Source organism: Manis pentadactyla, chromosome 12 (assembly GCF_030020395.1).
Source record: "Manis pentadactyla isolate mManPen7 chromosome 12, mManPen7.hap1, whole genome shotgun sequence".
Lineage (NCBI taxonomy): Eukaryota > Metazoa > Chordata > Mammalia > Pholidota > Manidae > Manis > Manis pentadactyla.
The window spans coordinates 84,665,308-84,791,576 of record NC_080030.1 but is presented as its reverse complement, the minus strand read 5'-3'; the positions used below and the strand labels follow the sequence as shown (position 1 = coordinate 84,791,576).

General features: G+C 38.9%; 1 protein-coding gene, 1 long non-coding RNA gene and 1 other non-coding gene across 5 annotated transcripts; 2 read left to right on the top strand and 1 right to left on the bottom strand.

Moving 5' to 3' along the window:
- The first annotated feature begins 19,050 nt into the window (after positions 1–19,050).
- On the top strand, positions 19,051–19,191 carry LOC118929039 (U4 spliceosomal RNA). Its single transcript, XR_005031449.1, has one exon. It is a non-coding gene; the product is annotated as a U4 spliceosomal RNA (small nuclear RNA).
- Positions 19,192–34,604: 15,413 nt separating this feature from the next.
- On the bottom strand, positions 34,605–110,119 carry TTK (TTK protein kinase). 3 transcript variants are annotated; one of them, XM_057489372.1, is made up of 22 exons: positions 109,972–110,119; positions 108,618–108,758; positions 105,325–105,547; positions 104,918–105,024; positions 101,871–102,014; positions 101,281–101,395; positions 101,054–101,126; positions 100,867–100,961; positions 99,743–99,833; positions 98,541–98,661; positions 83,350–83,498; positions 63,152–63,288; positions 61,404–61,530; positions 58,695–58,787; positions 42,393–42,550; positions 42,112–42,263; positions 41,009–41,133; positions 39,631–39,711; positions 37,249–37,425; positions 36,791–36,875; positions 36,365–36,462; positions 34,605–34,904 (listed from the first exon to the last, which is right to left on the bottom strand). In XM_057489372.1, the coding sequence occupies exons 2-22, from the start codon at positions 108,754–108,756 to the stop codon at positions 34,824–34,826; spliced, it is 2,571 nt and encodes an 856-aa protein (XP_057345355.1). In that variant the 5' UTR covers positions 108,757–108,758; positions 109,972–110,119; the 3' UTR covers positions 34,605–34,823. The 3 variants fall into 3 exon arrangements, with proteins under 3 accessions (XP_057345355.1, XP_057345357.1, XP_057345356.1); XM_057489374.1 differs by having other exon boundaries at positions 63,152–63,285; XM_057489373.1 differs by lacking the exon at positions 109,972–110,119 and adding an exon at positions 109,397–109,687.
- Positions 110,120–110,193: 74 nt separating this feature from the next.
- Positions 110,194–111,576, top strand: LOC130679849 (uncharacterized). Its single transcript, XR_008992809.1, has 2 exons — positions 110,194–110,313; positions 110,548–111,576. It is a non-coding gene; the product is annotated as an uncharacterized LOC130679849 (long non-coding RNA).
- Positions 111,577–126,269: the final 14,693 nt, after the last annotated feature.

The following is a 126,269-nucleotide window of genomic DNA, read 5'->3' as shown; positions in this document are numbered from 1 at the left end:
GGCAAAAAAATATGATCCAGACAAGATTAACCCAGACAGCTTCGGCATCTGCTACATCTTCCCCTGAGAAGGAACCTGGGGAGATAGATTTAACCAGTCTTCCTGAAAAAGAATTCAAAACAAAAGTCATAACCACGCTGATGGACGTGCAAAGAAATATGCAAGAACTAAGGAAGGAGAATACAGAAATAAAACACGCTCTGGAAGGACTTCAAAACAGAATGGACGAGATGCAAGAGACCATTAATGGACTTGAAAACAGAGAACAGGAACGCAGAGAAGCTGATGCAGAGAGAGATAAAAGGATCTCCAGGAATGAAAGAATTTTAAGAGAGCTGAGTGACCAATCAAAAAGGAATAATATATGATTCATCGGAATACCAGAAGGAGAAGAGACAGAAAAAGGGATAGAAAGTGTCTTTGAAGAAATAATTGCCAAAAACTTCCCCAAACTAGGGGAAGAAATGGCCTCTCAGACCACAGAGGTACACAGAACTCCCATGACAAGGGATCCAAGGAGGGCAACAACAAGACACATAATAATTAAAATGGCAAAGATCAAAGACAAGGAAAAAATATTAAAGGCAGCAAGAGAGAAAAAAAGGTCACCTACAAAGGAAAACCCATCAGGCTATCATCAGACTTCTCAAAAGAAACCGTACAGGCCAGAAGAGAATGGCATGATATACTTAATGCAATGAAACAGAAGGGCCTCGAACCAAGACTACTGTATCCAGCACGAATATCATTTAAATATGAAGGAGGGATTAAAAAATTCCCAGACAAACAAAAATTGAGGGAATTTGCCTCCCACAAACCACCTCTTCAGGGCATCCTACAAGGACTGCTCTAGATGGGAGCACTCCTAAAAAGAGCACAGAAAAAAACACGAAACATATGAAGAAGGGAGGAGGAGGAATAAGAAGGGAGAGAAATAAAGAATCATCAGACTGTGTTTATAATAGCTCAACAAGTGAGTAAAGTTAGACAGTAAGATAGTAAAGAAGCTAACCCTGAACCTTTGGTAACCACAAACTTAAAGCTTGCAATGGCAATAAATTCATACCTTTCAATAATCACCCTAAATGTAAATGAACTGAATGCACCAATCAAAAGACACAGAGTAATAGAATGGATAAAAAAGCAAGATCCATCCATATGCTGCTCACAAGAGACTCACCTCAAACCCAAAGACATGCACAGACTTAAAGTCAAGGGATGGAAAAAGATATTTCGTGCAAACAACAAAGAGAAGAAAGCAGGTGTTGCAATTCTGGTATCAGACAAAACAGACTTTAAAATAAAGAAAGTAACAAAAGTCAAAGAAGGACATTACATAATGATAAAGGGCTCAGTCCATCAAGAGGATATAACCATTATAAATATATATGCACCCAATAGAAGAGCACCAACATATGTGAAACAAATATTAACAGAACGAAAGGAGGAAATAGAATGCAATGCATTCATTCTAGGAGACTTCAACACACCACCCACTCCAAAGGACAGATCCACCAGACAGAAAATGAGTAAGGACACAGAGGCACTGAACAACACATTAGAAGAGATGGAACTAATAGACATCTACAGAACTCTACATCCAAAAGCAACAGGATACACATTCTTTTCAACTGCACATGGAACATTCTCCAGAATAAACCACATACTAGGCCACAAAAAGAGCCTCAGTAAATTCCAAAAGATTGAAATCCTAACAACCAACTTTTCAGACCACAAAGGAATAAAATTAGAAATAAACTGTACAAAGAAAGCAAAAAGGCTCAAAAACACATGGAGGCTAAACAACGCGCTCCTAAATAATCAATGGATCAATGACCAAATCAAAATGGAGATCCAGCAATATATGGAAACAAATGACAACAACAACACTAAGCCCCAACTTCTGTGGGACACAGCAAAAGCAGTCTTAAGAGGAAAGTATATAGCAATCCAAGCATATTTAAAAAAGGAAGAACAAGCCCAAATGAATGGTCTAATGTCACAATTATCAAAATTGGAAAAAGAAGAACAGATGAGGCCTAAGGTCAGCAGAAGGAGGGACATAATAAAGATCAGAGAAGAAATAAATAAAATTGAGAAGAATAAAACAATAGAAAAAAATCAATGAAAACAAGAGCTGGTGCTTCGAGAAAATAAACAAAATAGATAAGCCTCTAGCCAGAATTATTAAGAGAAAAAGAGAATCAACACACATCAGCAGAATCAGAAATGAGAAAGGGAAAATCATGACAGACCCCACAGAAATAGAAAGAATTATTAGAGAGTACTATGAAAACCTATATGCTAACAAGCTGGGAAACCTACGAGAAATGGACAACTTCTTAGAAAAATACAAACTTCCAAGATTGACCGAGAAAGAAACAGAAAATCTAAACAGACCAATTACCGGCAACAAAATTGAAGTGGTAATCAAAAAACTATCAAAGAACAAAACCCCCGGGCCAGATGGATTTACCTCGGAATTTTATCAGACATACAGGGAAGACATAATACCCATTCTCCTTAAAGTTTTCCAAAAAATAGAACAGGAGGGGATACTCCCAAACTCATTCAATGAAGCTAACATCACCCTAATACCAAAACCAGGCAAAGACTCCACCAAAAAAGAAAACTACAGACCAATATCCCTGATGAACATAGATGCAAAAATACTCAACAAAATTTTAGCAAACTGAATTCAGAAATACATCAAAAGGATCATACACCATGACCCAGTGGGGTTCATCCCAGGGATGCAAGGATGGCACAACATTCGAAAGTCCATCAACATCATCCACCACATCAACAAAAAGAAAGACAAAAACCACATGATCATCTCCATAGATGCTGAAAAAGCATTTGACAAAGTTCAACATCCATTCATGATAAAAACTCTCAGCAAAATGGGAATAGAGGGCAAGTACCTCAACATAATAAAGGCCATCTATGAAAAACCCACAGCCAACATTATATTGAACAGCGAGAAGCTGAAAGCTTTTCCTCTGAGATCGGGAACTAGACACGGATGCCCACTCTCCCCACTGTTATTTAACATAGTACTGGAGGTCCTAGCCATGGGAATCAGACAAAACAAAAAAATACAAGGAATCCAGATCGGTAAAGAAGAAGTTAAACTGTCACTATTTGCAGATGACATGACACAGTACATAAAAAAACCCTAAAGACTCCACCCCAAGTCTACTAGAACTGATATCGGAATACAGCAAAGTTGCAGGATACAAAATCAACACACAGAAATCTGTGGCTTTCCTATACACTAACAATGAACCAACAGAAAGAGAAATCAGGAAAACAACTCCATTCATAATTGCATCAAAAAAAATAAAATACCTAGGAATAAACCTAACCAAAGAAGTGAAAGACTTATACTCTGAAAACTACAAGTCACTCTTAAGAGAAATTAAAGGGGACACTAACAGATGGAAATGCATCCCATGCTCATGGCTAGGAAGAATTAATATCATCAAAATGGCCATCCTGCCCAAAGCAATATACAGATTTGATGCAATCCCTATGAAATTACCAGCAACATTCTTCAATGAACTGGAACAAATAATTCAAAAATTCATATGGAAACACCAAAGACCCCGAATAGCCAAAGCAATCCTGAGAAAGAAGAATAAAGTAGGGGGGATCTCACTCCCCAACTTCAAGCTCTATTATAAAGCTTTAATAATCAAGACAATTTGGTACTGGCACAAGAACAGAGCCACAGACCAATGGAACAGACTAGACAATCCAGACATTAACCCAGACATATATGGTCAATTAATATTTGATAAAGGAGCCATGGACATACAATGGCGAAATGACAGTCTCTTCAACAGATAGTGCTGGCAAAACTGGACAGCTACATGTAGGAGAATGAAACTGGACCATTGTCTAACCCCATATACAAAAGGAAACTCAAAATGGATCAAAGATAGAATGTAAGTCATGAAACCATTAAACTCTTGGAAGAAAACATAGGCAAAAATCTCTTAGACATAAACATGAGTGACCTCTTCTTGAACATATCTCCCCGGGCAAGGAAAACAACAGCAAAAATGAACAAGTGGGACTATATTAAGCTGAAAAGCTTCTGTACAGCAAAAGACACCATCAAAGAACAAAAAGGAACCCTACAGTATGGCAGAATATATTTGAAAATGACACATCTGATAAAGGCTTGACGTCCAGAATATATAAAGAGCTCACATGCCTCAACAAACAAAAAACAAATAACCCAATTAAAAAATGGGCAGAGGAACTGAACAGATGGTTCTCCAAAAAAGAAATTCATATGGCCAACAGACACATGAAAAGATGTTCCACATCGCTAATTATCAGAGAAATGCAAATTAAAACCACAATGAGATATCACCTCACACCAGTAAGGATGGCTGCCATCCAAAAGACAAACAACAACAAATGTTGGCGAGGCTGTGCAGAAAGTTGAACCCTCCTACACTGCTCGTGGGAATGTAAATTAGTTCAACCATTGTGGAAAGCGGTATGGAGGTACATCAAAATGCTCAAAACAAACATACCATTTGACCCAGGAATTGCACTCCTAGGAATTTACCCTAAGAATGCAGCAATCAAGTTTGAGAAAGACAGATGCACCCCTATGTTTATCGCAGCACTATTTACAATAGCCAAGAATTGGAAGCAACCTAAATGTCCATCGATAGATGAATGGATAAAGAAGATGTGGTACATATACACAATAGAATACTACTCAGCCATAAGAAAAGGGCAAATCTTACCATTTGCAGCAACATGGATGGAGCTGGAGGGTATTATGCTCAGTGAAACAAGCCAAGCGGAGAAAGAGAAATACCAAATTATTTCACTCATCTGTGGAATATAAGAACAAAGGAGAAACTGAAGGAACAAAACAGCAGCAGAATCACAGAACTCAAGAATGGACTAACAGGTACCAAAGGGAAAGGAATTGGGGAGGATGGGTGGGTAGGGAGGGATAAGGGGGGGGGAGAAAAAGAGTGGTATTAAGATTAGCATCCATAGGGGTTTGGGAGAAAGGGGAGGGCTGTACAACACAGAGAAGACAAGTAGTGATTCTACAACATTTTGCTACGCTGATGGACAGTGACTGTAAAGGGGTATATATACGGGACCTGGTATAGGGGAGAGCCTAGTAAACAAAGTATTCGTCATGTAAGTGTAGATTAATGTTAAAAAAAAAAAGCAGTGCCTGTGTGGTGACCTCCAATGAGCTCTACACAATGATATAAAGGGCATATAAAAGTGTAGGCAAAGCGTCTGTTTGTGTTTATACAGAGGATCAAAGCCTAATTTGGCTACCCTGAAAATGAACTAAGATACGATATGAAAAAGAACTTTTCAACATCAGCACTCTCGGGAGGAGTCATGCCAGAAGTTGATCATCAAAAAAACCCCAACAAAGATCCACGCACTGCTACAGGTGTAGATGCACTCATCCCACCAATTCCTGGACTTGCCATTGGAATGAAGAAGGAGATATCTAAGCTGGCCTGTGCATACAGTAAAACAACAAATTTGACTGGATCTATACGGTTGGAACTCAACCAAGAATTAGGAGAAGTGCAAATTGTAGCACTCCAAAATCTTACAACTACAGACTATTTACTGTTAAAAGAACATATGGGATGTGAACAGTCCCCAGGAATGGGTTGTTTTAATTTATCTGAATTCTCTCAGACTGTTCAAGTTCAGTTGGACAATATCCATCATATCATAGATAAGTTTTCACAAATGCCTAAGGTGCCTAACTGGTTTTCTTGGTTTCACTGGAGATGGCTGGTAATTACAGGTATGCTTTGGTTACGTAACTGTACTCCTATTATGTTAATGTGTGTGCGCAATTTACTTAGTAGTTTAAAAGCTATACATGCTGAAGTTACTCTACAAGAAGATATGTCAAAGAAATAATCAATCTCCCCATGTTTTCTTCCGCCTGCTACTTCTATAGCTTTTCTTCTTCCTTCCTAATTACAACCCTTAAATAGAATTCATGCCATATATCGAATATCCTGAGTATCATAATTCTTCCAAGTGGTAAAGACACCTCAAGACAAATACTGGGCATAGAAGCAACAGGGCATAAATATGCAAAGAAGTAAAAAGCTAACCTTTTCAAACAATAAGGCTTCTCTCTCACTTACCAACTTTACATTTCCCTGTATGGCCCCGGAAGATGACTGGTTAGCCAGAGATGGGTAAGATTCCTCAAGGGAGGAACAACCTAAGACAGGCACAGTCGCAGGGGGGCCATCAGGTGAGAAATTGGGGATCAACAGAGGTGAGGCTTAGAACCTCACCCCCCCTGTTCTGAGAGAAATCTTCTGCATACGTGGATGTTTTATTGCCCTGGTCTAGCATGGATTAACACATATGCTACAGACACACACCTGATCATCTACATTTGCTCTCTTACAACACTAAACTATGTTTTCTACCTTTATCTTGTATCTACCTACCACTTCAGCATTTTATTAAAAATAATAATAATAAAGAGAGAAATGTGGTATCCACATATAAATCAAGTATAACAATCAAATGAATATTCATATTTGAACTGACTGTTTATAGTTCATAATGCATGAGCAAAACCGAAAGCTTCTGTGATGACTGCCCCTGTAATGTTCACCATGTAACTTATTCACTATGTAAGAATTGGTACTCCATGTAAGAACTTGTTCATTAAGCTTCAAAAGATTGGAGACTGACGAAACTTAGGCTTGGGGTGGATTAATGATTGTGCATTGAGCATTGACCCCCCTATACAGAATTTTATTGTTGTCAACAACCATTTGATCAATAAATGAGAGATGCCCTCACACACACACACACACACACTATATATATATATATACATGCAGTTCCAATTGTAAAATAAATAAGTAACCGGGATATAATGTATAGCATAAGGAATATAGTCAAAATATTGTAACAACTTGGTATGGTGATAGCTGGTACCTAGAATTATCATTTATATAAATGTTCAATCACTGTGTTGTACACCTGAAACTAATGTAATACTGTGTGTCAACTACCCTTCAATAAAAAAATAAACAAAAAATTAAAAATTAAAAAAAGAGATCCTTTAGGTGATGTGGGGACAGAATGGTAAGGGGCGCCCTGAATTTCAGCTTATGAGCTTCTTTCTGCAAGAGCTGTCCAGCGGCTAATGCCCGTAGGCAGGGGGCCCATCCCCGAACTGTGGGGTCTAATTGCTTGGAAAGATAAGCTACTGAGGCAAAGGATGGGCCATAATATTGGCCTAGGACTCCTAGAGCTTGACTGGATCTCTCATGAATGTATAATGAGAAGGGCTTCGACAAATTAGGAAGATGGAGAGCTGGGGCTTCCGCAAGGGCTCCACGGAGCTTAATGAAGGAGTGTCGGGGTGAGGAGGATAACGGTTCTTCAGGGGGGCCCTTGCTGAGGTCGTATAGGGGTCTTGCCAACAGGGAGAAGTTAGGGATCCACGCTCTAAAATACCCAGCCAGGCCTAGAAAGGAAAGGATTTCTGTCTTGGTTTTGGGAACAGGCAGGTCAGAGAGTAGCCATTTTCTGTCTAAGGTAATGGACTTTCTTTGTTGAGATAGAAGAAATCTGAGGTAAGTGACAGAAGGGGAAGAGATTTGAGCTTTGACAGGGGATACTCGGTAACCTCTGGAAGCTAGAAGGTTAAGTAGGGAGGCAGTGTCAAGTTGAGACTGTTCCCATGAGGGACTGCAGAGTAGAAGATCGTCCATGTATTGTAATAAGGTGGACTCGGAGTGATCATGATGAAACTGTTTGAGGTCTTGAGCTAGGACCTGTCCAAAAATATGGGGACTATCTCGGAAGCCTTGTGGCAAAACAGTCCAAGTGAGTTGTTCAGAATGTCTTGTGTATGGATCCGTCCAGGTAAAGGCAAAAAAATCTTGGGAGGAGGGGTCCAGAGGGATAGAAAAAAATGCGTCCTTGAGATCTATGACTGAGAAGTGGGAGGCCGAGGCAGGGATCTGCAATAAAAGGGTGTATGGATTTGGAACTAAGGGATGGATAGGGCCAATGGCCATGTTAATGAGGTGAAGGTCTTGGATGAGGCGGAAAGATCCATTGGTTTTTTTAACAGCTAATATGGGGGTATTAAACGGGGAGTGAGTGGGTCTGAGGTAATTTTTGTTTAAAAGATCTTGAATGATGGTTTGGAGGCCTATGAGGGCTGAAGTGGTTAGGGGGTATTGGGCCTGACAGATATACTGAGAGGGGTTATGTAATTTGATAGAGGCAGGAGGACATAGAGCCATGGAGTGGCTTGTAATGTCCCAAACATTGGGATTTACAGGGTGTATGAGGGCGGAACTGGAACTTTCATTGGGTAGAGGGGGTCGTTGGCTATGAGGGCCATTAGAAGGGGAGTACTGGGGGCTGTGGGAGTGGATATAGTTATGGAAACATGGAGGAGAGAAAGGATGTCCTGTCTTAGTAAGGGGATGGGACACTGGGGCATAACCAGGAAGGAGTGGGAGAAAGGTATGGGATTGTCTTGGATTGTGCATAAAAGGGGGAGGTTTAATGGGAAAATCTGTTTACCTCCTACCCCGACTATAGGAGTAATGGCAGGCGTGGTAGGGCCCCGGTATTCCCGCAAGACTGAGAAGGTTTCTCCTGTATCTATGAGGAAGGAGATGGGGCGACTGTCTACTATTAAAGTAACCCTGGGCTCCTCTTTGGTGATGGAAATGGTCAGGCGAGAAGCCCCCGGGCCCTGTCAATCTTCTGCCAGCCCCACTACAGCAGGCTTAAAATGTGGGTTGTTCGTCCAGCCTCCCCTTCGGGTGGCTGGGCAATCAGACCTCCAGTGGCCCTTTTTGTGGCATCTGGGGCATGGGGTGGTAGGAGATCTGAGGGAGGGGTATACCCTTGACCAATGTCCTTCTTGTCCACACTTGAAACAAGCTCCTGGGGGGGGCTTGTTTGTAGAAGGGCGCCCAGGTTGTGGTTTTATCAGCTGGGCCAACATTTGGAAATTGGCCTGATCAGCCTTTTGTTTACGGCGTTCTTTCTCCTCCTTCCGGTTATGGAAGACTTTAAAGGCCACTGTTAGGATCTCAGTCTGTGCGGTAGCGGGGCCCTGTTCTAACTTTTTGAGTTTAGCTTTAATGTTGGGGTAGCTTTGAGCCAGGAAGTATGTCATAAGGACATGTCTCCCGTCAGGCGTTTCTGGGTCTAGGCTGGTATACTGTAATGGGGCTTGAGTGAGTCTGTCTAAGAACTCAGAGGGTGTCTCCTCCCTCCTTTGAATTATGTCTTGGAGCTTTTGAAAATTGACTACTTTACGAGCTGCCTTTTTCAGACCTGCTATTAAGCAGGAGGCAAAAATAGACCCACAGCGGTGTTATAATCCCAGTGTGGGTCTTGTTCGGGGACAGTGATGGGGCCAGGGGGATATGTGGGGTCAGTCCTGTGGGTTTCGGTGGCGTGCGTTTGGGCAAAGTCCCAAACTCGTCTGCACTCTTCAGGAAGGAGGGTATTGGCCAGGAGCATGAAAATGTCATGATGTGTGAGGCTGTATGACTGGAGGGTCCACTGAAACTTCCTGATATATGTCGTGGGATCAGTGGAAAAGGAACCTAGGCGTTTCTCCAGTTGGGCTAAATCTCCTAAGGAGAAAGGGACGTGAACGTGCACAATGCCTTCGGATCCTGCTACCTCCTGGAGGGGGGCGATAATTTTGGGAGGCCCTCCGGTCCAAGTCTGAGGAGGACTGAAGGGTTCTGGCTCAGTCTGTGGGGGAGAAACAGGTTATGGGGGCAAAGACAGAGGAGGCTCCTGGAAATTAGTTGGAGGGGGGCTGAAAGGCTCAGGCTTGAACTGCAAGGGGGGTGAGGTGGGGGAGGAGATGGTGGTGGAGGAAGGGGGAGGGGCTGTTGTGGGAGAGAAGGGGGAGGCAGCGGCCGCAGTGGAAGAGGGCAGAGGGGTTGTAGGAGGGGGAAGGGAGTGAAAGGGAGGCTTTTGCGGGGGAGACGTCTTGCAGGCTAGGAGAACTTGGGGGGAGGTGGGGGGAGGAGGCGGAAAGCTTCGGTATAGGGAATCTCCTTCCATTTTTTCAGGCGCTGGCAGTAGTTAAAGAGATCGCGAGTGATGTTAGGATCAAGAGTTCCCCCTGCGGGCCATTGGTTGTGATTGTCTAGGGGGTATGTCGGCCAATCTTGGGAGAGTATTTACGGAGAAGTTTTGGTTTTACATCAGGCGTCAGGGAGAGGGTGGCTAGATGCTTGAGCAGGCATTCAAGAGGTGAGCTTTCAGGAAGGGATGAGGAGGCTCCCATGGCTAAAGGACAGAGAAGGAGACAAACGGGAAGACGAATGGAGATCCTGGGACTGGGAACAGACCGCAAGGAGACAAAGGGCGTCCCCGATGATCCTTGGGGGTCTGCGGAAACTCGTATACGAGTCGGTTTCTTAAGAAGTGTGGGTCGTCACCCCGACTTCTCTAAGGAGGCAGAGTGCCGGAGTCTGAGGAACCTAGCACTAGGAGTTTTCGGCAGACGGAACGGATTTCGGCAGGAAGAATGGAAGGAGGAAGTGGAAAAGGGAGCGTTCTCATCCGCAAAGGAGTCACCTCGTTTATGGCTGTTGGAGGGGGGCCTGAGGGTCCGCCGCAGCCGTGAAGGCCGGAGGCGGGGAGAGCTCCCTCCTCGTCCCCGAGCGTCAGAGCCTTGCCGGACGATCACGGTCAATGGCACTGCGATAGCTCGGGGAAGAGCGGCCCACTCCGGGGGAAAACTTACCTAAAGGCCAGAGAGGAGTGGTGAGTGTGAGGAGCCAGCGCCGGAAAAAGAGGACGAGGGCAATCTGCTGCTGGTGTCGGGGTAAGATGGGGCCCAGTTGGGGTGTCCCATCTCCCGGGTTTCGGCACCAATGAAAGGAAAGGAGCGACACACAGCAGCAATTCACCGGAGAATTCCGCTTTATTAGGGAAAGGTGCTGGGTTATATAGGAAGGGGCATGAGCTGATTGAGGTGTCACTTCTACTGGGCTGGTGGCTATTGGCTAGGTGCTGGGAGTGGGAGGGGGGCGAGGGGTGATTGGGCTTCAGGTGGCGCCGGAGGGAACCGAGGACCCAGAAGAGAAGCAGGAAGTTCGCCATCTTATGAGTGGGGGCCCTTCATAGGCTGTGTTCAGATACTTTTCTTTATCTGGGGAATATTCAAACATTTAAGGCCAAGTTGCCTCTCACCTTTTGAGCTTTAACTGATTAACTCATGAACTCTGAGTCTTTTCTGGCTTTCTAGTTTTACCTGGTTAACTCTAAGTCCTTCAAAATGGGCTTTGCTGACCTTATTCTCTTTCCACCCAGCTCATATCATATCATTTCATGCCTAATACTACTAATTACCAAGATGGCTGGGTTGCTGGGCAGCTGTGTCTGGGGAGGGCTCACCCTGAATACCAGGTGCAACCACTACCTGGATGAGGGAGGTTTCTTGACCCTGAATGAAGGTTAGAAGAGTGTAGGTAAGGAAAGAATTCATTAAAGAGAAAGTAGCAAGGAATTTCAGCTGTTTTGAAGGCAGCAGAGAGCAAGGAAGAGCAGAGGGAGACTTACGTTTAGAAAATAGAATGAAATAGCAAAGTAAAAAGACACTTACCACTGAAAGAGCACAGAGACAAGACACAATAAGCTGAGCAGAGATAATTTTTTACTTAAGGCACAAAGTACACACCTGAAAGAAGAGTGTGGGCAACCTCAGAGAGGAGCGCTTAGGGATTAGGATTGTCTCTTAAGGCTTTCAGGAAAGGAGCAAAGGGTGAGGGTGGGGATTGTTGGGCCAGGCCTGACTTGTGGTCTCATGATCTCTCTCTGTAGTGAGAGATCTTTTGTTACTATTTACAGTCAGTCCTCTAGATGATTCTGTAAGATGAGCTTAGCACAAGGGATTTATTGACCTAGTTCCTCTTCAAGATAATGGTTACCCTCAAGCGCTGGGAATGTATGAGTTAGAACTGCTTGCCTTGCCTCAATATAGGTTGTTGGCTGACTACCAAAGAATATGTTAGGAATCTTACCTCCTAACTTCTTAGTTTTTGAAATAGAATCTTATCCTTAAGATGGGGTGCCTCCCATTCTTACCACACTGTTTATATCTTGGCATTTTTCATTGTGGGCAGGAGAGGTGTTAGAAATGGCATAAAACTAAATGTGATTTTTTCCCAGAGGAAATAATGTTTAAATAAAAGGGTATTAACAAGAAGCCCACATGTCCGAACATGTACCAGGGAGTCTCTCCAGCTGGGAGGAGGAGGTAGATTAAGAAAGTGAGGGCTGTGCATCTCTTTGGAAAAAAAAATGCAGAAAAAGCTTTAAACCAGCCAACGAAATTAAGACAAATGTAAAAAAAGCCTAATATAGATATAATTTCTGTAGGCAACATCTGAGAAAGAAAGCTGTCTTGCCGATGGGTTTCAGCCCCATGCAAGTTCGCTATGGATTCAATGTAACCAAAGAAATTGACTGCAAAACGTTCTTTGGGGTTAAAGGGTTTATTATCTGGCTTGTTCTCCTGGCAGTAGGTTGAGCACTAGCATCTCTACCTCCACCCAGAGCACTGGGCCGAGCTCTCTCTATAGCGCAATAATAGCTTATTGCCTACAGGTGTGGAAGTGGTAGCCTAGCAACAGGTCAGTTACATCATCAGGTGTTTTAAGTTCAGTGAGGATCCTGGCCATAGGAACCCCACGTTCCCCACAAATGTGAACCCTGTGGTACTCAGCCAGTGAGGAACCAGGGGAGGGGCTCACGTGCCAAGGAATAAATTGCTTGTTGTGACCATGCTGAGTGTGCTACTCACCAGACCCCCGATGTTGCAAGGCTGTCACTAAAGCCTCACTCCACTGTTCTCTATGTTTGAACCAGTGAGTGCGTTTCTCACAATTTGTGGGCTCATCTGGGATCCTCTTGCCCGTGCAAGGTGGGGGGGCCCAAGGGGAGTGGGAAGATGCATCCCACCCAGCTTTGAGCAGGTGCTCTGTCTTGGCATTTCACCTTCACATAGAAGCTGAGAGAAGACCTGAGACTGATACAGGGACTGTGGGGTGTAGTCAGAGTAGGGTGAGGGCCTCCGGAAAAAGCAAGGTAGGATATTTGCAGTCAAAGCAATGTAACTACATGTAAGGAAACCCGCTACTAAAACTGTGTTAAACATTAAACTCTAGAGTCATTCTTCAGTGACATCAGTTAATATTCCCCAGAAAAAGGAGAGTAGCACATGTTTTTATTATGCTAATCATTTATGATCATGTGTAAGATTCACTTTATCATGCTAAAAGGCCCAGGCCTGTGTGCTGTCTTTCCTCCTTCAGACCTGATGAAGTGATTTGCAAACTGGGAAACTAATTTAGCATGCAGGCCCAGCCATAAACAACATAGTAAAAGGCAGGAAGGATTCCACCTTAAAGATAAGATTGCATTTTAATACCCAGGAATTTAAGAAGTAAGATTCTTAACTTATTCTTTAGCAAACAGACAATACCTCAGCCCACCTTGGGGGCTGGGCATATGGCCTTGTTTGATATGTTCCCAGACCAAGATGCTGGTATCCCAGGGAGAAATCATCAGAGCAGAAGTTCCATGTATTGTTAATTCTAAATATTCAGGGACTACTTAACAAGTCCACGCCCCTAAGCTTTTTTTCACATTCCCAAAAATCTTCAACTGCCTGTAAATCCCCTAGACAATGCACCACCATGGGCTCTCTTGTCCCCTCCTGGCTCATGCCAGGAGCTGTCCTCTCACTGTATTTCTCAATAAAAGCTTCTCCCTGGCTCTCCTACCTTGGGTGTTTGCTAAGTTCATTCTTCGACTCTGCAAACAAGAACGCCAGCATCAAGACTGTTGTGAGGAGACAGCATGATCGATGCAGAGGAGGAAATGCAGGCACCGGGACAGGCAACTGCGTGCTCGAGCCAAGGTAGGAGTATTGGGCTGTAAGTACTGCCTTGGTGGTTGGGCATCTTTTGGAGGTCGACTGTGTGTGACTGAGACATGTCCTAGATATGAAGCGAGTGTAGAGTCCTGATCCGCAGTTCTCCCGTGAGGGAAACGGCCAGAGACGAAGGAAGCAAATCTCAGGGTGTGTGCAAGAAACCTCCATTACGGGGGTGCTGAGTACACAGAGAACTCAGGCACAGGGACCTCTTGAAAGATGGGAAAGAGAAATTCTAGGCCTGGGGAAACAGGGAAAGGGAACCAGATGAGCTCCTTTGAAATTCCCCCAGACAGCCTGCTGGGGTGAAGGTTAAGTACTGGGGGGATGCCTCCTGTACCAGGGTTCAGGACAGAGAAGATAATCAAATTTTGCTCTTTTGTCCAGATTAAAGAACTGACCTGTAAACTGTCAGTTTTCTGGCTGAAGTTTGGGTCAGATGAAAACTGGCTTTGCCAGATTTAAGTTCTTTATGTGAGTGATAAAGCCTCCAGTTCACCAGAGGAAAGGGCCTACGCCCCCTGCTGGTTACCAAGGGCACTTTCCGGGGGCCTTTGGCTCCCTACGAAAACACCCCCCGGGGGCCAGGGTGTCCAGCCAACAGAAGTTCCCAAATGTAGACCTGGATCGGATAATAATGACCCAAGGGATAGAACTAGAATGCAGGGTCTTTGAGGGCTAATTGTAAAGGGAATCAGAGAATTGGCCCCTACATCTCAAAATGTTACTAAGGCATTTGAAGTCCAACAGGAGAAGGAAGAGACCCCAACCACATTTTTGTAGAGACGCAGGACCCAAAAATCTTTTAGTTTCTGGGTTCAAAGGGCTGTAATCAGATTAAAAAATGCGATTAGAGAGGGATCATTCTTGTAAATCCCAGAAGCAGGAACTAATCTTTTGGGAAGAGATCTAATTATTCAAATACGCCTGGGTCTAGGAATAAAAAAGGCCAAATAAAGGTTTTAATGGCCTGCCTCCCAGAGGAGGAAGAAAATAGACCCTAGAGTAAGGAAGAAAATAGGAAAGGTTTATAGTTTCCCTGATAAAATTAACTTTGAAACAACTACATGAAATAATTTGCAGGAGACAATATAGAATTCCCCTTGAAGAGAGTAAAGGTCTTGCCTTGGACTAAATGTCTTCTTATAGCACTCCTAAGAATTAGAACTGCTCCCCAAAAGGATTTCAGACTTTTCCCTTATGAATTACTATGTGGGTTGCCATACCTAGGAAGAGCATCAGACGTGCCCACCATAGAAACAAAAGATCAGTTTCTAAGGGAATATGCGCCGGCTATGTCTTCTACCTTTTCTTCTCTCAGGCTGAAAGGGTTCCTCGCCCAGGGTCCCCTGCTCAAGTTCTTCGCTCCTGGCTCTCAGCCTGGAGCCCCAGTCCAGCCCAGCGGGGAAGGCCCCTACCAAGTGCTCCTGACCACGGGAACCACAGTGAGGATGGCTGCAAAGGGATGGACTCGTTCCACCAAAATCAAGGAAATGATGGAGGGATCTGGGGGCAAAAATGGGGAATTGGAAGGTGTCCCAAGTGGCTGACCAACCCTTGAGGCTAAAACTAAAAAGGACCTAAAATGTTAATCTTTATCCTTCTAACTGCATTTTACAGGCAAATCACAGGGAACCCTAAAATGGGGAGGAACTTCTGGTTATACTGTCAAACTGGTGATCGGTATTAACTAGTTACTCTAACAGGAAAATGATCTAAGACTCTTGAAATCACGACAGGTCATGGAGACACCAATGCCGGGGGTGGGGGTGGGGGTGGGGGGGGGTGGAAATGGGTCAGATTTTCAGCACTAACTTTGAAAAGAGGCAATTGTGATTGTTATGCACGTGCTGCAGGATGGCCGCAGGTGCAGGTGGTCCCGTTCCCTCTCGGTTGGGATGCAGACCCATTGGGGTGAACTGCATGTTGGCCCTTTGTCAGGACAAGGATGCTTGAGGGAATGAGACTTGCAAGAGCTTGTCTCTACTCTTTCCTGCACTAAAGAAGTCAGGCCCGAGGGCAATCCCCTCTTCTTCCATAGAGACGAGGAATCACACCTCATGCCTCTCTAGGCAAGGGAAAGGTTTCACAACTCCTGTGGGGAACTGGCTGACTTGTACCCATGTCCTGAATGCCTCTAAAGAGGGCAACTTCTCGAGCTTACATATTCCCTGAGCGGATGTTTGGTGCTGCTGTGGAAAGAGAAACCTGAGCAACTTGTGGCCGTCCACCTGGACTGAGACTGGTGCTTTAGTCCAGTTGGCTATTCCATCCACCTTGGCATTTCTCTCCACACCCAGAGGGAAAGGATTTCTCATAGAAATCACAGAGCATTACAAGGATCCTTCGATTCAAATGTATATACCTTGACTCAACGGGAGTCCCTGGAGGGCGGGGCTAAAGAATTTAAAGCTAGAAACCAAATAGCTGCTGAGTTCAAATCGGCGCTCTTTTGATGGTCTACCAGCAACAAAAAGGTTGAAGAGTGGCTAGCCAATTAGATGCTACCAGCAGGATGGCGGGGGAGAGTAGGATAGCTTTGGACATGATGTTAACAGAAAAAGTAGGAGTCTCTTACGTTCTTATGTTGGGAGGAAAATGTACTTTTTATTCCAAATAATACTGCCCCTGATAGTGTTATTAGTAAAGCTCTACAGGGACTCACCACTTTAGCTAATGAATTCGCTGAATTCTGGCATCAGTGATACTTTTATGGACTGGTTAGAAGGATGGTTTGGAAATTGGAAAGGTGTGGTTGCCTCTGTTTTAAATCTCTTGTTACAGCCGCAGGAATTTTAACCACTGTTTGGATGCTTTATCTTCCCTTGTGTGAGAGGCCTGACTCAGAGGCTTATAAAGGCAACGATAAACAAATACCTGTGGCTTACACCCAAAACAATCTTATGTTATTGGAAGATAAATTAGAGTATGAAGTAGAGAGCAAAAACATGTTAGAAAAGTTTGAAAAAAAATGGGCATAAATTGAGGTATAGTATTGGGAATAAAAAAAATTTTAAATAAAAAGAGGGGGAACTGTTAGAAATGGTATAAAAGTAAATGAGATTTATTCCCAGAGGAAATAATGTTTAAACAAAAGGTTATTAACAAGAAGCCTACATGTCAGAACATGTATCAGGCAGTTTCTCCGGCTGGGAGGGGTAGGGAGATTAAGAAAGTGAGGGCTGTGCATCTCTTTGGAAAGAAAAGTGCAGAAAAAGTTTTAAATCAGCCAATGAAATTAAGAAAAACGTTTAAAAAGAGCCTAATATAGATATAAGTTGCTTAGGCAACATCCGGGAAAGAATATGAACCCTGTGGTACTCAGCCGGGCAGGAACCGGGCGGCGGGGGCGGGGGACTCGCATGCCAAGGAAATATACATAAACTGCTTGTGGCCGCGCTGAGTGTGCCGCTCCCCAGACCCCCGACCTGGCAAGGCCGTCCTGAAAGCCCCGCTCCGCTGTTCGCTGGAGTAAGTTTCGACCAGCGAGCGCGTTTCCCAGAGGCTGATCCGATGTTTGTCTGCCCGTCCCCGGCCTCGCCTGGACCAGGCTGTGCATCTTGGACTGTTATCGCTTCTCACTTTATTTTCTCCCTCTCTCTTTTGGAAAGACAACACTTCTACCCACAGTTCCCAATCTATTGCAAAAGGACTAAACATTCCTGACTGTTCCAGCTGTCACCAGAAACTCCAGTCTACTCATGATAATGGTATGACCTGTAACCAGTTTCTCTTATGATCTGTTCGCCTACACCCAGGAGACAGAAGTAGACTAACTGCTTATCACAAGGCTTTTAGACAAGACCCCTTTAGGACGGAATGGCAGCTCACCGAATGTCATCCCAAGTCCTCTGATCCCTGGTTTGGAAGGGTCATGTGCACTCCATCTAGTTTTTGTTTTGTTTTGTTTTGTTTTTTCTGCAGTGGATGCATTTCCTATGACACATGAATGTTTAGAAAGCTGGTGAGATGGAGGTCAGTGCTTATTGGGACATTTAACTGTCCCTGTCAGCATCCATGACAATCTCCATAGCTGCCTTAAATGGGAATTTCCAGGTGTACATGGCTTGCCTCCATAGGAAGAACCTTCCTCTCCTGTCAAAGTGCTAATAAACACATTTCTAGAAATCGCTAACATTATGAAAGCCAGCCAATTCCACAGCCAGATCAGTAGCTGCGCAACAATGATCATTTGACTCATAGTCCTTGACTGCCTACCTGCTGAACAAAGAGGTGTGTGTGCAACAACTAATACCACCTGTGCACATGGGTGATTGCCCTAGGGAGGTAGAAGATGAATTACACAAGATCAGGAAAAAGCCCTTTACAACAAACCTTACCCAGTGATCCCTGAGATTTGACCTACTTAGCTAGTGACCTTCAGGTTTGGGCTCCTGGCTTACAATCATCATACAAACTGGATTTGTCCTATTACCTCTGTTTCTGCTTTGCATAGTTATTTTTAAGTCTTGTACCTACTGCCTGTCAGACCTTTGTAGAAATGACATACCCCATAGGGTGACTCTCGTTCAGCACTTCAAGATGATCTCCACTACTTTATGACCTTGATAGGTAGCCTGCAGATAAGTAATGCCATTGAGTTCTCCTTCCTAGCCTTCCTCTACTCAAATGCGGTCTTAAATGGCTTCCCAGTGCTAATCACTTTCCCTCCAATGTGGGACATGACACGCAGGAAGGGTCTTTCCTGACACCTAGGGACAAAACAACTACATACAGAAAACATGACTTGATCAGTGATGGTTTTGGTGAAAGATCTCGATCAGGGGGAACTGCGAAACACTGCAGTCTTTCCCATCTGGTACTTATTTCCCACCCTGGCTTCAGTCTCTGCTGTGGCCCTACTGGCTTTTTCAGGATAGGCACTGTCTTAATTATTTTTGTATCCCTAGCAGTTATCCCACTCCTGGATTTGATAAAAGTTTGCATAACGGAGGAATTCCTGAATGCATAATATTATCAATAAAAAAAAGGTTTTTAGCGCTAGATTTTCTATGAATGGTTCAAATTTATTTCAGATTATGAGAGTGAAACTTCAAAGTCCTAGCTTTGCGCAGTGGAAGTATCATGGCCAATGAGGTTTATCTGAGGCTTGATTATTGCTAATTGAAAACAAAGTCCAGCCTAAGTTCAATTTGGAAACTTAGAAGCTGAACACAGAAGCCATATTTTATAATACATATGTACATATAAGTATGCATATGTATACACATATAAACATATTTCATGGAATATATTTTTAATTTTCTAAAAAATGATATAAGCGTTAGCACAGTAAAGATGTTGACATTCACATCTTTTTGCCAGAGAAAAAGGCAAGGACCAACTGTGATCAGGGCCCAAGGAGTAGCGATCAGGCCAAAGGAGAGCGCACGTGAGCAAGGCGTGGCTGTCATCTGGGAGAACATCCTGTCGGCCTCTGCATGTGGCCACTCGTCGGCCGTCATCTCGGCCAGCTGCACCCGTGACCTGGACTAAACGGACTGCTCCTGTGTGCCCAGCGCTGTGTGCCAGATCCCAGGAAGGCCTGGATGGCAACGAAGAGAGGTCTTGACTTAAGGAGTTCACAATCTAGCAGGAGGGGCAAATAAATAAGCCACTAATTGTTATGATTGTATAATATTATATAAGTAGTCTATACTTGATACCATGCAATCAAATTATTTTATGATATTATAATATGAAACAGAGAAGGATCCTCTGCTTGAGTGGTGGGGCCAATGAGGAACCCAAATCAAGGCACGTTTTTCAAGGGAGGTGACATGACCCAGACCTCCAGGGAGACACAGTGAAGGGGGACCCCTCGGAGGATCCAGTGAGGCCGCACAAGGAAGGTGGTGAGCAAAGTGAGGTGCCACATGGGAACTGGGGGGCAATGAAGGAAATGAAGTGGGATAAGTAGGATGAGGACAGATGATTGATCCAGTGTGCGGGTCAACCTGAATAATGAATAAGCCGCAAACCCAGTACCCTGAGCTGATGCTCAGAAACAAGACCACTCCAGAGTGGCTCACTTCATTGTATAGCTCTGTCCACGAAGCAAAAGGAAATACTTAGCTGGGGTCAGTTTGATTTTTTCAGTTTCAAAATCTAGAATTATGCTTTTTATTCAATGTTATAGGTATTGTCCTCTTATTGACCATAGTTTTCAGAATGCTCATCAACTTGTATATAATCCAAACATAGGATTTTCTAAATGTAGCCAGCCAGCCTCCTTAGAGCTAGCTATTTGATCTTTCCAGGAAAATGTGCTTTATTTTAGTGCTGTGTGGTTAACCCTGCTATTTACATGTATGCATTTATTTATACTCCTACCTCTTTTACAAATGATTTAATGTAGTCAATAAAATGAAGTAAATGTAAGATAAAAGTAGGAGTGAAGAAATATAACCAGGAAAAAATAGGGACAAAAGGTCAAGATCAAGGAGAAGGAACCACAAATATGCAGATAAGAGCAGATATAATTCTCCCAGAAGTTTCAAATCTGGCTCTAAGCTTCCTAGAAATCAAGGCAGAAAGGAGAATGGCCCCATCAGCCACACACCCTCACAGGAGGAAGAAAGAAGCACACCAGTTTCTTCGGAGACACAGCTTCCAGTCCAGGCCCTCTATTAATCTGGTGACCTTGGGAGAGTAACTGAGCCACTCCATTGTGTTTCAGAGTACAGAGCTGTGAAATGTATAATATCATCTTATCTTCTTCTAGGAGAATCATATGGAATTGTAAACAGAGGAGCTTTGAATAATCTAAAATGTTATACAAATTTACAGTATTATTATTTGTAACAGAATGCTGAAAAACTGCCCTCGAAGCATTTACCTACCTACAGTGATGTGCACCGCATGGATCTCAGCTGTCCCTGCGCGCGTGATGATCATGTTCGCGTTCACTGTCAGTTCACCAAATAAATCAAACGTCAGCATCCCAAAGCGCTGCCATGTGCCTGCCTTTATACAGAGCAATTCCTGGGACACATCAAGACTGCCTTTTTATGGAAACAGCATCTGATTCATACGAGCCCAGTCAAAAATATCTCTCAACTCTCCCACTATAGATAATCCCCCCTTTTTCTATTTAATTATATTTATTTGGAACCTCAAGTGCAGAGAGTTAATTTATACTCATAACATTCTTTTCCCATATAGCCCATTACCATCACTAATACATGCAAATATCTTCTCTTGATTTTTATACCAATTTATTCCTTTTCCCCCTTTCTCCACTACCAGTGCCTTTCCATCAAATGAGTCCATTTTAATATTTGACACATATCATTTTATTTATATATTTCTTTAGAAAGTATGTACCTTCCAGTGTGCCTTAATTAACTTGGATGCTATTGTGCTCTAGAATTCATTGTTTTTAATTTCTTAGCACTGTCTTTGATCTCTATGCATGGTGGCCCACAGACATCTAGTTGATGCTGGTAGCATTCCCCATATGTATTCTGTTTCCCCTGTGACAGACACTCAGATTGCTCCAATTGCTTGCCCATAAATGTGTTGTTATAAATGAGAAATTCTCATTGTAATTACATAGTTGAAGATCTTTACTACCTAAGACAGGAAGAAAGAAGAAAAAAGTGAAATAAATAAAATAATTTAATGATTGAGTTTATGAAAAAATTACATTTCGAAGAAGATAATAGAAGAATCATCAGTAAAGATGTTGGTCTGTTGGAGGAGGTCATTGAGAGGAGGAGACCCCCAGTTAGCTGCCCTGAGAACTGGCCCTAGGCAATCAGGGGCTCCCCGCCCCCTGCCCTGTGCCCTGTGCTGGAATGTCCCCTCCCACAGCCATTCCTCACACCGTGGAGCTGTTGTCAAGGACACAGCCTTGAGAGAGCAATGTGCTGCTGACACCATGTGGATGGTTGGTATGAATGACTGAACCCAGTAAAGGCCTCTGTATAAACTTTCACGGTGCTGGCTCATGGGTGAGGAAATCTACTCACCTGGCAGCCACCAGACAAGCCTTCCAAGTTCCCTTGCTGATTAAACCTGCCACCTACCAATCTGGTCTGCCTCTTCCTTCAGCCTCTCTTTGCCCTGTGTGTGTGTGTGGGGGGGCTCTTTTGTCAACTAACAGAGTATGGAGAATTAAGACAAGAAAGAATATGGGGAAAACTGGTTAAATTATATGAATACTCATTGCCTTTCTCATATTCCTGGGCTACGTGTGGTTGGAAGTAAGGAAGATGAAAACTGGCAAGATCAGTGGTAGACTTCCAGAACTGACTTCTCAAATTAAGTATAAATACAATCTCATTTCATCTTGTACTTAGCTCATCACATCATCATTTATCAGGACTCCCTCGTGAAGCAGCTATAGCTATTCCCTTTCCCTTGCAAGCAGGTGCATCAACTGCCAAGAAGCCTCTGCACGTGCTCTGGGGACCCAAGACCCACTTGGGTTTTCCTTCCCTTTCCCACTCTAGCAACAACTGGCTTTGGGACACAATGTTTGTGTCATGGCTTCCAAATTTGGAAACATATTCAGGATCCTCACCTAGGGACACCTGCTGTGCTAAATATACGGGCAAATTAATACAACCAAGCTAAATTTTTTTGGTATCATTAATATACAAATATATGAGCAGCATTATGAGTACTAGACTCCCCCCATCATCAAGTCCCCACCCCATACCCCATTACAGTCATTGTTCATCAGCGTAGTAAGATGCTATAGAGTCACTGCTTGTCGTCTCTGTTATACTGCCTTCCCTGTACCCCCCCCACACATTATGTGTGCTAATTGTAATGCCCCCTTTTTCCCCCTTATCCCTCCCTTCCCACCCATCCTCCCCAGTCCCTTTCCCTTTGGTAACTGTTAGTCCATTCTTGGGGTCTGTGAGCCAAAAGCTAATTATTGTGTCTTCTATAAATCCTCCTAAACTTGGATTGCAAAAAAAGACTGAGTGTTCTTACGAGCAAATTGCAATAGTGTAAGTTTCAGCAGGTCAAGAGTCCTGCGGATGCTGATATTTATCTAAAGTTAACTTACTGGTGACCAGTGTGTTCTGCATTCTTGTTTTCCTTGTTTCTACTCTTCCTCTCCTATTTATTGTGGTTTTACAAATACCATGGGAAAAAATGTGATTTAGAAAGCAACATCATTTATAGATGAAGAAAAAAGATTAATCAAATTGCTGAAGTTATAACATCTAGCCTAGTGTTAAAATTAGAGAGAGATGATCCCATCTCCCTTACTCTTTCCTTTGGTTAATAGTTCAGAGTCCTGATATTCACGTTGTGTGTGTCTCTTGGACAGGATGATGTGATTTTTTTAAGATAACTCTGGCAGTTGCCCTCTTACCCAATTTCATTTGAACTGGTCTTCAAAGTATTTCACATTAACATCTCTCTTTTTGCCACTTGATCCAAAACTCAATTCAAGCAGAAAAGACAAAGTGGGGAAATAGATGTACCTGACTTATCACGTACATCTGGGACCACGTGTTCTGGGACAAGAAGCTCATTTGTGTACATTCAGATGCACAAGGGCAGTAAGAGTTTACGTGGGTCTTGGAATGTTTCTGGACCCGTTTCCTCATTTGTACAATGAAAATACTAGTGAGATGATACCTAAATACTTCTGGTTCTCCTCCTCTTCCCCTGCCCACTGCTGACTGTCCTCTTTGCATGAGTTTTCTTCTGCAGCAATCAAAATTAAACTAAGGAAAATTTGTGTGTATAGATACACATAAATAGCTCTAATATATGATGTCACTGAAGGTCCACTACGTCCTACGCATTTTACATTCATTGCTCCATTTAATCCTCAAAATAACATTGCAAGGTATTTATAACCATACTTTACATAAGAGAAAACAGAAATTTAGAGAGGTTAGCAAGTTGCATATGAATCTATAGTAAGTGATGGGGCTTGGAGTTAAGTTTGTTAGCCCCCAAATCTATACTCTATATTAAAACATACTGCCAATCATGCAAGAGTATAAACCAAAGTGTAGACTGTGGAGGCCAAAATGTTTCTCTTTCCATCCTAAGTACCACTGATAATACACTAAAGTATTTGTGTTTCCCAGGTGGTGTCCTAGAAAGTGGAATACCAGAAAGTTATCACAGTCTTGCATTTACAGGAAGTTCAAAAGATAGAGAAAGAGATGCCAAACTGAGCAGATACAGGAGGTCAGAGGAGAGGGTTGTTTTTCTCGGCTGGAACTTTCTGGGGGGGCTTCACAGAGGTAGTAGAACTTGCAGTACTGAGGCCTAGAGAAATGTCTGTGTAAGCCAAACAAGGTTTTATATATTATTTAGGAAGGTTCCAACTACATATAATAGACAACTCAAATGGCTTAAATATTAAGGAAATTTATTTTCTAATATAACAAGAACTCCCAAGGACACATGTTTTTTACAACCTTTTGGTCTGGTCTCCTATTCCCAGTTTTCCCTCAGGGTTGTAGGGAAGCTACTGCAGTTCATGGTAAATGCAGACATAATCACATCCAGTATAGGTATTGCTTCTTCCCATGAATTTAAATTTTTAAGGACAAGGATGTATTTCCTAGAGTTCCCCAGCAAACTTCCCTTCATGTTTCATTTGCCAGAATTAAGACAAATGCCCGAGCCTAAATCAGTCACTGGCACAACGATGAGACCGCTAAGTTGGCGTAGGCTGACTGGGATTCGCTCTTAGCGCTGGGCACAGTGCCGCCCTTCTCCGAGTCCCTTGGAGGAGGGGTGGGCACCCCTGTAGAATCAGAGCTCCCCAGGCAGGCAGAAGCTGGGGAGGCCTGTCAGCAGGTGCTCAGTGCGACTGCGGTACACAAAAGACAGGGAGGGGGCAGTGCTCTGGACAGTTGACTGTAGCAAGGGCTTCACAGAATGTACTAATGGGGACAGGATCGGGTGAATAGGTAAATAGATCAGGAGAATTTTCAGGGCTACTTGTTGAAAATACAGAAAGAAAGGAATGAATGGATAAAATAACTTATCTTGGGACAAACAGAAAGACGCTATATTACTTCCTTCACATTTCAGGGATAAAAGGGCTAATTTCAAGGGCTTTTAGCATCGTTACTGTTTGTCTAGATCATTAACTCATTTTTTCATATCCCCTAAATTTTTTTTTTCCATTTTCAAAATTGCTCTAAATATCTAATACATTGCCAGCAGTCTTATTCCTTTTTGACCATTTCTTTCATGTGTAATTGGGTATTTTCTGAGTATCAGGCAAAGGGCTCCTCCAACCTTAAGAGGCAAAAATGTGGGACGAAAGTACAGATGGGGAGGAGCCGGACTCCAGGCGTGGGCTCTGATACAGAAACCGGCAGGAGGGAGAGCCTCCCAAGCTCGGCCTTTAGGAAGAGATCTTCTCTCCAAAATCATAAAGATTTCAAGGCCAGTAAGTATAGGAAGAAATATATTAATGGCAGCTACTGTCTATCGCATATGCTGTGCCCAGCACTGTACTAAGCACTTCTCATGTATTGACTCATCCATTCCCCTCAGTGACTCCATGAATTAGGTACAGGATATTCATCTGTAAAATGGGAGTAATAATGAGGCAATATTGGATATAACATTTCCAAGATCACACGACCAGCAGGAGGCAGGTCCAAGACTCATACTCAGGTAAGAGGCTCAGACACTGCTCTTCTTCTATTGCTGCCTTTCTGAGAAGGTACAGATTGGACTAAATTTTGTTGCAAATCAATAATAAAATTGACTCTTATTTATTGAGCACTTACTAAATGTTCAGCATTGTACTAAGCACTTTCAAGCATCATTACACTTGTTCTTCAGAGCAATCATGAAAGGTGTTGTTATTCCCATTTTGTAGGAAGACCAAGCTTTGGGGAGACTAAACAATTGTGAGCAAAATCATACAATGTATGACAGAGCCAGGATGCAAATTCAGATCTGAGCATCTCCAAAGCCAATTCCCTTAATTATGCAAACAATGGAAATGGATGAACTTTCAGATAAGGATCTGAATTATAATTCAAAACCTAGAACAGACAGGCATTGAAGGCCAAGTGTATGCCAGGCACATGACAGCTGCTTTAACATCGTTATTTCAGTTCATCTCAGTTATTACATTTTGAGGGGGATTAAGTCTCATTTCTGAAAATTTGGGATCAAGTTAGGCATTAATAATTCTTGTCTAGATAAACTAAAGATTCATAAGATACAGATTCTTAAAAATTAATACAATTATTTTTTTAAAGTTCTAGTGATTAGAAAAAAAAAGAGGCCTAGGATGGTTGAGTCAGAAGACCTGGATTCTAGTTTCTGTTCCGAAAATAACTATGCATGGTTGTGCAAGTTGTTAACTTTCTGGACTGGTTTTTGATCTATAAAGTGACACAGGTTGGCCTGAAAGACATCATTCCAGAAATGAGATTGCTTCCTGTGATGCGTGACTCAGGGAGGAAGCAGCTCTCTGGCTCCCGGCGCCTCATGAACGTCAAGATCACTGAGCTCACAAAGTGAGACATCATGATAAAAGGAACTTTTCTTTTATCATCATCTTCCTTGATTTGTAGTCATATGCCCACATTACTGCTTGGGTTCCTACTCTCCGACTGGCAGCAGGGTGGCATGCCCCTCCCAAGAGAAGCAGGGTGCCATTTACATCACTGTCCACCTGCACTGTTTTCCTGTCCCTCCCCCAACCTCCCGTCCCATTGCTGGTACCTCCTGGTACCTGACCCCATTTGCCTTTCATGATTGTTCCTCCCCAACCCCCTTTACAGACCCAGGCATTCAGCAAGTGCTTATCAAATGCTCATGAGGGGTATCTAACAAAGGTTCTTTCCTTCATGTTTAATAAAACAGTCACCTTTAAAAATATGTTTGAGCACTTACTGTTTACAGCAGTGTTTCCCAAAAACGCTTGATGATGGGAAATACTTGGGTACTTATTAAAATTATGGATCCTTGGAACACTGAGAATCCAATTCAGAGGGTCTATGGCAGGGCTTTGAGAATCCTTGCTTCTCACAAGTTTACCAGGTGTTTTTATAATCAGGCCAGTTTGGAAAGACTGTTGTAAAGTATAAGTAAAGAATCAGCCATTGTGAGTATGATGCTAAGATGTTTAACATTTGAAACCTTAACCTTATAGGCTAGTCTACTTAGGGAAACTAGATCCATATACATAAAAGGATGGTTGTCTATACACGGCAGGATAAATAAGTGCTAAATGAGTGTATTAGGCCATAAAAATGCCTAAGACCGAATAAATTCTGGAGGGGAAAGCTCTGGGCTGGGCTCAGAAAACCTGGATTGTGCTGCTACAGACACAAAAGGAAATGAGTAAGTCCGGAGAGAACGGGAAGGGCAGAAATGTCAGTGAACAGGGAGTCCAACTGGAACAAAGAAAATGCTGAAGAATAGGATTTGACAAATTCAAGCTTAATCCTGAAGGGAATAAGCCATTCAAGAGGTCTGAGCTGAAGAGGCAACTGATGAGCAATGTTTCTGGCGTGACCCCAGTTCTGACAGTCAGCAGCAGCTGAGGCTCTCACCTAGAGGGCTGGTTAAACTGCAGATCATCAGGCCCCATCCCAGTTTCTGATTTAGGAGGTCCAGGATGAAGCCTGAGCAGTTACATTCCTGACAAGTCCCCAAATGATACTGATGTGGTTGGAGTTCGAAGCACACTTTGGGAACCTCTGCTGTGCACGACAGACTGGAGAACACGAGGAATGAGCGCCAGAACTAGGAGGTAGTTTTAAGAATGCACATGAAAGAATCATGAGAGAAATTGGTAAGTGGTTGGAATAGGACTGGAAAAGGAAGAAAAAGGGGAGACAAAATTATTCAGAGTTCAAATCTGTGGGCTGAAATGGCAAGAAAAGGATGGAGATGTTTCATGTAGAGCCACCTTGATGGCAGGAAGAAGACGGAAAACTCCATCTTTGTCATGAGTTGCTGGAGTTAGACCCTCATCTTGTTCCACATCACCCCGTCAGATAAAACGAAGCAGTAAGGACCAGCTGGGGAGGCCAAAACAAACACACAGATTTGCAGGAGTGCGAAGAAAGTGCTGCAGAGCCCCCACTGGGTACGTCGGTTCACCAGAGACAGGTGTCTTCCAAGCCGACCTGACTCAGTTAGCAAAGCCCGTCCTGGGCTGAGTTCTGTAGCATTGTTTCAAACCAGTCATTCATGCAGACACACACCCAAACCAGAAATGCTTGCTTAGGACCAGAACCACAGCTGTTGTCACTGACACTCCACACCCACCTGGGGGCTGTGAACCTTGAGTCACAAGGCTACCAGCTTCCAAGCTTGTGGGATGGGCAGCATCCTCAGCACCTCTCAACCTTGGGCCTTCGCAGCCCTCTGGAGAACGTGGGCCAGCCCGAGTGTGGAGCAGACGGGCCGTCAGCCTAGGGTGAGGGGAATGTCAGATCGTGACAGTCACTGAGGTGTCCCCACCAGAGGAGAAAGCAACCCCCCAGAGCACAACAGTGTGAAAAGAGGACAGCATTTGGGCAAGCCACCTTCACCTCCCCACACTGTGGGCCCGTAGAGGCACTCCTGCTCGCCACTGGTGTCTTGTCAACACTTCCATGCAATTGCTCTGCTATGGTGTCAGAGGAACTAAACAGTCAATGCCAGGCTGGGATACAGCCCCCTCCCCTCCAACAATTATTTCCCTTCATATCATGGGAAGAGGAGAAACACAGAAATAAGCACTTGTAGGACTTTAGCTTACTTCATTTATTTAAAGATAAGAATACTTCACATAGGACCATGTAACATGAAATGCCTCTGTGGAAAGGCAAATCCCTAATTCTGTAGGTAACCCTTCCTGTCAGTCAAGGGCATGTCTGGAAAAATAGTCTGCCTCTGTGAATATCCTTCATTCCTAAAATCCCAGTGTTGCAAACTAGGCCACTTAGAATGGGTGGCAGCCATAAAGGACACCTCATTTTGTCCAGCACTCTGGGGATTTTATCAGTTTGCTAGGCTAAACACAATTTGCTAATATAGCTAAACACTGTTTCTCAATAAGAAATACTTCATAATTCTTTCTTTTCAGGAAGAAAAACTTTATTGATTTTTCATATTTATTCAGTGTCATCTAAGGACCAGACATGGTATTAGGCCTGGGAATACAGAAGTGAACAAAACGAGTAAAAAACTCTGTATTCTGGGAACTGCATTACAATCATAGATGAACAGTAAAAAACTAAACCAATTAAAAGAGAGTATTAGAAGAATAAATACTATAAAAAGTAATAAAGTAAGGAAATGGATTATGGAATACAAGGAGAAGGGGGGACAGTGATTTTTAAATATGCTATTTAGGAAACCATAAGTCTACTGGGGAAAAAACCTTCTATAATGGAGAGCAGCCAGCCCAGGGGCCACAGGCAGGAGTGTGCCTGGCAGACTCAGGATGCAGCAGGAGAGACTGCCCTTCACGGACTGGGGTGTTCACTCTGAATCAGATGGGGTTCAGCTGGAGGGTCCTGAGCAGAGGAGCAGAGTGCTCAGCTCATGTTGGGACAAATTGCTTTGGATGTTCTGTAAAAAGCAGAGTACAGCGACCAAGTGCAGGAGAAGAACAGTTAGCAAGTTCGTGCAGTGCCCAGGCAGCCCAGGCAGCGAGGAGGACTGCTCAGATTTACGTGTATCGCGGAAGCAGAGTCAAAGGGGACTTTCTGGTTAGATAGCCTTAGTTACCTCCCTAAAATTTAATTAAATCTACTTACAAAGGCATTGGGTTGGCCACCACATATCAATGATGGCTTAGCAGTAAAACCAAATCTCAATTTCTAAATTTAATATAAAATTGCTGATAATTTTTTAAAAATCTGATGATATCGTGATCTTTATTTGCGGTTTATTAGTTATGTTTTCTCCAGGGTAGAGAGAGCTAGTCCACCAGTGCTCCATGACTAATTATCATTTTCTTCACCTGCATATGCTTCAAAAAAAAAAAAAAAGTAATATCCTTAAACTAAGTGGAGACTCTGCAACAGAGCTGGAGACGGCTCCTCTGCTCCACCTGACCGAACGCCGACTGTGTTCTTGCCTCCCTTCACCCTGCCGTGTTAGGAACATAAACAAGCATCCACAGTCACCTCTTCCTTACCTGTGCTACAGGGACCTTTCTCATCTTATTCTCTCAAATGTGCTAATTTACTATATTGATAATATAACATAGCATGCAAATTTTTAATTCCATATATAAATATATATGACTCTATAAACATAACACAATAAATGTCATTTATTACATTAATTATTCAGCAACTAATTAATGTGATTACTAGTACATTTCCCTCTTCAACATAACATTCTCACTGGAGGCAGAGGTGGAGAAGTAGAGCAGAGAGGAAAAGGGGAGAAGGGCAGTGGGAGAGCCACAGAGAGCATCCTGCAGTTGTGACTATTTTGGGAAAGTAGCATCAAATAAAAACCCTCAGAAAAGGTATGGCAAGAAAAAATAGAATACTTTTATTCTGTCACTACATACCTAGTAGTCCTAGGAGGCTCTGAACTACAGGGAGGGAACCCTGATTGAATCAAAGTAAAAAAAGAGTATTGCTGTATCTTCCTATAAATTTTAATTAGTTGTTCATCATATATTTTTAGTTCTTCTCTTTCTAGGCACATGGTTATTACATTAAACCAGGTAACTTCTTTAGTTAATAAATTATGAAAAGTAAGAGGTGTCACTTTCAAGTGGTAATTTTGAGAGACATCATGTAATTTTACCACTTTCTCTTTCTGCCTGCCCTGCAGCCAGATGGGGGTGACAGACAGCCAGGGCCCAAGAGTGAGGGCAACCCAGGGCAGTCCTCCTCCCTCCCCTACGGACATTAGTAAGAAAGAGAATGTTATTGCTTAAAGCTATTAGTATCTTTTAGGGTTGCTTGTTACTGTGGCAAAACCTAACCAACTTTGACTGATACTGGTTTAAGTTAATAACAAACACTGGTGTCTTCTGGGTTTTCTAACAATTGTGATCAAGCAAATGGGGGATCATAAAAAAAAAACCCCGACAAATTCACAGGACGGTAAGTGTACAGAAAAGAGTTAACAAGCCTGAGACTGTTATCCTTAAAAAGGCCTGCTTGCAAGGTTGGCCCTTAGCTGGAGCCTAGGAACTTAGATTTTAGGAAGGTTCCCGCAATTGCCTAAATAATGAGCGGCTCCCTGTACCTAAATGGTGAGGTGCATTGTGGTTTATGCTGAACACCTGCTTTCTTCCTGGGGCCTATAATTTTGGTGTGTGTTAGGCAAAAGGTGAATACATGCCCAGCCCTCAGTAAAAACCCAGGGTGCCAAGTCTCTAATGAACTTCTGTGGTAGATAACATTTCATGAGTACTGTCACAGCTTAGCATAAGTGCATCCCGAGTAAGCCACTGGGAGAGGACCTTTGGGAGTGTGTACTTATTTCCTGCAGACTCTGCTCCAGACACCTCTTCCCGTTGTGATACTGCTTTATGATTAATCCCTTTATGATTTCATTATAATAAATCATAGCAATGAGTTTTTGATTACCTGCTGAAGTCTGAGTTCTCCTAGCAAATCATCAAACTTGTGATGGTCTTGGAACCTCCAACACAGCAAGAAACCATGAGCAGAATTAGCAGAGAAAAAAAAAATTCAACTAAAAATAATCGCAGTACAGAATATAAAATTGCGCTGTGTAAAATGACTGAAAAAATCAATGAAAGAGTCATACATTTGAGGAAGAAGAAACCATCAAGGAAAAACAGATATGAGGAGATAACGTCTGAGAATTTTTCAGAATCAAGAAGATATGTGATTTCATAGACTTGGAAAGCATAACACATGCCAAACAGTACTAAAGACAAAAAAATCAACAACTAGCCATATTTTAATGAACGTAAAAATATCTTGAAAGAAGCCAGAAGAAAAAGGCAGATCACCTATCTAGATGCAAAAGTCCTCAATATAATAGCAGCAAATCAAAGACAACAATGTATAAAAAAGAATTATAAACCACAACCAGTTGGGATTTATACCAAGTGTGCAAGGAATGATTCACAAAGCAATTAATGTAATCAATCATAGCAAGCTAAATATGAAAAATCACATGATCATCATTAATAGATGCAGAACAGCATTTGACAAAATCCAACACCCATTCATGATAAAAGCTCAGTAAACTAGGAATAGAGGAGAAATATCTCAATTTGATAAAGAATATAAAAAAAAAACACTTAAAAGTGTAGCTAACATGAGAAACCTAAAGCTTTGCCACTAAGATCAGACACAAGGCAAGGAAATCCCCTCAACACTTCTTTTCAACATCATACTGCAACTGCTAGCTAATGCAATAAGACAAGAAGAATAAAAGATAAACAGATTGGGAAAGAAGAAATAAGACTGTCTTGTTTACAGATGGCCCAGTCGTCTATGTAGAAAATCCAAAACAATCAACAATGATAAAAACCCCTGAAACTAATAAGCTATTATATAAAAGTTGCAGGATACAGTTAGCATACAAAAGTCAATCATCTTCCTATATACCAGCAATGAAAAAGTGGAATTTGAAATAAAAAATGCAACATCATTTCCATTACCCTAAAAAATGAAAACTTGGGTTTAAATTTAACAATATATGTATAAGGTCTTTATGAGGAAAACTACAAAACTTTAATGAATGAAATCAAGGAAGAACTAAATAAATGGATAAATATTCCATGTTCATGGATAGGAAAACTCAACATTGTCAAGATCTTCTGAACTTTATCTATAGATTCAATGCAAAATCCCAGCAAATTTTCAAGTCGATATAAGAAATGGATTCTAAAGTTTATATTGAAAGGCAAAAAACCCAGAAATAGCCAACACAATACTCAAGGAGAACAGAGTTGGAGGACTGACATTCCTGGACTTTAAGACTTAATATAAAGCGACAGTATAATCAAGACTGTGGTATTGGTGAAGAAATAGACAAATAGACCAATGGAACAGAACAGAGTACCCAGAAATAGAGCTCTCTCTCTCTCTCTCTCTCTCTCTATATATATATATGTATGTGTGTGTGTATATATATATATATGTATGTGTGTGTATATATATATATATGACTAATCTTTAATAAAGGACCAAAGGCAACACAACGGAGCAGAGACAGACTTTTCAATGTATGGCCAAATGGTGCTAGGATAACTGGACATCCACATGCAAAACAATGAAATTAGACACAGACTTAGCATTCTTTGCAAAAATTAATTCAAAGTGATCACATATTTACATGTAAACTGCAAAAATGTAAGACTCCCAAGAAGATAACATAGGAGAAAACTTAGATGACCTTGGGTGTGGTGATGCCTTTATAGATTTAACAAGGGCACACTCTATGAAGGAAATAATTTATAAGCAAAACTACATTAAGATTAAAAAATTCTGCTCTGTGAAAGACGATGTCAGGAAAATGAGAAGATAAGCCACAGATGACTGGGAGAAAGTATTTGAAAAAAGACACATCTGATAAATGAACTATCTAAAATATACAAAGTAAAACCTAAAATTTAACCTTAAGAAAACAACCCGATTTAAAAATGAGCCAAAGACCTTAACAGACATCTCAACCCAAAGAAGATATCAGATAGCAAGTAAACATATGAAAAGATGTTCCACATATGGCCACATAAATGCAAATTAAAAGAACAATGAGATACAAGTACATACCTACTAGAATGGCCAAAATCTGGAACACTGACACCACCAAATACTGGCACTTTGGAAGACAACTTGGTAGTTTCTTCCAAAACTACAAAGACTTTTACTATATAGTCCATCAACCATGCTCTTTAGTATTTACCCAAAGGAGCTAAAAACTTATGCCACATAAAAACCTGCACACAGATACTTATAGCAATTTTACTCATAAACAAAATTTAGAAGCAATCAAAATGACCTTCAGTAGATGAATGGATAAACTGTGGCACATCCACACAGTGGGGTATTAAAAGGCACTAAAAAGAAATGAGCCATCAAGGTATGCTTATATCTAAGTGAAAGAAGCCAGTCTGAAAAAGCTATATACTGTATAATTCCAACTATATGGCATTCTGGAAAAAGAAAAGTTATGGAGACAGTAAAAAAAAATCAGTGGTAGCCAGGGGTTGGGGGTTAGGAGAGGGATGAATAGGTGGAGTACAAAGAATTTATAGGACTGAAAGTATTTTCTATGATAGTATAGTGATGGATATGCGTCATTATATTTTGCCCAAACCCACAGAATGTACACCACCAAAAGTGAACTATAATATATACTATGGAGTGATTATTAAAAGAATTAAAAGAACCAAGTGCAGCCCTAAAACTCTGGACTCTATCAGTGCTAAAAAAGCAAGGAGTCAAACTCTTTTGAATTTTTTTTCTTGGAAGTTCATTTACTAAGGTCTACTCTCATGTTTTTCCTTGGCTCAATTTCTATTATGAATTTTGCTAATTTTGCTGCCACACCAATACATTTGCTTGAAGAAAATAATTTTACAGCTTTGACATTTTTAGTGTCATTTTATGCTACAAAGCTTTATTTACATAGTTCTTCAGAATATATTTCAGTTGTCTACCCACTATACCAAGTGTGAAATGATATTAGATTATATTTACAGGAAAGCATAAAAGAGACAAAACAATCTACAATTTAATATATACAGTGGCTGTTAGTGGTTATTACTTTTACAGTATTTTTTTTTTTAGGACAACCCACTGAATTTTTCTGCCAATGAGATTTCAGAATGTAGCTGTCTTCAAGAGTAGATTTCCACAGACAGTCAAGAGTATAACAGTCCAATATATTTTACAGGTGATATTTGACAGTTTATATGAGTAGCTGCAAATCACTTTGTCCATTTTTTTTCAACTGTCTTGGATGATGAAGGACCATGACTTTCACCACTACTATACTGCTCATATAAAGTCTGAAATTAAAAACACATATCTGTTTTGAAACTTTTAAAATTGAATGTATTATCAGTTTAATAAAGATAACTCTATATATTCTATTATGTGATAAATTTCTCTCATTCTTATAATTAGGAAATTATTTCATAAATTATTGGAGATAATTAAGAATTTTAAACACCTAGCTTGGTTTAAGAATCTATCATGAGCTGAAGCTCAATCTTTCTGTAAAAGAAATGTCACATAGCCATTAAAAATCACATATATGTATCTTCAAGGCCTTTTTGATCTCCCTTACTTTTTCTTAAATAAAGCCAGTCTTAGATAAATTCCTATAATATAAAATACACTAATTAGGAAATCTATTTTCAGATGATATTTAAACTAACAAACAGAAGACACTAAAAATATCATACAAGTTGTTATATAAAAATAATTAGCTACATTAAAATCTATATATTTAAGAAAGGATTTAAGGCTAAGTCAACATCTAATTTATGAAGATGATAGACATCTTTGCCACCAGGGAACACAGAGCCTTAGTGATAAAGGTAACTAATGAACCTCAATTTTATTTATATAAAATTTTAAAAAATACACCAGTAGAAATTTAAAACATGGTGACATGAAATAGAAAACAAAATTATAAAACAAATTTTGTCCAATTTTAATTCCAAAAGCCATTGATTTAGCCATTAGCACTTGAGAAAATTTAAGAAAAATTTACCTGATATTATATGAAGGCAAATATAATAGCTTAATGTATAGTAAATTCCTCCAGAAATATGGCCCAATTCTTGGCATCTTAAATTGGATTTACCCCTACCAGAAAGCTAAGAGTGTTTTTAATTTAAGCTCCCATAATTTTATAATGTTATAAGTGAAATATATAATTAGAATCTGCTTGGTAACTAAAACAGTTAGTCAATAAGCATACATAGGGTTCTAGAAATGACTAGGTGTTTGGTGACAGTGAAATTCAAAAATTATGGTATAGATATAAATCGACAGTGGGAGGCTGAAATATTTGAGACATTTGTTTTGAGAAATGTATTGACTGCTATATACAGCTTCACAGAAGTCATTACATGTAACAAATACTGTGATTTCTCTATGATGGTTTAAGAAAAGAAGCAAGTTGGCTAGAAGAAATGAATTTAAAAGCTGTATTAAGAATGGTGTTGATTTAAAAGACAAATTCTTTATTAAAATTATTCCAGTTGAGACCTGACAGCAATCTTTTGAATGTACCTTACATGACAATCCACTTGGAATTGTGCTGTTTGTACAATTAAGAATGAGACTCAAATAAACCTTTATTTGTCAAAAAGTACATGGTAAGTATTTAAATGGAGAAATATACTTCATAGTTGATTTTATGATTAGAAGAACTTCTCTTTGGATTACCCATTTAAGTGTCTAACTCACTAAATTATACAAAACAGTAACAATGTAGACAGAGAATAGATAGACTTACTTTAGCAGCTTTCAAAATGGAGTTAGGAGAATTCAGACCAACAAGTTGGCCCAGAACATATTTCATTTCTTCAGTAGTTCCCTTAGCGACCTGGTTACCTGTAAAAAAAAATCAGTTAACAAATTGGTACCAGTAAGAAAAACACAAGTTCATATACAAGTACACATTCTGTTTAGCAGCACAATAAATGGTCTTCTTGTTATTTATCTCTAGTCATAACTTCTTATTGAAGGTAAATAAAAATGGAAGCTAGCAAGAAAAGGGTGATTTCATTTATTTTAGTATTTAGCATAAAAGGAGCTTCCTCAAGAAGGAAGCAGGCTAGAAAAGAGTAGGAAATTCAGATTCTGGTAGTGTTTTTTTTTTCATAGCTAAAAAACTGTTTATATTAATAATCTGGTAACAAACTGATTTTTTACAAAGTACCTGGATGAGTTTGAATTTGGACATATGGATGCGCCAGAAGCTCAGGAATAGATATCCTCTGTTTTGGGTCCCTTATTAAACAACACTATAAAAATAAAGATTAACTTTAAAAAAAAAACAAGGGTTTTTTTTAAAGCAAATTTTCTTACATAATATTGATACAAAATATTTTTTGAGATTGCATCACATTATAGAAGTTGCTTTCTAGATAGCCTACTCAGAAATGACAAGATTATTTCAAGTTATTTTCACAAAATCCTCAAGTAATCTAAGTTTTAAAGCACTTTCAAAATGAACTTAACATGCTTTAAAAAGCTAATTCAGTCAGCAATTCCTTTCACTATATCAGTTATATCTAAGCCAGTTACATAATTCCAATCATTTCAGCAATTTCTTTTAAGCAAATAATTAAAAATATGAAATACTGTTCCTCTATATCCTTATACTGTTAATGTTACCTTTAACACATCTTGAAGATCTTTTTCTGGAATATCAGGAAATTCAATTTCATGATTAGGATCAATTATGGCATGTAATTTAGAAATCTGATTAATTATATGCTGAAATGGTGTTTTCCCATAAGTCATATAATACAAAATACATCCCAAGGACCAAACATCACTTTTGGGGCTTATCTAAGTGAAAAAAACATAATAATGATGATGATGTTATTATTTTAATAAAAAATTAAATGTTAGAATATTACATATATATACCTATATAATGCCCTAATACTTTAAATAACTAAAACTCAATGAACATTCAAGTACTAGATTGTTTACATGACAAAACATCTTTTTCTAGTTCTTATTACATTTAGTTATTTTACCAAGAGATGAGTTTCACTTTAAATTTCTCAATTCATAATTAAAATATTTCAACTGGAACAAAAGTACATTGTTAGCTTGTGAAAACACAAAATCTAAAAAAAATAAACTGCAATTTTAAATTTGTGTTCCCAAAAAGTATGATTATGTTTTTATGCAAATTTCATAATATATAAGCATATATAGATTTTTTAAAGTTGTATAGATTTAAATGTATAGCTTTTTAATAGGCTGAGCTATCCTAAACCCAAGGACACAAACTATAGAGCCAGGATCGGTGGGGCTGGAATCCTGGTCTTAACATTAGCTGATAATTCTGTGAATCTCCATCTCCTCACCTCTAAAATAGAAATAATAAAAGTACATTGTCATGGGCATTAAATGATATAACCATAAGCTATGGATAAGCATAGACAATAGTTTCTGATTACAGTAATACTTAGTAAATATTATTTATTATTAAATGTTCCTTGTATTAAAGAATTTCATTAGAAATAATGCAGTATTATAACATAATTATCCTTTTGACTTTGAATAGAACATGAGTAAGACCTTTAAACATAGCAGTGGGCATAATAAATAAGAATAGCTAAAATCCTCTTTGGAAAGATACTCAAAAATACATGAAAACAAAATGAAACTTCATGCTCACCACAAAGGATTAATCTAAATCAAATGATACAGAAAGGTAGAAGGCAAAAAGAACTGGACAAATACAACCAAAAGCAAAAAAAAAAGAAAGGCAGAAGACAGAAATGTTAATATTAGTTAGAAAAAGAGAACATGGCAAAATGCTTTTAACAGAAGAGAGAAAGCCACTTTATAATGATAAAAGGTCCAATCAACCAGGAAGAGATGATAGTTATGAACTTTGTTGTGGAAACATTTAATGTAACTATGTTAAGGAAAATTCTATTGAATTATTTTGGTCAGGGAAGGGGGTGGAGAGATGTTAATATGTCTTTTATAGGATGACATATAAAATAGATCCCATTATCTGAACACAACGAAAACTGAAAATTGATAAAAAGTCAACCTCTTTTTGCTCTACTTTAAAATTTAGATTGTTTTGATATAATCTAATGAAGAAAAAAAAAAGACCAAATATAAGTATTAGAAGAAAAGGAGAAGCTAAACAGATATAAAAAGAATTTTTATGAGACTATTTGGCATAATTTTAGGTGAGTTATTTGAAAAGATATTTAGAAGCCACAGTTTTCTAGGGAAGAAAACATAATTTAGTAAATAAAAGCACACTTATCAAGCATTTGTTTCAGGCTGGACAACATACTATTTCATATTCCTTCTCAGGTAATGCTTAATTACTTTTAAAATAGGTACTGTGTGTAAGCCTAATTTATTGAAGACAGTTGTTAATGAAGAGGCCGATCTATAAACCTGAATGTAGGTCTCTAGACAAGAAAGTGTGCTTGCCCATTTGGTTATACAGCTACAGAGAAAGAAAGATTCGCTTGGGATTATGGTAGGAACACTGTCCAACAAGGGGAACCAATGAGGCTGACATAAAGCTTGCTAAGATGGGGAAATAAGCTAAGTGGGAAATTAGCCAGTGGCAGACTGGGAAAAAGTATATATTAGAGTTGCACTTGGAAATGTAGAATTCACAAATGAATAAATGGTAAGAAATAAAATGTAAGAATCAGGAAATAAAAAAGATCTCAAAGTTTACTAATCCAATGCTACTTAAGGTGTCTAAATCAGAGCTAATTTAGTCTTAATTTTTTTCTTTAAATTAAAACTCAAAAAATATCCTAAATGCATTGCTTGTAGGTACCACTATGAGACATCACCATATTAAAAGATCAATGTCAAGTCAATTAAAAAGGGTGAAATTGAATCCCGTGACAATCTGCTTAACAAGGCAAGAGCTCTGTAACAGACTAAAAAGTTTTAGAACTTAAAAAAAATAACTTTCAGTTATCTGTTAAGTTCATTCAGAAAATAGCCCATTCCTTAGCCAGGTAAGTGGGATATAAATAACCTTTTTAGTACCTTTGATTTGGACTTCCCATTTTCTCTTGAGGGAGTCATATCTTTGATTGCTTCTGGTGGCATATAATTAACTGTACCAACCTATTTGCCAAAACACAGAAAACACAAATCAATGAAAATAGTTCATTCTGCTTTAGATTTCTCAAAATATGAATGCCGGATTATTGGAAACTTGAATAATTATAGATTTCAGTAATAAAGTCTTTGAAAATTTCAAATAACTAACACCAATATTAACATTTTCTTCACCACTCCAGAGAAATAAATTGGGCTCATAATCAGAAAACTGATCCCTTTCAGAATGTTGAGGTTTTTCAGTGATTCTGATGGGTTACTACAAGACTGTCCAGGCTAACATCACTTTCATGGCCATAAACTTTGAAGTAACTGATCAATCACTCATTTCTGTGACTCTGCCGGAATAAAACCAAAATACCTTTTTAAAATAAATCAACCAAACAAAAACCTAGCTTTGTCAACAAGTACTCCTTAGGCCTATGTCTAAACTAAGATGGGTGAGTACCTAAACCATGCAAATTTCCAAAGTAGCATTATGCCAACCTTACAATGAATTCACTTTATTCTAAAACAAACAGTTCTGCTTTCAAACATGGAATATCTGTATTTTAGGGCCTTGCTATAAAAGGTATCTTCAATTTGTTGTACAACTAAATGTTCAGCCTTATTTTTAATAAAAAGAGAAGTGACTGCCAAATAGAATTGTGTTAAGGGCATGTATTCCTCCTAAAAAGAGTCTAGTTTCAGTCCTAGGATGGGGCAGATCTACATCAGAAATCTCTATATATTAAACACATTAGCTTGGCTCTAGCAGGATTATATTAAATTATTTTTTGGTGGTAACACCTAAGTTTTTATGGGGACAATTTACTAAGTTTGCTATTGCACACCCTATTATAAAATGCAGTTAAGTCGATGTTTATTATGATGTTTCCAATATAAGGCCCACCTAAGAATTTTTTTCCAAATTTAAGTGATAAGAAAGGCATTATGTAACAGAATTCCACCTTTGGCTGGTATCAGAAAACTCTCTCTGAGACAAAGTTCAGGTGAATTTTAGATCGTGACCCAGATGATTCTAAGGCATGCATTACTGCTTCTCTGTCTCAGCTACAGGAAAATCATTTAAAATTGCTGCATCTATTTGAAACCTGATCTTGACTTTCTATACCAAATTGTATTAGACATGGCTTTGATTTTTATTTATTTTACTGTTATAGTATCTTTTCTTATAAAAAGACTTCAAAGCCTTTGAAGAATGAGGTATGTAAAAATAAAATCTCCATTAGCAAAATAATACTTAACTGGTGAAAAGGAATTGAACTATACTGTATGATATCAAATACCCATTCGATCTTACCTGAGAGTCTTTAACGATACTTGTTGTATCTGGTTGCATTTGGTTTGCAATCCCAAAATCAATTAGCTTTAGCATTCCATCAACTATCAGAAAGTTAGCAGGTTTCAGATCACTGTGAACGATCCCTTCAAAATAAAAGTCCATTTTAGACAATGTAAAACATTCTAAGAAAAAAAAAATCTCACTATCTACTGGCCAAGTTGATTTATTTGGTCGATCAAATTAAGTATTCATTTAAAAAATATATTCTACACACATTATCACCCGTTACATGCCATGTACTAGCCAAAGTTTGTTGCTTGTATGGAATCATGTAATCCTCATACCAATGCTGAAGCAAGTACTATTATTATCTCCATTTTTAAAATGAGGAAACTAAGGTAAACTAATTTGTTCAAGGTCACCCAGCATAAGTGACAGTGCTATGAACTGAGCATAGGCAGTCCAGCTGCAGAGTTTATGCTCTTAACCACTGTGATTCTCTGCGCGCTCGAGAGCAGGACCAAAGATTCCTGATGCTTCCATCCCTACAGCCCTACAGTCCTCATCTTGATCACAGGTGTATTATCATTTAACTTACAGGCAGGGAGATATGAGGAGACAAATTACAATGATCTAGGTTAACAATTATTTTAAAAAATAAGGAAAAGACAGAGAAGGCTTGAAAAGAAACAAGTCCAAGCAAAGTGGAAAACTAACCCTGCAGGTAGGCTAACAGTTAAAAAACAAAACCAACTCCCATACAAGGCACACAATACAAAAGGTGTAAGGATCAGAGAAATAACATCACAGATTTTTAGGATGCTTGAATTCCAAAGTCTCAGACCTGCTATAAGTATTTAGAGACCCATGATTATGGACTATGTTAATACCAATAGATACATTTCATATTATGAATGCACTGTGGATATGGGGACTTGAATTCATGATCTATATCCTTTGGTTAAAGAAATGATTTTGTCCCTTCATCTTTAAATAAACTTCCAAATAATTTAATTTATCTAGTCTAAAGATGACAATACTTTAAAAGTATAGGGGTATTTTTTTAAGAGAACACTATTAACAGATATTTTAACTTTATATGTAACACGATTTTAAAATACCATGTTGATGAATTGTGTGAACTGCCTCCAACATATTTTTCCAGTAACTCTTGCGTTCCCATGGATTGATGGATTTTTTCTTTTTAAGCCAACTATTAAGATCAATATTTCCACACTCCATTACCATGTACATGTACTGGTCTGTGATTTCACTGACATGATAAACAAATAAAAATAACAAAACAAAAAATGGTTAGGGTATACTATTAAGATTTATTAAGTATGTATCTGAAGAACTATAGCCAAAAAACATTTCTTTCTAAATTAAAACAAATTCTTACTAATCATAAAGTCGGATGATTTTATCACTATGTTGTTGTAGTTTATTCAAATAAGCAATTTCATTCCGGTAACTATCAACTGTCTGGTTATCTGCTTCTTCTAAGTTCACAAACTTTATTGCATGTATCTGTTTCTTTTCATTCAGCACCTGGAATACCTAAACAGTAGAACAAAGGAAAAATTTTAGAATGTACTGGTTATACACTATCACAATTGTTCTAAATTTAATAGAATATGAATAATTAAAAGTGTCTGGGCTTACAGTGAGTTTAGAAGGAAATAAAACATGTTAGGAGAATAGTCCATTCTCAACTACCTATTGCAATGGACATTTAATAACTCAAAGGCATAAACCTAAAAGTTTCTGTATCAACATATAAGAAAGGTAATTTAAATTTCATATACATTCATAAAACTCTGTTGGATGCCATAGCCAGGGAAATAACCTAAAGGAAAATACATTAAAAAAATGTAGGAGGGGTGGAGCCAAGATGGGGGTGTGAGTAGAGCAGCGGAAATCTCTTCCCAAAACCACATATATCTATGAAAATATAACAAAGACAACTCTTCCTAGAATAGAGACCAGAGGACACAGGACAACATCCAGACCACATCCACACCTGATAGAACCCAGTGCCTCTTAAAGGGGGTAAGATACAAGCCCCGGTCCAGCGGGACTGAGCGCCCCTCCCCCCAGCTCATGGCGGGAGAAGAGCAGGCAGAGTGGGAGGGAGACGGAGCCCAGGACTGCTGAACACACAGCCCCAGCCATCCGGGCCAGAGCGCAGACACAGTGCGTGCGCGGGGCCCTGGATACAAGGGAAACAGGGCAGCAAGAATGGTGAGCGGGTACCGGAGGCCTGGCGCCAGAGGACATAAGAAAAGTGAGGGGCCATTTTTTTTCTTGCTGTTTTGTTTTGGCGAGCGCTTTCTGGAAGTCTTAAAAGGATAGGGACCCCAATACTAGGGAAACAGGGCAGCAGACCAGTGAGCAGATGCCTGAGGCTAGCGCCTGAGAATAAAGAAAAACGAGCAACCATTTTTTTTTTTTTTCCGGTCGTTGTTTTGTTTTGACGGGTGCTGTTTGGAAGTCTTCAAGGGGCAAGGCGGGACACTTAATCCAGAGGTAGGGAATCCGGGGATCTCTGGGCACCCTAATCCCCTGGGCTGCACGGAGCACGGAGGCCACTTAAGGAGATAAATAGCCTCCCAGCCACTCTCCCTCCAACGCGACTCCACCACTTTGGCGTGGCAGCCAGAGCCAGACCACGCCCACAGCAACAGTGGAGATAAACTCCACAGCAGCCAGGCAAGAAGCAGAAGCCCTGTCTATGCGAAGCTGTCCAGCACAAGCCAATAGAGGTCGCAGTTCTCCCAGGAGAAGAAGGCCACAAACCAACAAGAAGGGAAGTTCTTCCAGCCGTCACTCGTCCCAGCTCTGCAAACTATTCCTATCACCATGAAAAGGCAAAACTACAGGCAGACAAAGATCACAGAGACAACACCAGAGAAGGAGACAGACTTAACCAGTCTTCCTGACAAAGAATTCAAAATAAAAATCATAAACATGCTGACAGAGATGCAGAGAAATGGGATGAAGTCTGTCTGGAGGGAGATCACAGATGCCAGAAAGGAGATTACATAAATGAAACAAACTCTGGAAGGGTTTATAAGCAGAATGGATAGGATGTAAGAGGCCATTGATGGAATTGAAATCAGAGAACAGGAACGCATAGAAGCTGACATAGAGAGAGATAAAAGGATCTCCAGGAATGAGACAATATTAAGAGAACTGTGTGACCAATCCAAAAGGAACAATATCCGTATTATAGGGGTACCAGAAGAAGAAGAGAGAGGAAAAGGGATGGAAAGTATCTTGGAAGAAATAATTGCTGAAAACTTCCCCAAACTGGGGTAGGAAATAATCGAACAGACCACAGAAATACACAGAACTCCCAACAGAAAGGACCCAAGAAGGACAACACCAAGACATATAATAATTAAAATGGCAAAGATCAAGGACAAGGAAAGAGCTTTAAAGGCAGCCAGAGAGAAAAAGGTCACCTATAAAGGAAAACCCATCAGGCTAACATCAGACTTCTCAACAGAAACCCTATAGGCCAGAAGAGAATGGCATGATATACTTAATGCAATGAAACAGAAGGGTCTTGAACCAAGGATACTGTATCCAGCACGACTATCATTTAAATATGATGGTGGGATTAAACAATTCCCAGACAAACAAAAGCTGAGGGAATTTGCTTCCCACAAACCACCTCTACAGGACATCTTACAGGGACTGCTCTACATGGGAGGACTCCTAGAAAGAGCACAGAACAAAACACCCAACATATGAAGAATGGAGGAGGAGGAATAAGAAGGGAGAGAAGAAAAGAATCTCCAGACAGTGTACATAACAGCTCAATAAGTGAGCTAAGTTAGGCAGTAAGATACTAAAGAGGCTAACCTTGAACCTTTGGTAACCACGAATTTAAAGCCGGCAATGGCAATAAGTACATACTTTTCAATAGTTACCCTAAATGTTAATGGACTGAATGCACCAATCAAAAGACACAGAGTAACAGAATGGATAAAAAAAGCAAGAACCATCTATATGCTGCTTATAAGAAACTCACCTCAAACCCAAAGAAATGTACAGACTAAAAGTCAAGGGATGGAAAAACATATTTCAGGCAAACAACAGCGAGAAGAAAGCAGGGATTGCACTACTAATATAAGACAAAATAGACTTCAAAACAAAGAAAGTAACAAGAGATAAAGAAGGACACTACATAATTATAAAGGGCTCATTCCAACAAGAGGATATAATGATTCTAAATATATATGCACCCAACACAGGAGCACCAGCATATGTGAAACAAATACTAACAGAACTAAAGGGGGAAATAGACTGCAATGCATTCATTCTAGGAGACTTCAACACACCACTCACCCCAAAGGATAGATCCACTGGGCAGAAAATAAGTAAGGACACGGAAGCACTGAACAACACAGTAGAGCAGATGGACCTAATAGACATCTATAGAACTCTACATCCAAAAGCAACAGGATATACATTCTTCTCAAGTACATATGGAACATTCTCCAGAATAGACCACATACTAGCCCACAAAAAGAGCCTCAGCAAAATCCAAAATATTGAAATTCTTCCAACCAACTTTTCAGACCACAAAGGTATAAAACTAGAAATAAATTGTACAAAGAAAACAAAAAGGCTCACAAACACATGGAGGCTTAACAACATGCTCCTAAATAATCAATGGATCAACGAAGAAATTAAAATAGAGATCAAGGAATATATACAAACAAATGACAACAATAACACAAAGCCCCAACTTCTGGGGGATGCAGCGAAAGCAGTCTTAAGAGGAAAGTATATAGCGATACAGGCACACATGAAGAAGCAAGAACAATCCCAAATGAATAGTCTAACATCACAATTATCGAAATTGGAAAAAGAAGAACAAATGAGGCCTAAAGTTAGCAGAAGAAGGAACATAAAAAAGATCAGAGAAGAAATGAACAATATTGAGAAGAATAAAACAATAGCAAAAATCAATGAAACCAAGAGCTGGTTCTTTGAGACAATAAACAAAATAGATAAGCCTCTAGCCAAACTTATTAAGAGAAAAAGAGAATCAACACAAATCAACAGAATCACAAATGAGAACGGAAAAATCACGAAAGACTCCACAGAAATACAAAGAATTACTAAGACTACTATGAAAACCTATATGCCAACAATCTGGAAAACCTAGGAGAAATGGACAACTTCCTAGAAAAATACAACCTTCCAAGACTGACCAAGGAAGAAACACAAAAGTTAAACAAACCAATTATGAGCAAAGAAATTGAAACGGTAATCAAAAAACTACCCAAGAACAAAACCCCCGGGCCGGATGGATTTACCTTGGAATTTTTTCAGACACACAGAGAAGACATAATACGCATTCTCCTTAAAGTTTTCCAAAAAATAGAAGAGGAGGGAATACTCCCAAACTCATTCTATGAAGCCAACATCACCCTAATACAAAAACCAGGCAAAGACCCCGCCAAAAAAGAAAATTACAGACCAGTATCCCTGATGAATGTAGATGCAAAAATACTGAATAAAATATTAGCAAACCGAATACAAAAGTATATCAAAAGGATCATACACCATGACCAAGTGGGATTCATCCCAGGGATGCAAGGATGGTACAACATTCGAAAATCCATCAACATCATCCACCACATCAACAAAAAGAAAGACAAAAACCACATGATCATCTCCATAGAAGCTGAAAAAGCATTTGACAAAATTCAGCATCCATTCATGATAAAAACTCTCAGCAAAATGGGAATAGAGGGCAAGTACCTCAACATAATAAAGGCCATATATCATAAACCCACAGCCAACATTATACTGAACAGCGAGAAGCGGAAAGCTTTTCCTCTGAGTTCGGGAACAAGACAGGGATGCCCACTCTCCCCACTGCTATTTAACATAGTACTGGAGGTCCTAGCCACGGCAATCAGACCAAACAAAGAAATACAAGGAATCCAGATTGGTAAAGAAGAAGTTAAACTGTAACTATTTGCAGATGACATGATATTGTACATAAAAAACCCTTAAGACTCCACTCCAAAACTACTAGAACTGATATCGGAATACAGCAAAGTTGCAGGATACCAAATTAACACACAGAAATCTGTAGCTTTCCTATACACTAACAATGAATCAATAGAAAGAGAAATCAGGAAAACAATTCCATTCACAATTGCATCAAAAAGAATAAAATACCTAGGAATAAATCTAACCAAAGAAGTGAATGACCTATACTCTGAAAACTACAAGTCACTCTTAAGAGAAATTAAAGGGGACACTAACAGATGGAAACTCATCCCATGCTCGTGGCTAGGAAGAATTAATATCGTCAAAATGGCCATCCTGCCCAAAGCAATATACACATTTGATGCAATCCCTATAAAATTTCCAGCACATTCTTCAATGAACTGGAACAAATAATTCAAAAATTCATATGGAAACACCAAAGACCCCAAATAGCCAAAGCAATCCTGAGGAAGAAGAATAAAGTAGGGGGGATCTCACTCTCCAATTTCAAGCTCTACTATAAAGCCATAGTAATCAAGACAATTTGGTACTGGCACAAGAACAGAGCCACAGACCAGTGGAACAGACTAGAGACTCCAGACATTAACCCAAACATATATGGTCAATTAATATTTGATAAAGGAGCCATGGACATACAATGGCGAAATGACAGTCTCTTCAACAGATGGTGCTGGCAAAACTGGACAGCTACATGTAGGAGAATGAAACTGGACCATTGTCTAACCCCACACACAAAAGTAAATTCAAAATGGATCAAAGACCTGAATGTAAGCCATGAAACCATTAAACTCGTGGAAAAAAACATAGGCAAAAACCTCTTAGACCTCTTCTTGAACATATCTCCCTGGGCAAGGAAAACAACAGCAAAAATGAACAAGTGGGACTATATTAAGCTGAAAAGCTTCTGTACAGCAAAAGACGCCATCAATAGAACAAAAAGGAACCCTAAAGTATGGGAGAATATATTTGAAAATGACAGATCCGATAAAGGCTTGACGTCCAAAATATATAAAGAGCTCACACGCCTCAACAAACAAAAAACAAATAACCCAATTATAAAATGGGCAGAGGAACTGAACAGACAGTTCTCCAAAAAAGAAATACAGATGACCAACAGACACATGAAAAGATGCTCCACATCGCTAATTATCAGAGAAATGCAAATTAAAACTACAGTGAGGTATCACCTCACACCAGTAAGGATGGCTGCCATCCAAAAGACAAACAACAACAAATGTTGGCGAGGCTGTGGAGAAAGGGGAACCCTCCTACAATGCTGGTGGGAATGTAAACTAGTTCAACCATTGTGGAAAGCAGTATAGAGGTTCATCAAAATGCTCAAAACAGACTTACCATTTGACCCAGGAATTCCACTCCTAGGAATTTACCCTAAGAACGCAGCAATCAAGTTTGAGAAAGACCAATGCACCCCTATGTTTATCGCAGCACTATTTACAATAGCCAAGAATTGGAAGCAACCTAAATGTCCATCGGTAGATGAATGGATAAAGAAGATGTGGTACATATACACAATGGAATACTACTCAGCCATAAGAAGAGGGCAAATCCTACCATTTGCAGCAACATGGATGGAGCTGGAGGGTATTATGCTCAGTGAAATAAGCTAAGTGGAGAAAGAGAAATACCAAATGATTTCACTCATCTGTGGAGTATAAGAACAAAGGAACAACTGAAGGAACAAAACAGCAGCAGAATCAAGGAATCCAAGAATGGACTAACAGGTACCAAAGGGAAAGGGACTGGGGAGGATGGTTGGGCAGGGAAGGATAAGGGGGGGGAGGAAGAAAGGGGGTATTAAGATCAGCATGCATGGGGGTGGGAGAAAGGGGAGGGCAGTACAACACAGAGAAGGCAAGTAGTGATTCTACAACATTTAGCTATGCTGATGGACAGTGACTGTAAAGGGGTTTATAGCGGGAACTTGGTATAGGGGAGAGCCTAGTAAACATAATATTCTTCATGTAAGTGTAGATTAAAGATAACCAAAAAAAAAAAAGAAAGAAAAGGGGGATTACTCCATGATAGGATAAAAGTAACTGTAAATCAACGATTAATGCATGCTTTAAATATCCTTAACTTTGATCACTTAAAGGGTGTCAGATGATCGGCTATGGAGATACACTTTTCTGATAATATTCTTTTCTCTTAAAAAAAAAAAAAAGCAGTTCCTGTGTGGTTACCTCCAATGAGTTCTACACAATGGTATAAAGGGCAGATCAAAGTGTGGGCAAACGGTCTGTTTGTATTTATACAGAGGATCAAAGTCTAATTTGACTACCCAGAAAATGAACTAAGATACAATATGAAGAAGAACTTCCAACATCAGCACTCTCTGGAAGAGTCATAGCAGAAGATGATCATCAAAAAACCTCAACAAAGATCCAGGCGATGCTGCAGTTGTAGCTGCATTCATCCCACCGGTTCCTGGACTTGCCATTGGAATGAAGAAGGAGATATCTAAGCTGGCCTGTGCATACAGTAAAACAACAAATTTGACTGGATCTATACTGTCGGAACTCAACCAAGAATTAGGAGAAGTGCAAGTTGCAGTGCTCCAAAATCTTGCGACTATAGACCATCTACTGTTAAAAGAACATATGGGATGTGAACAATTCCCAGGAATGGGCTGTTTAATTTGTCTGATTTCTCTCAGACTGTTCAAGTACAGTTGGACAATATCCATCATATCATAGACAAATTTTCACAAATGCCTAGGATGCCTAACTGGTTTTCTTGGCCTCACTGGAGATGGCTGGTAATTATAGATCTGCTTTGGCTATGTAACTGTATTCCTGTTATGTTAGTGTGTTTGTGCAATTTAATTAGTAGTTTAAAACCTATACATGCTTAAATTACTCTACAAGAAGATATGTCAAAGAAATAATCAATCTCCCCATGTTTTCTTCCGTCTGCTACCTCTATAGCTTTTCTTCTTCCTTCCTAATTATAACCCTTAAATAGAATTCATGCCTCATATCGAATTTACCGAGTATCATAATTCCTCCAAGTGCTAAAGATTCCTCAAGACAAATGCTGGGCATAGAAGCCACAGGGCATAAATCTGCATAGAAGTAAAAAGCTAACCTTTTCAAACAATATGGCTTCTCTCTCACTTACCAACTTTACATCTCCCTGTATGGCCCTGGAAGATGACTGGTTAGCCAGAGACAGGTAAGATTCCTCAAGGGAGGAACAACCTAAGACAGGCACAGTCGCAGGGGGGCCATCAGGTGAGAAATTGGGGATCAACAGAGGTGAGGCTTAGAACCTCTCCCCCCCTGTTTTGAGAGAAATCTTCTGCATCCGTGGATGTTTTGTTGTCCTTGTCTAGCTTGGATTAACACATAGTCTACAGGCATACACCTGATCATCTACATTTGCTCTCTTACAACACTAAAATAAGTTTTCTACCTTTATCTTACATCTACCTACCACTTCAGCATTTTATTAAAAAAAAAATAATAATAATAATAATAAAGGGAGAAATGTGGGATTCACATATAAATCAAGTATAAAAATCAAACGAATAGTCATATTTGACCTGATTATGGTTGATAATGCGTGATCAAAACCGGAAGTTTCTGTGATGACTGCCCTTGCACTGTTCACCATGGAAGAATTTGTTCATTATACTTTAGAAGATTGGAGACTGTTGAGAATTAGGCTTGGGGTTGATTAATGATTGTGCATTGAGTCCCCTGTACAGAATTTTATTGTTGTTAACAACCATTTGATCAATAAATGTAAGATATGCCCTCTCAAAAAAAAAAAATCAAATGAGTATTCATATTTGAACTGACTGTTTATAGTTCAAATGGATGAGCAAAACCGAAAGTTTCTGTGATGACTGCCCTTGTACTGTTCACCATGTTACTTATTCACTATGTAAGAATTTGTTCTCCATGTAAGAACTTGTTCGTTATGCTTCAGAAGATTGGAGACTGATGAAAATTAGGCTTGGGGTGGATTAATGATTGTGCATTGAGCATTGACTCCCCTATACAGAATTTTATTGTTGTTAACAACCATTTGATCAATAAATATGACAGATGCCCTCACAAAAAAAAAAAAAAAAAAGTACACACTTCCAATTATAAAATAAATAAGTAACCGGGATGTAATGTATAGCATAAGGAATATAGTCAAAATATTGTAACAATTTGGTATGGTGATAGCTGGTACCTAGAATTATCATGTATATAAATGTTGAATCACTGTGTTGTACACCTGAAACTAATGTAATACTGTGTGTCAATTATCCTTCAATAAAAAATAAAAAAATTAATTAATTAATTTAAAAAAATGTGGAGGATGACTAAGGGCTGTAATAAATGTCAATTCATTTCACAGATGGTATTTTTCATTGTACCTGGAATTCACAATTTCATTCGTGTGGTAAAGAATATTCAAAGATACATACTAATTGTAGGCTACCAGTATAGTCAGTTGTGAAAAATATATTAGGTTCCATTTTCTAAGTTAAGCTGACAGGAAAAAGATGTTCCTGTAAGCATGTTGTCATTATCTCTGAGGTGCAGGTCAAAGAGCTCTGGATGGAGTGATACTCAACTTCCGTGCAATATTGACAGGGCAAATAAAACAGTTTAAAAAGTAGAAAATACTCCTAATGTATCTAACTTTTAGCAAACGTGCAACAGGAATGGGGTTTCTAAAAGGCAAGGATTCAAATACAAAATGCCAGTGTATGCAAGAAAACATATGTTAATTTATCCCTTTTGACACATTCAAGTAAAACACTATTTAAGCCAGTTGAATTTGACAGCTCAGAAGATACTTGGAAGGAATAAGAAAAGCGCCAAAGTGTGTATGAACTGCATGCACTGCAGCTGCAGGATTAAGGACATCCTATCAGGCTATCAGTACAGCTCAGCCACTTCAAAATATTTAAATACAAAACAAACTACTACTGGTTTTACTTGCACACATAGCAAAAGGGGGAAAGAAGCAGGCATAAAACAGTGATAGGGAAAGAGACAGGAGATAAGGAAAGAGATCGAAGGAATTTTTAAATGGCATAAATTCATTTTATATAAAGTAAACTGTCTTACAAATGTCAGAGAACTGAGAATTTCTACTACTGTTTTAATGTAATTAAAATATTATTAGTACCTACCACAGAGGGTTGCAAGAATGACTGAGATGATGTGCTTGGAGTGTAGCAAATGTTAGCTAACATCATTGAAGACAATTAGGACAGATTAAAGTGGACATTTTAAAACATATTAAAGTTGTAGACATATCAGGAAAAAGATTTGCTGGATATTAAAACTATATAAGATCTCAAATATTTGAGCAAACGAAAACTTTCAAATCAACTTTTTGCATGTATGTACTTTTACTAATACTGTTCGTGTTTGGGCAAACTTACAGTAAAAGATGAGCTGCTGGACTGGAGAGCCCATATTTCAGTTTCACAGAGATACTATCAGAGTTATAATTTTTCAGTTTCATGGAAAGTTAATGAAAGAAATAGAAAGGCCAGTATTCTGACCATCCCTATTAACCCCATGATCTTTCTAACTGTTCTTAATACAGTATGTTGGTCACTGTCTAAACTCGAGAATTGACAGAGTATAAACAATTAGTTTCATAAAGTTTGCTACCTCTTTCCCTGAGGCATATTGATTTTATGCACTCCATCATAATAAATTAAACAATAATTAAATCTAATTAAGAAAGTATGGAAGTTACCCTTGAATCTTTGGTAACCACGAATCTAAAGCCTGCAATGGCAATAAGTACATACCTATCGATAATCACCCTAAATGTAAATGGTCTGAAGGCACCAATCAAAAGACACAGAGTTACAGAATGGATAAAAAACAAGACCCATCTACATGCTGCCTACAAGAAATTCACTTAAAACCCAAAGACATACACAGACTAAAATTGAAGGATGGAAAAAAATATTTCATACAACTAATACAGAGAAAAAAGCAGGAGTTGTAGTACTTGAATCAGACAGAAGAGACTTCAAAACAAAGAAAGTCACAACAGACAAAGAAGGACATTACATAATGATAAAGGGGTCAGTCCAACAAGAGGATATAAACATTATAAATATCTATGCAGAAATAAAGGGGGAAGTAGATTGCAATGCATTCACTCTAGACTTCAACACATCACTCACTCCAAAGGACAGACCAACCAGACAGAAAATAAGTAAGGACACAGAGGCATTGAACAACACATTACAACAGATGGACCTAATGGACATCTACAGAACTCTCCACCCAAAAGCAGCAGATACACATTCTTCTCAAGTGCACATGGAACATTTTCAAAAATAGATCATATACTAGGCCACAGAAAGAGCCTCAGTAATTTCAAAAAGATTGAAATTGTACCAACCAGCTTTTCAGACAACAAAGGTATGAAACTAGAAATAAATTATGCAAAGAAAACAAAAATGCCCACAAGCACATGGAGTCTTAACAACATCCTCTTAAATAATCAATGGATCAATGACCAAATAAAAACAGAGATCAAGCAATATATGGAGACAAATGAAAAGAATAACTCAACACTGCAAAATCTGTGGGATGCAGTGAAGGCCGTGCTAACAGGGAAGTATATTGCAATACAGGCTTACCTCAGGAAAGAAGAACAATCCCATATGAAGAGTCTAAACTCACAATTAATGAAACTAGAAAAAGAACAAATGAGGCCCAAAGACAATAGATGGAGGGACATAATAACATAATAAAGATCAGAGCAGATATAAATAAAATTGAGAGGAATAAAACACCAAAAAGAATCAATGAAACCAGGAGCTGGTTGTTCAAGAAAATAAACAAAACAGATAAACACCTGGCCCGATGTATGAATAAAAAAAAGAGAGTCTACACACATAAAAAGAATCAGAAATGAAAAAGGAAAAATCACTACAGACACCACGAAAATACAAAGAATTATTAGAGAATAGTGTGAAAATTTATATGCTAACAAATTGGATAACCTAGAAGAAATGGACAATTTTCTAGAAAAATACAACCTTTCAAGGCTGACCCATGAAGAAACAGAAAATCTGAAGAGACCAATTATCAGCAACAAAATTGCATTGGTAATTAAAAAGCTTCCCAAGAACAAAACCCCTGGATTACATGGCTTCACTGCTGAATTTTATCAAAAATTTAGAGAAGACCTAATACTCATCCTCATTAAAGTATTAAAAAAAGTAGAACAGGAGGGAGTATTTCCAAACTCATTCTATGAGGCCAGCATCACTCTAATACCAAAACCAGGCAAAGACACCACACACACAAAAAATTACTGACCAATATCCCTGATGAACATAGATGCAAAAATACTCAACAAATATTAGCAAACCGAATTCAAAAATACATCAAAAAGATCATCCATCATGATCAAGTAGTATTTATTCCAGGAATACAAGGATGATACAATATTCGAAATCCATCAACAAAAAGTAGGACAAAAACCACATGATCATCTCCAGAGATGCTGAAAAAGCATTTGACATAATTCAATACCCATTCATGATAAAAACTCTCAACAAAATGGGTATAGAGGGCAAGTACCTCAACATAATAAAGGCCATATATGACAAACCCACAGCCAACATCATACTTAACAGTGAAAAGCTGAAAGCTTTTCCTGTAAGATTGGGAACAGGACAAGGATGCCCACTCTCCCCACTTTTATTCAACATAGTACTGGAGGTCCTGGCCACAGCAATCAGACAACACAAATAAAAGGCATCCAAACTGGCAAGGAAGAAGTTAAACTGTCACTGCTTGCAGATGAGATGATATTGTACATAAAAAACCCTAAAGAAACCACCCCCAAACTACTAGAACTAATAACTGAATTTGGCAAAGCTGCAGGATACAAAATTAATACACAGAAATCTATTGCATTCCTATACACTAATGATGAACTAGCAGAAAGAGAAACCAGGAAAACAATTCCATTCACAATTGCATCAAAAAGAAGAAAATATCTAGGAGTAAACCTAATCAAGGAGGTAAAAGACGTAAACCCTGAGAACTACAAGACACTCATGAGAGAAATTAAAGAAAATACCAATAAATGGAAATAACAGCCTGTGCTCATGGATAGGAAGAATTAGTATTGTCAAAATGGTCATCCCGCCTAAGGAAATCTACAGATTCAATGCAATCCCTATCAAAATACCAACATCATTTTTCAACAAACTAGAACAAATAGTTCTAAAATTCCTATGGAACCACAAAAGACCCCAAATAGCCAAAGCAATCCTGAGAAGAAAGAATAAAGCTGGGGGGATTATGCTCCCTGACTTCAAGCTCTACTACAAAGCCACAGTAACCAAGACAATTTGGTACTGGCACAAGAAAAGACCCATACACCAATGGAACAGACTAGAGAGCCCAAATATAAGCCCAAGCATATATGGCCAATTAATATATGATAAAGGAGCCATGGACATACAGTGGGGAAATGACAGCCTCTTCAACAACTGGTGTTGGCAAAACTGGACAGCTATATGCAAGAGAATGAAACTGGCTTACTGTCTAACTCTATTCACAAAGTCAAAATGTTTCAAAGACCTGAATGAAAGTCATGAAACCATAAAACTCTTAGAAGTAAACAGGCAAAAATCTCTGAATATAAACATGAGCAACTTTTTCCTGAACATATCTCCTTGGGCAAGGGAAACAAAAGCAAAAAATGAACAAACGGGACTACATCAAACTAAAAGGCTTCTCTACAGCAAAGGACACCATCAGTAGAACAAAAAGGCATCCTACAGCATGGGAGAATACATTCGTAAATGACATATCTGACAAGGGGTTAACATCCAAAATATTTAAAGATCTCACATGTTCTCAACACCCAAAAAGCAAATAACCTGATTGAAAAATGGGCAGAGGGTCTGAACAGACACTTCTCCAAAGAAGAAATTCAGATGGCCAACAGGCACATGAAAAGATGCTCTACATCGCTAATCATCAGGGTAATGCAAATTAAAACCACAACGAGATATCACCTCAGCCAGTTAGGATGGCCAACATCCAAAAGACTAGGAACAACAAATGCTGGCTAGGATGTGGAGAAAGGGGAACCCTCCTACACTGCTGGTGGGAATGTAAGCTAGTTCAATCATTATGGAAAGCAGTATGGAGGTTTCTCAAAAAACTAAAAATAGAAATACCATTTGACCCAGGAATTCCACTCCTTGAAATTTTCCCAAAGAAAACAAGATCCCTGATTCAAAAAGACATATGCACATATGCACCCCTATGTTTACTGCAGCACTATTTACAATAGCCAAGATATTGAAGCAACCTAAGTGTCCATCAATAGATGAATGGATAAAGAAGAGGTGGTACATATACACAATGGAATATTATTCAGCCATAAGAAGAAAACAAACCCTACCATTCGCAACAACATGGATAGAGCCAGAGGGTATTATGCTCAGTGAAATAAGCCAGGCGGAGAAAGACAAGTATCAAATGATTTCACTCATCTGTGGAGTATAAGAACAAAGCAAAAACTGAAGGAACAAAACAGCAGCAGAATCACAGAACCCAAGAATGGACTAACAGTTACCAAAGGGAAACAGACTGGGGAGGGTGAGTTGGAAAGGAGGGATAACGGGATTATGGGGTATTATGATTAGCACACATAATATGGGGGGGCACGGGGAAGGAACTATAGCACAGAGAGGATAAGTAGTGACTTTATAGCATCTTACTACGCTGATGGACAGTGACTGTAATGGGGTATGCATTGGGGACTTTCTAATAGGGGGAATGTAGTAAGCACAATGTTGCTCATGTGAAACCTGAGCCTAAGATTGTATATTAATGATACCTTAATGAAAAAAAAAAAAGAAGAGGTGGTACATATACATGATGAAATACTATTCAGCTACAAGAAGAAACCAAATCCTACCATTTGCAACAACACAGATGGAGCTGGAGGGTATTATGCTTAGTGTAATAAGCCAGGCAGAGAAAGACAAGTACCAAATGATTTCACTCATTTGTGGAGTGTAACAGCAAAGTAAAACTGAAGGAGCAAAACAGCAGCAGAATCACAGACTCCAAGAAGGGACTAGAGGTTACTAAAACAGAGGGGTGGGGGAGGATGGGTGAGGAGGGAGAGAGAAGGTGTTTAAGGGTCATTATGATCAGCACACATAATGTAGGGGGAGCATGGGGAAGGCAGCATAGTACAAAGACAAGTAGTGACTCTATAGCATCTTACTATGCTGATGGACAGTGACTGCAATGGGGTGTGTGTGGAGGGGACTTGATAATATGTGTGAATGTAGTAACTACAATATTGCTCATGTGAAACCTTCATAAGATTGTACATCAATGATACTGAAAGAAACTATGGGCCTGTCATCGCTTTATTACTTGACCATTTACTTAAGTAAACTTTTATCTTCATTATCTTCCGTGGAAAAATATTTAGAACACTTTTAAGATTATTCTACATCCTTTGAAAACATGTAAGTAAATAAATATCTTACCTTGACACTATTAAAAAAATAGCTAAATAACCTGTGAGTAATAAATATTAACCAAGAAATTTTTATTAAAGTAACTAAATCAGCTAATTCTAATATATTGATAAAAATCAACTGCATTGTCCCTTTATTCCCATGTCTGAAATTTGAGGCAAGGGAAGTAACAAAGGAAATGTATACAGAAAAGATACTATTATTATTGAACAATCGCTATACATGGTAATGTATATAACTTATTTGTAATAAGTTAACAAGATAGTACTAAGCAAGTCTAGTTATTGTAGCTGGCTTAGAAAAATACAGTAAAACTTAAAACAAACTTAATAGACTTTGTTTCATATATCATCCATAACAACTGTAATAACAAAACAGCTGAGGAGGAACAGTTTATACATTCAACAAATACTTCAGTCTCTGTTGTGTTTTAGGCACTATTCTAGATAATGGGGCAAACATCCCTGTCCTGATGGAACTCACATTCAAGTGCCAGGGACTCAGACAACAAACCAATCAAATAAACTACAGAGCACTGAGGTGTTGAGCTGCAGAGTGAAATACAGCAGGAGAGGGCAGCTGGAAGAGAGTCAACGAGAGGCACTGAATGGTAAGCTTAGGTAACTCCTAAGGCACCTTCTCTTCAGAGAATCAGAACCATATCAATTCAGAACTCAGATAAATTTAGGAAATGATCTAGTCCAATTCCAGAAATTCATTTTGTTACTAAACTTTAACTATGAAATGAAAAACTCAAAACAAAACAAAATCCATTAGTCCAAAACCTTGCTCAATTATTCTAGGCATATTAGTCATTTACACCATGGTCTAACTTTTAGAAAGATTCTTCTGTGATAACACATAGCTGTCATTTCCCATTCCCAAGTCAATGTTAATGCTATTTAGAGAAGAAATTTGAAAACAAAGTACACTGGATGGAAGAGGAGGGGATTATAATTAAGACAAAGGTCTAAAGAGATGTCATCTGTAGGAGAGAGGGATTGGAGCAGTGGACGAGAAGGATTTTTTGGGTCAAGGGCAACACAGGTCCCTAGAAGTTACAAAAAAAAAAGACCCAAAAGGTAAAAAGACAGACAAGAAAGTACAAAATATTTTTGTTTCTTAAATATTTAAGATACTTACCTTACTTGAACCGCCGCTTCCTATCTGCTTCAATATGGAATAAATTCTCCCTTTAACTGAAATGCATTCATTTGTTGATGAGGATGCTGAAATCTAAGTAGTTAAAATATATAGATTCAAAGGTTCAAAGAATATGCCTGAGAAACTAGCTTACACTTAGTTCAGTGAAATGCTTCTAATTTTAAAATTATCTTAAATCTTAAGTAATTAAGTATTGGTCACAATATTCCAAAGAGAGAATTTACATACTTCATTCAAAGAAAGAAACTTAATAAATTAATACATAGACAAACTTCCAAGGTCTCCCCCTCCAACTTGGCTTTAGTTAACCTAAATACATAGTCAAAGATTTAAGAAGGAAAGAACCACTTAATGTCCAACATGAAAATTTATATACTATCATTTTTCACCTATTCTCTTCCTCTTATAAAAACCTTCTTACATACATACATACACATATAAACATACAATTATATCTATATATTTTCTTCTCATTTAGCATCATCACATTATAATGGAAGCAGTATGCTAAGGTGGGAAGCGCTCCAGTTAATCAGACAAATGCAGATTTCAGCAGAGCCCCCTTTTTGCTGGGTGATCTCCAACAACTTACTTAATTTAAACTTCGTACCTTCCTCAGCAAACTTCCAACTGAAGTACTATATACAACATGCCCCTTCTCCCTTCCCTTATGCTAGAACACTATATGGACCTATGCTTTGAACAGAGTACAGTGAAAGGAATTATTCTGAACTGACAAGGAAGCTGGAGCCACGAAGAACACCGGATTAGTTAACTAACTAAATTGAAACAGGGTCTGAATTAACCTCATTTTAACCAAGTCTTGCTTTATATCCGAAGTGGTGGACGCTCCCACACAATCTCCTTTCTACTATGGAAATACAGTTATATGTATATAATAGTATAGTCTTTTGGCAGCTTTTTGTTCCATTAATTTTGAAGTATTTATTAACCTGTAAGGTGGAAAACACTGTTGAGACATGACATGTTTTCTGTGAGAAAGTATTAGGCTTTGAAATATGTGCCTCTTATTTTTCATTAAGTCACAATTGCATCAAGGCCCTTCACTACCCGCTACCTGCCTCTTCCTTTTGGAGCTTCCTCTCATACTCGCACTGAAAATTTCTAAGAGGGAAAAAAGCAGTTAAATGTCATTTCCTCCTAACTGCTGACAGTTTTTAGAATAAAGTAATTCTGACTTATTTCTAATTCAATAACAATGTGAAGTTCAGTTTCCTACACAGGACATTCCACATCCCCCTTAGTCCAATCTCCACACTGCAGCCAAAGTAACTTGTTCAAAATGCAAATAAGGTCATTTTACTTCTGGTCCCAACCTATTCCGCAGCTTCCTTTCCCTCTTGGGGTGAAACTCAAAGGGCCCGGCAGAACTCTAAGGATCACCCAGTACCCTGCCTGAGCTCCAGCTACACTGTGGCCTGTTCGAGCAGGTCCTAGCCCCTCATTTGGTCATGTCTGACTTGACTTTTAGATTTTAACTGGAACAGGGTGTGACATAAGAAATAGCTTAATAAATATGTTTTGAATCATGTATGGGCAAACCTGCTCATCTTTCTCCTGTTTTTAATTTATAATACTGTTTCAACCCTCAAAACACCTTTACTACAGAAACATAATATATTCTATGGTCAGTTAATTTTTTGTTTCATTATTTTTTTAAATTATAGTAAAACGGACATAACATTAAATTTACCATTTTAGCCATTTTTAAAATAATTACAATTCAGTGGCATTAAGTACATTTACACTGCTGTACAATCATTACCATCATCCATCTCCAGAAATTTTCATCATCTCTTATTGAAACTCTATATCCATTAAAGAAACTCCCTATTCTTTCCTTCTTCTAGCCCCTGGTGATGACTGTTCTACTTTGTCAGATAATTTTATTTCTTGATTTGTATAATTAATAACATGGTTTATTTGTGTTTTTTTGCTGTTCTATTTACTAAGTTTTGTTTTACTTCCCAGGCTGTTTTGTAAGTTACATATATATTAACTAAATTAATCTTCACGATCATCCTACAAGATGATCTTTATTATCCTTATTTTATAGATGATGAAATGGGCACAGAGAATTTAAGTAATTTGCAAAAGGTAAGTAGTAAGGACAATATTCATGGCTAGGCAGTCTCCCTTCAAAACCCATACTTTCTACCAGTGTTAAGCTGCCTCTCAGATAGTTATTAAAAACTAATTTTTGTACTGATGTCAGGAGAGTGTATAATTTTTCTCCAAATGACAATGTAATCACCTCATCAGCAAAAAATGTTCTCTTATTTAACAATACCTATTTTAAAATATATTCTAGTAGCATCTCATATTGTTATTCTGATAATCTTGAACCTTTACTTATATATTAATCAGCCAATGATTGGCTTAAATAGATAAATGGAAAAAAAAACCTAGATTACAAGAGAAATTTTGTCTAGCTATTAAACTGGATTCACTGACCTAGTTAATGGAAAAAACTTCATTAGCTTCTTGAATAACTAACCTCTTAAAAGTCATAAGTCACCCTTATGAGGATATTAGAAAAGAGCTTTGCCTAATGGGACCACGAATGGACAAGTTCTTAAAACCTTTCCTAACAACTAGATGCTGTAAAAATAAAGTCCTTGAAATTGACACCTTAACAGATACCATTATAAACAAAGCTTATCAAACCTGTAAATTGTGTAGTGGAGTAGGAGGTATTTGCTGCTGTTGAGGTTGGAAATATGCAAGCCGGCCATAAGGTGTTGACAACTGACAAGCAGGTGGAAAGTCATTCTTTACAACTGGAGTTCTAAAACTAAAAAGATATTTTTTAAATTTAAGACACTAAAAATCTTAAAAACAAGATTCTGACTCAGTTTTCCTGTGATTTTAAAAGGTAGGTATAAACTTAAAAGTGTTACAAGCAACAGAATCCAAGTCAGTTCTCATAATAGAGCTGAATTATTTATTCTAGCTACACCACCACCAGAAATTTCATTTTGCAATAATTCTTTCTGAAGTAATTTTTGTTCCCTAGACAAGAAATCCTTGTTAGTAAATAAGATGGTGTTTAAAATATGGAATTGGGATTATTTTATCAGAATTTAGCTAAGGCAAAGATCAGCCCTATGGTTAATCACAGAATTTATGAGTGCTTTTTAACAATGATGTTTTATAAGAGCCTGCTAGCAATATCTGAAAGCCAATTAATTACATGAAGAGTTTGGCTTTTTTTTTAAAAGGTATCATTGTATACACTCTTACGAAGGTTTCACATGAAAAACATTGTGGTTACTACATTCACCCATATTATCAAGTACCCCCCATGCCCCACTGCAGTCACTTGTCCATCAGTGTAGTAAGATGCCACAGTCACTACTTGTCTGCTCTGTGCTACACTGTCTTCCCCGTGACCCCCAACACCATGTGTACTAATCATAATACCCCTTAATCCCCTTCTCCCTTCCTCCCTACCTTCTCCCACCCCTCCCCTTTGATAACCACTAGTCCCTTCCTGGAGTCTGTGAGTCTGCTGCTGTTTTGATCCTTCGGTTTTGCTTCGCATTTGTGCTTTGCTGTCTCACTACTGTATCCTCAACACCTAGTAGAGAACTTGGCACAAAGAGTTCCACAAATATGTTGACAAAAAATAATCTAATCTCACAAAAAATAACTAATCCACTAATCTAGTTAGCAATCATTCTTTAAAATATTCTCTAGTAAAATGAATATACAGTAAAATTGTATTAAGTAGGTAAGAGACTAGGGTATAAAACCTCAAAGTCCAATTCTCATTAAGACTTAAATTATCACAGACTTAAATTATCCTCTAACATATTAAAAATAGATAAAATATAGCCATTACTTGGATGACATGATATGCCACATTCCTTTACTTCCTTTCTTTGAAGTGTCATTAATTTGTTTTTGCAATATCCCTGTGTTTCCTGTTAATCAGCAGTGGCCATGCAATTTCTTCATCCATTCCTCATTCCTGTCCACTCAGGTCTTATACCTTTGAACACTCCTAGAATTATGTGATCCATACAACCAATCTCTTTCAGAAAAGATCACATACCAATTAATATCTCCTTTGCTATAAAATGTATCCACCCTTTATCCACTCTAAGAATGCTAACCTTTAAAATATCTCCCTCAATTACAGAGAGGCATCCATGTGGCAATGCATGACACTCAAGAAGCTTCACACACACAGGCTATAGGCACAGATCACAGTAGGACAGAGACTTTCACAACAATTCCTAAAATTTTCTTCTAGCCACCTTCTCTTCCTCTTTTTACAGATGATAAAACTGATGCTAGGAAAAACAGTATGATTTTGCAAAGTCTTGAGAGATTCAACTCCAGGTCTGTTTGGCACTGAAACCGACATGTTAATGTCTACTGTATCACACTAAAAAACCAAACGCAGTTACCAGCTCATGTAATCATCCAAGGCACTGCTGCTGGGTGTCTTACAAATAGATTTTGGGTCAATCCATTTAGGTGTCGATATTGGTGGTGACTGCTTTGAAACTGAAAGGGCAGGTTGCTCAAAAGTGGTTTCTTTCTGCTAAACCAATATAAAAAAATCACAATTTAGATTTCCTAAATTATTTACCTGTTCAATAGTTTTACAAACATTATAACTTCAAAAAGAAAATATGAAATATAAATGCATGCTAAAATAAGTAGATAAGTGCATTCCAAATTTTTAGTAAATTTTTTGTAGAACTCTTTTACTCTCAATTCTGAAGCCTATTTATTATATTCTGCTCAAAGGGATTACAAGGGAAGGCATAGAGTATTATTTAACAAATCAAGGTCTGATATCTGCTCCCATCAGGGCTATTGTAACTTTTATCATCTAAATAATTACTCTGTGCTTCTGAAAATTAGTCTTCCTTCACCCAATAAAACCACATTCTCCACTTATGTTTCAGGGAAAATTATCAAATACTAATCATTTAGCAAATTTGAAAGTGCAAATAACTCAGTGTTCTTCACCCTCTTAAGAGACATGGAGTCTGTAGAATTTATCTCATACAAATCCTAAAGCAGTAACCAGTGAAAATTCTCTACAGCAAGAATCAGTAAATTACAGCCTGAAGGCTGAATCTGGCCTGCTGCCTGTTTTTGTAAACAAGTTTTATTGGAACACAGCTATGCTCATTTGTTTACATATTGTCTGTGGCTGCTTTCATGCTTTAATGGCAGAGTTAGGCAGCTGCAACAGTGACCACCTGGCCTGTAATGCTTACTAACCATTTACAGAAAAAGTATGTCAACCACTGTTCTACTACGTTTCAATCAAATAGAGAATCACATTTCGCTTGAATTCTATTAGTAACTGAGCACTCACTAATGTCTTAGGAGGTTCACTTCAATTTGCGGACAGCTTTATTCACAGATATTTATACTAAAATAGTTTCTCTATTATAATTTCATCCCATTGGTCCACATTATGCTGTCAAAACCCACAATGGATAAATCTACCTACTTCCTATATTTAGTGCTTTTTCTGGATAAATTTTCCATTTCATTTAAGATTTCCTCATATATACATACATATACATAAATACACACACATACACACACACACATTGGAATGGGAGACTAAGGTGAAATTAAGGAAATGATCCTAAGGAAGGAAAAAGTCACGAATTTAGGATTATCAAAGTCAATAAAAAACGATGATTATAGAAGTCAATAAAAAATAATGACCACTGCTGGGCTGAGGTAGACAGAAGTGATCCAGAGCCTAACATCTTCAAGGAATGATGGGAGTCACTAAGATACTGAGATGAAAACAGTAAGGAACAGGATGGTACATCCAGAAGTCAGACTCTCAAAAGGGCAGAGCTATTATAAGTGAAGAAAGGTCAAGAAGCAGCAACACTGAGTGTGTAGCATAGAGTGAGTGAGAGGCGGTGGGAAGGCTGCTGAAGTGGCAGTGACCTCAGGATATTGTCCAGTTCCTTTACCATATTTTCCAAAGAATATTATTCAGTGGTTTTTAATATATTCACAACAGTCCACAATCATTACCACTATTTAACTACAAAACATTTTCATCATCCTAACAAAAACCTCCATATCCTCAGCAGTCACTCCCCACCCCTTCCAGTAACTAGCAACCACTGAGCTACTGTCTCTATGGACTTGCCTATTCTGGACATTGTTTATTACTGGGAGCACACAGTATACAGCCATTCGTGTTGGGTTATTTCCACTTTTTGACAATTATGAACAATGTTTGTGTGAACATTCATGTACAAGCTTTTGTGTGGATGTGTATTTTCAATTTTCTTGAGCACATACCTAGGAGTGGAGTTCTTTACAGTTCATATGGAGCTCTATGTTTAACCTGAGGAATTGCAATCCCATTTTCCAAACGACAGCACCATTTAACATTCTCACCAGCAATGTATGAGGGTTCCAATTTATCCACATCCTCACCATTAGTTATTATTTCCTCCTTTTAATTATGGCCATCTTACTGGGTGTGAAGTGTTATTGTGGCTTTGGTTTGCATTTCCCTAATGACAAACAAATGGTTTTGAGTCCATCCTATTGGTTTACAAGTTTCAAAAAGAATAAAAGAAGAGATGTTGTTTAATATGATCCATGATTCAACTTGTCAGAATTCTCATCTAAGCGTCTGAGAGTTAAAACTATTTAAACAGTCACAACAACACACTATTTGCTTTTTTCACTTTCACTCTTTCATGAATATATGTTGGAGTTTTCTAAAGCTATAAAATATACAATAGTGAAATAGATTGAATGCAAAAGCAGATATAAGAAACCTAGTCTTTTGTTAAATCAACCATTAAAGAAATTGCAAAAATTACAAAATGCCCCTCTTTTCACTGTATTTTATTTTGAAAAATACTTATTTTTCAGGGGGCTATACAACTCAGTATAATAAAGGCCATATATGTCCAGCCCACAGCTAACATCATATTCAGTGAAAACCTGAAATATTTTCCTCTAAGATACAAAGTAAGAAAGGATGCCCCAGTCCTAGCCAAAACAATTGGGCGAGAAAAAGAAATGAATGGACCTATACCCTGAAAACTATAAGACACTCTTAAGAGAAATTAAAGAGAATACTAATATATGGAAATTCATCCCATGATCTTGGATAGGAAGAATTAATATTGTTAAAATGGCCATCCTGTCTAAAGCAATCTACAGATTCAATGCAATCCCTATCAAAATAGCAATGTATTCTTCAACAAACTGGAACAAATAGTTCAAAAATTCATATGGAACCACAAAAGACCCCAAATAGCCAAAGCAATCCTGAGAAGGAAGAATAAAGCAGGGGATATCTCACCTCCCAACTTCAAGCTCTACTACAAAGCCACAGTATTCAAGACAATTTGGTACTGGCACAAGAACAGACCCATAGACCAGTGGAACAGAACAGAGAGTCCAATATTAACCCAAACATATATGGTCAATTAATATACGATAAAGGAGCCATGGACATACAATGGGGAGATGACAGCCTCTTCAGCAGCTGGTGTTGGCAAAAGTGGACTGCTACATGTAAGAGAATGAAACTGGATCACTGTCTAACCCCATACACAAAAGTAACTTTGAAATGGATCAAAGACCTGAATGTAAGTCATGAAACCATAAAACTCTTAGAAGAAAATAAAGGGAAAACTCTCTTGAATATAAACATGAGGAACTTCTTCATGAACTTATCTCCCTGGGCAAGGGAAACAGAAGCAAAAATGAACAAGTGGGACTATATCAAACTAAAAACTTCTGTACAGCAAAGGATACCATCAATAGAACAAAAAGGTATCCTACAGTATGGGAGAATATATTCATAAATGACAGATCCGATAAGGGGTTGACATCCAAAATATACAAAGAGCTCACACACCTCAACAAAAAGGAAATAATCCAATTAAAAAATGGGCAGAGGATCTGAACAGACACTTCTCCAGAGAAGAAATTCAGATAGCAACAGGCACATGAACAGATGCCCCACATCGCTAATCATCAGAGAAATGCAAATTAAAACCACAATGAGATATCACCTCACACCAGTTAGGAGTGCCAACATCCAAAAGACTAGGAACAACAAATGCTGGCTAAGATGTGGAGAGAGGGGAACCCTCCTACACTGCAGGTGGGAATGTAAATTAGTTCAACCATTGTGGAAAGCAGTATGGAGGTTCCTCAAAAAACTCAAAATAGAAATACCATTTGACCGAGGAATTCCACTCCTAGGAATTTACCCTAAGAATACAGAAGCCCAGTTTGAAAGAGACATGCACCCCTATGTTTATCGCACCACTATTCACAATAGCCAAGCTAAGTGTCCAGCAGTAGATGAATGGATAAAGAAGATATGGTACATATGCACAATTGAATATTATTCAGCCATAAGAAGAAAACAAATCCTACCATTTGCAACAACATGCATGGAGCTAGAGGGTATTATGCTCAGTGAAATAAGCCAGGCAGAGATAGACAAGTATCAAATGATTTCACTCATCTGTGGAGTATAAGAACAAAAAGAAAACTGAAGGAGCAAAACAGCAGCAGACTCACAGAACCCAAAAATGGACTAACAGTTACCAAAGGGAAAGGGACTGGGGAGGATGGGTGGGAAGGGTGTGATAAGGGGGAAAAAGAGGCATTATGATTAGCACACATAATGTGGGGTGGGGGTGGCAAGGGGAAGGCAGTATAGCACAGAGAAGACAAGTAGTGATTCTACAGCATATTACTATGCTGATGGACAGTGACTGTAATGGGGTATGTAGTGGGGACTTGGTGAAGGGGGGAATATAGTAACCACAATGTTGTTCATGTAAGTGTATATTAATGATACCAAAAAACATTTTTAAAAAATAGATAAATAAATAAGAAAAAGAAAAAGAAATGAATGGCATTCAAATTGGAAAGGAAAAAGTAAAACTGTCACTATTTGTAGATGGGATCATTTACATATATCAAACCCTGAAGATCCCACCAACTCTGTAAAATAGTTGGCAAAGTAGGAGGCCCGGTGGAAACCTCCTCCCCCACACAGCAAGGAAGCAAGGAGAGCAAATACAACTCACCCTGAAAATGACCTGAAGCCTACAGAGCAGATCACCTCCACCTTGTGAGGAAGAGAGGCCCACACAGAGAAGGGTAATGTGGCAGAGCCGTGATCAATAGGGACTCCAGCCCTTACCCCATCCCAGCCCACAGGTGGGAAGAAGATTAACTGAGCGGGAAAGGAACAGGTGCTCCAGAACTCTGCAAACCTGGCCCTGTAGATCTGCTCTGGGAACACGAGTCCACACTGCACTGGGTTTCTGGTGATTAGTGGGGCACCATTAATCACCAGAGAGTTGGAAAATTGGTAGGTTGAGACTCCAACCACTTGTGGAGGACAGGCATGATCTATCAGTCCCCTGAGACCAAAAACAGAGATAGTCATATGAAGGATTTGCCAGCAGTGGGTGGGGTGCCAGAGGGGCGAGGGTTGGATGGAGCTCTCTCTGCAGGAGAAACAGCAGGTAGATGACACTTCCCCAGTCCTCCCTTAGCCAAAAAGATCAGGCAACTGCAGAAGCCCCAAATACTCCATTCCCCTTGCTGCAGGTTCAGCCCTGAGGCACTTCCCTGCATACCTACCCACTCACCCTTTTGGCTCCAAAGTGACAGACTTTGCAGCCTGGCAGACAGAGGGAGACTTTGCTGTCTGGCAGGTAGCAGGAGGCTTTCCCAGCTCTCTTGACCCTATCTCAGCCCAACTAGGGAAATGCCTGCAGAAGCCAGCTCCCAAACACTCCTTCCAACTCACAGGGGCCTGGTGTGCTCATCTATGTCCCACAGATAGCTTGCCCATGAGCCCCATGACTCACAGCACAAAGCCACGGGCCTGCCCCAGAGCCATGAAACCTCCCCGCCCACCGCACTGGCCCAGTAACACATCCATCACTGCAAGGAAGAAAGAGTTGGGCCTGCTGCCTACAGTGATCCCAGAAGCACTGCTGCTCTGCTCAAAAAGGACACTGCAATATTCACAATGTTCACATAGGGCTGCCTGAGACAAACTGCTGCCACTGTGGACGGAGATAGACCACTGCCAGCAGACAGACAGAAAGGAGGCCCCACCCAGAGCCCACCCACAGCAACCGTGGCTCCACCAAAAAGGAGAAGCAGGCACTGGAGAGGAAAGTCTTGAGCTTCTGGGCACCACAGGACACCTTCTCATAAAGCCATTATTCTCTAGACCAGGAGGCATACCAGATCCATCCAAGAGAAAGGAAGAAACACAGAAACCCTTAACAATGAGGAGGCAGAGGAATATGCTTCAAGCAGAATGATAGGATAAGACACCACAAAGAGGGCTGAATAAAATGTAGATCACTAGTCTTCTTGATACAGATTTCAAAGTAGCAAACATCAGTGTGCTCACTGATCTGCAGAAAAGTACTGAAGATCTCAGGGAGGACTTTAACAAAGCGATACAGGAGTTGAAAAAGAGCCACTCAGAGCTGAAAAATATATACCTAAATGAAATACACAATGGAAGGAATGAAAGATTGTTATAGAGCAGATAATCAATGAGATGGAAAATAGAGAATAGTAAAACAATGAAGCTAAGGAGCAGAGAGAAAAAAGATCTGTAGAAACAAAAAGATAAGAGAGCTGAGTGACAACTCCAAACAAAACAAAATTTGCATATAGGGGTACCCGGAGGAGAAGAGAGAGACAAAGGAATAGAAAGTCCCTTTGGAGAAATAATTGTTGAAAATTTCCCCAATCTGGGGAAGGAAACAGACACTGAGGTCTTAGAGGTGCAGAGAGCCCAAGGAAGACAACAAGAGACATAAGATCAAAATGACAGATTAAGGATAAGGAGAGGGTGTTGAAAGCAGCCAGAGAGAGAAAAGATCACTTGGAAGGGAAGCCCCATCAGGCTGTCAGCAGACATCTCAGCAGAAACATTACAGGCCAGAAGGAGTGGCATGAAATATTTAATGTATTGAAACAGAAGGAACCTTAACTTAGAATCCACTACCCAGCAAGATTACCACTCAGATTTGAAGGAGAGAGCTAACATTTCCCAGATTAAAAAAAGGCTGAAGGAATCCAGCACCATTGAACTACCTTAAAAAATACATTAAAAGGACTCCTGTAGATGGAACTATTCTTAAGCTTAAATAGTTTTCCACAGTGAAAATAAACTCACAGTAAGTGTAGTACACCAATTACTTACCAAGTGAGTATGAAACTAAAACAAAACACAACAAAAGTAGTAAAACCAACTACACACAAAATAAATCAAGAAATACACAGAAATACAGATTATGACATCTAATACATAAAGTACGGAGGAAGAAGAAGAATAAAAAGAAGTACTTTTAGGCTGTGTTAGAATAGAGTGACCATTAACTTAATACAGACCGTTATATAGTTTGGAAGCTATCCATGGGCCTCTGGCAACCACGAGCCTAAAGTCCACGACAGAAACACAGAAGATGTGAAAAGAGAAATCCAATCACAACACTAAAGAAAACCATCAAATAGCAAGAGTAGAGTATAAGAGAGAGAAAAAGGATCAGAGAGGAACTACAAGAACCAGAAAGCAATTAATTAAATGTCAATAAGTAAATAAACACCTATCATTAACTACCTTAAGTGTAAATGGACTGAATGTACCAATCAAAAGAAAGATGGATAAAGAAACAAGACCCATGTATATGCTGCCTACAACAGACTTACTTCAAACCCAAAGACATACAAAGACTGAAACTGAAGGGATGGAAAAAGATATTGCATGAAAGTAATAGGGGCAAAAAAGCACAAGTATAAGTATTTAAATCAGGCAAAATATACATCAAAACAAAGAAAGTAACAGGAGACAAAGAAGGACATTCCATAATGATAAAGGGATCAGTCCGACAGGAGGATATAACCACTAAAAGTATCCATGCACCCAACTTAGGAGCACAAAACTATGTTAATCAAATACTAACAGAATTAAAGGGGGAAATAGACTGGAACTCATTCTTTTTAGGAGACTTTAACACACCACTCAAATCAAAAGACAGGTCAACTACGCAGAAAATAAGTAAGGACACAGAGACTGAACAACACATTAGATCAGATGAACTTTACAGGTATCTACAGGCATTCCACCTGAAAGCAGCAGGATACACACTTTTCTCAAGTGCATATGGAACGTCCTCCAGAATATATCACATACAAGGCCACAAAAAGAACATCAATAAATTAAAAAACACTGACATTGTATCATTTAACTTCTCAGAACACAATGGTATAAAACTAGAAATAATATGAAGAAAACAAAAAATCCCACAAACACATGGAGGCTAAACAACATGCTTCTCAATAATCAATGGATCAATGAACAAATCAAAACAGAAAAACAGAAATCAAGCAACACAGGAAGACATATGAAAACAAAAAAAACAACAGTCCAAAATTTGTGGGATGCCACAAAAGTGTTTCTATTACGGAAGTACATAGCAAAACAGGCCTACCGCAAGATACAAGAACAATCCCAAATAAACAGTCTAAATTCACAATAAAGAAACTGAAAAAAAAAGAACAAAGGAAACCAAAAGTTAGTAGAAGAGGGGACATAATAAAGATGAGAGCAGAAATAAATACAATAGAGAAAAATATAACGATAAAAAAAAAGTCAATGAAACCAAGAGCTGATTCTTTGAGAAAATAAACAAAATAGACAAAACTCCTAGCCACACTGAAGGAAAAAAAGAGAGGATACATAAACAAAATAGGAATAGGCACAATGGAAACCACAAAACACAGAATTACTAGAGAATTCTATGAAAAACTGTATGCCAAAAAATAAGACAACCTAGAAGAAATGGACAAATTCCTAGAAAAATACAACCTTCCAAGACTGACCCAGGAAGAAACAAAATCTAAACACACCAATTGCCAGGAATGAAAATGAACTGGTAATCAAAATACTCCCAACAAACAAAAGTCTGAGACCACATGACTTCACAGGTGAATTTTACTGAACATTTAAAGAAACACTAATACCCATTCTTCTTAAAGTATTCCAAAAAGTAGAAGAGGAGGGAATACTTCCAAACTCATTCCTTGAGGCCAGGATCACTCTAATACCAAAATCAGACACTGCAGTAAAAGACACTACAGTAAAGAAAATTTTGGACCACTATCATTGATGAACACAGATGCAAAAATCCTCACAAATATCAACAAGCCAAATTAAAAAACACATCAAAAGATCATCCATCATAACCAAGTGGGATTTATTCTAGGGATGCAAGGATGATACAATATTTGGAAATCAATCAATGTCACACACCACATTAAAAAGGATAAAAACCACATGATCATCTCCATAGATGCTGAAAAAGCACTCAACGAAATTCAACATCCATTCATGATAAAAATTCTCAACAAAATAGGTATAGAGGGCAAGTACCTCTACATAATTAAGGCCATATATGACAAACCCACAGCCAACATACTTAACAGCGAGAAGCTGAAAGCTTTTCCTCTAAGATCGGGAACAAGACAAGGATGCCCATGCTCCCCACTTTTATTCAACATAGTACTACAGGTCCTAGCCATGGCAATCAGACAAAAGAAATAAAAGGCATCAACATTGGTAAGGAAGAAGTTAAACTGTCATTGTTTGCAGATGACATATTATATACAGAAAACCCTAAAGATTCCACCAAAAAACTATTAGAATAATTGGATTCAGCAAAGTTGCAGGATACACAATTAATATGCAGAAATCTGTTGCATTACTATAAATTAACAATGAACAACCAGAAAAAGAAATCAAGAAAACTGCATTTACAATTGCATTAAAAAGAATAAAATAGCTAGGAATTAATCTAACCAAAGAGGTGATAAACCTGTACTCTGTAAACTGTGAGACACTTGTGAGAGAAATTTTAAAGAAGACACCAATAAATGGAAATCTATCCTGCACTCATGGATAAAAATTAATATAGTCAAAATGGTCATCCGCCCAAAACAATTAACAGTTTCGATGAAATACCCATTAAAAATACCAATGGCAATACCAAAACCAGGCAAAGACACCACCAAAAAAGAAAATTACAGACCAATATCACTGATGAACATAGATGCAAAAATACTCAACAAAATATTAGCAAAACAAATTCAAAAATACATCAAGAGGATCATACACCATGATCAAGTGGGATTCATCTCAGGGATGCAAGGATGGTACAACATTCAAAAATCCATCAACATCATCCACCACATCAACAAAAGAACGACAAAACCACATGATCATCTCCATAGATGCTGAAAAAGCATTCGACAAAATTCAACATCCATTCATGATAAAAACTCTCAACAAAATGGGTATAGAGGGCAAGTACCTCAACAAAATAAAGGCCACATATGATAAACCCACAGCCAACATCATACTGAACAGCGAGAAGCTGAAAGCTTTTCCTCTGAGATCAGGAAAAAGACAGGGATGTCCACTTTCCCCACTGTTATTTAACATAGTACTGGAGGTCCTAGCCACGGCAATTAGACAAAACAAAGAAATACAAGGAATCCAGATTGGTAAAGAAGTCAAACTGCCACTATTTGCAGATGACATGATATTGTACATAGAAAACCCTAAAGACTCCACTCCAAAACTACTGGAACTAACATCGGAATTTAGCAAAGTTGCAGAATATAAAATTAATACACAGAAATCTGTTACAATGAACTAGCAGAAAGAGAAATCAGGAAAACAATTCCATTCACAATTGAATCAAAAAGAATAAAATACCTAGGAATAAACCTAATCAAGGAAGTTAAAGACCAATACCCTGAAAACTACAAGACACTCTTAAGAGAAATTAAAGAGGACACTAATAAATGGAAACTCATCCCATGCTCTTGGCTAGGAAGAATTAATATTGTCAAAATGGTCATCCTGCCCAAAGTAATCTACAGATTCAATGCAATCCCTATCAAAATACCAACAGCATTCTTCAATGAACTGGAACAAATAGTTCAAAAATTCATATGGAACCACAAAAGACCCCGAATAGCCAAAGCAATCCTGAGAAGGAAGAATGAAGTGGGGGGGATCTCACCTCCCAACTTCAAGCTCTACTACAAAGCCACAGTAATCAAGACAATTTGGTACTGGCAGAAGAACAGAGCCACAGACCAGTGGAACAGAATAGAGAGTCCAGACATAAACCCATGTATATATGGTCAATTATTATATGACTACAAATATACAATGGGGAAAAGACAGTCTCTTCAATAACTGGTATTGGGAAAAGTAGACAAATACAGGGAAGCACATGACCCCGGATTGCTGTCTAACTCCACACACAAAAGTAAACTCCAAATGGATCAAAGACCTGAATGTAAGTCATGAAACCATAAAACTCTTAGAAGAAAACATAGGTGAAAATCTCTTGAACATAAGCATGACCAATTTTTTCCTGGACACATCTTCTCGGGCAAGGGAAACAAAATCAAATGAGCAAGTGGAATTACATCAAACTAAAAAGCTTCTGTACCGCAAAGGACACCATCAGCAGCACAAAAAGACAACCTACAGCACAGGAGAATATATTTGTAAACAATTCATCCAAAAAGAGGCTAACATCCAAAATACATAAAGAACTCATATTTCTTAATACCAAAAAAACAACCTGATTTAAAAAAATGGGCAGAGGACCTGAACAGACACTTCTCCAAGGAAGAAATTCAGGTGGCCAACAGACACATGTAAAGATGCTCCACATTGCTAATCATCAGGGAAATGGAAATCATAACTAAAATGAGCTATCACCTCACACCAGTTTGGATGGCCACTATCCAAAGGAAAAAAATAAATAACAAAATAAATTAAAATAATAATTAGAAAAGACTCTACCAAAATAACTGTTAGAATTGCTAAGCCAGTTTCAGTAAGGTAGTAGGATACAAAATCAATGTCCAAAAATCTGTTCTCTTTATACAATAATGAACTTTCAGAAAGATAAATCAACAATCTTATTTACAAATACATCAGAAAGAACAGAACACCTAAGAATAAATTTAGCCAAGGAAGGGAGAGACCTGTACACTGAAAACTGTAAGACACTGATGAAAGAAACTGAAGAAGACACAAATAAATGGAAAGATGTTCCATGCTCATAGACTGGAAGAATTATATTGTTAAAATGTCCATACTACCCATAGCAATCTAAGATTCAATGCAATCTGTTAAAATTCCAATAGCATTTTTCACAGAAATAGAATAATCCTAAAAATTGTATGGAACCACAAAAGACACTGAATAGCCAAAGCAATCATGAAAAGGAGAACAAAGCAGGAGGCATCAAGCTCCCTGATTTCAAACCATATTACAAAGGTATAGTAATCAAAACAATATGGTATTGGCATAAAAACAGACACATAACATAGATCAATGGAACTGAATAGAAAATCCAGAAATAAACCCATGCATATATGTCAATTAATTTATGACAAAGGAGGCAAGAATACATAATGGAGAAAAGATAATGAGTGTCTCCTTAATAAATGGTGCTGGGAAAACTGGACAGCTACATACAAAAGAATGAAACTGGATCACTGTCTTATACCATTGTGGGTAAAACTGCAATATTTCCAGAATCCCTTGCCTGGCTTTAGTGCATGCATGTCAATAGGTGTTTCAAAGGGGTGGAGAGAAGTATTTCATCTCCATATCATATCAATAGGTAATTACAAGGGCATGTGAGCTTGTATCTGGACCAGAGAGGTTAGGTGGGGCCCTTCTTCTACAGCTGGGTCACAAGACACACTGGTGAGCAGAAGTGGATGAGTTCTTGTAAGAAATAATTGGGTTTCTGCCACTTTATCCCTCTGACTGGTTTTGGTTTCAAAGGTATTTTTCCCTGGGATTTCACCCCCTGGAATTACATCTGGCTCTAGTCGGCAGGACCTCTGTACATGTTATCTGTCTACATGGGTATGACTCTTGGGCAGGCCGCCCCTAGAGATGGTGGGGAGATGCTCGGAACCCCCCTGTGGATGGAGGCCCCAGTGGCTGCAGTGGTAGAGGGACAGCTTCACCCAGGAGCCCCCTATCTGTGGGGCTTCCAATTGAGGAGCCCCTAGTGGGGAATTGGTCTAGCGTAAAGCACCACCTAGAGGGATGGGGCCTTCCCCAGAACTGGGGAAGGGTGAAGACACCAAAAGCTGTGGAATTAGCCCTCCATAAGATAGAAGACTGCTTAGAGGTCCTGAGCGGCCATGTAGCAGCCAGGATGGTGGGATATCTTTTTCTCAAGATAGTGGGAAGGGTTATTGAGAAGAGAGAGAATTTGGAAGGAGAGACACACTTTGGCATCTCTTGGAGGAGCTGAACAATGACCTATAGGATGCCCTTAAGAAATAGAGACAGTAATTGAGAAGATGGGCAGCAGAGATGACAGAGGACATGTCAGGAGAGGATGAGGGGGAGGGACCAAGGGCTCATCTGTTGTGGAGGCCACTGCCCAAGGCACAAGCCTCTAACACATTAAAGGCCTACCCGATTGTAACTAAGAAAATAAAAATGCAGTAACTGTGGGCTCCTCAGTGGGAGGAGATGCCCCCTGCGCACGCTGTGGAGCACTCCATGCTCCGTCCCTATACCCAGGACAAGCTTGGTGGACATGTTCATCTGGTTTCGGCAGAAGCCAACAGAACCTCTGCATATGTGGCTTTTGCCTCTCTGGGAAATAGGGGTGGAAAACATTGTTATGTCAGGTTCTGAAATGAGTAGACTGGCTTCCTGATGACTCACCCTTCTCTCCAGCAGCAGTTGCAAAGTGCCCATCAGGCCTCAGGGAATCAGGTGCTCCTGGATTGCCTGAAGGCAGCCATTAGGGCAGTTTGGCCTAATCAGGGTGATTTACTATACTTACCCACTAGCTGGGAAATGTATGCAGAGCTCCAGCAGGTGTTAGGGGAGCTGAGCATGAAAATTATCACCTATAATATGGACCCCTAGGGCCCCAATGAGGAGTTGTTCACTGTAGGAATGAGAAACCTGGTGCTGTATAAAGTTCCCACATCTCTCTTTGGGTCCCCAGTGACTATTCTTGCCCCCCACATAGGGTAACCCATAAGTGAGGCTACTCGTATGTTAGCAGACCTGGGGGAGGTTGAACAGTAAGAGCATGGAAGGAAGTACGGGCCACAACTGAAAGGAGAGGTGCAAAGGGCCCTGTTAAGGTCTGGAGGAACCCAATGCGGGTTGATTTGATAAAGGCCAAGGTAGTGAAAGAAAAACTTGATGGGCAGACCAGTAAGATCTTGAGAGAACTGTGGCACCAATTAAAGCCAGAGCAGCAGTTCCAGCCACTGAGGTCCAGGACATGGAAGCCAGAGGCAAAGCCCTGTGTCCAGCCTGTATCCCTGCAAGACTTCCAGGGACAAAGTACTTGGGTTTCACCTGGGCCTTCACCCCCACCTTGGGGGACATGGTGGGGACTGGAGGCCACACGCAGAATTAGCAATTCATTGGTTCCCTGTGAATGTACAACTTCTGGCACTGGTGGACTGAGGGGCTTGAGTGTTCTCTGATTTATGGCAACCCTGGGCATTTACCTGGGATTCGTGCTTTGACAGATGGCTATGGGGGTAAGACAATTAGAGGGAAGAAAGCCCAAATCCCATTGGGGAAAGTGTTTACCCCCAAAGGAGTATACCGTGTACATTTCTTCCACGCTTGAATATATTTTGGAGGTAGATATCTTGCAGGGCCTGTGGTTACAGACCACTGCAGCTGAGTTCAGACTGAGGGTACATGTGGTAAAGGCAGTTCTGAGGGGACATGCTAAGCACCCACCTGTAGCTCTTCCTGTACCTCAGTGGATGACCAATACTAGGCAGTATAATGCCTGGGGACCACAAGGAAATTGGAGAAACTCTACAGGAGTTGGAGCAGGTGGGCATCATAAAGCCCCCTCATAGTCCTTTTAATTACTGGTGTTGCCAGTGAAAAAGCCAGACAGCTCCTGGCATATGACTGGATTACAGGGAATTGAGTAGTCAGACCCCCTTTGCATGCTGCCATCCCCTCTACAGCAGCCCTATGGACACCCTCATTAATGAACTAGGGACATATCATTACGCTGTGGACCTGGCTAATGCTTTCTTCTCTACTGACAGCACAGGAAAGTTAGAAACAGTTTGACTTCAAGTGGGAAGGCTGGCAGTGGACATTCACTGTCCTTCCACAGAGATACCTCCACAGCCTGACCATCTGTCATGGGCTTGTAGCCCACGACTTGGCCACATGGAAGAAACCACTAACAGTACGGTTGTATTACTACATTGATGATATTGTGCTCATGTCTGATTCTCTTGCAGAATTAGAAGGGGCAGTTCCTAGACTGCTGCAACATCTACAGAAGAAAAGGATGGGCTGTGAACAGCACCAAGGTTCAGGGACCTGGTTTGTCTGTAAAATTCTTGGGGATTGTCTGATAGAATAAAACTGGAATTATTCCTAAAGCAGTCATAGACAAGATCCAGGCTTTCCCCACCCCTATCACTGTGGCAGTATTACAAGAGTTTTGGAGTCTTTTGGGCTACTGGAGAGTGTTTGTCCTGCACTTGGCACAAATTCTGAAGCCCTTATATGAGTTGGTACAAAAGGGCACCAGGTGGTACTGAGATGAGACATGTGCAGCTGCTTTTACTGCTGCTAAGCGGGCAGTCAAGGCCGTACAGGCCGTGAGTGTAATGGACTCATCAAGGCCCTGTGAGCAGGATGTTCATGTAACCGAAGATGGTTATGGATGGGGTCTTTGACAGCAGCTTGAACGGACATGCCAACGGATTCTGGTCACAACTATGGAAAGGAGTAGGGGTCCAGTACACCTTGATAGAGAAGCAACTGGCTGCTGTATACCACACCTTGCTGGCTACGGAGCCCATTGCTGGAACAGCTCTGACCAAGGTAATAACCACCTATCCCATTGTGGAGTGGGTACAAGACTGGACCCAAAAACCATGGAGTGGTGTGGCACAGATATCTACACTGGCCAAATGGGTGCATATTTACAGCAGTGTAGCACCCTCTCTACTAGACCCTTAAGTGGAGAACTCCAAGGTTTAATGGTGTCAGTGACCTATACCAGTGAAAAGCAGGAAGAACTTGCTTTTGAGCCATTGGTAGCCGAGAGTCCTTGTCAGGAGGGAAAAGCCCCTATACCTGAAGATGCTTGGTACACAGATGGCTCCAGTTGTGGGCAGCCACTGAAGTGGAGGGCTGTGGCTTTCCATCCTAAGACTGAGACAATATGGATGGAGGATGGAGAGGGGAAGAGTAGCCAATGGGCTGAGTTGTGGGCAGTATGATTCGTGATCACCCAGGACCCCTCCTCTATAGTTGTCTTCACTGATAGCTGGGCCGTCTATCGGGGCTCGACCCTGTGGCTACCAACCTGGTACTGTGTCAACTGGCTGGTTGGTCACTGACTCCTTTGAGGGCAAGAGCTGTGGCAAGACCTATGGGCCTCTGGTCAGACTAGGACTGTTACCATATGTCATGTGACCGGCCATTTGCCTTTGACATGCCCAGGGAATGATTAAGCAGACACACTGGCCCAGGTGTACTGGCTAGAAGGAAAGCCCACCTCTGATGTGGCCCAATGGCTACACCAGCATTTTTTGCATGCAGGGCAAAAGACGATGTGGGCTGCAGCCCATTGGTGGGGCTTGCCATGACTTTTGAAGAAGTCAGTAGAGCCCGGAAGGAGTGCTTTGTGTGCTCTAAGAGGGACTTGCACCAAGTCCCACAGCAACATGGGACAATAGTAAGGGAGACAATACTCCTTGTCAGGTGGCAAATAGACTATATTGGGCCTCTGCCCATATCAGAAAGATATCAGTATGCCATGGCTACTGGACTGTTGGTTGCTTTTCCTGCATGTCATGCAGATCAGCAAACCACCAAGAGGGGCCTGGAGCTTCTCTTTGCAGCCTATGGCCAGCTGCAGGTTATTGAGTGCGATCAAGGCACCCACTTTATTGGACATGCATCACAAGAATGGGTGAAGCAATTAGGAATAAAGTGAAAGTTTCATGTACCATATAACCCTACCGGAGCAGGCATGATAGAGAGGTACAATGGTTTTTTGAAATCCGGCCTCAAGTCAGACACCAATAGTCTACAGGGCTGGTCAGTTTGCTTATGGACAGTGTTACAGCATTTGAATAAGAAGCCCCGAAATGGAGCCTTGAGCCTTGTGGATATGCTAATACACATTGCTGCCTCTCCTATACAACTGTATTTGCAAACCAAAGAGGAGTTATTAAAGCCAGGATATGGCCAGTAGAGCAACATCCTGCTGCCAGCCCCAAATGCATGAAACCCTGGAGACTCTGTTGAGTGGATGTGGCCCTGGACATTTCGACACATGGACCAGCAATGGCTGGCCTTTCTGGCACCTTGGGGAAAAGGCCTGGAAGCTGGCCTCCTGTGTGTTCCTGGAGTAACATCAGAGCGGCCCCCAAAGATCATGGTAGTGTACCCAAAACATCTGGGATTTAAGAGCATCTTATGGAGAAGTTTTATCTTTATGGCTAGTGCATGTACCTCGCGTATCCCTATATATTGACCCATCGAGGTGGGTGGTGAGGTCTGGTATACTAGACCAGGACAAGATCCCATTCCTGCCACTGCCCTACCACAGGACCACTCATCGTGCCTGATGGACAAGATTTGCTTATGCTGGGGTCATTAAAGCATGTATCTTATCACCCTTAAGGTTATTTTCTTCTACAATCCCTGTGGCCTGGACCCGCCCCCTGGCTGCAGCTGCTGCCTGATGATTGCTCTGAACTCCCTGTTCAGCTACTGACTGCCTGTGGAATGCGCAAGCTATGGACTAAATCTGCATAGGACTTTGAACCTAGCTGAATCTTCCAGCTTGAGGATTATAATGATTTTATTGCTTTTACTATTGTATATTATTAGTCTGGTACAATGCCCCAGTTTTCCTGCACAGGGGCCATTGCAGAAGAGGGGTAACAAGTAGATTGTGAGGCAAGATTTCTGGAGGGGTGGGATGTGGGTAAAATTGCAATTATTTCCAGAATCTCTTGCCTGGCCTTAGTATATCTCCATATCAACAGGTGTATCCAAGGGGTGGAGAGAAGTAGTCCATCTCCATACCAATAGGTGATTACAAGGACAAGCAAGGGCTTATCTGGACCAGAGAAGTTGGGTGTTGGGTGGGACCCTTCTTCTGCAGCTGGGTTGTGAGACAAAGGCAAGCAGAAGTGGACGACTGCTGGTAAGAAAAAAACGGGTTTCTCCCTCTTTATTTCTCCCTTTGACTGATTTCAGTTTCAAAGGTATTTTGCCCAGGGACTATCACCCCGGAATTTCAACCACACTCAAAATGTATTAAAGAACTAAATATAAGACCTAAAACCATAAAATTCCTAGAAGAAAACATAGGCAGTAAACTCTTGAACATCAACATTAGTAATTTTATCTGGATACGTCTCCCTGTGCACAGGAAACAAAAGCAAAAATAAATGAGACTACATCAAACTGAAAAGCTCTGCAGAGCAAAGAAAATCATCGACAAAATGAAAATGCAACCTATTGAATAGGAGACAATATTTCCAAATCATATCTGACAAAGGGTTAATATCCAAAATGTATAAAGAACCCATACAACTCAGTAGCAAAATAACAATCTGATTAAAACACAGACAGAAGGCCTGAATATACATTTTTCCAGGTAAGAAATATAATGGCCAACATCCACATGAAAAGATGCTCAATGTCACTAATCAGCAGGGAAATGCAAATCAAAACCACAATGGCATATCACCTCACATGTGTTAGAATGGTTATTATGAAAAACACAAGAAAGAAAAGTATTGTTGAGTATGTGGGAAGAAGGACACCCTTGCACACTGTTGGCTGGAATGTAAACTGGTGTAGTCACTATAGATAACAGTGTAGACGTTACTCAGAAAATTAAACATAGAACTAAAATATGATCTTGCAATTCTACTTGTGGATATTTATTTGTCTGGAAAAAAAACCCACTAATTCAAAAAGATATATGCACCCTCACGTTCACTGCTGCATTATTTATAATAGTCAAGACATGTAAAAAAGCTAAGTTGTTGAATGAATGGATAAAGAAAAATGTAATGTATATACAATGGAATATTATTGAGTTATAAAAAGAAATGGAATTTTTGCTATTTTCAAAAACATGGATGGATCTGGAGGGCATTATGCTAAGTGAAAGAAGTCAAAGTGAGAATGACAGATACTGCATAGTATTACTTATATGTGAAATATATTAAAACAATAATCTCATTGTACAGAAAACAGATTGGTAGTTGCCAGAGGTGAGGGGTGGACCAAACAGGTAAAGGGGGTCAAAAGGTACAAATTTCCAGTTATAAAATAAATAAGACATGAGGATATAATGTGCAGCATGGTGACTGTAGTTAATAACACCATATTCCAATTTGAAAGTTGCTGAGTAGATATTAAAAACTTTAATCATGAGAATGAACAAATCTGTATCTGTATACAATAATAGGTGCTAATGACTTATTGTGATCACGTCACAATATATACAAGTATTGAATAATTATGTTTACACCTGAAAATAATGTTATATGTCAATTATATCTCAATATAACAAAACATAAATATTTAATTTTCACAATGGTCTATCTATGTTCTCATGTAATGGGTTTATTATTTTTTTAAATAAATGTATAAAACTTAAAAAAAATTTTTGGTTTTACTTTCTAATATAGTAAATACACATAAATATAACCTACATAAACAAAAGCTCTTTAAGGGGTCTTGATCATTATGTATAGAAGGAGGTCCCAAGACCAAAATATTTGAGAACCACTGGGTTAGAATATAGCTGAAAGAAACAGTGATGGAAGTACAGTCATAGACTATCTATAGGTGTAGCTCTCTCATAGTCCACCAGGACCACTCATTCTGAAATGGCCTCCAGCCACTGGGAATGGTTGTCCAATCTGCTATAAATTCATAGACACTGTATAGTTCAGTTTTTTCTGTTTTATCCATAAGGACAACAATAAGAAACTGTCAAAAGCTTTGATACAGCATTGCACTAGTTCAAGGATTAGCACATTGTTTTCTGTAAAGAGCAAATCAGTAAACATTTCAGGATATGCCAGATGGTCTCTGAACAACTATTGAACTCTGTTGTTACTTACAATTTGAGAGCAGCACAGAAGGTAAGTAAATGAATGGGCATGAATGTGTTCCAATAAAATATTATTTATACAGATAGGCTGGAAACTACATTCAGCCCATAGGCTATAGTTTGCTGAACCCCACACCAGTCTACCAGCAATCTAGAAACACTACTGAAAATAGAAAAGAGTTTAGCTTGACAAGTACTCTTACTGAACCCTATGACTGTTACTGATCATATTTTGTGAATAACAAAATCATCCTTTAAGTAAACAACTATTCCACTAAATATGATACAAAAGGATTTAATAAAAGAAGAAAATATTTAACATGATCATCACATTATGAACAATGACAATATTACACTTGAGGGAAAAAGGAAGTTACCTCTGTATCAACTTTTCGGGTTATCTCTGGAATCTGCCACTGATTTGAAGATGCAGCAGGATTCCGGTTTACACATTCTGACTTTCCCTTAGATTGCCATTGTTTCTGGTTACTCTCTGGGACCTCTGGTTCTTGATATTCTTTAGTGTCTGAAATTAGATTTGCTGTTGTCAATAAAAGGCAAGAATATTTGACAATAACAAAATTAAACTTGAACTATATAAAACATGCTGCAAACTATATTAGCATTTTGCTCTTTAAAACAAAGAAACTAAAAACTTTAAGCTACTCAACAATTTGCTTTTAGCAAGTTAGTTTTACAAAGCTGCAACATAGCCATCTTCTGAAGTTGTTACCTAGAGCTTTATCAGAGATCATTCTGTTTACCAGATAACAACCAAGTAAGTAAAAATTTAAAAACATATGTCATAAAGTCTCACTAATGAAGAGAAGCCAATTCAGTTTTCATAGACGTCTATTTTTTTTGACAAAACATTTACCTTAAATTTGCCTATAGTTCACTTTCTTAAGGGTCTCTAACAAAAGACCTTCAATAATGTATTTACAACTCTAGAATATCAATATTCCATTCCTATCAAGATAATTCCTAAACAAAATATTTGTAATTGATACATAGAAGGAATAATAAATTACAACCAAACTGTATTTCTTCCTAAATGCAAAGTTCACTTAACAGTGAAAATCAATTTGCCATAGTAACAAAATAGAGAAGAAATGTAAGTGATCAACTCAAAAAACACAGAAAAAGTGTGATTAAACTCAACACCCAGTCACAAAAATACTAATGATAATCTCTGTATAAAGCAAAATTCAGTTTTGATATTTGATAAAGAATAACTACAAAAATCTACAGCAATTATTACATAAGAGTAAAATATTGAAAACTCTCCCCCTAAAATAAGGAACAAGACAAGAATGGTACCTATCATCCTTTCTATTCATCATTAAACTGGAGGTGTTAAATGCAATACAGCAAAGAAAAGAAAGTTAAAAATATAGGAAGGGAAAAAAGGTTATTTTCAAACAACATGAAAGAACCCATAGGAAAATATTAGAACTATTCATTGAGTTTAACAATGTCCCTGTATCTAGATCAATAACTAAAATAATCAGTTTATTATTTACCTGCAATAGAGGTTAAAATTTTTTCTTTAAGATCCCATTATCATAGCATCAAAAAATATCAGATAATTAGGAAAAACTATAGCAAAAACTAAGCAAAATCTCTACAAAGGAAATGAATCTTCCAATAATGTTTCAAAGACTTCTTAAATGAGCAAAGGGATATGACAGGTTAGTGGACTAGAAAAATTATCTGGTAAGATGTCAACGTGCTCCATTAGATTTCAGTTGAAATCCCTTCTTAAGAAAACTGATAGATTCTAATATATATGTGGAAATCCAGAAAGCCTAGAATAGCTAAAATAGCCTTGAAGATGAACAAAGTCGGAAGATTTACACTGACACATATGAAGACTTACTGCAGTAACTAAGACATTATTAGCCAAAGACCAACAAAAAAATTATGGAACAGAGAAGAATCCAAAACCAGACATCACACACAGGATAATCTAATTTATAATTCACTGAGGGAAGAGGAAGTTCCTTTAGATAAATGATGCTAGATCAACTGGATATTCACACTGGGGAAAAAAAGGCAGAATCTTGACACTTGATCCTATATACATATATATATATATATATATATACATATATACATATATATATATATATATATATACATACATATATATGTTTCTATGTAAATATTAAATTCAGGTAGAATATAAGTCTAAATGTGAAAGGTAAAATGATAAATCTAAAATATATGAAACTACCTTTATGATCTTGGGGTAGAAAAGATTTATTTGAAGACACAGAGAACAACATAAAGCAAAAAACTGATAAATATAATTAATACAAATAATCCTGAAAGAGCAACAGGAAAGAGGGCTGCGCCAGACTGCATACACCTGGGGAAAAGAACAGACCTCATGGAACAGGGTAACGTACCAAAGCTGTGACCCACAGGGACCGAAGCCCTTCCCCTACACCAGCTCACCAGGAGGAAGAGAAACCAAGTGGGAAGGGAGTGGAAGCCTGGGACTGCTGAACACCTAGCCCTGGAGATCTGCTCTGGGAGCACGAACCTACACTGCATGGTGCTCTGGAGATTAGTGGGGTTGGAAAGCTAAGACACATGGAATACCTGGAGAGACTGACATTCCAGCCACTTGTAGAAAACAGGGATCCACATCCAGCTGCTCGGGGACAAAACACAGGCAGTCTGGGAGACTACCTAACAGCGAGAGGGTGGCTAAAGGGCAAAGGATTGCACAGAGCTAAATGCTCAGGAGAAAGGACAGGTAGACAAAATTGTCCGGGTGCACTCTGCCAGCAGGGTGGGAACTTTCACGATCTTCAGGAGTTCCAGCCTCTGCCTGGCTCCGCAGGTCCAAGGCCACCCACCATGATATGCAGCCTGCTGCGCCTTCCTCCCGGCCAGCCCACACATGGCTCACAAACCCGCAACCCCTGTCCTGGCATCAAGGCGAGCCAGGGAGAAGCCCCACCTACAGCAGCTACAAACACAAAGCACAGAGGCTTACACCTATGTTTGGTGCACTGGCCCTGGCAGTTGAGATAGGCATAGCAGCCGGGAAGCAGGAAACAGCTCTTCCCTCCCCCAGGCACCAGCACCACTCCCCTGAGAGCCCCAACATCGCAATAGGGGCTGAGCAGCACCAGAGAGTAGAGCTTCTGGGCACTAGAGGGCACCACATACAAATATGAAACATCAAAGGGACCTGGATCAAACCAAAATCCCACAAACACCAGAAATGGGGTCAAAGGAAACTGAACTCATCAATCTTCCTGAAAGATTTCAAAATAAAAACCAAAAACATGCCCATGGAGGTACAAAAAATATTCAAGAACTCAGGAACGAATTCAGGACAGAGATCCAATTATTGAATACAATGGAGGAATCTAAAAAGCTGATTAGATACGGTGGAGGAGACAATAAATGAAACAGAAACTAGAGAAGAGGACTACAAAGAACCTGGGGCACAGAGAGAAAAAGTAATATCTAGGAATGAAAGAATATTGAGACAACTGTGTGACCAATCAAAATGGAACAATATTTGTATTATAGGGGTACCAGAAGAAGAGGGAGAAAAAGGGACAGAAAGTGCCTTTGAGGAGGTAATTGCTGAAAACTTCCCCAATCTGGGAAAGGAAATAGTCTCTCAGGGCATGAAGGTACACAGATCTCCCAAGACAAAGGACCCAAGGAAAACAACACCAAGACATATAATACTGAAAATGGCAACGATGGACCTAACAGACATCTACAGAACTCTACACCCAAAAGCAGAAAGATACACATTCTTCTCAAGGGCACATAGAACATTTTCAAGAATAGATCATATACTAGGCCACAAAAAGAGCCTCACTAATTACAAAAAGAATGAAATTGTACCAACCAGTTTCTCAGACCACAAAGGTATGAAACTAGAAATAAATTACACAAAGAAAACAAGAAATCTCACAAACACACGGAGGCATAACAACATGCTCCTAAATAACCAATGGATCAATTACCAAATAAAAACAGACAGCTAGCAATATATGTAGACAAATGACAATAATAATTCAATACCACAAAATCTGTGGGACACAGCGAAGGCAGTGCTAAGACAGGAGTATATTACAATACAGGTCTACCTCAGGAAAGAAGATCAATCCCATATGAACAGTAGAAACTCACAATTAACGAAACTAGTTAAAGAAGAACAAATGAGGCCTAAAGTCAGTAGAAGGAAGGACATAATAAAGATGAGAGCAAAAATAAATAAAATCGAGAAGAATAAAACAATAGTAAGAATTCCATGAAAGCAGGAGCTGGTTCTTTGAGAAAATAAACAAAATAGTTATTTCCCTAGCCAGACTTATCAAGAAAAAAAGAGAGTCTGCAAACATAAACAGAATCAGAAATGAGAAAGGAAAAATCACTATGGACACAACAGAAATACAAAGAAGTATTAGAAAATACTATGATTATATGTAACAAACTGGATAACCTACAAGAAATGGACAACATTCTAGAAAAATACAACCTTCCGAGACTGACCCAAGAAGAAACAGAAAATCTGAACAGAACAATTACCAGCAACGTAATTGAATTCATAATAAAAAAACTACATAAGAGGGGAGAGGAGCCAAGATGGTGGTGTGAGTAGGGCAGCGGAAATCTCCTCCCTAAACCATATATATTTTTGAAAATACAAGAAATACAACTATTCCTAAAAGAGAGACCAGAAGATACAGGACCAGGCTACGTCTACATCTGCGAAAACCCAGTGCCTCACGAAGGGGGTAAGAAACAAGCCACAGTCCAGCAGGACACGAGCGCGCCCCCCACCCCAGCTCCCTGGCAGGAGGACAGGAGACGGAGCAGGGAGGGAGTGGGAGCCCAGGACTGCTAAATACCCAGTCATAGTCATTCACACCGGGAGCACAGACACACAGTGTGTGGTGTGATGGATACTAGGGAAACGGAACAGTAAAACATGTGAGCAGGTTCCCACAGACAGCACCCCAGGGACAAAATGAAAGCAAGTGCTTTTTGAACGTCTTAAAGGGACAGGAGCCTCACAGCTGGACAGAAGCATGCCAGCACACTCAGCCCAGCAGCTGGGAATCCCAGGGAACTCCGGGCAGCCTAACCCCCTGGGCAGCAGCGCAGCTCTGAGGCCCCTCACGGTGATAAACAGCCTCCCGTCCGTGTCCCCTCTGGTGCAGCCCCGCAATAGCGGAGCAGCCACCTGAAACCGGTCACACCCACAGGAGCCCCACAGACCCTCCTCTGCCACCGCTCTGGCCAGACTCAGAGGTCCCATCGGCGCACAACTGTGCAACACGAGCTGCTAGGGGTCGCCATTCTCGCAGGAAAGGAAGGCGACAAGCAAGAAGGAACTTCGTTCTCCCAGCTGACACATGCGCCAACTGCCCACGACTACCTCTATAGCCATGAAAAGGCAGAAGAATTTGATCCAGACAAGAATAACCCAGAAATTCACTGACAGGGAACCTGGAGAGATAGATTTAACCAATCCTCCTGAAAAAGAATTCAAAATAAAGCTCATAACCATGCTGATGGATCAGCAGAGAAATATGCAAGAGCTAAAAGAGCAAGTACAGAGGGACACTACAGAAATAAAACAACCTCTGGAAGGACTTAAAAGCAGAATGGACAGGATGCAAGAGGCCATTAATGGAATAGAAACCAGAGAACAGGAATGCAGAGAAACTCATGCAGAGTGAGATAAATGGATCTCTAGGAATGAAAGAATATTAAGAGAACTGTGTGACCAATCCAAACAGAACAATATCCACATTATAGGGGTACCAGAAGAAGAGAGAGAAAAAGGGATTAAAGGTGTATTTGAAGAAATAATTGCTGAAAACCTCTCGAACCTGGGGGAGCAAATAGTCCCTCTGACCACGGAAGCACACAGAACTCCCAACAGAAGGGACCCAAAGAGCACAACACCAAGACATATAATAATCAAAATGGCAAAGATCAAGGACAAGGACAGAGTATTAAAGGCAGCCAGAGAGAGAAAAAAGGTCACCTACAAAGCAAAACCCATCAGGCTAGCATCAGACTTCTCAAAAGAAACCTTACAGGCCAGAAGAGACTAGCATGATATATTTAATGCAATGAAACAGAAGGGCCTTGAACCAAGGATACTGTATCCATCATGACTATCATTTAAATATGAAGGAGGAATTAAACAATTCCCAGACAAGCAAAAGTTGAGGGAATTTGCCACCCACAAACCACCGCTATAGGGTATCTTAGAGTGACTGCTCTAGATGGGAGCACTCCTAAGGCTAAATAGATGTCACCAGAGAAAATAAAATCACAGCAAATAAAACAGACCAACCAAATACTAACAAAAGGCAAAAAATAAAATCAACTATTCACAAAAGCAGTCAGGGAAACATAAAAGAGTACAGAATAAAACACCTAATATATAAAGAACAGAGGAGGAGGAATAAGAAGGGAGAGAAATAAAGAATCATCAGACTGTGATTATAATAGCTCAATAAGCAAGTTAAGTAAGACAGAAAGATAGTAAAGAAGCTAACCTTGAACCATTGGTAACTACGAATCTAAAGCCTGCAATGGCAATAAGCACATATCTTTCAGTAATCACCCTAAATGTAAATGGACTGAATGCACCAATCAAAAGACACAGAGTAACAGAATAGATGAAAAAGCAAGACCCATCTATATGCTGCTTACAAGAAACTCACCTCAAACCAAAAGACATATACAGACTAATAGTCACTAGATGGAAAAAGATATTTCATGCAAACAACAGGGAGAAAAATGCAGGTGTTGCAGTACTAGTATCAGACAAAATAGACTTCAAAAGAAAGAAAGTAACAAGAGATAAAGAAAGACATTACATAATGATAAAGGGCTCAGTCCAACAAGAGGATATAACCATTCTAAATATATATGCACCCAACACAGGAGCACCAGCATATGTGAAACAAATACTAACAGAACTAAAGGGGGAAGTAGAATGCAATGCATTCATTTTAGGACACTTCAACACGCCACTCAAGCCAAAGGATAGATCCACTGGACAGGAAATAACTAAGGACACGGAGGCACTGAACAACACACTAGAACAGATGGACCTAATAGACATCTATAGAACTCTACATCCAAAAGCAACAGGATACACATTCTTCTCAAGTGCACATGGAACATTTTCCAGAATAGAACACATACTAGGCCACAAAAAGAGCCTCAGTAAATTCAAAAAGATTGAAATTCTACCAACCAACTTCTTGGACCACAAAGGTATAAAACTAGAAATAAATCGTATAAAGAAAGCAAAAAGGCTCACAAACACATGGAGGCTTAAGAACATGCCCCTAAATAATCAATGGATCAATGACCAAATCAAAATAGAGATCAAGCAATATATGGAAACAAATGACAACAACAACACAAAGCCCCAACTTCAGTGGGACGCAGTGAAAGCAGTCTTAAGAGGAAAGTATATACCAATCCGGGCATATTTAAAGAAGGAGGAACAATCCCAAATAAATAATCTAAAGTTACAATTATCGAAATTGGAAAAAGAAGATAAAATGAGGCCTAAAGTCAGCAGAAGGTGGGACATAATAAAGATCAAAGAAGAAATAAATAAAATTGAGAAGAATAAAACAATAGAAAAAAAATCAATGAAAACAAGAGCTGGTTCTTCGAGAAAATAAACAAAATAGATAAGACTCTAGCCAGAATTATTAAGAGAAAAAGAGAATCAACACACATCAACAGAATCAGAAATGAGAAAGGAAAAATCACAACAGACGCCACAGAAATACAAAGAATTATTAGAGAATACTATGAATACCTATATGCTAACAAGCTGGAAAACACAGAAGAAATGGACAACTTCCTAGAAAATTACAACCTTCCAAGACTGACCAAGGAAGAAACACAAAATCTAAACAGACCAATTACCAGCAAAGAAATTGAAGCCGTAATCAAAAAACTATCCAAGAACAAAACCCCTGGCCCAGATGGATTTACCTCAGAATTTTATCAGACATACAGAGAAGACATAATGTCCATTCTCCTTAAAGTTTTCCAAAAAATAGAAGAGGAAGGAATACTCCCAAATTCATTACATGAAGCCAACATCACCCTAATACCAAAACCAGGCAAAGACCCCACCAAAAAAGAAAATTACAGACCAATATCCCTGATGAACGTAGATGCAAAAATACTCAACAAAATATTAGCAAATCGAATTCAAAAATACATCAAAAAGATCATACACGATGACCAAGTGGGATTCATCCCAGGGATGCAAGGACGGTACAACATTCGAAAATCCATCAACATCATCCACCACATCAACAAAAGAACGACAAAACCACATGATCATCTCCATAGATGCTGAAAAAGCATTTGACAAAATTCAACATCCATTCATGATAAAAACTCTCAACAAAATGGGTATAGAGGGCAAGTACCTCAACATAATAAAGGCCATATATGATAAACCCACAGCCAACATCATGCTGAACAGCAAGAAGCTGAAAGCTTTTCCTCTGAGATTGGGAACAAGACAGGGATGCCCACTCTCCCCACTGTTATTCAACATAGTACTGGAGGTCCTAGCCACAGCAATTAGACAAAACAAAGAAATACAAGGAATCCAGATTGGTAAAAAAGAAGTTGAACTGTCACTATTTGCAGATGACATGATATTGTACATAAAAAAACCTAAAGACTCCACTCCAAAACTAATAGAATATCAGAATTCAGCAAAGGTTGCAGGATACAAAATTAATACACAGAAATCTGTGGCTTACCTATACACTAACAATGAACTAACAGAAAGAGAAATCAGGAAAACAATTTCATTCACAATGGCATCAAAAAGAATAAAATACTTAGGAATAAACCTAACCAAGGAAGTGAAAGACCTATACCCTGAAAACTATAAGACACTCTTAAGAGAAATTAAAGAGGACACTAACAAATGTGAACTAATCCCGTGCTCTTGGCTAGGAAGAATTAATATCATCAAAATGTCCATCCTGCCCAAAGCAACATACAGATTCAATGCAATCCCTATCAAATTACCAACAGCATTCTCCAATGAACTGGAACAAATAGTTCAAAAATTCATATGGAAACACAAAAGACCCCAAATAGCCAAAGCAACCCTGACAGGGAGAATAGAGTGTGGGGATCTCGCTCCCCAATTTCAAGCTCTACTACAAAGCCACAGTAATCAAGACAATTTGGTACTGGCACAAGAACAGAGAAACAAACCAGTGGAACAGAATAGAGACTCCAGACATTAACCCAAACATACACAGTCAATTAATATACGATAAAGGAGCCATGGACATACAATGGGAAAATGACAGCCTCTTCAACAGCTGGTGTTGGCAAAATGGGACAGTTACATGTAAGAGAATGAAACTGGATCATTGTCTAAACCCATATACAAAAGTAAATTTGGAATGGATTAAAGACCTGAATGTAAGTCATGAAACCATAAAACTCTTAGGAAAAAAAATAGGCAAAAATCTCTTCAACATAAACATGAGCGACTTCTTCATGAACAGATCTCCTTGGGCAAGGGAAACAAAAGCAAAAATGAACAAATGGGACTTTATCAAGCTGAAAAGCTCCTGTACAGCAAAGAAAACCATCAATAGAACAAAAAGGCATCCTACAGTATGGGAGAATATATTCATGAATGACAGACCCGATAAAGGGTTGCCATCCAAATATACAAAGAGCTCACGCACCTCAGCAAACAAAAAGTGAACAATCCAATTAAAAAATAGGCAGAGGAGCTGAACAGACAGTTCTCCAAAGAAGAAATTCAGATGGCCAACAGACACATGAAAAGATGCTCCACATTGCTAGTCATCAGAGAAATGCAAATTAAAACCACAATGAGATATCACCTCACACCTGTAAGGATCGCCACCATCCAATAGACAAACAACAACAAATGTTGGCGAGGTTGTGGAGAAAGGGGAACCCTCCGACACTGCTGGTGGGAATGTACATCTCAGCTCAACCATTGTGGAAAGCAGCAGTATGGAGGTTCCTCAAAAAGCTCAAAATAGAAATATCATTTGACCCAGGAATTCCACTTCTAGGAATTTACCCTAAGAATACAGCAGCCCAGTTTGAAAAGGACAGATGCACCCCTATGTTTATTGCAGCACTATTTACAATAGCCAGGAAATGGAAGCAACCTAAGTGTACATCAGTAGATGAATGGATAAAGATGATGTGGTACATATACACAATGAAATATTATTCAACCATAAGAAGAAAACAAATCCTACCATTTGCAACAACATGGATGGCGCTAGAGGGTATTATGCTCAGTGAAATAAGCCAGTCAGAGAAAAGACAAGTACCAAATGATTTCACTCATATGTGGAGTATAAGAACAAAGAAAAAATTGAAGGAACAAAACAGCAGCAGAGTCACAGAACCCAAGAATGGACTAACAATTACCAAAGGGAAAGGGACTGGGGAGGATGGGTGGGAAGGGAGGGATGAGAGGGGGGGAAAAAGAAAGGAGGCATTACGAGTAGTATGTGTAATGTGGGGGGAGGCACAGGGAGGTCTGTGCAACACAGAGAAGACAAGTAGTGACTCTACAGCATCTTACTACTCTGATGGACAGTGACTGTAATGGGGTTTATGGGGGGGACTTGGTGAAGGGGGGAGCCTAGTAAACATAATGTTCCTCATGTAATTGTAGATTAATGATACAAAAAAAAAAAAACTACATAAGAGCAAAACTCCTGGATCACATGGCTTCACTGCTGACTATTATCAAACATTTTATAAAGACCTAATACCCATCCTCCTTAAAGTTTTCCAAAAATTTGAACAGGAGGGAATACTTCCGAACTGATTCTATGAGGCCAGCATCACTCTAATACCAAAACCTGGCAAAGACACCACAAAAACGAAAATTACAGACCAATATCCATGACAAACAAAGATGCAAAAATACTCAACAAGATATTAGCAAACTGAATTCAAAAATATATCCAAAAGATCATCCATCATAATGAAGTGGGATTTATTCCAGGGATGCAAGGATGATACAATATTTAGAAATCAATCAATGCCAAACACCACATTAATAAGGACAAAAACCACATGATAATCTCAATAGATGCTAAAAAAGCATTTGACAAAATTCAACACCCATTCATGATAAAAACTCTGAACAAAATGGGTATAGAGGGCAAGTATGTCAACATAATAAAGGCCATATATGACAAACCCACAGCCAACCATACTTAATAGCGAGAAGCTGAAAGCTTTTCCTTTAAGATCAGGAACAAGACAAGGATGGCCACTCTACTCACCATTATTCAACACAACACTGGAGGTCCTAGCCACCGCAATCAGACAAAACAAAGAAATAAAAGGCATCCAGATTGGTAAAGAAGTTAAACTGTCACTGTTTGCAGATGACATGATAGTGTACATAAAAAACCCTAAGGAATCCACTCCAAAACTACTAGATCTAATATCTGAATTCGGCAAAGTTGTGGTATACAAAATGAACCACAAATCTGTTGCATTCCTATACACTAACAATGAAGTAGAAGAAAGAGAAATCAGGAAAACAATTCCATTCACAATTGCATCAAAAAGAATAAAATACCTAGAAATAAACCTTATGAAGGAAGTGAAAGACCTATACCCTCAAAGCTACAAGACACTCATGAGAGAAATTAAAGAAGATACCAATAAATGGAAACACATCCTGTGCTCATGGATAGGAAGAATTAATATTGTCAAAATGGTCATCCTGCCTAAAGCAATCTACAAATTCAATGCAATCCTTACCAAAATACCAACAGCATTCTTCAACAAACTAGAGCAAAGAGTTCTATCATTCATATGGAACCACAAAAGACCCTGAATAGCCAAAGGAATCCTAAGAAGGAAGAATAAAGTGGGGGAGATTATGCTCCCCAACTTCAAGCTCTACTCCAAAGCCACAGTAACCAAGACAATTTGGTACTGGCACAAGAACAGACCCATAGGCCAGTGGAACAGACCAGAGCCCAAATATAAACCCAAGCATATATGGTCAATTAATATATGATAAAGGAGCCATGGATATACAATGGGGAAATGACAGCCTCTTCAACAGCTGGTGTTGGCAAAACTGGACAGCTACATGCAACAGAATGACACTGGATTATTGTCTAACCCCATACACAAAAGTAAACTCAAAATGGATCAAAGACCTGAATGTAAGTCATGAAACCATAAACTCTTAGAAGAAAACATAGGCAAAAGTCTCTTGAATATGTACATGAGCAACTTTCCCCTGAACACATCTCCTCAGGCAAGGGAAAAAAAGTAAAAAATGAAACAAATGGGACCACATCACGCTAAAAAGCTTCTGTACAGCAAAGGACACCATCAGGAGAACAAAAAGGCATCCTCCAGTTTGGTAGAATATATTTGTAAATGACATATCCGACAAGGGTTTAACATCCAAAATACATAAAGAACTCACATGCCTCAACACCCAAAAAGCAGATAACCCAATTAAAAAAATGAGTGGAGGATATGAACAGACAGTTCTCCAAAGAAGAAATTCAGATAGCCAACAGGCACATGAGAAGATGCTCCACATCGCTAATTATCAGGAAAATGCAAATTAAAACCACAATGAGATCACCCTACACCAGTTAGGATGGCCAACATAGAAAAGACTAGGAACAACAAATGCTGGCAAGGATGCAGAGAAATGGGACCCCTCTTACACTGCTGATGGGAATGTAAACTAGTTCAACCATTGCAGAATGCAGTATGGAGGTTCCTCAAAAAACTAAAAATAGAAATACCATTTGACCCAGGAATTCTACTCCCAGGAATTTACCCTAAGAAAACAAGTTTTCAGATTCAAAAAGACACATGAACCCCTATGTTTACTGTAGCACTATTTACAATAGCCAAGAAATGGAAGCAACCTAAGTGTCCATCAGTAGATGAATGGATAAAGAAGAGGTGGTACATATACACAGTGGAATACTATTCAGCTATAGGAAGAAAACAAATCCTACCATTTGCAACAACATGGATGGAGCTAGAGGGTATTATGCTCAGTGAAACAAGCCAGACAAGGAAAGACAAGTGCCAAATGATTTCCCTCATTTGTGGAGTATAGCAACGAAGCAAAACTGAAGGAACAAAACAGCAGCAAACTCACAGACTCCAAGAAGGGACTAACGGTTACCAAAGGGGTGGGGGAGGGAGGATGGGGAGGGAGGGAAAGGGGGATTAAGGGGTATTATAATTGGCACACATGGTGCAGGGGGTTGATCATGGGGAAGACAGTGTAGCACAGAGAAGGCAAATAGTTACTCTGTGGCATCTTACTACACTGATGGACAGTGACTGCAATGGGGTTTGGGGGGTGGACTCAATATGGGTGATTGTAGTAACCACATTGTTTTTCATGTGAAACCTTCATAAGAGTGTATATCAATAATACCTTAATAAAAAAAAAGAATTTTTCATCAAAAGTCTTCACCATATAATTGGAGAAGTGACATATGTAATACACATATCCAACAAAGGATCTGTATGTAGGTGATATAAATATCTCCTAATGAGAAAAAGAAACCCCAGCAGAACATCTGGCAAGAGACTCAAACATGTACATCAAAAGAGGATATCCAAATGTCCAATAAACATACAAAAAATATTCAACATCATCAGACATCAGGTAGATACAAATTAAAACCACAGTGAGGTATCACTTAGCACCAGAATGTCACAAATTAAAACCCAACAATAAACCAATTGAGAAAAATATGGAGCAAGAGCAATATAACAGCTGGTCAAAGGTACAACCCCTTCAGGAAACTGGCACTATCAGTCAAAGCAGACCATGCACATCCTGTTCCCCAACAAATCCACCCCGAATACACTCAAAGAAATGAATATGAATGAAATTGTATGTCACTGGGGTGTACTCTTTGATTTGGGTCATTTTCTGATGGGATGTGCTATAAAATAGTGTCACTGGTACAGTGTAGGTGCTCAACAAGCACTCCTTTAAAAACACTGAATTAGATGTCAGATTAGTACTATTAACAAGCATATTTGGTAAAGATGATTATTCAATGATACTAGTTGATAATTAGATGCCCTGAAAAAATATAAAATATAACAGTTTGCCTCAAATATTAGGAATAGGAACATATGCCCTATCAAAATATAGCTGACGCAAACAACACAGGTTTGAATTGCATGGCCCATTTATACATGGATGTTTTTCAATAAATGCAGTGAAAAACGTTTTGGAGATTTGTGACCAACTTGAAAAAACCCTTTTTCCTCTAGATTACGTTACTGTGAGAATATAATATGTGACACATATACACTATGTGTTAATCATCTGTTTATGTTGTCAGGCTTCCAGTCAACAGTAAGCTATTAGTAGTTAAGTTTTGGGGGAGTTAAGTTAAAAGGTGGATTTTTCAACTGCACAAGGGGTTGACACCCCTAAACCCCACATTGTTCAAGCGTCGACTAATGGCAAGAGACTATTCTGTCCCAGTTTGCCAGGGACTGGAGGCTTTCCTGCGTTTAAGGCATGTGACTTTCAGGGCTAAAACCAGGAAAGCCCCAGGCAAACCAAATTGAGTCAGAGGCAAGCACAGTTTAATCACAGCATTCTAACTTGGTCCAGTTTAAAGAAAAGATTACATCCAATTTGGAAATCTTTGGGACAGTGATCATCCAGTTCATGATCCTGTTCAAAAATCTTCCGACATCTAAAAAAATTAAAAAATTAACCCTGATGTTCAAAATCTACCTAGTCTTATCTCCCACTTTTACACCACCTGTGTTACAGTTTTCAACATAACTAGACCATCTTTTGTTCCTAAAACATTTTTTTTCTTCTGCTTATGCTATTCCCTCCATCTCAAATACTCTACCATTGATATTTCTATCTAAACCTTAACAGTTCTTCACATTTCTTCCCCTCTTCCCCAAAATATTTCCCCTAAACTAAATCAGTTCTTCAAATTTTTCCTCCCTCTGAATTCCCAACAGTTTCCTGTGGTTCTCATGACGCTCCCTACACCCCACCCAGCATTATGGTGACAGCACCTCTGCCGCACGGGATGGCAACTGTCTTGCGATCCTGTCTTATTTATTTATTTATTCTTAGGACATTTATCATAGAACTTACATAGTGGAAAATAAAATGTTTGGGGAAAAAAAAAGGGAAGGGGAGAATTGTCATAAAATAGAGCTTTTATATCCTTGCCAGAAAGTGTTTGTCAAGCCAACTGAGAAAGATAACTCAGCTCCATTGTACTTTCCCCTTGTATTCTTCCTTTTATGTACTTTTAGGCAAACAAACTTTCTTTGGTATAGAATTCAATACTTTTCACATACTATATATTTCAACTGAAATACAAGATAAAGGGACATAGACATAGTCTTCCAGTGCAATTCTTAGGTAGCTGGTCAGCTTTCACAAAAAGCAACAAAGCAGTTTCCTTAATTAAAGAACTAAGTCTATCCATTTTTTCACTCTTACCTTCTAATTTTATTAGAAGACTTGATTCAGTTTTATTCTTCAGGGTTACTGAATCAGTAATAAATTCAAAACTCTTCTCATCTGACATCAGAGGTTCCTTGGAGTGGATATTTTGAACTGACTACATGAAAAGAATAAGATATCAAATAAAATAAAGTTTTGTGAACAACAGCAGTATTAATTTGTCTTATTGTTCAGTATACTAAAGTCTCATCTATATGAAAAGATTACTAGGAAAATCTTCTATTATCTCACATGTAGACTAACAAACTCTGAGCAAAGATTAACTTCTTGAATTATTGCCTAGAGCGAGGTGGATGGTCATAACTATAAATGTGGCAAATTTGCTTTCAATGAAAGTATTAATCAATTACTAAAATATATTCACTTAAAAAGAGAGGTTAGAAAGTTTGGATCCAAAATAAAACATGCCTCATCATTTTGCTACTATGATTTTATTTTATCACCAAAAATAATAGAATTAGTCAAAATTAATATTTGTATAAGGCTAAGATAGTAGTTATTCTAAATCCAGAAAGCAAACTTCTGGTACAACACAAGCACTAGTCTATAATATTGCTGTGATTATTTAAAATTATTTTAAAATGTAGACCATGAAAGAGAGAATTACAAAGACTACAAAACTGAAAAGATCCACAGAATAATGCCAGGGGTTTAACTCAAGTACAATAAGAACAGTATAACCCTTAAACATCAGTGCACCAAGGACTAAAGCTGCTTCCTGTCTTGGAAGTCCGCACAAAGCTGCTCTGCCCCATCAGGACACAAGCATTGATCACCTGAACCCTCACCTCTGCCTCATCACAATTTACTCTCGCTTTTGTCTAATATGCCCTGCCAGATCATATGATTAAATACACCGAGAAACAAAAGCTGAGTGGATCAGCGTCACCAGCTATTACCGAACCAAAGTGGACAAACCTGCTTAATCACGTGCAAAATGACTGTCACTTCAGTGTTCTCCCAGGAGACCACAGGTCCTTGCTCTACCACCTTGGCCTTGGAGAATGAGTCTGGGACTTTGGCACCACCTCCCATTAATGGTCCTGTATCTCTTGGGGCCTTCAAGAACACTGCTAGAGATTCATGCAAACTACAGACCCATTCCCCAGAGAAAGCTCCATGGACCCTGGATCAGGAACCCTTCCTTGTTCCATATAAAGATTTAAAAATTGAAGTACCTTTAAATTTGTCAATTCACTGGAATCATTTCCACTTGATTTAGATCTAGGCACAATCATATCTCGGCACAATTCTGATCCAGAGGTCTGTCTATTACCCACAAAACAAAATTAAGTTTAACTTGAAATTAATCTTTTCAACATATTATTTTTTCCATTTTAAAGTTAGCTTTTTAACACTTTTTAACTGGAAAAAATCTCTTGAAAAGATATTTTTAAAAAATAATATGATTCTAGTACAAATGTGACTAAATAGGTGCGGGGCAATGACAAAAATGATAAAGATAAGCAGCAGGCAATTGCCACTTCCCTGAGTAGTCAGTAATAGTTGGATTAAGGTATGAATGCAGGAAAGAACGGAGCAGCATTTTGTAGGTGAAACCACACTTCAGATGGCAAAATAGTTTAAGAATAAGTAGAGTACAGACCCTTCTTTGAGCTTACACAGTAGCATGTTGACCAAAATAACAAGCCCCAAGCAAATGGCTGGCTTGTTTTTGCTTTTATTTTTTTGGAATGGGAGAAAGTCTCCTTTATTCTTCAGCTAGGTATTCAAAATGGAGATGTGAGAAGAAAATAGTCACTGCATGAGATTTTGGAGTTTACCTTTGATAATCAAAATGGGTCTTTTAATATCAATATTTAGTCAAGTCCTAAGTATAATAGGAATTTAAGTGAAAAGATACCAACAAAAAACAGTGTTTTATCTCTAAGTTTACTTGCAAAATGATTTTCTGAATCCAAGGAGTCTTTCCCATAGCAGTAGTGGTCAGAGTCTACCTCTGCTATGGACACTTCCACACAGGCTGGAAGGAGTCTCACCACAGAGGCTACCCAACGTGAGAAATATTCAAACATCAACAGTTTTTATCCCACCATATTCTTTTAAGCTCATTCTTTTAAGCTTCATGTTGACTTATAATAAAAGGAAGTATTTTAATGAATAAAAAAGCAAAATAAAGTCATAATAGCCACTCATTTCTTTGTCCCTGATTATACTTAGAAACTTGATACATTTTAATAATAAAAATTTAATACTATTATGCAGTAAAAAAGTTTAACACCATTTTGTTACCAATTTTCCAGTACTGAAAACAAATAAAAAAATTAAAACTCAAACATACCTTTTTGTAAAACTTGATACCACTGAGCCATCTGTTTTCCCATGATAATCTGGGCTGCTCAGAAGGTTAACTGGGACTCTTCCAAATGGGCATGACTAAAAATGTTTTGAAAGACTAAGTAATAGGAAATCAACAACACAGACCTCACCACTAGCACTTTAATCTAAGTAGATTAAAAATAACTTACCCGTTTAGCATTGTTTGTTTGTTTCAAGGGATTTCGATGACACATCTCTGCATCGTGAGGGGGCATGTTCTCTCTAAACAGAAATACCCCCAATTTTTAAAAGAAGAATATTAACATATATGTTTCCATTAACTGCTAAACACTCTTATCACTGCAACATGAAAATATATATGTAGATGTATAAATATGTTTGATGACCATTTAAAAAATAGATTCAGTTTCCTTACCCATACAAAAACCTGGCTTTTGTTGTCTGACCTCTAGAATCACAACTGATGCTCCTGTTCTGTAAATGCCCACGTGAACTGGGGAATGGTTCATGGGCATTTAATACTGTAGATGCTGTAAAAATTTTGAAATTGTAATTAATTTATAAAGACATAAGGAATATACAAAAAGTAACCTCACAAACAACATTTAAAAAGTTCATAGTAAATATTTGCCCCCAAAAAGATATGCAGGTATGAAAATGTTATGAAGATAATTCTCTAACTACTTTTTATAACCATTTCATAATCACAAAACTGCTTTCCTAGAATAAAGGCACATTCCCTGTTTCTAAAAGCAAGAAGTCATTCTCTTGCTTAGATTGAGTTGCTTTTAATGTGTTACCAGTGGGAATTTAATTAGGAAAAAAACCCAACAAGGTAGTTAAGACTTCTGTACTTCTAAAAGTCTTATCTCTTTACCTCTAAAATTTAATTTTAGATTTTGATCATTGTACATAAAAGATACTTCTCTATAAAATATGATTCTGAGTTCTTTTTTGCAGGACATTATACTATAGCAAAGTATTAACACACATTAATACATTTACCTGATAAACTCTTCTTTTCCTCCTCTGAAAGCAGCTGCTTTTTTTGAAGGTTTAAATTTTGAATAGCAATTTCCAGCATTTCTAGTGGTACTGCTCCACATTCTATAGCTTTATGGAGAAGTTGTTTACTTTTTTTGAAATTACCTAAGAAAGTAAAAGGTAATTGTCATTTTAATGCAACAATCTCTACTCCCCAAACACCTACTCATTAAGACCTAGGAAAATTAAAAAGGCTTAGGCAAAAATATTTATTCCAAGGCTCACAGACTTTATTTCATAAGCAATTTCTCATGTCTGATAATAGCTAACATGATTTGTGTAATATGCAATTGATCTAATTATGCATTAGCTTACCACTACTATCCATTTTCCAAAATAAAGCAGTTACAAAGTGGGGATAGCAAAGACCAACTAAAATAAAATCTTAAGGGAATTTAGTAAAAGGGAAAACTAAGCCCTAGATGTTACAATAGTCCAAGAGTATCAGTCTGTTACAATGTAGTATAATAATTATCTTTCATTATAACCTTTAGTCATTAAGAAAAGGTTGACATATTTTGCTAAGGGGAATCCTCCATCGAAAGGATTCATATAAAAAAAATGTAATAATAAAGATTAACCTCTAGCTACAGACTTACCTACACTACCCCAAAATGCAAAATAAATGAAAGTCTACCATAGTTACCTTTCTGACTACAGAGAAGTTGCCAATGAAATTTTCTTTCAACTGCAAACTTACCAATATTGAGTCTAGAATTTGTTTTATAAATATTAAATATATGCATCATATATCTTATGTAATGTGTTACCAGTATTTATGGAAGCCACGGACCTATGCCATGCACTTATGGTATAAAAATGATTAAAAGATGGCCTCTAGCTCCTGACAATTTACAGATTTTAAAAACATAAACATATGTGACAGTGGTTAAGTCTATATTTATTCAAAATAGTGGTCTTTCATGTATTAAGCATTTTAGGACTCTTTAAGAACAAAGGCTTAGATAAAATCTAGTAATTAGGGAGCTTAATAAAGTCATAGATCCCTTTGAGAATCTGCTAAAATCTATGAAATGCACTCCACCCCTACAAAAACATACATATATACCAAATTGCACATGGGTTTTCAGGGATGCTACATATTTCCCAAAAGCCTATTTATTAACCTTATTCAAAATGATCACAATTTTGACCTTGAGACTACTACTACTACATTGCAGTAATACCAATCAAGTTTATTTCTTTCATTATAGATAATAAATATAATTAGAGATTTTTAATATTTATGTGCTCTAAAAATGTAAAGTTTATAGTTGCTGTTGATAGGCCACAATACTTCAAAAAACCTTTTTAAGTCGAATTAAGGAAAGACAGTATATTTTAAAAGCCTGGCCAAACCTACTCTAATAGGCAAGGAGGAATCAATTTTCCTAGGCAGGAAAGGGATGATTTTTTTTTAAGTCACCTGATTGTGCACAGGATAGGCCAAAGATGAGGATTCAGATAACTACAACTGAGAAATTATCTGAGTAAGTTCAGAGTTCTCAAACCATTACCTGAGTTTGTACAATCCTTTTTCCAACCTAAATCCTGGGGAACACCTCCACTGACTGAGCCCAGCCTTGGGCACCATTGTGGGGACCGTAGCTAAGCCAAACAAGTGATGATAATGTGTGGATCACTGGTGTTAAATGGGATCAGGTTGGAGCAGAAACAAGGCAGCAGCAAAATAGGAACACATGGCCACAGAGCAGATAAAGAGGGTGGCTCCAAAGTCCCCAGAAAGTAAGAAGAGAAAAGGCTAAGGAATGGGCTAAAGATGTCTGAGGAAGAGACAGACGCCCTTGGTTCTATCCAAAAGGTCCAGACTACAAAGAACTAACTGAGTAGCAATAAAACGTTCTATAGTAGTTTACTTTTTTTTTCTAATTAAAAGAAAACTACCAATTAATGTTACAATTATACTTTTATGTATATTTGTGTGCTATGAAACCACAGCATAAAAAAAGATTATCTAAGCTCTAGCATAAATGTCTTAAATCCTTCATCCCACAATACTAGTGAAGAAGCTACTTTCCTTTAGTCATTTCCTGAATCTAACTAAATAGCACAAACATGATGCTCATGCTCATTTCCCTTACCAAGCGGGAGAACTAGTATAACAAATAACCTCTGCATTTACACATAGGTGGTAGTCTTCTCCCTTAATTCTCTTCTGATCAACTTTCATGTTGTTTGCTCTAAATTTCTACTCCATACATATAATTCAGTACTAGGCTGTGACTTACAGTACGGAGTTACCTTTTACTTAAAATTTGGACTTGAATGGTCCCGGAAGATGACTGGTTAGCCAGAGACAGGTAAGATTCCTCAAGGGAGGAACAACCTAAGACAGGCACAGTCGCAGGGGGGCCATCAGGTGAGAAATTGGGGATCATCAGAGGTGAGGCTTAGAACCTCACCCCCCCATTTTGAGAGAAATCTTCTGCATCCGTGGATGTTTTGTTGCCCTTGTCTAGCTTGGATTAATACTTAGTCTATAGGCACATATATGTATATCATCTACATTTGCCCTCTTACAGCACTAAACTATGTTTTCTACCTTTATCTTGCATCTATCTACCACTTCAGCATTTTATTTAAAAAAAAAAAAAAATAATAATAATAATAATAATAATAATAATAATAAGGGAGAAATGTGGGATTCACATATAAATCAAGTACAAAAATCAAACGAATAATCATATTTGACCTGATTGTTTATAGTTCATGATGCGTGATCAAAACCGAAAGTTTCTGTGATGACTGCCCTTGCACTGCTCACCATGTAAGAACTTATTCACTATGTAAGAACTTGTTCACCATGTAAGAACTTGTTCGTTATGCTTCAGAAGATTGGAGACTGTTGAGAATTAGCCTTGGGGTTGATTAATGATTGTGCATTGAGTCCCCTGTACAGAATTTTATTGTTGTTAACAACCATTTGATCAATAAATATGAGAGATGCCCTCTCAAAAAAAAATTTGGACTTGATGTTTTCAGATTACCTTGTGATAGTTCAAATTGTGCAAAAGATACATGCACAAAAGCAAATTTCTTGCAGTTTGCTCTGGCCATCTGAAAGTAGTCGCGTGCATCATCTGGCTCTTGAATACTGTGATAAAGATTTCAGAGTCAAATTTTAAGAAACAGGACACAGTTACCTAAGTATAACTACTCATTCCGTTTTTCCAAAGGACATGGGATGTTGTTTTCTCCCATGTGTAAAATTAAGTGCCAGTAAGTTAATTTTTTAAATCTTTTTAGGCAAAGTCTACATTATGTAACTTTTGTAGAAATGTATATAGAGTTTACATTATTCACTTGTTAATTATAAACCAAATGTATATAAATAGAGTTTACATTATTCACTTGTTAATTATAAACCAAATGTAGTTCAAATGCAAATACTTACGCTTTTAATTCAGCAAATCTTATTTGAATTCGAGCAAAACTCTCATTTTGACCATATTTATCTGGAGGAAGTGCTTCAATGGCTTGACTGTAACGTCCGATCAATTTATTTAAAAGGGCATCACTTAAGGGAACACTGTTTTTCTCTAGTTTGAGCAACAAATTCAACCAGTCTTCTGGGTTGTTTGCCATCATTATAATTTGGTTAACAGTTCCCGAGTTATCTGAATAAGGAGATCAAAATATACCACAACAGAAGACAAAATAAATGCCAAATTGCACATTTCCTTCAAAATAGCTAACCATTTATATTCTCAGTATAAACATAAACTCCTTAAAATATTTTTTAACTTTAACAATTTGTGTACATATAAGCAATTTGTTTACTGCATGTGTTGTCTTTAATGAGGATATATTTTACCCCAAAAAGCTATATATTTTGAAGGAAAGAAAAAAATTGGAAATAAAATTATTTTTGTATAAGTAGTTTTAAAAAACCATATGTGGTCTAAGAAAACATTATCCTGGAGTAGCATGATTCTATTTTAGCATCCTAACTATCCAAAGAAAACCTAAGCTTCTCCCACCATTACCTGTACTTTCTTGGAAAATTTTTCATCAATGACTTATTCTTTAAAAATTAGAAACAGTGCCCTAGTTCTAACATAACCAGCTTACAAACTTATCCATCCATTATCTCCATAAATCTCAAACTTACTTTAAACCAACCAAACAAAATCAGTTTACAAAAGATATGCAATTGATATGGTCATTTTCTTCCCCAAGTTACCCGTATTTCTCCATAATTTTCATGTTGTAACTTATTTTTTCTTTCGTTAGTGATGTTTTAGAAAGACAGCTTGAATTAATGAAAGTTGCTTGTACAGGACATTTTAGTCATGACTAATTATTAAATTCACATTTCTCAGAGAAATTAGCATTCCTGTAAGTTTCAATTATCTTCAAAAAGGGCTAAATCTTTCCTTAAGAATATTTGTTTTTGCTTCTTACTAAAACATAACACATTCATAACTTTGCTTTCTATTTTAAATTTAATCTGGTCCTATCTAACTTCATTTTCCAGTTTTACCCCCCATGCATGGCTTTCCTAATAAATTTGTCTGCAAGCTGTCTAAAAACCATTGCATCTTCACCCCTATGTTTATCGCTGCACTATTGACAATAGCCAAGATATGGAAGCAACCTAAATGTCCATCAGTAGATGAATGGATAAAGAAGATGTGGTGGTACATATACATACTGGAGTATTACTCAGCTATAAGAAAAAACAGATCCTACCATTTGCAACAACATGGATGGAGCTAGAGGGTATTATGCTCAGTGAAATAAGCCAGGTGGAGAAAGACAAGTACCAAATGATTTCACTCATATGTGGAGTATAAGAACAAAAGAAAACTGAAGGAACAAAACAGCAGCAGAAGCACAGAACCCAAGAATGGACTAACAGTTACCAAAGGGAAAGGGACTGGGGAGGACAGGTGGGAAGGGAGGGATAAGGGCAGGAAAAAAGAAAGGGGGCATTACGATTAGCATGTATAGTGTTGGGGGGTCACGGGGAGGGCTGTGCAACACAGAGAAGACAAGTAGTGATTTTACAGCATCTTACTATGTTGAAGGACAGTGACTATGAACTTGGTGACAAGTAGTGATTTTACAGCATCTTACTATTTTGATGGACAGTGACTGTGAATGGGGATGTGGGGGGGACTTGGTGAAGGGGGAAGCCTAGTAAACATAATGTCCTTCATGTAATTGTAGATTAATGATACAAAAATAAAATTAATAAAAAAATTAATAAATAAAAATAAAAGGAGAACTAGTAATGGCTAAAAAGAAAAAAAACCATTGCATCTTCACAGATGTATTCTTCGTGCCTGAGTACCCCATTCTCCCTCTATTCAAAAGTCAAGAGCATTGTATTTTATTGTATTAGTATTCACTTGATTCAAAATATAAATTACAGTGTAGCATAGTGGATAAATTCTTCTCGTCTAGAAAAACCATCTTATGGTTTTAAGCATCTTTCGATCTTCCTCAGTACTTATGATAATGTCTTACATCCCAATTATCAAAATATGTTGAGTATTTACAGTTTTGAGTAAGCTAAGAATTTTAAAAGGAGTCATCTACCTTAGTGTACAAGCTTTCTTACTGCTTTTTAAAAGCACATAATGAAGTACGGTGATATTAAGAATTTGCTTAACACCAAAATGATCAGGTTCTAGGTTGTTTCAAGTGAATGTGATCTGCTATCATAACTAGCTTCTTCCATTTATTTTCATCCATTTAATGGGCAGTATAGACATAACAAACTTATCTAAAGGTCGCTTTTCAAATGACCTCAACAATCTGAAATACAGTAAAAAATCTAGGGTAACATTTAAGTACCTACGACGTGCCAGGCACCATTCTGAGCTATACAGATAAAACAAAACAGATGCAACCATGCCCTCATGGAGCTCACATTCTCGTGGAGACAGACAATAAACAGATGTAAGAGTAAATTAGATATAAAGTGATCAGTGCCACAGAGAAAAATAATATAGGGAAGAGAGATGAGGGGAACACGCCCACTCCAGCAGTTGCTATTCTAAATAGGTGGCTTAGGGAAAGCCTCACCAAAAGGACATTCAAACAAAGACCTGCAGGAGGGAAGAGCGCGCAGGTATCTAGGGAGTGGTGTGTGAGGTAGAGAGCAGGAACAAAGGCTTTGGGAGAGGAGATGGTCTAGCCAAAAGAAGAGACAGCAGAGAAGACACCGGGACTGGAACAGTGAATAACTGGAAAGAAAGGCCAGTTTCTGCATGTGGGAGTAAATAAGAAGATTCTCCAAACGGAAAATTGAGTGTTTGACTTTAAGTTTGTACATAATTTTATTGAGACTGGTGACGCTTTCTCAGTTTGCAGCAAAAGGAATTGAAAAAAATGGCACTGATGCCACTGAATGCCATCAATTGATGTACCTCTGAGCACACTGCAATAAAAATGATATTAAATTTCCTTTTCTTAATAAACTAAAAAAATGTATTTTATTAAGAAATATTTATGTACCTATGAGCACACTGCAATAAAAATGATGTTGAGTTTCATTTTCTTAATAAAGTAAAAAATGTGGGACTATTTCCACATAAAAGGGTTAAAATATAGTGTTTGTACCTAACTGGTAAGCATCAATTACTGAGAAATTACATTATGCAAATACATACTGGTTAACATTTCTTTCCTTTAGCTTAGAGGGCACTCAAAAAAAAAAAAAAAAAGAAAGGAACTCACCTGTAGTATCAGCAGAGACTTTATTCAAGCTTAGCTCATCAGTAAGGTCTTCATTTTTAAATTTATTTTTAATATCTCTCACTTTGTTCATTATAGAATCAATTGTCAATTCTCTGCCACTTACATCATCAGCCTCCATTTCTAAGGAAAAAAATGAGCTAGCCATAATTCCTATTTTTACTAGCATTAAAGAAAAAAGAAATTTCAAGCAGACTTTTTGGAACCCAAAAGACCAAAGCATTCGTTACATGAATACACCTAAACACAGATATTATTAAGGTTGTATCTGTGAAGCTATGTGCACAAAAACACCTGCACATATTTGTAATTCGTCCAGCAAGTTTTCCAATAGGCCAAATACACCTTTTCTTCCCAAAAGAACTTAAAAGAAGCCTTGCACAACACAGAAATTGCTGCCCCACCGTAGCCCCTGCCCCCTTCAAACTTTCCATTTCTCTTCTACGTTATCCTTTCACTCTCTTTCCAGAATTATTTTCTCTGGGCCATCTGCAAATTCATTTTTTAAAAATGTGATGGAATGTTTGCATGGACTCTGGTAGTGAAATACAGACAAAAAAGAATATTTTTGGTAATGAGAATAACCACTCCTTTATTCACCTGCTTTGTGTGAGTAAACCTGCACACTGCAAGTGCTTTCAAAGCTGAATATATCCATTATAGCCCTTTAAGGATACATGGGATATCATCAGGCTTGATCTTGTGCATATCTGGCAGAATCATAATTTGCTACCTTAGTCATTGTAATGCCAAGAACCTACTGTATTCGACTGAGCACTTGCTTGTCTGAATGGTGGTGATGCTTGATAAACAGTGTCCCTCAATTTCACCTTTGTGATCCTCTAAGATCAACCCAGCAACTCAGGGCCAAAAATAGTATCAATGCCGTCCCTGACCTAGCGTTTGGCAATGAAAAGGGGCGATAAAGTGATCAGCTAGATAACACCTCTTGAAGACAGGTTCGAAAAGCAACTGTCAGAACAAAGCCATCGCCTCTCCTTGCTCTAAAATACCAGATAACAGAGTAAGCCTCTTCTGGGAGACGGTATCTCCTGTCTCCACACTTCCCCAGATGCCCCTCCAGGCCCTCTCTCCAGCAAGGTCCACTCGCGCCTCTCTTCCCGAGATCCTCAGCACAACCTCCCTCCCCGCCCTTTGGCGGGGTGGCGGCGGCGAGACCTCCCTTCCACCCCCCCACAGCTCGGCGAGCCGGGCCGCAGGCCCCCCCACGGGGCTCCGAACCTGCCCGCCCACCCCACCGCCCGCCGACCCGCGGAGTTGGAGAGCCCGCACTCCGGCCGCGGCCGTTCCTCCGCGCGCCCGCCAAGTAACTCACCGGCCGGGAGGCGGCAGAGAGGAAGAGGTGGAATACAAGCTCCTCTGCGCAAACGAGTTTGAATTTCCTCGCCGCTCTCACCGCGGCCGCTTATTGGCCGAGGCTGGCGCCCGGCGGCGTCCGCCGTGATTGGTGCGTGCGCGTCGGCCCCGCCCCGGCCCCGCGTCCCGTGCGTCCGCTCCGGGCGCGCCTGCCGTTCTGACTCCGCCCGCGCAGCGGCGCGGCTGCGGAGCTCTCCCGCGGCGGGGCCGCCCTGCCGCCTGGCCGGCTCACGCGCACCTTCCGGTTTAACCGGGCCGTATTTTTGCCGGGGAAGGAGCTACTCCCGGGCGGGGCTACGTGGTGAGAGGAAAACAGGGGTGGGGAGGTTGCTCCCAACATGAGGACTTGGGAAAGGCGACGTGTGAGCGCTGTAAGCCCCCCGTCGCCGCGGAGGTCGTGCGCCGGCCATCCCCTCCCTGCGGGCGGAGCGGGGATGTTGTAGGAGGTCGTTCGCAGCGCTACCTGCCGCCCGACCATCTGAGTGATCTTTGTCCTTGCGCCTCCCCCGTGCTTCTTCCCCTTTGTCCGCCACAGCGGTTGCGCCAGTACTCGCCTTATCAGCTCCCCTCGCCGAGCCCGTCCCGCCGAGACCCCAAGCGCGTCGAGGGAAGGGCGCCTCCCTAACACAGGCCAGTGCTCTCCTCTGCCGCGGAGAGGCTTTGTGCTCCAACCAGCACCTTCTCACCTCCCGAACGGAGAGCTGTCTCTTGTACCAGGATTGCGACAGAATGCTCTGATAGAACAGGTGGTTTGGTTTTTTGTGTGTGTAGGACACCAACTGCAGCTGTCATTTCCCTCCAAAGACGTCCTTAGAACCCTTGCATTCCCACCTCTGGCTAGCCCTTTCCCCGCGTGAAAGCCCGTCCTCACTTAATGCCCCTTCCATACCTGCTAGCTGTGTAGTTTTGCTTCAGCAGAGTGAAGTGATCTGCTAATACCTGGTTGGCTTATCACCAGCTGTGCACCCTTTGGTCTAACAATGCTTTTACTTGGAAGGAATTCACTATTCCACCAATTCTTGTTCATCCTTTTGGGGCTTGAGATCTCAAAATTTGCGTTTTACTGAAAATACTGCTGCTGAATAACCTCACCTAACACTTCTTTCTGTATACTCACACTTTTGGTGATCTCTTCCAGTCTTATATTTAAATATCATCTATGTTAATGACTACCAAATTTTTATCTCCAGCTGAGCTGTCTCTCCTGAACTCAAACTAATATATCTATTGCTTTCTTAACATCTCCAATGAAATGTCTCATAGTCATGTTAAACTCAAAATGTTCAAAACTGAGCCGCTGATCTTCCCTCTATCCCGCAAACCTGCTTCTTACAAAATCTCTGTAAATGACAATTCTTTGTTCCATTTTTAAGGCCAAAAACCGTGGGGTCATCCCTGACCCCACATCCATGCATAAGCAGACTGTGTTAACTCTAACAAGATATTCCTGGAATCCTACCACTTCTCCGAACTTTCATTGCTACCACCATAGGCCCAGGCACCTCCATCACTCAACTGGATTCATCACTCGGACTGGCTGGTCTCCTTACTTCTGCCCTTGCCATATCTCAATTTATTCTCCAGCACAGAGGAACAATCTTAAGTCATGTCATTCCTTTTCCCAAAACTCTTCAGAGCTCCCTGTCACATATCACTCAAAGTAACAGCCAAAATTCCTCACCATGGCCTCAAGTTGCATTGTTCAGTTGCCTTCAGCCACAAATAGCTGGTAAGCACTTGGAATGTTGCTAGTGCAACTAAGGAACTGAATTTTTTAATTAATTTGCTCAATTTAAATTTATAAACTGATACTATTCAGAGCAATTTCAAGTATATTTGGAAAAACCTGAGTATGTGCATTGACGTTTTCAACTGTAACTTTTCTATCTAAATGCAGATTAAGTACTTCCAATGAAAGTGAGTTTGGTATGTGCTTTAAGTATAAAAATACACACTGATTTTTGAAGACTTAAGTTTGAAAAAATTAATGTAAAACGTTTTGTTGATTATTTAAAAAATACCGACCACAGTTTGAAGTGACATTTTTGATATACTGTGTTAAATAAAACATGTTATTAATTTAATATTTCTAGTCACAAACTAGAGGATAAGGAGACATGACAACTAAATGAAATGTGGTATCATAAATAGGATCCTAGAACAGAAAGTGGACATTCATGAAAACACTGATGAAATCCAAATAACTGAAGTAGTTAATAGTAATATATCAGTGTTGGTTTCTTTTTTTCTTTTTTTTTATATATATATTTTTTTATTGAAGGGTAGTTGACACACAGTATTACATTAGTTTCAGGTGTACAACACAGTGATTCAACATTTATATACATGATAATTCTAGGTACCAGCTATCACCATACCAAGTTGTTACAATATTTTGACTATATTCCTTATGCTATACATTACATCCTGGTTACTTACTTATTTTACAATTGGAAGTGCGTGTATATATATATATATATTTTGTGTGTGTGTGTGAGGGCATCTCTCATATTTATTGATCAAATGGTTGTTGACAACAATAAAATTCTGTATAGGGGGGTCAATGCTCAATGCACAACATTAATCCACCCCAAGCCTAATTTTCGTCAGTCTCCAATCTTTTGAAGCTTAACGACAGTGTTGGTTTCTTAATTTCTACAAATGTACTACAGTAATATAAGATGTTAACAATAGGGAAATGAAGTCTACTCTCTGTACTACCTTTGCATCTTTTGTGAAAGTCAAAATTCAAGATAAAAATTTTATTAAAATTTATTTCTCTAGTTTTACCTTTTTAATATGACTAGTGGAAAATTGAAAATTATGCAATTTGCATGGTATTTTTATGAGACAGCTGTGGTCTATAAAAATCCTATAGTATTACTTCTCTTCCCTATTTATTTATCTTGTTTATTATGTCTTTTACAATATCCTTAGTGCTTAGAATGATACCTAGTACACTGCATGCACTCAATGAATGTTAGCTAAAAAACCAACATTAATGAGTATTAAGGTATTTCAGAATCCTATTTCCTCTAAGATATTTGTATACTTCCTTGAGGACAGGGAACTTTAATCATTTATACTTCTTGTAAATTCTCAACATTTGTACTGTTATCAACAACTAGTTATTGACAAGTTATCATTACAAGCTGTTCAGAAACAAAAGTAGGTACCATTCTTGGCTAAATGCCGCACTGATTTTTTACTTGGGAGATACATACCAATGTACCATATTGGGATAAATAGTTGCAGTGTAGAGTTTGGACCTCTACACACAGCGGTGGCTTTAGCTTTTTTACCATACCTAGAATCAATGCCCATGAATTATCAATCCCAATAGATTTTGATCCCTAGCTGTTGTTCATCCACACCATTGCAATCATAGACCAATTAGGAGCCACCTCCAAAGATGAGTAAGAAAATGAAGTTCTTCCAGTCAAAACATACCACAATTACTCATTTGGCCTACATTCGTCTGACAGTGAACGAACTTGTTTATTTTCACAGTCAGGCCTTCCACAAAACACACAATTTGCCAAAAGATTATGACATTATTTTAAGATGGAAAGTTTCACGTTGTAACATAATAGTTTGGACTATTGTAAGTTTATCATTATCCTCATGTCACATTTTTGTTTATCTGATGATTTTCTGTCAGCACAGTTGCCTTTTTTTTTTTTTGTTCACTAATTGAAGTCACTGTTACATCTTACGTTGTTACATTTTTACAACCCAAATTTTGGTTCCAGAAACTGTTTCCCATATTTAGATTTACCTTATTCTTGGGCAGAGGTTAAATTACTAATCCATAGTAAATCCAGGTCTCACAGCATGTGATCAGTGTTATATGGCTTTATGGTGATTTATTCTGAAGTAAGTTATTAGTATACCTAGTTTGGGTGCATATAAGAATGGCGTGAACCTGTAGGAATGGTGAGAGCCCCTATGAATAGTAGCAGGAAGCCTACATCTCACAGAATGAACCAAACCATTCCCCAAAGAGAAAAAAAAATTACCAAGCACAGCCAACAAAGTACTTCCTAGATTATAAAGAAAAACAGCAGTGACAGTTTAGATTATGTTCTGACCAATGAAAATAGCAATGACAGTTTGGGACAGCTACTTGGATATCAGGTATTATTTAGTTAGTCAGGCATCAGGTTATATTAACAAATGACAGAAGAAAAGTAAGAGTGCTATTTTTCTTTTATCTCCACCATGGAGAATCCTGGAAGTCTGACAGTCTCCATACTGTTCATTTTTCTCTGTCTCTGTCTCAGCTGGCAGTGTTTCTGCTGATACATTCTCCTTCTTATCCTTAGCTTCAACTGAAATGACTGATTAAATGTGTATATAATCTCTACATGGAGGTAATGTCCAGCCAGTGCCTGGTGCTCTCTTCAGAACACAATTTCATGATTTTTTGCAGTAGACAGAATGAGAATTTTTCAACTCTTCAAATTCTGATTCCCTTTTGCTTAACAATTCCCTCAGTTTATCTCTCTCTTCTGCATTCTACCAGAAGCAATAAGAAGAAATCAGGCTGCACTTACACCTCCTTCAATCTCCAAATGTTTCCTCTTTTCTTTCCGAACTCTCACCAGAGTCACCTTTAACACCCATGTTTCTACTAACAGTTCCTTCACAGCAATCTAGGCCTTTTCTAGAATGCACCTCAAAACTCTTCCAGCCTTGGCCCATCACCCGGGTCCAAAGCCATTTCCACATATTCAGGTATTTGTCACATCAGCATCCCACTTCACAGTATGGAAATCTGCATTAATCTGCTCAGGCTGCTATAACAAAATACCATAGATTGAGTGGCTTAAACAACAGAAATTCATTTCCCCACATTTGGAGGCTGGAAGTCTGAGGTCAAGGTGCCAGAAGGGCTGGTTTCTGGTGAGGCCTCTCTCCTCAGCCTGCAGATGACATCTTCTCAGTGTGTCCTCAAGTGGCTTTTTCCCTTTGTGCAAGTAGGGAAAGTAAGAAAGAAAGAAATCTCTGGTGCCTCTTCTTCTAAGGACATACAACTTAGAGGCTAGGATTTCAACATAGGAATTCTGAAGTCTGTAACTGTAATGTGTGTGTATGTGTGTGCGTGTGTGTGTGTGTACATATAGTAACTAATGTAGTTATAAATATATATAAAACTACATGCATATAAGGTTATGTAACCATGTATACACATGTATCTTTAATGGTGGGAAAGCAAAAGAAACATAAATGAGTAATCTCATTGAGAAGCCTCAAATATTTTGAAAATGTTTAGAGGATATTGAAGGTGAAACAGTGTTCCACGTGTAGGCTGTTTGTGACTCTCTCTTCCCTACCTGCTAATGCAGCTTTCCATATCTTTGAAAAATCCATATTCCTCCATTATTTCTGAGAGTCTCTTGAGTTTTGCACCTGTGTTCACATATAAGAACATACAGCCACTACAAAGCATTGTGACTGTCTTCCTTTGTCTACTGAAAGCACACTTCTTGGAGTCCTATCAGGTCTGCAAGACATCTCTGCCAACTTCCCTGTTGTATTACTATTTTTGAGACTGTTGAATCACAGGTTGTAATGAGTATGTTTGTCAGATTCCTCAACTAGTGCTGTTTAGTGTGAAAGGTAGGGCAGTAGAAGTCTGACTTCCATGAACCTCCTGGGAGAGGCAACTGCAAGGTAGTCTTGGTGTAGAAACGCTCCAGCAGAGAGGAGGGACCTAACACCACCCCAGTGTCTTGCGGAGTGTCCTAGTTTATGTCCCCTGGAGTGGGAAGGAGTTCAGATATTTGAGTCAACACAGAGATACTACACATTAGGGTAAAGAGTGAGCTTTGTGCTAAGTCACTGACGAGTGTGCCACTTGACGTTTTTCATAGGACCAGCTTTAAAGAATTTTTCTTGAGGACTTGGGGAGAGTGCTGTTAGAAAATGGAAATGAAAAATCTCAGCACACGGTACTGTAATTTCTCAGATCTTGACAATTTCCTGCTTACAACATTCATAGCCTTTCCAGTAACTTAGATGGGAAGTTATGCTTCTGACCAAAGTCTAACACTCTGCACGATTTGGTCCTTTCTAATTCTCCAGGCCCATCTCATCACGTTCTTTTTCTTCTCTCCCTAAAGCCTACCTCACAGGCCTCCTGTTAGTTCCCAGAACACACCGAAGGCCCTAAGGCCCTGCCTTTCATTGTAGCTTTTGTCCAGAATATTTAACTGCAGACCTTCAGTGGTTGGCTCTTCTCCATCTTTTAGGTCCCTGTTCAAATATCACCTCTTCAGTGAGGCTTTTTCATGGTTCTTCATTGTATCACCATGCTTATTCCCTTCACAGTATTTATCCTTATATGTAATTATCCTGTTCATTTTTTCATCTATGTGTTTATTATCTGTGGCCTCCCACCAAGTACACACTTTGAGATTAAGATCCTTCCTTCCTTACTTAATCATTGTTACTCCAATATATTGAATGGTATCTAGCATATTGTAGGTAGGTAACACAAATCATTGGAAGCTTAAATGAATGAATTTGCCTTGCTCACCAGGCTATGAGGTTTATAAGGATTATATCAAAATATGTTTTCCTCACTACACTTATCTCCACACAAGGATGATGTACTTGATGAATATGCACTGAATAAAAACGAAAGAAAAATAATAGGTCTAGGGGTGCTATTAAGAACCCAACAGGCTAAATCCTTTTGACCAATAGTAGTTAACTGTAGCAGCACCTTCATCTGTGTATGTGAGCCTGCATCTGGCTCTGAAGGGACCTCACCACCTGTAGGTGCATTCCAGATCCCTTGGACTATTCAGATTTCAGGATTTACTAACCCTAGCTGTGTAATGCTGGTCTGTAGCCCCTGAGATGTCCCCTTTGGCATTTCTGAGAGTTGCCTGGGGTGTCTCACTTGTGATCAGAAATAAACTCAGCCTGCCACACTTCTTCTGCAAGGGTCACCACCGCTCTCCCAGATCCTGTCACTCCAAGCGTCTTGGTCTTCAGCGAACTCTACTGCCACTCCACTGAACACAAAGGACTTTACCACATTCTGTATGGTTCTTAGAAGTTCGCAGCACCAAAATTTGGGGATCTGTGCCAAATTGGGTTACCTGTCTCCCCTTTGTAACTTTCGATCTGAGGGGCAAAAACAATGCAGTATGTGGGTGTGCTTCAGTGTTTCACAGAAGGTTCATTGAATGTTCTTTCAGTTTTTACTTGGAGCTCTCACTTGGCCTAGGACCCGGACATGAGTGTTTGGGTCTGGGCTGGGAACAGATGTGATCATCACGAAGCTACGCTAAGAATCTCTTTTCTCCTCTGGTAACTTGAGGGTTCGGTCCTGAGGAGCTCATCTCACCTCCCTCCTTCAGCCCTTAGGATGAGTTCTTTCCCAGGAGACTATATATCCCCCCTCAATTTGACTTCTGTCAGAGTATATCACAATTTACCCCAAATGCCTACTAGCCCAAACAGGAAACAAGTTCAAGAGCTTTCTCATAGGCTCTTCAGGCCCCCTGAAAATAGGCTGGCTCCACAAATTTCCCAGGCACGCTCAGATAGCCCCAAACCTGCAGGTTGGTACACTCTAGGTTTGCTATCCTGATGCACAAGAAAACCTTCAAATGAACTCAGCAGTGACAGACCTTCAAATCACATGAAGTTATACTACACCCTTGGCAATAAAAGCTGCCAGCAGCAACAGAGGCCAGACATAGCAGTAAAAGCAATTTAAAAGCCACCAGAGGGAACACAGAAGCTAAGCATTTCACAGTAAATTATCTTCTAACTGCGTCATTTGTAAGGGACCTCAATTAACTTATTATCTGAATACATAAAGGGGCTCAAGACCTTTCCTCAATTAGTTAAGAAACAAATTTAATACATTATTTTACTCTAATATTTTGGGACCTGAAGTTTCCTTCTTACATGATTAAATGTCCATCTTTTAGTGATAGGAGCAATGTCCTAACATTTTCATATTATTTGCTTTTATTTCAAAGCTTCTTCAGGATTTCGCTCTGAACACACAAATACAGCAAGGCATTCATCTGGGGCAAGTCACTCACCCACAGCCTCTTGCACAACCATGTGTGCACACTGGTCTGATTAGAGTGCCACTCGCACCGTGGGACATCTAAGACAGCAACAGTGACGCCTGTCAGAGGCTCACTCCCTGCTTTACCTGATAGGGCAAGGCTTCACAGCAGCCTAACTAGTCCTGTTGGAACGGAAACCACAAATGCCTCAGAGGTGAGGAAGGGAGCAATAAAGGTTCCTTTCCTCTAAAAACTGTCCGGATGAAAAAACTAAAAGACTCCTTTCCCATCAGCTCTGTAGATGAGTGCAGGAAAGAGAGACAGGCAGAAGAAAAGCAAACAACGGCAAATGGTAACAATTATTTTGACAACACCGGTATCTTACAGAAAATAAGCCATCTGATTTTTTAAAATGGAAGGTGAGGTAAGAGAAATAGGAGTTTAAAGGGAAAGTATAGCGCTCATGTTAATAAAACTGATAAGGCTAAAGAAGAGTTTCTCCGACATAATGCTTTAGTAAAGTTTAGATACTAGTCGTTTGTGGTTTAGAATTCTGAATTGTAGTCATATGGGAAAGAACTATATCTTACCATATAATCTCATCAAATAAACCTATATCAATATGTAGTGATAATAGCAATTATAGTAATCAGTACTAACTTCCTAAAGGAAATGTCAAGAGTAGAACAAAAAAACGATGTTTTATATTTGTAAATAACCATACACTTTCCAAAGTGCTTTCATTTAAATGGTCTAATTTGATCCTCATATCAGTTTATGAAATAGGCAGCATTTTTTTTTCATTATTTTGCAGGTAAGAGACTGAAGCATAGCCCAGCTTACTTAGTGAATCACTCTGGGTTATATGTCTGGGAAAGAGCAAAACTAGAAGTAGAACTCTGGATTTTTGCTTCCCAACCCATTTTTATTCTGATGGAATGACATTCACAGTTCTACAGTTTTTGTCACTGAAAATAGCCATCTATTCCCAGACTTGGATAAAGCTTGTCCACGGGTAGGTATAATTCACAATATCCCTATTGGATTGATGCATTTTGTGGTTGTCCCTTTTCCTGCACTAATATTTAAATGAACTTAGTAAACAACTCAGCTCACAACTTTGGATTATCCAAGAACTTTATTCCTCATTCATAGTTTAGTTGGCAGGCGGCTGAGTGTAACATTTGAAGAATATCACTTTCACCTACTCCACACACCCCTTGACCCATGTTCTACCAAAAGTTGGTACCACCACCATTATACTGCATATATTGCAGAAGCTTTGAATTTGCTTTAAATCTGTCTCAGCAATTTCTAATTAAGCTATTTAACTTACCCTGGAATGAACAGAAGCAGGAAGACAGTGCAATGGCATTGTCAGCCTCATTCTTTTCTCTACCTATTTCCTAGATCTTCCCTTTTCCATACAGGCCCAGGGTAAATGTAAAAATTAGGCTGGGTATCTGAGTCATACAGACCTTGAGAAGGCCATACAAATGTGGTCCTTTCTAAAGAATCCCCAGAAACCGTGGAAGCTCCACATGTGGTGCAGTTCCATGGAGAACATTCTCCTTCACTTAAGACTTTCTAATTCCCTGGGTCCCCTTTATGATCAAAAAAAGGTCTCCCCCAACATTTCTGAGCTCCAGAGCAAAAGGCCAACATACCATATGTCTAAATATTTAGATGTTACAGGTCAGGCTACTAATTAACAAGCTGTAAGATGAAATATATTCTCTCTTCCTACTGCAGCAATAGTAAGTCCATAATAACAAAGGTGAAATATAGCTTTAAGTTGAGGCTGTTTGTTACTGATGGTTGGCAAAATTTAAAAGACATTTAATTTAGGGATTTATGTTGATGGGCAGAGATGTTTAGATGAATAACAACATAAAAGTATGTAGCTTATAAATTATAAGTTGATTCATTTCACATTGCTCTAATTAAGATATTTGCATAATTTTGCTCTACTAACAGTAAAGCGCTAAATAATTAAAAATGTATTATAACTCTTTAAAAAATACAAAACATGAATGTATTTTCAGCAAAAATTAAATTAAAAAATTAGAATTATTTTACATGTATTTTCCAAAAAATTATTTTCTTCAGGTAATATATTGAAATTAAGTCAAAATACAAATTCTAATAATGTATATGAAAATTTTTAATCAAAATTAAATAAAGTTGAATTTTAAAATTCATTTTTTGTAAATTTAATGAAATTTTAATAGGTATTTTCATAAAAATAAAACTATCATCCATGGACCTTGGGTGAAGTAAGTCAGACAGAAAAAGGCAAACATCATATGATCTCACTTAAATGTGTAACCTAAAACAAAACAAAACAAAAACAAAGACATGAAAATCATAGATACAGAGAACAGACTGGCGGTTGCCAGAGGTGGTGGGTAGAGGAATCGGCAAAATGGGTGAAAGGAGTCAAAAGGAACAAACTTCCAGTTATAAAATAAATAACTCCTGGGGAATGTAATGTACAGCATGGTGACTATAGTTAATAATACTGTGTTGTATATTTGAAAGTTGCTAAGAGATTAGATCTTTAAAGTTCTCATCACAAGAAAAAAAATTTCTAACTGCATGATAATGGAAGTTAACTAGACTTACTGTAGTGATCAATTCACAATATAACAAATAATTTGTTACTTTATACATCTGAAACTAATACAGTGTTATATGTCAATTATATCTCAATTTTAAAAATTCACAATTCTAGCATTGAATGTCCATTTAATTATTAATATAATCAGTATCACATTACATATATATTATGTCTAGGTCAGCACTGTAAGCCACACACATAACTTTAAATTTTTTACATTAAAGGTTTTTCCACATTAGGAAAAAAAACAAAATAAACATTTAAAGTAGTTAAAATTAATTTTAGTAATATATTTTATTTAATACAACATTAAAATATTATCCAAACATGTAACCAATATAACAATAATTAATGAAGTCTTTTACATTGTTTTTCTCATAATTGGTGTGTATGCTACACTTACAGCACTTCTTAGTTGGACTAACTACATTTTGGTGCCCAGTGGTCACATGTAGCTAAGGCCACCATATTGGACAGCCATGCAAACTGTTACAAATACTGTATTACTTGGTGAGTGTCTTCAGGCCCACAAAGGGAAACGAGAAAACGGATGCTCCACACTCCTGGGAATGATGTTCGGAGGAAGAACTTGACACACCAATTTGCTCTTCTCTTACCTAGCTACTCCAGTCCTCTACAGTAGTGTCCATTTCCAGTGTTGGCAGGGGCACAATCCACAAACCGTCATGGGTACAGGTGCCTTTTGTTTCAAAGGTCATAGGATAAGAGGTTTAGAGAAATGTTTCCTTGGGACATGAGTGGAGTTAGGAAAAAGAGCACCAGACAATGAGTTACAGAAATCCAATGTATTCATTAATACATTTATTTGTTGGTTTGTTTGTGAAAACTAGGGCTCAGGGTGAGTGGGTGGCTCTTGCCATGGTGTGAGGGAAGTACTGGATCAGGGCAGCCCTAGAGCTGGTCAGCCTTTCCAGAAGCACATGAGAATAGGAGGGGATGGAGATAGGCCAGGCCTCCAAGGACTGTGCTAGATGAGGGATTGTGAATCCCGGATCACACTAGTTTCTGAAGTGTTAAGAATTATTGAAATGTTAGGCATGAAGATATTCACTTGTACATATTTTTCCCTGTGCTATATTTCTTGAAGCATTGGCTCAAATATCAAGGTTCAACTTGAAAAAAGCAAGGATGGAAGAGAGGGAAACACATTTTAACAGAGACATAAGTGATGACTGATCTAACCTTCCTCACCAACCCCCAATCTCTTTCAGACATATACATACGTCCCTTACCATACATATACACATATAAACAACTCCAGGGGGAAAATATTGTACTGATTTTATGACTTTGCATTTAAAAACATATATAATAAAACATGAACCAAAAGTAGAAGTTTATTGCAGTTGTAAGACAATGCTCAGATTATAGGAAATTTACAACCTCTCAATAAGTAACTACTCACTCAGGATTCAGGTCTTGTATTAGCCACAACTGGAACAGAAACATGTGATTTTAGGTTGAGGAGAAATCACAGCTAATCAAGGCCTCTCTGCACTTATTACTCATTTCTTTCAACTCTTCAAAGGTCACTTTCTTGGTGAGGCCTTTACTGAGCATCATATTTTAAATGGAATCACCAAGAACCCCAATCCCACCTCAACTCCCACCCTGCCTATTTGACTTCCTGATTCATTTTCTCCACAGCACTTACCAGCATCTGAAATAATGTAGATTTTACTTATTTAATTTTTTATATCACCCATTAAAATCCTCCACAACCATCTTGCTGCACTGATGGACAGTGACTACATTGAGGTATGGGTGGGGACTTGATAATATGGGTAAATATAGTAACCACATTGTTTTTTCATGTGAAACCTTCACAAGAGTGTATGTCAATCATACCTTAATACAAAATTTAAAAAAAAAAACAAAGAATGTACTCCAGGACCTGTGACAGCAGGAGGGTCCCCCACTGCACCAACTCCAGGGACCACTGCCAAATGACCTCCAGGAAGTGGCTCCAGAGGTCAGCCTCTGTGAGCACCAGGAGTGAAGATGAGCATGAGTCCCTGATCAGGGCAGGTGCTGCTGTTCCACAGAAAGAAGATAAATTGCAGCCCATGTGGGTGCAGGAGAGAGCAAGCATGCACAGGACAGAAAGGGCTAGAGGAAAATCCTCCTCAGGAAAACTGAGATATAGAAACATGCAGGCCAGGCAAAGGGTGCTTCTCAAAAGAAGGGAAAATTTCTCGTTCTAAGGCAACATTAAATCCAAAGATTGAGTTATTCTAACAGGGCGTGAAGAGGTGGGGGGCACTCCTTCTTGTATCCTCCTCCTATGGGGAGGTTCTTGGTGATTCCATTTAAAATATGATGCTCAGTAAAGGCCTCACCAAGAAAGCAGCCTTTGAAGAGTTGTATCCTCCTCCTAATGGGGGAATGGTTCCTGAGCTGCCAAAATAGAACCATCTCACCTCCTCATAACCCCGCCTGACCTTTCTTCTCAGAGTTCTTTTTTTCTCTTTTGCATATTGGAGTGGGGGGCAGGGGGAATTTTAAAAAAAATCCTCCACAACTGTGAGCATTATTGTGCAATTTGTTCACTGTAATATCCCTAGAACCTAGAATAGGGCCTAATATAACAGAATCTATTGAGTGAATATTGGCTGAATGAATGAATGAATCAATGGGGTTTATTGCTCTGGCATTAGGTAGCAATCATTTTTCATTTTCCCCAACTAACATGAACCCACAAAACATCTATGAAAATAGCATAAACCTCTAAAATATTCAGGAACATGAAAAGGAGGTCATGAATGAAATGGAAAGGATGGATTAGACTAGTAGTTAGAAATCTTCATTTTCATCTTATCTAAGTCACTACCCAGCAGTGTGATTTTGGACAAGGAAATTTACTTCTCTAACATTTAACCTCCCCAGTTCTAAACTTTAAGATAATGTATTATTTTAAAAACAGAAAACAAGTATGTCACATTACTTTTATGGAAGTTTAGGCATTTCCTTTTGCTACCTTTGATGTAAGTGACTTCCACTCTCATCATTTTTTAGGAATTTAAAGCCTGTGGAATAAAAAGCACTATGTTGGAAATACAAAAATAGGGTATATGGTGAAATCAGCTTTTTTCTTACTACTCACCTTCAGTCTTACAGAATACATGCTGCCATTTCTGCTACATGATATCAGAAGAACAGATATTGTAATATTCAAAATAATTCAGGGCAAACAAAGGACATTTCAGAATTTATACATATTAAACTTGGTTCTGGTTTTGTTTTCATGTTCTTTTATTTCTTGCCTTCTTATGTTTTGTGACTTTTTAATTCAGCTTTACTCTTTAGCCCCCACATTCCTACTTAAAGGAAATGTCTGTGCATTTATATCTGTAATACTACAAAATTTTGAATAAAGCACTTAAGTATCAGTTATAGTACATAGAGATTTTAAAAATAAATATTCATTACACACTATAATATACTGTTTATTATATTTTTAATATAAATACGCTATATATTATAATATACTATATTATTAATATACTATCTAGTAAATTAGCTCAGTGCACTGTAAATAACCATCTTCACGGTACTTTGAGCTTATTTTTTTCAAATGATCATCATGAGAGTGGAGACTGGCAATGGTAATTAGACAAGAGATAGGATGCCTGGTGTGTGTGTGTAGGGGCCTGGTGTTCCCACCCCCACCCTCAATCTTGCCAATATAACAGGTCTATAAGAGATGGTGATACATTGCTTTAGTCTATATTTTCTAGATAAATCCACTGCATCTATTTATGCATGCATCCATCCATCCATCCATTCATTCACTCATCATTTGCCATCTCTCTTGAACATCTACTCAAAGTCAGTCACTGTTCTTAGAACCATAGATCGGAAGGTGAGGAGGATACAAGTCCCTACCCTTATAAAACTCTTCTTACCTATAGAAATCAATCCTCCTCTAAGTACTTCTCTCTTTTCTTTCCCAGTTATTTCCTTCAAACTTGAGCACATGTTTGTGTTTTCAGTTTCAGCGTGGGTACAGATAGAGGCTGTTCTGTGTCTGATAAAAAATTAGGGAGTATAGCTCATGTTATTTTTTTTAAGAACAATAAAAACAAACAATTCTAAGTTATCTAAATTGCATTTGTGGTGATCAAATCTGTATAATCCTTCTAAATTATCTTGGTATTAGGGGAGGTTTTTTTCAACATGAGAATATACTATGAATACCTAGAGAGCTATAATTTTCTCCATGGGAGGAAATTGTTGTCAATGATTATTTTCTTTTTGTATATACAAAGTCAATTTTAGAACAGTTACTTAATTCAGTTATTAATGAGAGATATATCACAATATCTTTTTAAAAATATTTTCAATTTCTAATGAAGAATGTATTCTCTTTTAAATAAATTTGTTGATAACAATTTCAGTGGTAAAAATGCTGTACTTTAAATATACTTTAATATTTATTATCTCTTTTGACCCACACAACAATTACATGAAATAGATAGGAAATGCATTATCTTCATTTATCAGATGACAAGAGTCCTAAAGAGGCTAGTGACTGGCCCATGCCTGCACACTTTAGGGTCAGAGATAAAAATTGAACAGAGGTCTCCCAATTCCTGTTACAGGATGCTTTCCATTATACTACACTATCTTCCTAGTTCTTAAAATCTATGGTCTATTGCAAACAAAATGCCAGAGGAAAATACCACCAGTAAAATAAGCAACCTATTAATTAGAGTCCCGGGATCATTGTCCCACTGAGACACTAGGGTGGCTGTTACCAAGGGCTTCCCAGCCGGTGTGACTGGGGTGCTGCTTATTCAGTCTGATTAAGTTTTTATTCTTACTTTCATTTTCCATATATCTGCTCATTTGCCTTAACACATTGCAAAAAACATTTCTTCCTTTAATATATTATTGTGTGCATTCTCATTTCTGCCTTATAAGATCCTTCAAACCTTATCTTGAGCATACGTTAGTTGGAAGTTAGCAGAATATGGTAGGTAAAATCCTGCTTTTTAATAAAAAAACAAAACCTGCTTTTGCAGAGTCTGCCAACATCCCAGAATGGAAAGCTCTGCCTTGTAGTGCCTTAGCTGCTGCTGGGCTTCATGTGCAGGGCTTTTTTGGAGACTGGGGTGCATGCCTCCTGCCTTGGGGGGGACCCTTGGAAACTATTGAATGTCTGCAAGCAGTCTCCTTGGAAAAGGGGGAGGAGGTCAGCTACATGGGTCAGTGGGGCTGGGGGTCGCTAACCACTTACCAGAAGATGAAGATGCATGAGGAGAAGCAACACTTGGTAGATGAATAGGTGCAATTAGAAAAAGTTATTTGTGATTTACAAAGTAAAATTACTATGTTGCAGTGCCAAAATCATACCCTATCTGGCCAAGTTCTTTCTTACCAGTTGGTGGCTAAGAAAACCACAGTGCGTGTGGCTGAATACAATTATCAAAAGAGGAAGGGGAAAGTAAATATCCGAAAGGTCCATTGGGCTATTGCTAAGGCCGATGTGAACTGGGATGAAGATACCTGAGATGGAGATATCTGGGATGATTCCCCCTTGCAGAGTAGTGATGGTGAGGAGGGGCCTCTTAAAAT

Coding starts and splice junctions, on each gene's coding strand:
- TTK (XM_057489372.1), bottom strand. CDS start 108,756: ATGGAGGCTGATGATGTAAGTGGCAGAGAATTGACAATTGATTCTATA. Junction 61,531..63,151: donor TTGGATGATTACATGAGCTG/GTAACTGCGTTT, acceptor ATATCTTTTTAG/TTTTAGAACTCCAGTTGTAA. Junction 58,788..61,403: donor CTCCACTACACAATTTACAG/GTTTGATAAGCT, acceptor TTAACTACTTAG/ATTTCAGCATCCTCATCAAC.